The 144,179-nt window shown below is 43.8% G+C and overlaps 2 protein-coding genes across 5 annotated transcripts in view; both read right to left on the reverse strand.

The window, feature by feature from the left end:
• Positions 1-14,900: 14,900 nt before the first annotated feature.
• Positions 14,901-115,580, reverse strand: LOC115093090 (lysozyme g-like). Of its 3 annotated transcripts, XM_029604777.1 has the most exons (8): positions 115,467-115,580; positions 104,162-104,235; positions 92,833-93,045; positions 87,674-87,740; positions 61,696-61,794; positions 39,794-39,990; positions 28,226-28,364; positions 14,901-15,034 (listed from the first exon to the last, which is right to left on the reverse strand). In XM_029604777.1, the coding sequence occupies exons 2-8, from the start codon at positions 104,171-104,173 to the stop codon at positions 14,901-14,903; spliced, it is 861 nt and encodes a 286-aa protein (XP_029460637.1). In that variant the 5' UTR covers positions 104,174-104,235; positions 115,467-115,580. The 3 variants fall into 3 exon arrangements, with proteins under 3 accessions (XP_029460637.1, XP_029460638.1, XP_029460639.1); XM_029604778.1 differs by lacking the exon at positions 92,833-93,045; XM_029604779.1 differs by lacking the exon at positions 28,226-28,364 and having other exon boundaries at positions 14,953-15,034.
• Positions 115,581-136,472: 20,892 nt separating this feature from the next.
• Positions 136,473-144,179, reverse strand: part of LOC115093091 (lysozyme g-like) — a 25,002-nt gene continuing 17,295 nt past the window's right edge. For both annotated transcript variants that reach the window (XM_029604780.1, XM_029604781.1), the window contains exons 4-6: positions 143,398-143,594; positions 141,056-141,194; positions 136,473-136,873 (exon numbers count right to left, since the gene is read on the reverse strand). In XM_029604780.1, coding sequence (XP_029460640.1) covers positions 136,740-136,873; positions 141,056-141,194; positions 143,398-143,594 — 470 coding nt within the window. In that variant the 3' untranslated portion in view covers positions 136,473-136,739. The remainder of the gene's footprint in view (positions 136,874-141,055; positions 141,195-143,397; positions 143,595-144,179) is intronic.

Below are 144,179 nucleotides of genomic sequence, written 5' to 3' on the forward strand. Positions count from 1 at the left end.
TGCTCCCTCTAATCTTTGTCAGCGCTGTATGGAGGCTCAGTGCGAGTTGCCTTCAGCAGATTTTGTGGAGGCAGGTCCTTCCCAGCAGTCAGCAGGAGTGGGACGTTCAGTGGCCTATCTGTAGTATCACATGGATCTGATGCCCTCCCATGTCTAGTTCATTCTTTGGGGAGGATAGATCAGTGGATGCCACAGTTAACGTCTACAGGGTTTAGAATGGAACCTTCCAACTTTTTGGGGGTGGAATTTTTTCAAGGGTTGCAGTCCTTTTTGCAGGCTTGCTCAGCAGAACCAGCCAAGACTCCAGATCCCGAGTACATTGCAGCCTGGTGAGGGCCACAACGATGCAGATCCGGATAGCACTCATGATCATCGGGATACTTACTCTATGGAAGAAGAGGAAATTCCTCCAGATATGGAGCCTTATGGAATGATACAACATTTCTTTCATAGGGACAAGTTGCTGGCTCTGGTGGCCCAGACGTTGAAGACACGGAGTGCCTGGAGATAATTCCTTGAGTGCACCAAAGAAGGATCCCATTTTCATTACTCTTCACAAGGCATCATGCTTCTTCCCGATATTGGATGCATTTCAAGAAATAATTGACCTTGAATGGGGCACCCTGGAAGCTAATTTTAAAGGGGGATGCGCCTTGGTGGGGCTGTACCCACTGGATCTGACAGCAAGGGAACAGTTGCGCTTTCCAAAGGTGGATGTGCTGGTGTGTTCTGTCACTAAACGAATGACCATCCTGATTGAAGGTGGATCTGCACTGAAGGATGCGCAGGATAGGAGAATCGAGGCTATCCTTAAGCAAGCCTTCAAGGCCATGGCAATGAATTTTTAGATCGCCTCGTGCTGCTCCCTTGTAGCTTGCAGTAGTCTCTATCTCTCTCATGAGACTGATGAAGCGGGTTTGAATACCAGAGTTGTGTTGGAACTGGGAGCCACATTCTTGGTGGACACAGGATGTGACCTGGTCCATACAGCAGCCAGAGGTGTGGTTTCAGTGATAGCGGCAAGGCAGCAGCTGTGTAATTCGTCGGCTGTGAAAATTTCGAAAAGATGGCAACTAGGTGGGGTGAATCTCAGGACCCTTGTTTGCCAGAGGATAGGAAACCAGCACTGCGTCCTTTTGGAGCACAGGACCACAGGCGTTTTTGTCCCTACAGAGGAGTGGCTCTGCAGAGAATGCAGCCGTTTGGTAGGTTTCAGTCCTTTTGTTCCAGACAGCCCAGAAAGAGCACGGGCTCTGGTAATGGAGCCCCTCGAGCCTTGCAATGAAGGTGTGCTGACCCACCTGCTGGTTCAGGAGATAGGCAGCCGTCTATCTCTCTTTTATGAGAGGTGGGACCAGATCACATTGGACCAATGGGTCCTACAGGTGATAAGGGATGGCTATGCTCTAAAGTTTCTTCACATTCCTTGGGATGCCTTTATGATATCTCTCTGCAACTCCCTGCAGAAGAAAGCAGCAGAGGAGGTTATGTTGAAAGGCTGCTGGCTTTGAAGGCCATGGTGTCTGTTCCAACATTGTAAGAAAATACGGGCCGCTATTCCATTAATTTTGTCGTACCCAAAAAGGAGGGTTCCTTTCATCCCATTCTAGACCTCAAAGGAGTCAGTCAGCATTTATGAATGATTCACTTTTGCATGAAAACCTTGTGATCAGTTATAATGGCTCTGCAGTCTGGGGTGTTCCAGACATCTCTGGACTTGTCTGAGGCTTATCTACATATCCCCATCTGGCTGGAACATCAACGGTTCCTGGGGTTTGCCATTTTGGAGCAGCATTATCAGTTTCTGGCATTGCCCTTTGGTTTGGCCACAGCTCCCAGGACCTTCTCAAAAGACATGGTGGTGGTAGTGGCATCATTGCACAGGAAGAGCATTCTGGTCTATTCATATCTAAGCAATTGACTGATCCGGGTCAGGAGCATGGAAGAAAATATTTTCACTTCTCGCAAGGTAGTCTCCTTGCTTCAAGAGTTAGCCTAGGTGGGGAACCTGGCCAAGAGCAACTTGAAGCTGGCTCAGACACTGGAATATCTTGGCATTCGATTCGACATGAAGCAGGGCAGAATGTTTCTTCTGGAGGTTCATGTTCAGAGATTGATGGCACAGATGCGGAGGCTGAGAATGACAGTTCAACCGACTGTATGGTCTTACATTCAAGTTCTCAGTTTGATGGCTGTGACCCTGGAGGTGGTTCCCTAGGCAAGGGCGCATATGTGCTCCCTTCAGCACACCCTACTTTTGTGGTGGAGTCCCCAGTCTCAGGACTACTTGATGGGGCGTCACTAACAGATGGAAGTCAGTATCCACCTGCATTGGTGGTTGCAGGAGGAACATTTGAGAAAAGGAGTCTCCTTGCAGATTCCAGAGTGTATAGTACTTTCGACAGATGTGATCCTCCAGGGGTGGGGGGCTCACTGTCAGGAATTGGTAACACAGGGGTGGTGGAGCGCCGAAGAGTCTCAGTGGAGCATCAGTTGCCTGAAGGTGCAGGCGGTTCAGCTGGTGTGCTTGCGGTTCTTTGACCGGTTGCAAGTTTGAGCAATCCGAGTCATGTCAGACAACACAATGACTGTGGCTTATGTTAATTGCCACAGTCATTGTGGGCAGAAGAGCATCTTCTAGACATATAGGTTTCTCACATAGTGGGAAAGGACAGCAAAAGAAACAATTTCCTAAGCAGACAGAGTCTGGATCCTGGAGAATAGGTGTTGTTGGACCTAGTCTTCCAGCTGATAGTGGAACATTGGGGTCTACCATATCTGGATTTGCTAGCAACTTCGGTCAATGCAAAGGTTCCTAGATTTTTTTAATCGCTGGAGAGATCCTATGGTCCTCAGCATCAATGCGCTCGTTCAGGAGTGGCCTAGGGGCAGGCTACTATTTGCCTTTCCACCATGGCCATTACTAGGTAGGATGATTTGGAGAATCACGAAGCATGCAGTGCTGGTGCTTCTAGTGGTTCCGGAGTGGCCCAGGAGGCCATGGTATACTGCTCTGCGGAGGCTCCTGGTGGGCACTCCTTTCGGGCTGCTGGCTCATAGGGATTTGTTGTGGCAGGAGCCCGTGCTTCAGGATGATCTGACTCGATTTTGTCTTATGGTATAGCCCTTTAAAGGCTCACTTATTAAAGCATGGGTATTCCACCACCATGTTTTCACCTTGCTTTGAGCTAGGAAGTTCTCTATGTCCTTAGCTTATATTAGAGTTTGGAGAGAGTTTTGAGGCTTGGTGTGAGGAGCACGGAGCTCAACCTTGTTTGTCACAAATCCGATTAATTTTGGAGTGTTTGCAGGATGGTATGCTTAAGTGTTTGGCTCTTAATTCCTTGAAGGTACAGGTGGCAGCTCTTGCCTGCTTTTGAGGTTGAGTAAATGGTGGATACTTGTAGGCTCATCCAAATGTATCCCAGTTTTTAAAGGGAGTGAAGCATCTTCGGCTCCTGTGCGGTTGCCGGTGCCCTTGTGGAACTTCAGTCTGGTTCTGGATTTCTTAGTGGGTTCCACCTTTCCGCTGCTACCTAGCCTCTCCTTGAAGTTACTTACCTTAAAGACAGTTTTTCCTGGTGGCAATCTATTCAGCGTGTCGGGTGTCCGAAATACAGGCTCATTCTTGGCACAAACTGTTCATGTGTGTGACTCCGGGTGCGGTACATCTTTGGACTGTTCCAACCTTTTGCCAAAAGTAGTTTCAGAATTTCACTTGAATCAATCTATTTCCCTGCCAACACTGGACTGGGTTAGAGATGGTGAGTGGTATCGTTTCTTGCAAGCGTTAGATGCCAATCAGCATCTGATGCAGTACTTAGAGGTTACTAGAACTTTCAGAAAGTCTGACTAGCTGTTTGTACCCCATGGTGGAGGTAAAAGGCTGTTTGTACCCCATGGTGGAGGTAAAAGGTGAGCCGTTTAGACAGGTAATGATTGCCCGCTGGATTAAGGGAGGTTATCATGGTCATGTATGTGAATGCCGTATGTGGATGCCGAGATGGCTTTGCCTAAACTGGTTAAGGCGGGCAGCAAGTTGATAGCTGTAGTTCACTTCGCCTGGAACTTTGATTTTGATTATAGGTTTCCTGGGTTGACAACATGCCTCCCAAACACAAGAGGAAAGTTTGGGTGTTTCCCTTGGTACCCTCTCTCCCCCCCAGGCAGCGAACCATCCGTGAACTTGCTACAACCTACATGTTGGGAGCAGTGATCCCCGCTGACAGACTTTGAAGAGGAGCGTCCAATTTGTCTGGGGCGATATCTCTAAGCCCCTCGGCCTTAAGGACACGGTTGGCATTTTCTCCTTCCCTCCCTCCAGACTCTGTGCTTGCAGGCCCGACTTTGATTAGTGCAGGACCAACTACTGAGGGAGCTGCCGTGGAGGGTGTGGTCGGGCATTCAACTTTGATGGCAGTGAGTGTGGACCTGGAGGCTGCTATTGTTGCTCCCTGCCTTGATCATTAGAACATAAGAACATAAGAAATTGCCGTGCTGGGTTAGACCAAGGGTCCATCAAGCCCAGCATCCTGTTTCCAACAGAGGCCAAACCAGGCCACAAGAACCTGGCAAATATCCAAACACTAAGAAGATCCCATGCTACTGATGCAATTAATAGCAGTGGCTATTCCCTAAGTAAACTTGATTAATAGCCGTTTATGGACTTCTCCTCCAAGAACCCATCCAAATCTTTTTTGAACCCAGCTACACTAACTGCACTAACCACATCCTCTGGCAACAAATTCCAGAGCTTCACTGTGCGTTGAGTGAAAAATAATTTTCTCCGATTAGTCTTAAATGTGCTACTTGCTAACTTCATGGAATACCCCCTAGTCCTTCTATTATTCGAAAGTGTAAATAACCGAGTCACATCTACTCGTTCTAGACCTCTCATGATCTTAAAGACCTCTATCATATCCCCCCTCAGCCGACTCTTCTCCAAGCTGAACAGCCCTAACCTCTTCAGCCTTTCCTCATAGGGGAGCTGTTCCATCCCCTTTATCATTTTGGTTGCCCTTCTCTGTACCTTTTCCATCGCAACTATATCTTTTTGTGATGCGGCGACCAGAATTGTACACAGTATTCAAGGTGCGGTTTCACCATGGAGCGATATAGAGGCATTATGACATTTTCCATTTTATTAACCATTCCCTTCCTAATAATTCCTAACATTCTGTTTGCTTTTTTGACTGCTGCAGCACACTGAGCTGACGATTTTAAAGTATTATCCACTAGAGATGTGAATCGTGTGCCCGATCGTCTTAATGATCGGGTTCGGCTACAGGGGGGGAAAAATCTGATAGTGGGTGATGTGAATCGGAATTGGTTCCGATTCACATCGTTATTTTTTTTTTTAGTGAGGCCCGACCCTTTAAAATTAACCCCTTACCTTCCCCCACCCTCTTGAACCCCCCCCCCCCCAAAGCTTTTTACGAGTACCTGGTGGTCCAGTGGGGGCGCGGGGACTGATCTCCCGCTCTCGGTCCATCGGCGCCATTTTGGCTGCCACTCAAAAATGGCGCCGATGGCCCGATAAAAAAAAAACCCGCCCGACCCTTTAAAAATGACCCCTTAGCTTCCCCCACCCTCCCAAGCCCCCCAAAACATTTTAAATTTTACCTGGTGGTCTAGTGGTGGTCCCGGGAGTGATCTCCCGTTCTCGAGCCATCGGCTGCCACTCATAAAGATGGCGCTGATGGCCCTTTGCCCTTACCATGTGACAGGATATCCGTGCCATTGGCCGGCTCCTGTCACATGGTAGGAGCACTGGATGGCCAGCGCCATCTTTACGATGGCAGTCGCCATCTTTAAATATGGCGGTGGCCATCTTTAAAGATGGCGCCGGCCAGCCAGTGCTCCTACCATGTGACAGGGGCCGGCCAATGGCACGGATACCCTGTCATATGGTAAGGGCAAAGGGCCGTCGGCGCCATCTTTATGAGTGGCAGCCGACGGCCTGAGAACGGGAGATCGCTCCCGGGACCACCACTAGACCACCAGGTAATTTTAAAATGTTTTGGGGGGATCAGGAGGGTGGGGGAAGCTAAGGGGTCATTTTTAAAGGGTCGGGTGGGTTTTTATGTTTATCGGGCCATCGGCGCCATTTTTGAGTGGCAGCCAAAATGGCGCCGATGGACCAAGAGCGGGAGATCAGTCCCCGCACCCCCACTGGACCACCAGGTACTCGTATAAAGCTTTGGGGGGGGGTTCGGGAGGGTGGGGGAAGGTAAGGGATTCGTTTTATAGGGTCGGGGTGGGTTTAGGGTTTTTTTTGCTGTGCCGGTTTTCCCCGCCCTCCCCCGATTTACGATTTTTCACGATAAATCGGGGGAATTTCTATTGTATCGCGACTCTTAATGATTTTTGACGATTTAAAATATATCTGACGATTGTTTTAAATCGTCAAAAAACGATTCACATCCCTGTTATCCACTATGATGCCTAGATCTTTTCCCTGGGTGGTAGCTCCTAATATGGAACCTAACATCGTGTAACTACAGCAAGGGTTATTTTTCCCTATATGCAACACCTTGCACTTGTCCACATTAAATTTCATCTGCCATTTGGATGCCCAATCTTCCAGTCTTGCAAGGTCCTCCTGTAATGTATCACAGTTCGCTTGTAATTTAACTATTCTAAATAATTTTGTATCATCCGCAAATTTGATAACCTCACTTGTCGTATTCCTTTCCAGATCATTTATATATATATTGAAAAGCACCGGTCCAAGTACAGATCCTTGAGGCACTCCACTGTTTACCCTTTTCCACTGAGAAAATTGACCATTTAATCCTACTCTCTGTTTCCTGTCTTTTAACCAGTTTGTAATCCACGAAAGGACATCGCCTCCTATTCCATGACTTTTTAGTTTTCGTAGAAGCCTCTCATGAGGGACTTTGTCAAACGCCTTCTGAAAATCCAAATACACTTAATCTACTGGTTCACCTTTATCCACATGTTTATTAACCCCTTCAAAAAAATGAAGCAGATTTGTTAGGCAAGACTTCCTTTGGGTAAATTCATGTTGACTGTGTTCCATTAAACCATGTCTTTCTATATGCTCTACGATTTTGATCTTTAGAATAGTTTCCACTATTTTTCCCGGCACTGAAGTCAGGCTCACTGGTCTTTAGTTACCTGGATCGCCCCTGGAGCCTTTTTTAAATATTGGGGTTATATTGGCCACCCTCCAGTCTTCAGGTACAATGGATGATTTTAATGTTAGGTTACAAATTTTAGCTAATAGATCAGAAATTTCATTTTTTAGTTCCTTCAGTACCCTAGAATGCATTCCATCCGGTCCAGGTGATTTGCTACTCTTTAGTTTGTCAATCTGGCCTACTACATCTTCCATGTTCACAGTGATTTCGTTCAGTTCGTCTGACTCATCACTCCTGAAAACCATCTCCGGAACTGGTATCTCCCCAACATCCTCATTAGTAAACATGGAAGCAAAGAATTCATTTAGTCTTTCTGCAATAGCCTTATCTTCCGTAACAGCCCCTTTAACCCCTCGGTCATCTAATGGTCCAACCGACTCCCTCACAGGTTTCTTGCTTCGGATATATTTTTAAAAGTTTTTATTATGAGTTTTTGCCTCTATGGCCAACTTCATTTCATATTCTCTCTTCGCCTGTCTTATCAATGTTTTACACTTAACTTGACAATGCTTATGTTTTATCCTATTTTCTTCAGATGGATCCTTCTTCCAATTTTTGAAGGATGTTTTTTTGGCTAAAATAGCCTCTTTCACCTCACCTTTTAACCATGATGGTAATCGTTTTGCCTTCTTTCCACCTTTCTTAATGTGTGGAATACATATGGACTGCGCCTCTAGGATTGTATTTTTAAACAATGTCCAAGCCTGTTGAACACGTTTAACCTTTGCAGCTGCCCCTTTCATTTTTTTTTCTAACTATTTTCCTCATTTTATCAGTTTCCCTTTTGAAGTTTAGTGTTAGAGCTGCAGATTTACTTATTGTCCCCTTCCAGTTATTAGTTTAAATTTTATCATGTTATGATCACTGTTGCCAAGTGGCCCCACCACTGTTACCTCTCTCATCAGATCCTGCATTCCACTAAGAATTAAATCTAAAATAGCTCCCTCTCTTGTTGGTTCCTGAACCAATTGCTCCATGAAGCAATCATTTATTACATCCAGGAACTTTATGTCTTTATTTACCCAGTCAATATTAAGAACATAAGAAATTGCCATGCTGGGTCAGACCAAGGGTCCATCAAGCCCAGCATCCTGTTTCCAACAGAGACCAAAACCAGGCCACAAGAACCTGGCAATTACCCAAACACTAAGAAGAACCCATGCTACTGATGCAATTAATAGCAGTGGCTATTCCCTAAGGGCCGGATTTTAAATACCCTGCGCCTACGCACCTATTTTGCATAGGCCGCCGGCGCGCGCAAGTCCCGGGGCTTCGTAAAAGGGGCGTGTCTGGGGGCGGGACCGGGGGCGGGACACCAGCCCGGGGGCATGGTCAAGGCCTCCGGACCAGCCCCTGGGTCGGGTGATGGCGCGCCAGCAGCTCGCTGGCGCTCGCAGATTTACATCTGCTTTTAGCAGGCGTAAATCTGCCAACAAAGGTGGGGAGGGTTTTAGATAGGGCCGGGGGGGCGGGTTGGGAAGGGAGGGGAAGGTGCGGTGGGGGGTGGAAAGAAAGTTCCCTCCGAGGCCGCTCCGATTTCAGAGTGGCCTTGGAGGGAACAGGCAGCGCGCGCCGGGCTCGGCGTGCGCAAGTTGCACAAATGTGCACCCCCTTGCGCGCGCCAACCCTGGATTTTATAAGATACGCACGGCTACACACGTATCTTATAAAATCCAGCGTACTTTTGTTCGCGCTCACGTAAAATTATAAAATCTACCCGTAAGTATAATTGATTAATAGCCATTAATGGACTTCTCCAAGAACTTATCTAAACCTTTTTTGAACCCAGCTACACTAACTGCACTAACCACATCCTCTGGCAACAAATTCCAGAGCTTTATTGTGCATTGAGTAAAAAAGAATTTTCTCCGATTAGTCTTAAACGTGCTACTTGCTAACTTCATGGAATGCCCCCTTCTATTATTCAAAAGTGTAAATAACCGAGTCACATCTACTCGTTCAAGACCTCTCATGATCTTAAAGACAATGGGGTAATTGAAATCTCCCATTATTATTGCACTGCCAAATTGGTTAGCTTCCCTGATTTCTCTTAGCATTTCGTCATCTGTCTGATCATTTTGTCCAGTTGGACAGTAGTATACTCCTATCACTATACTCTTACCCAACACACATGGGATTTCTACCCATATAGATTCTACTGAGCATGTAGTTGATCCTCCCTATCATTGCGATATAATTTGTACCCTGATATAGCACTGTCCCATTGGTTATCCTTCCACCAAGTTTCTGTGATGCCAATTATGTCAATTTGCTGTTATACACTCTAACTCTCCCATCTTACTTCTTATTTATTTATTTGAAGCTTTTTTTATACCGGCATTCATGACAGAGTCATCATGTCGGTTTACAGAAAAATTGGAGAACAATAACCTTAAATACGTTAACATAGTAAAGAAGTAAAAAAGTTACAATAAAACAGGGGTGAGCAAACTGGGGGAAGAAGAAGACAGAGCATAGGTAACTTGAAACATAACGCCAGTTATTTGGAGAGTTCTGCGAGTTCTAGAAATATTCATGTTGGTGTATCAGGGCCTTTGTTCTGGTAATCAGTAAATTTATGTAAAGGCTTGTTGAAATAACCAAGTCTTAAGCCTTTTTCTAAAAGTCAGTAGGCATGGTTCTTGTCTAAGTTCAGTGGGAATGATATTCCAAATGGTTGGACCCGCTGTAGAGAAGGCCCGTTCTCTTGTGGTTATGTGGTGAGTCACTTTGGTTGGAGGGGCGTGTAGGGTTCCTCTGTAGGCCTCTCTGATCGGTCTTGATGAGATGTGTAGTCTGAGTGGGAGTTGAAGGTTAAGAGGTGCTTGGTTGTGGATGGTTTTGTGGATAATTGTAAGGGACTTGTGTAGAATTCGGAAATGAATAGGTAGCCAGTGAAGGTTTTTTAGGATTGGGGTGATGTGGTCTCTTCTGCCCGAGTTTGTCAGGATTCTGGCCGCTGCATTTTGAAGCATTTGAAGTGGTTTGGTTGATGAGGTGGGTAGACCTAGCAGAATGGAATTGCAGTAGTCTATCTTGGAGAATAGGACAGCTTGGAGGACCATTCTGAAGTCTTGAAAATGAAGAAGAGGTTTAATTCTTTTTAGTATTTGCAGTTTATGGAAGCCGTTCTTGGTTGTGTTGTTAATGAATGTTTTTAGATTCAGATGGTTATCGATTAAAACTCCCAAGTCTCTAGTTTGAGTGACGAAGTTATTTTTGAGTGACTTTTGAGGAGTGTTGCTGTCTTCAGGTAAGATGAGGAGGATTTCAGTTTTGGCTGTATTGAGTATAAGGTTTAGGCTAGAGAGGAGGAGGTTGATCTCTTGGAGGCAATTTTCCCAGTATTTGAGTATTTTTGTAATAGATTCTGTTACTGGGATCACGATTTGTACGTCGTCAACGTATAAGAAGTGATTTAGTTTTAGGTTGGTTAGCAGTTGGCACAGAGGTAGTAGGTATATATTGAAAAGAGTGGGGTCAAGGATGAGCCCTAAGGAACTCCTTGGGAGGAGTTGATGCGAGGAGACTCTTTGTTGTGGATTCGGACTTTGAAGCCTCTGTTACTAAGGAAAGATTTGAACCAACTAAAGGCCGTTCCTGTTATTCCGATGTCTGCTAGAAGGTCGAGGAGGATGGAGTGGTTTACAGTGTCTGGACTTGCGCTGTGCAGTTTTCTTTTTGTCCTAATTCTCCTGAAATATTGCCAAGCTAACTGATAAGGAAAGCTACTACTTATGTCAAGACAACTCTGAAATGGTAGGATGTCTTGTGGCTTATTCACTACCCCTTATCGCCATTTTATACAGACCTTCTCTTTCACATGTGTGTGACCACTAACTTTGTACTTCTAAATAAAACACATTTTGTTGGACATCCAGGATAATAACCAAAAATAAATAGTCATATACCTATTAATTCAGGTAAGAAGAAAACATTACAGTGAAAATAGATAAGAACGTGGGCCCCCAAAAGCTAAAAGAGCATATGTATCCCATAAGGTCTATAAAACTTATGTCCAGTTTATACTATGTCTATAATCCATTACTTAACAAATTATTTTTACCATAAGCTAATCTGGGCAGATGCCAAGTGTTTTCAGCTCTCAATTTTCTCTGTGCTGCAAATTCTGTATCAAGATTTAACTCCCTAACGGTCTGCTGGCACTAAGTGGTATTATGACTAAGGTTTTGCCTCCATCTTGTACTCTGACTTTGAAGTGCTCAGGCTTCAAGTGAGGAAGGGAGGGCTGGAGGGGACTCTGGGCTGTGAAGTATTCCAGGCTGCTTCTAGTAAAAGATTGGAAGTATGGGAGGTGAAGGAAGGGCTATGAAGGAAAGAAGAGTGGGGGGCTAAGTAACAACCGAGAAGTCCTGTAATTTCTTCTTTATGCTTTAAGCAGTACTGTGTCACCATTATCTTTTCTGGCAAAATATTCAGTATTTTCCAACAAGCTATGTGCTAACCTTGTAACTTGTTCTCTCTCTAATATCCTCTTCTTCCATTTCACTAACTTCTGATCATAGTAGGGGAAAGGGGGCTGTGAAACGAGAAATGTAACAAAGTGAAATTAACTACAAAGCTGCATGCTTTAACTGTAATTCATTATAAACAAATCATAACTTTTTTCCTTTTCTTAAGAGACTAAATTAACTCTTCACTTGCTCCATCGAGATGACTTCTGCAAAACTGTCCCATACTACTTCACACAACCTCATCATCCAGAAAATGAGTCCTTGTGGGCAATACTTTGAAATCCTCAGCTCAGTCTGCTGCAGTTGTGGAAGAAAAGTAAATTGAATGTTAGGATTTATTTGGAAAGGAATGGAAAATACAACTGAGACTATCATAATGCCTCTGTATTGATCTATGGTGCCTCTGTACCTTCAGTATTACCTGCAGTCCTGGTTGCTCCAACTCAAAAAGGACAGCAGAACTAGAAAAGGTACAGACAAGGGCAAGATCAATGTAAAAGGGGATGGAATGGCTCTTGTAAGAAGAAAGGATAAACAGGTCAGGGCTCTTCGGCTTGGAAAGGAGATGAACGAGGAGATATGATAGAGGTTTATAAATGTTTATTTCATACATGATTAATTACATATCGTACAATTATAAACCTATGCAATGTACAGTAAAATGACTAACTGCAGTAAAATTCAAACAATATAGTAAAACAAAACTCAGAATGAAAAATACATATTAAAATAAACACAAGTAAAAGCAAAGCATCTGGAAAATATGAATGCGGCAGCTATAGATAAGTGATTTTTCTTGCACATAAAACTTTTAATAAATATTTTGTTTGTGATGACATGATTTTATGAACTATGCATGGGACTGGTAAATGATGAAATCAGATGCTATTACGCCAGCAATTGATGGCAAAATATGCACATGATATGATACCATTAGTTTTATCTTAATATGAGACAGCTGCTAGGATTAGTTGTTCCTTTATTGTTTATGTGTGTATCAAGGTGGAACAGCATTTAGACTTCTTAGTGTTTTTAGTAGTTACAAATTAAACATACACAATAAAACATAAAATATGAATAAAACGGGAAAAACAACATAACCTTAAAAGATCTAACAAAAATAAATAGTAACCTAATAAGAAGGGCAAACAAATAAAAAAAAATTAACACAAAGGCAGAATTAACAGCAAAAAGATAAATATCATCACTCAATCTGATTTTGGCCTTCTAAAACAACAGTAACATATGAAGTCTAACTTAGGGCTAGATTCATCAAACTATTGCATGCGATAGGAAGAGGGGCGTGTTTTATGGTAATAGTGCACATTGTGATAAATAGGTTATCTTAACACTTTGCATAGGTATTACCGCAAAGTGCATTAACTTTTCGCACTTTGCGGTAATACCACAATTATTGCATTTCCTACCTGCAACCACTGGGGGGGGAGAGAGAGCCTATCTATAAGGCCCTTGTAGTAGGTAGCTATTTAAATCATTATAGGAGGCCCACCTAATAACTCGAGGTGAGGTTTAGGTAGTAGTGTAGGGGTTAGGGGCCACTTTGACATGCAGAGTGAGACGTACGAAAAGAACAGTACACTCTTGTGAAGATTTGATGTCCTTCGGAGTGATGAGATTTGTACAATGTTCTCTGGAGCCATGGTGCTTTTCTCATGCGTTAAGGCGTTTTTTGCATGCGAAAACGCCATAACGTGAATTGGAAAATAACCCCCTCAAATAGATGAGAAGGCTTGCAGAAAAATCATGAGTGAAGTAGAAAGGGCTGGTTGTTTACCCTTCCAGGTAATACTAAAACAAGGGGATTCCATGAAATAACCAGCGGATTTAAAACAAATCATAAAAAGTAGTTTTTCACTCAGCACACAATCAAGCTGTGGAATTTGTTCCCAGAGGATGTGGTCAAGGCAACTAGCATAGAAGAGTTTAAAAAAGGTTTGGACAAATTCATGAAGAAAAAAAAAACAACCCATAAACAGTTTTTGGGAAAGCTATTGCTTAACCCTTGAGGCAGGGAATCCCAAACCTGTCCTGTGGATCCCACAGCCAGTCGGGTTGTCAGGATATCCTCAATGAATATGCATGAGATACATTTGCATACCTATCCATGGTATGCAAATGTATCTCATGCAAATTATTATTTATTAGGATTATCCTGAAAACCCTAGTGGTTGGTAGCCCTCAAGGACTGGAGTCGCTCACCACTGGCCTACCAGCTGCTTGGGACTGAACTGTCCCCTGTCAAAGACAAGATTCTGGGCTCCATGGCTCTTGATGTGACCTAATAGGGCCTATCTTATATCTTTATGTTTTCAAGAAAGAAGTATATTAGCAAAAAGTGATTATTTAAAGCAAATAAGGACAAATAATATATACAGTTCAACACCTCTAAAGGATGGGAGCAGCATGTGCTTTACAGTAATCAGGACTTCCCCGGGTTTATTCCACTCCTTCCAGAGGAGGGGATCCAGTAATAGCAGCCAGCACTTTCCAATACAACTGGAATCAGCTTCTCCATCTGCTGGACTCAAGAAGTCTTAACCACCACTGGCTTTCCAGGCTTGCTGCTCACACTAAAGTGTCAGATCTTGATAAAGTTGTTATTATGGCGCCAATCTCTGTTAGTATTTTTTTTTGGGGGGGGGGGGGGGGTTGGTAACCTATCTAGGAGAAGAAAGGAGAAAAACAAAATTCTTGAATGTTAAGAATAAAGCAGTTCCTGTTCTGGAAAGAGGGCAGCAGAGTAAGCCATTTTGTTTCTATCATCTTGTTCACAGTTACTGCACCTTCAGAAGTTTTAGATCCCAGTTTATAGCCAGTGAATAGGTTTCTAATCATTTTTCTCTTGTGCAAAAAATGGGAGAGCATTCTCTGCTTTGGTGTCATGGTTTGTTAAATATTTAAATTATCAGTACCCTATATATTGTCAATTAGGTCTTTGGTTTGTTAATTTGTATGGGGGATCAATACTTTGGGTTCCCATTAGAACAGAAATTATACAAACAATAGGGAAACTGCCCTCCAAGAAAGGACTTCGTTGGTCTCAATGTCTAGCAAAATTGAGTGCAAGAAAAATCTTCAGTTTGGTAGCGTAAACAGAAAATTATTATTAAAGGTTAACAATAGTAACAAAATAGACTCATTTTTTTTGTAACATATATATATATATAATTTATTTTATGATTGTTTAAACATTATTCAATTGAGAATAGTTTTGTCTTGCAGCCTAGCATGATATTCCAAGTTAATAACCATGAGTCTTAAAAAATTTGGCTCGAGCAACAACATCATTGGCGTAATCATGGTGTGAGGTATTTTTATCTATTTCAGAATAACTCTTGATATGTAAAGGGCCAGCATTGAAAGCAGCTATTCCACCTGAAAGGGAAAAAAAAGTATAGAGAAAAATAGTTGCTACTTTTATCACTTTTCTTATTATTCTGCATTTTCCTTGAATATGATCTAACACATCTCTAGCAATGAAAAAAGCTGCCATGTAACGACATATATTGCAGTTGTTTATTTAGGATAGCAGCATAGAGAAATAATTTAATTTAAACATTGCTTTCCACCTTTCAAGATCCAAACTCCATCATCAAAGGTTACATTCTAAAACCATAGAAGATATTGATAGTTAAGAACCATTTAATGTATCGTACTTGTACCTGCCTACTATATTACCATAAATCCTACTTCAGCTCTACTCCCCTCCCTCTTTTGCCTTATAGAAACCTAGAAAACAATCTAAACCTTCTGCCTGTAATATCTGTGCAAATGCATTGTTGACACCCGGCATTCATGTAATTGGATAATAATTGTTTATTATGTGTAGAAAGTTCATAGACCAAAACCACTTATCTATAGTGAATAAGGTATTTTTGTATGGCTTGGGTATGCACAGGCCCTATAGTATAGCATATACACAAGTTCTTTAAATATGCAATTTAGTACCTGCTTTTTCAAATTGTATACCCAAAGTAGGGTAAAAAAAAAGACATAAAATTATATACCACCAATGAATTAAAATAACAACATAATGAAAAAACCCATGTAACTTAAAAAAAAACCCCAAATAACAAATTATACATTTTTTAAGGAACAAAAATAAATAAATAGTAGTCTGAGCATTATCATAAAAGTGGCAGTATAATTACAAGACTCCTTCACTAAAAGTTTCATGTTTACACCCAAAGTTGGTTAGCTTGAGGGACAGTCGGAGGTCCATTGAATCTAGCCTTTCTTAAATTGTCTTGCAGCTACTTATGGAGCCTGTTAACTAAAAGTTTTCTCCCATTGTGTGTCACTGGGGGAAACGTGCTTGGTAAATAGAGCCCTCTGATGGTTATGTAGGGGAAAGTGAAAAGCGCTGTTCGGTTCTGCAGCAGGGAAACAAATTCCCAGCCCTAAATCTGGTAACTGGTTTGTCTCTGGATCATCGCTATACCCTGGAGCCTAACCACATCTTATCACTATCCTCTTCCCCACCACCACCACCATTTTTGGCTACTAAAAAAATCCCTTCCTGTGAAGCTGATAAAATCTATTTCCCCTTAACTATATTGGATGCCCCCTTGTTTTATTTGTTGCCCTGCGACAAAAAGATTGCATGTGAGATCCTTGTAGTGTCTTTTTGAGACGCATATTCATGCTAAAGTAGCCTGAAGAGACAGGACAACTAGAAACAACAGTATAAGGAGCACTGATGTTTCAAAGGGGAAAGAAAAGCTGAATAGGCATTGGCTAGGGACTGTAAAGAAGGATGGAGCAGGAAGCCCAAGGCTGCTGGGAAATGCAGTTTGGTGAGCTTTGGCAGAGGACCGATTAAGGTAAAAATAGCAGCCACGGAAAGCTGTGTTAATAATTGGGAGAGCCGGCAGAGACAAATTATAAAGCTGCTAGTTTTAGTCAGTGTGGTTAAAAGAGAGAATGAAAGAGGAAGACAGCCAGAATCAGACGGGGAGCCCAGAGGGAAAAGGCTTACCTGAACCCAACCTTCGATTAAGGTTTAAATTACATCCTGAATATTACATCCTCCAAACTGGACACATTCCATAAACAAAGAGCACTTATGATTGACTCGGTGACGAGACTAACGCTGCGACAATTCTTACGCCGCTTATGTAACCCATCAGATAACGATCGAATGCTGTAACCCTCGATGATGACAATGCTTACATGTAAACTAATCCTGCAATGATCGTATGTAACCCGTCCGAGAACGAACGAACCCTGTAACCCGTTATATCCATGATTTGCATATGTAATACACCTGATTCAGCTCGAATCTTGTAAACTGTTGTGATGGCGATACCGAATGACTGTATATAAAAGTCGACAAATAAATAAATAAATAAATCTGCAAATGCTGGGAAATAAATGCCAAGGGGGCGACCTGTGACTATATTTTATCAAAGGAGCAGTCAATAAATAAGGCGAGCTTAAACTGTTTTGGAGCTATACTTAAATTCACCCTATTTATTGACCCCTCCCCCCTCATAGTATATTGCCCCTCCAGTATTTATTCCTTAGGTAACTAGCCCCAGTTTGAACAACTTTGTAGCAGATGTAAGCATTTGTATGCTATTTTTGGTAGCTTACGTAAGAACATAAGAAATTGCCATGCTGGGTCAGATCAAGGGTCCATCAAGCCTGGAAATAAGCACCAGCTGGATGCATTAAAAGAGGGGGCGGAAGGAAGGACAAAAACTGACTTCTTTATAATGTGTTAGATCTTCATCACGGCACATCTGGTACACAGAGTTCAGTGTTCAGCATTAATCATCAAAAAGGAGGTCTGACCCAGCACGGCAATTTTCTTATGTTCTTATGTACAAGGGCCACTACTTTGCTGAGATGGTGCTAAATGCCTGAAATAGAAAACCACAGAGGTAGAGGTAATCAACACCATGACAGAATTCAAGCATGTTTGGGACTGATTTTGAGGACAGTGATAGGAACAAGGTGATGTCTTGCCCTCCAGAGCAGATGCAAGGGGAGAGTAAGCAAGTTTACTTTTAGGGAATATCCACTGCTATTAATTGCATCAGTAGCATGGGATCTTCTTGGTGTTTGGGTACTTGCCAGGTTCTTGTGGCCTGGTTTGGCCTCTGTTGGAAACAGGATGCTGGGCTTGATGGACCCTTGGTCTGACCCAGCATGGCAATTACTTATGTTCTTATGAGGAGAAAATGTGCAGATAAATGAAGCATAAGTTAATGATACTATAGACCATAGGGCAACCAAATAAAAACTAGCAGAATAAAATGTCCAAGAATCCAATTGGGTCAATGCCAGCAGATTTGTGGTGCCCCCTTACCACCCAGCAAGGCCATGGAGTCAAAGGTGGCCAAAGGGTAATAGCCTTGCTAGTTTTGGCAGGTAGTTAGATTACTACAAAGAAGGTGAGAGGGCTTGAGTGTTGAATTAAGTATGGGAACTTATCTACCCAAAATGTAGAGAACCAAAGGGGTAGATTTTCAAATAGCGCGAATTGGCCTACTTTTGCTGGCGCATCAGGCGCAAGAAAAAGTAAGCTGGATTTTAGTAGATACGCGCGGAGCCGCGCGTATCTGCTAAAAACCTGGATCGGCGCGCGCAAGGCTATTGATTTTGTATAGCCAGTGTGCGCCGAGCCGCGCAGCCTACCCCCGTTCCCTCCGAGGCCGCTCCGAAATCGGAGCGGCCTCGGAGGGAACTTCCTTTTGCCCTCCCCTCACCTTCCCCTCCCTTCCCCTACCTAACCCACCCACCCGGCCCTGTCTAAGCCCCCCCCTTACCTTTGTCGGGGGATTTACGCCTCCCGGAGGGAGGCATAAATCCCCGCGCGCCAGCGGGCCTCTTGCGCGCCGGGACGCGACCTGGGGGCGGGTACGTAGGGTGCGGCCACGCCCCCGGACCTCCCCGGGCCGTAGCCACGCCCCCATACCCGCCCCCAAAACGCTGCCGACACGCCCCCTAAACGCCGCGACGACCGGGCCCGCCCCCGACACGCCCCCCTCTGAGAACCCCGGGACTTACGCGAGTCCCGGGGCTCTGCGCGCGCCGGTAGGCCTATGTAAAATAGGCTCACCGGCGCGCAGGGCCCTGCTCGCCTAAATCCGCCCGGATTTGGGCGGATTTAGGCGAGCAGGGCTCTGAAAATCCGCCCCAAAGAGTAAGATGATAAAAAATGACTTTGATAAGGCCCAATATCCTACAAGTGGTCAAGCTTCTATGACTGCCAGTTGGAGATATATCCTTAGTAGTGACCAGAAAAAATGGGCATACTATTGGGCTAATTGGTATTTATCTGCTGTCTCTTACTAGCTTTTCCTCCTGGACACATATATCCAGGGTCAGTTCTATAATGAGGCAGGGTGAGGTGGCCACTCAAGTGGCAAGATTTTGAGGCAGCAAAATTTCCCTCTGAAACCTTTCTGCCACAGCTACCTCACACTTCAGGCTCAAAACTGCACACGCAGGAAAAACTGCACTGCTGGCGGCATGGAGCAATGACATGCTGATGGGGTTTCCACTCCCCGCCAGCAAAAGAAAGGTCCCAATGGCGGCGCAGAACTGTGATGTGCTAGCAGGGTTTCCACTCCCTAGCAGCAAAAGGACAATCCGGCTGAAGAAGAGTCCCTGCGGTGCCTTCGGCATTTCTCTTGCAACCAGCAGCAGAAAATGGCCTGTGGTGCAGCTAGCATTTCCCCTATAGTCAGCGGCTGAAGAGGCCCTGCTGTGCAGCCAGAGAAAAGGTCCAAAATGTGTGTGTGAAAGAGACTAGCCCTGTGAGAGTGAATGCCGATGTATTAGAAAGACTTTCAGGCCAATACAGTAAAGCGCGGCCGCGGTTACCCTGTTTCTAACCCGCTTTGGACGCACGATTTGGACGCATAAGGCGAACCCGCGATTCAGTATCCGGTTTTACGCGTCCTTACCGCTTGCTGCCGTCGCATGTATATGATATGTTAATGATTGATTTAGCTATTCCCTCCGATACAGTAACGAGCGCCCAGATTATCGCCTTTTTAATCAGCTTATTTGCCGCGTCTTTAACCTGCATATTTACCGCCTACCCTGACCCTGGCGTTAGTGTGGTGTTCAGTCAGCTTCCCGCTGCCTTGAGCGCCCAGCTGAAGCTCAGCAGCAGTTTTCTGAATCTGAATCTGTTCTGTCGCGCTGCAGTTTATGCCACCGCTCATTGGCTCCGGCCGAAGAGTCATCACTAACTACTGGTTGAGTTGCCCGCAGCAAAGAAAAAAAAGCAGCACCACATGCCAGCAACAAAGAGGACTGCTAGAACTTAGCTGCCCAGTCCCAAACCAACCCAATCCACAGAAAAAAATGCTTCTCGCACAAGGGGGAAAAAAGTAACCCAACCTGGCACCACCGCGCTTAACCTCAGAGTACTTCGGTTCCGTAGGGTTTAGTTTCTGTATGGAGGAACGGACACCGTTTCCGGGGGCTCCTCTGGCCTTCTCGTGGGTCTGGGGCTCCTTGTCGCCGCTGACTTGCAGTGGCCACGAGCTCCTGTATCAGGCCCTATCCCTACACACCCTACGCCGCGACCTCGGATGTCCAGCCGGGCGCTCATGTCGCGGCGTGCGTTCATGGACCTTCCCTCTGCCTTGAGCGCCCGGCTGGACGTCAGAGGTCGCTGTGTGCGTTCATGGACCTTCCCGCTGCTCAGAGATACGTTTGATCATTGTTTTTAATGCTATTATTAGCTAATAATCACTTATGAAACATTTCTGTGAAACAACTCAGAAATTGCCAAGTAAACTGATTGTCAGGGGAAGCTCTTCAATACGTTTCCTGTTCCCAGGCTCACTTCCCGCAAACTCCTACCTGAGCAGAAGCCCCTGCAGACACGTCTTGCGCTGTTTTCCCCTGAGCGCCCGGCTGGACGTCCGAGGTCACGGCGTGCGTTCATGGACCTTCCCGCTGCCTTGAGCGCCCGGCTGGACATCCAAGCCGTGACCTCGGACGTCCCAGCTTGGATGTCCAGCCGGGCGCTCAAGGCAGCGGGATGGTCCATGAACGCACGCCGCGACCTGACCGGCTACGACAGCAAGCCCTGCAGCAACCGGAACAGCGGCATCAGCATGGGCTACGACCAGTGGCACGTCAGCCCACGCTCCAGCTACTCGGACTCGCGCTACGGGGCCCCGGGCAACCCTGAGGCTGACGGCGCCAGCCCGCTGCGGGCCAGTCCCTGGAACTGGAGAAGGAGCTGCACATGAAGAGAGTATTTCGGTGAGTAACTAGTGTGTGTGGTACTTGCTTCAGTGCGGACAGACGTTCATGGGCCTTCCCCCTGCCTTGAGCGCCCAGCTGGGCGTCCAAGCCACAACCTCGGACGTCCGGCTTGGATGTCCAGCCGGCCGCTCAAGGCAGCGGGGTCTGTAGGAATGAACCATCCACTTACCTGGTGGAATGACATTTCAAATGACAGGTACCAGCGCACCCTGGATACTGTACAGGCGCTGTATACCGCTGTATACAGTAAGATGGATTGCGCACGCCTACCGCTTCATTGACGTGCTTTGGACGCTGCTTGGATTTGCGTCTAATTTGAATACTGAATCGAGCGGTATGCGAACCAAAATATGCGCGCGGCAAACGAGGGTGTGCCCAGCACTGCCGCACTCTTTCTTACGCGTCCTTACTGTATCGGCCTGTTTGTGAGTTATATATATATATATATATATATATATATATATATAAGAGGGTGTGTGGGTATGAGAGGGTCTGTGTGTCTAGGTATGAAAGGGGGTGTGTGTATGTATGAGAGGGGGGGTGAGGGTATGTGTGTGTATGTTTGTGAGTACAGGTTTACAACCATTTTCAGACTCTGCTTTACCAGATGACTTAGACGGCTTAATTGTTAGCTGGACTGATTCCATTACTTCAGTGTTGGACTCCAATGCTCCCCTCAGACTTATCTCTAACAATAACAGAAAACCCCAAATATGGCTTACCCCCACGTTGATTCTCCTTAGAAAGTCGCTTAGGAAAAGTGAGCACGCTTGGCAGAAATCACCTTAATGTATAAGTGCAACAAATTTCAGTCTCTTACTAGCTAAGTATCAATCAGAAACATTGGAAACTAAAAAGGATTATGCTGAGAAAATTAGGTGTATTGGCTACAATCCCAAGGCACTATTTCAGATAGCAAAAAATCTAACCTGTACCATGAAAACCAATTTATCTCTCACCGATATGCCATCTGCAGAAGCTTTTTTTAAATTTTTCTCTTTAAAAATTGAGAACCTTAGTTTGACTTCTGCTAATGTTTCTCCTTGGTATAATGATTCTCCTTCTTTGTCTAGTTCAATCTGGTCTTCTTTTGATGATGAATCTCAATCCAAAATAACCAAAATGATTTCTTTAATGAACAGTGTTTTCTGTCCCTCCACCAATTCTCCAATTGCTTTATATAAAGCAATCAAAGACACCATTACTCCCTCATTAACAACTATAGTCAATAAATCGCTGCAGTCTGGCTTTGTTCCATATTGTTTAAAGAAAGCATTGTTAAACCACTTTTAAAAACGCCTGGGCATGTGGCTGACTGGTTGTTGGGTACGCACTACGCAGTACTATACTCCTGTGTTTACGAATTGCCAGCTTTTTGCCACTAATGAGCTGAGTTCTTTATTGCATTCTCCACTCACAATTGTACCCACCTAGCTTCGACATAGCCCCCTATTAACGCCCATACACCATGCCTGGCATCAGTTTTGTCGATTGTTGGGATTAGATTGGCGTATTTCTCCGTCTCTCCCCTGAGCAGCAGAGACTTTTTTGCTTATTTGCAGACCTGCCACTACATTCAGTTTCTACCTGTGAGGGACTGGGGATCAGCACAGAGGGTGACACTTACTGAGATTTTTAATGTTGAGGGCCCTTCGCGGCTGTTGTGTCCGTCGCTTCCCGACACCCTCTCACCGCCCTCCTTACCTCTTTGGCGACTTCCTCTTCACCCGCGGGAAGTTTGGCTGCCGCTGCATCCTTCTGCCGAAGTCCTCCGGCATCCCTGGACCGGCTAGACGCTGCAACCCGCCATGTTTCCTGGAGGCCTAGGGGCGCACGCATGGCGCAGCCCCGATTTGAAATACTGGCGTTGGCGCAAATCTCAGGTGCGTCCCCCTGAGATGACGTCATCCGCTATGGATATATAATGTCTTAGAATTTGTTAACAGATTGAGTTAGCAAGGGTTTCTCTACCTAAGCTACTCTGCCTCCTCGGACTTACCAGGGGTACCCGCTCCTCGGGGGCCTCGCTCTCTCCTTTGTTTTTCAGGTTACAGTCTGGAACCAGTACTCGCTCCTCGAGGGCCCTCGTTCTCAGACTTGCTCCATATTCTCTTCTGCCTGGAAGTCATCACTGCCAACTACATCAGTGAGTTACCATCGCTCTCTCAGAGCTTTCCCTGGAACCAGGTACTCACTCCTCGAGGGCCTATTCATTCTAACTCCTGGGCTTCTACGAGACCATTGTGTGAGTCTTCTATCAAGGTTCCTTACCTGAACTCTGCATACCCTGCCTACTCACTATCTTCAGTTTCTCTACAGCTCAGCCTCCAGGGATCGCTGTTCCAGTACCTGAGGGACTACAGCCCTGCCGGGCACTCCAGCTCACTACTGCCACTTCTGGTGGTTCCTTATATGGTTTAATAAAAGATTTAGTGTATGTCTGTCTCCAAACTCTGAGCCTGACCGGTGGTCCCTCTCGGGATCTTCCCCCGGGGGCGTGGTCATCTGCCACCAGTCCAGAGGTTCACCTCTACTCCATAACAGATTGCCAACTCCAGCATAACAGATTGCTAACTTCCTAACAGACTGCTAACTCCATGGATCCGGCACAACTCAATGCTTTGCAGGCCATACTGGGCCTGGCCCAGTGCATTGTGCAACAGCAAGACGCCTTGGAGAAACTTACTTCAGCGTTTCATCAGCTACACACACACAGAAGGTTCAAGGCACAGCCTCCAACCAAGAAGGTCAGTTACAGGAGGTAACTTTAAAGACTGCTGTACCACTGGCGGCTCCAATCTGCTTTTCCAGAGAAATCCAGAAGACACAGGGCTTTTTGAACCAGTGCTGCATGCATTTTGCCTTCCCATCTCTATTTCCTACAGCTCTTTCCAAGACTACCTACATCCTTTCATACCTGGATGGAAGGGCCCTGTCATGGGCATCCACCTTGTGGGAACGCAAGGACTTCATTTTGCAGGACATAGAAGGATTTATGGACTTGTTTAAATCCGTCTTCGATGATCCTGCTCGAACTTCTGTAGCCGGTTCTGCTTTAGTGGATTTGAAGCAAGGCAACAGATCATTGGCTGAATTCGCCATAGAGTTCAAAACTCTTGCGGCAGAACTCCGCTGGGACCCCAAATGTCTCAAGACTCTCTTTTGCAGAGGCCTGGATACCCGTTGAAAGGACGAGCTGGCCGCTCGCCAAACACCTGACTCGCTGGATGAATTAATAGCCTTGGCCACTCAGATTGATCACTGACTCCAGGACAAGGTGAAGGAACTCCGGCCTAAGGTGTCATCTGGGTTAAAACAGGCTAGTGCTGTCTTTGTACCTCGGACGGTTCCAATAATTCCTGCTGCTGATACAGATGAACCAATGTAACTTGGTCATGGCTGCTTGACTTCCAAGGAGAGAAGATTTCGGAAGACGCGCGGTCTTTGCATGTACTGTGGTCAGCCCGGCCATGATGTTTCTACATGCTCCATTCGTCCGGGAAACAGACTCGCCTAAGTCCTGCAGGACTGGAGGAATGGAGAATTTCATAATGCCTCTTTATCAATATATTGTGCAACCACACCTTCGGTATTGTGTGCAGTTCTGGTCACCCCATCAAAAAAAAAAAAAAAGATAAAGTAGAATTACAAAAGGTACAGAAAAAGGCAACAAAAATGATAAAGGAGATGGCAGAGGTGTCCCTAAAGATTTGGCACCCGGGGCGGATTCTTCTTTGGCACCCCCCCCCCCCCAATATATAATTTTAAAATGTCCTAAACATCAATAAAATATTTCAAAACAGCAGACACCACATCAAGTAATACCCAATAATTAAAACTAATAAGGATTTTAAAGATCTCCCACGCTCCATATCTATCATCCTAAGATTGTTGTAGCCTAGGGGTTCACATGCATACACACACACATAATATGCTCCCTCTCTTTCATATACACACATATCCATGTTTGGTGAGAGACAGAGGGAGCATGTGTGTGTGTGAGAGACACACACACACTTTCTCTGTACCTCTCTCACATACACACTTCCTCAGTGTCTCTCTCTCTCTCACACACACACACGCTTCCTCTATCTCTCTTTCTCTCCCTATCTCACACACGCACACATGCAAACAAAAACTGAACTGGAAACCACAAGCCAGATTCTGTATCCAGTGCAACAATGGAAAAGCAGAAAATCACTATTCCTCAAAACAATACAATCAAGAAACATAAATCAATCAGAATAGTTAAACCATACTAAAAAATATCCATTTCAAAACAGCTGATGAATAGAATAATATTCAATAATTAGAAGCTCCTGAACACATTTTTAAAAATTTCCTAAACATCAATAAAATATTTCAAAACAGCGAACATTAAGTAACACCCAGAAATTTAAAACTAATAATGATTTTAAAAATTTCCCGTTCGCCATATCTGTCACCCTGAGATTGTTGTGAACTGGGGGTACACACACACACACAAACAAAATACGCTTCCTCTGTCTCTCACACACCTACACGCTTGCTGAGAGACAGAGGGAGCTTGAATGTGTGTGTGTGTGAAAGAGACAGACACACACGTTTCCTCCGTCTCTGTCTCACACATTCACCCATATGCTTCCTCTGTATCTCTCACACATGATTCCTATGTCACCCCCGCACATACACATGCTTCCTCTCTCTCGCCCCACCCCCACCCCTGCACACTGGCACCTTCTCATATATATAAACAGGCACACACACACACTCACTCTTCTATACACTCACCATCTCATACACACACAGGCATCCTTTCATTCACACACACCCTCATACACACACACACACACACACAGCACTTACTCTCACAGGCCAGTCTCTCACTTCTTTGGCCGCAGGCTGCACAGCAGGGCCTCTTCTTTTGCTGCTGGACTCTTCCTTGCTTTTGCTGGCAGGGAGTGGAAACTCCGCCAGCACATCCCTCGCCCTCCCCACTTAGTACACCTCTGGGAGATTGAGAGGCTTCCTTTAAGGAAAGACTAAACATATTAAGATTCTTGGGCTTGGGGAAGAGGCAACTGAGAGAGGCTATGATAAAGGTTTTTAAAATTGAGCAGGCAAGAACAGGTAAATAGGGAATGGTAATTTACCTTTTCAAATAGTTTGATGGACTGTCCACTAGTTTGAGCAGTAACAGGTAGCAGAATGAAAACAAATTGGAGAAAGTATTTTTTCATTCAGCGCACAATGAAACTGTGGAATTTGTTGCTGGAGGATGTGGTTAAGGCATTTAGTAAGGTTAGGGTCCTTTGTTTTCAGTTTATACCAATTTTTACCCCTAAATTTCCGGATTTTTCCAAAAGGGACAATCGGTTTAAACTAATTTTCACCCTAGTTTTAAACTGATTGAAGTGCAGCTCCAGGGCTGCAGATGCAGTGCCTCAAAGCCTCCAGCGACTGCTGGAAGCCAATGTGGGCCAAAGTGCCTGCAGCTTAGTGCCGCCAGGGCAGCAGTTGAAGCCATCCATGCCTACCAGAAGCTCTGCCCGGCAGGCTCCCTGCTCCCATACCAAAGCAGAAGTGCAGTGCTGCCCAACATATGAGCCTCAGTAAGCATGCTGCCAAAGAAGAGAGAAGCCTGGAGCCATCACCGGTAAAGAGGAATGCTATAAGAGAGGAAGGGAGGATACCTTGTAGTAGAGATTCGCCCATCACTGTTTGTTTATATAGGATGTAGGATAGGGTCAACTGCTTTTAAATAGGCAAGTGCGGTGATCTGTGGTTTTGCTATAAAAAATTGCAGCTAGTGGATTGTACTGAAATTAAGTTTTGTGGGGTTTTTTTTCTGTTTTCCCTTCCATTGCATGGCATAGGTTCTTTAAGTTATATTTTCCATTTTCCCCTCAGAAGAAAGGATAAAAAGTGACAAAATCAGGCCTACAAAATAGAAGGAAGACATTCCATTTTCCATATATGCAGGTTTGAGGGCTATGAGAGGAAAATAAGAGTTGCATTAGAATGTGAGTAAATGACTCTTTGAGGGGTGGTTTGTGAGGGCAAGAACGGAGCTTCTATGGCGGCTCCACCTACTGCACCCCTCAAATTATTTTTGCCACTGTAGCAAATATCCTTTTGGTCACGTTGATGATTTTCTTTTACAGCGGTTGCTATTCAGCTAAAGCTGAATGTCCTGAGATGTTTGCCTCAGCTGCTCAAAAAAGGCCTGTGGTGAATCAAGCTCTTAGTGTTTTACCCTAGTTGTCCACATTCAGTTTTATCAGCTCCTTGTCTTCCCATTTGCTAAATCTATATCCTTCTGTAAAATTGGTCGGACTTACGGTGTGTTACTGTTTGACACACCTTTGTGTCTCCTAAAATAATAGCATTATTGCCGTTTATTCCTTTTTCCCGATCACTGACAAAAATATCGTGTAACAGTGATACAAGACAGACTCCTGTTGGATGTTTTTCCTCCTATTAAAATTTTTGCCATTAATTATGAACTGTTGATGACTTCCCTTCAAGCCAGTTTCTTAGCTGCTTACAAGGGTTATCCCAAAATCTCATCTTCCTTGATTAGAAAATCGCCCTTGCATGGAGTACTATATCAAACGCTTTCTTAAAATTCAAGTAAATTGCATCGGTCATGTCTTCTATGTCATGGTTGCTACTAATGTTCTTGGAAACACCTTAACAATGATGTGTTGCTTTGGAACCCTTTCCCATTGTTGTTAATTATTCCCCTTCACTCTAAATCTTATCGTCCTCATGGTCAAAAGACTTAACTGGACATCAGGGAGACATCTTATCGTCCTCAAACACCTTTGAATGTTCATCTTAACATGAGATAATGCCATCTATCCTTCCTCCTCCCACTACTCCCCATCATCCTCAGACGTCTTAATTATGCAATGCCTATTACCACTGCTTTGCTGCTCTATTTATATTCGCTATTTTTTTTCTTATCAATATTTGCTATTTGTTTGTTTCTTTGAAGACCTAATTATATTTGCTATTTGTTTGTTTTTTTGAAGACTGTTCTACTTACAATGTTATTCGTTATCTGTCAACTTGTTTAAACGTAACGCCTTAACACACTATTTGTTATCTGACGACTTGTTTCAATGTAACGCCTTAGCCGCGATTGTTCAGTTACTATGGAAACCGATATGATTTGATATTTTTTATCAAGAATGTCGGTATATAAAAATTCTAAATAAATAAATAAATAAATAAATGTGCAGTCATCTCCCCTTTTATGGTGATCGAATTTTTCCTAGAATTGACAGGCTTAGGTATACAATCGCATGCCATTTATTTGAGCTAATTTCTGTATTGAATACATACCTTTAAGCTGCTCCTCTTTTGTCCACAGTGGAAACCTTTTTTGTATTTCCTCAATCATATCAACTAGAATTTGTGTACCCTGATAAATATGATCTGTGCTGTTCCAAGCTTCAGTAGAGGTGTGACCTTCTTTGTAAATCTAGAGGATAGACAAGAACTTTGATACCCCACAAAAGAATATTTTTACTGCATGAATCAAACAAATGCATCCTTTTTATAGTTATTTATAGATGATTGCGGAACAACTAATTCCATTCCTTCTCAATCCATTCCACTGGTTATACTCTAGAGGTCAATATTCAGCAGTGCAGCCAGTGGACAATTTATCCAGCTATAGTTAGCTGGATAAATTGTCACAAATATTCAGCAGAGTGCTGCCAATTAGGTGCACCATTGAATATAGCAAAATAAATTCCTAAATAGCTGGATAAACTTATGTGGCTAACTTTAAGACTGCTCTCCAGTATGAAAAGACTTAGATAACTTAACCAGCTAACACTGAATATCAGAGTTAGCTAGATGAATTATCTGGTTGACTTAATGCTGCCCTGAAATACCTCCAACTTATCTGTTTAATTTACCTAGCTAAAAAGTTAGCCAGATAAATTGGAGCTATTCAGAGAAGCAAGACATTTAAAACTTGTGGTTTGTCTGGCTAATTCTACTCTTAACCAGACAAACAATTTTAAATATTGATCCTTAGTTACTGTAGTAAAAGTGGATCACTGGAGGAGTAGCCTAGTTACAAACCAGGGAAGCTAGGGTTTGTTTATTTATATATATATTTATTTAAAATCATTTCTATACCGTCGCTAAGTTATATACCATCGCAATGGTTTACATGTAGGCACATAAATTAATGTAGGTGAATGTGTACTATAGTACATTCTAACAGGTGCCACCAAAGGTTCAGTTACAATATATCATTAAAGACAATCAATTGTTTAGTGAAGTAGGTCATGACCAGGTGTACCTATAAGGTACTGTTCATGGGTAAAATTCATATTTATAGTGTTACAATTATATTTATTGTGATATAGAGTTCATAGACTATTTTACTGTACATTCTTAGAATAGTGCTGTGCGCTGGTGCTTTTCTGCCTATTTCTGTATATTTTCTATTCTCCAGTCTCTTTATAAAATGCTTGTTTAAAAAGCCATGTTTTTAAACTTTTCTTAAATGTTTTGAGATCTCTTTGTAATCTGATCTCTAGAGGCATTGTGTTCCAAAGTGTGGGGCCTGCTAAAGATAAGGCCCTTTCTCTCACTTGGGTTAGTCTTGCTGTCTTTACTGAAGGAATGGTTAAGAGTGCTTTATTTGCTGATCGAAGGTTTCTGTGTGGGAAGTGTACTCGTAATGCTGTGTTTAACCAGTCCGATTTTTCATCATGTATTAGTTTATGTATGGTACATAGGGCTTTATATTTAATTCTGTGTTCAATAGGTAGCCAATGTAATTCTGCCAGGGTTTTAGTTATATGGTCCCACCTCCTTTTTCCGGTTAGTATTCTAGCTGCTGTGTTTTGAAGTATTTGAAGTGGCCTTAATGTTGTATTCGGGAGTCCTAGTAGAAGGGCATTACAGTGGTCCGTGCTGGAGAAAACTAGTGCCTGTAGTACTGTTCTGAAATCAGTTAGTTTTAGTAGTGGTTTTAGTTTTCTGAGTACCATGAGTTTTGCATAGCCTTCTTTTACTTTTAGCGATATGTGCTGTTTTAGATTGATTTCAGGGTCCATTATTATTCCCAGGTTTAGTACTTTTTCAGCTAGTTCAATTTTCTGGTTGTCTTTGAGGATTATTGGAGTTTGGATGATTTCAATATTTTTCCATTCTAAGTGTAAAAATTCTGTTTTTTTCAATATTAATCACAAGTTCCATTCGGTTTAGTAATTGTTTTATCATGTCTAGGTACATGTTAGCTAGGTTTAACATTTTCTCTGTGTCCTCTATTGATGGAATTAGTTGAATATCGTCTGCATAAATATAATGTATGATTCCTAGTCCTGCAAGCAGATGACATAAGGGCAGCATGTATATATTAAAGAGGGTTGCAGACAGAGCTGATCCCTGCAGTACTCCTGTTTTGAGATTGATTTTTTTCTGATAATGTGTTGTTGATCTGAACTTAGAAGAACCTATTATTTAGATATGAACTGAACCAGTTTATTGTTTTGCTGTGTAATCCGATTTCTTCTAGTCTATTTAGTAGTATCTTATGGTTTACTGTGTCGAAGGCTGCTGATAAGTCTAGCATTATTAGAATATTATCTGTTAGAGAGAGAAGTAGTGTCTCAGTGCTGTAGTGCTTTCGAAATCCATGTTGAGATGGATACAGTATGTTATTATTATCTAGGTGTTCAGCTAGCTGTTTCTGTACTGTTTTTTCTATTAGTTTACCTATTAAGGGAAGATTTGATACTGGGCGGTAGTTGTTCAGGATCAGGGGGTCACTGTTTTTTTTCTTTATGATTGGTTTTATAATTACTCCTTTCAGTATATCTGGCATAGTTCCTTCTTCTAGGGATAGGTTTATGATCTTAGCTAATGTAGGGGAGACTGTGTTAGCTGATTTCTTAAGTTCAAATGTTGGTATTGAGTCGATTTTGTGTGGGGCTGGGTTTATGTTTTTTAGCACGTATTCCACCTCCATCTCGGATATCTCAATACATGATGACCAATGGTTAACGTCTCTTTTTTGCATTTTAATTTTTTGATTGGTAGTGTTTGGAAGTTTGTTTCTTAAGTTAGTAATTTTGTCACTGAAAAATTTGGCGATTTCGTTACATTTTGATTCTGGTAGATTTTGTGGTGATTCTTGTTTGTCATTGGTGAGATTTGATACTATTGCGAATAGGGTTCTTGGATTGTTAGCAAACTTTTCTATTTTATTGCTGTAGTATTCTTTCTTAACATTAAGGATTAGTTGTTTGTAAAAAGCTAGATGTTTTCTGTATTTAGTTAGGGTATCGGTTGTTTTGTGTTTTCTCCATCTTTTTTCCATTGATCTGAGAGTCCCAGTGCTGCTTTTTGTGACTTTGGGCAAGTCTCTTCAGCCTCCATGCCTCCAGGTACAAATTTAGAATGGACTGTAAAGATGCTCTGCAAAGTTCTTATGAAAAATACACTTGTGGCTTGCCTTTGCCTTGCATCTCTGCCTCTTCACCTCAGTGTGGTGAAGAGGTAGAGATGCAAAGAGATGCATTGCAAAGAAAGGCAATCCACAGTTTAAATCATTAGTCTTATGCATTGTATCACATTTTTGCTAAAGGAATGTTCTGGAGAAGACTAATGCTGCAAGTTCACTGACGAAAAAGTACTTAGAAATGCAGAAATGTGCCAAAAGGTCAGTGCCTGAATCCCATCTTAACTCTAACTCATCTTACATGCTGACAGTATTTGCATATTATACTGATTAGACTTGTAGGAATAGCCAAAGCTGCTGAAATGCTAAAACGTATGTAAAAGGTCAAAAAGTATGTTAATGTTGTGGGCATGGACCGAGGTAGAGTTGGTAAAACTGTAGGGAGGAGCCCTGCAGGTCCCCACCATTAGCTGGCAATGCTGATGGAAGCAGAGGCCCAACTAGAGCTTCACTAATACCAGCCCATGTTCCCCTTAGGTTGAGCCCCCTCGGGTGCCTGGGCCAGCTGGACTTAGGAACATGTTTCTGTGGTGGTGAAGATCCAATGAGAATTGCTCTCTACCCTCCCACTCTGTAAACTCCCTGTTAATTGTAACTCTATCTTCATAGCTTATTGGTTACTCCTCGTTTCAATGTAAACCGGTACGATAAGACACTAGTCTTGAGAATCGGTATATTAAAAAGTATTTAAATAAATAAAAGAAATAAAAAAATAAAAGAAAGACACAGGCCAGGGTCTAGCACAGGCAGAGGTCAGTGGCAGGTGGAAGTCAATCAGAGTTGGTATACAAGGTAGTGGTCAGTGGCAGGCAGAGGTCAATCAGAGTTGGTGTCCAAGCAGATGTCAAGCTGAAATCCATCTGAGGATCCAGGAGGAATGGAAAGGCAGACGGGGGTGAGGAGCAACATGGACAGAAGTGGAGACTCAGAAGGCTGACCACAAAGAAGATGAGGACTGAAGACTGACCACGAAAAAGATGAAAACTCAGGAATACAGACCAGACTAGACTTCCATACAGGAACCAGCAACAGACACAGGTACACAAGAGCACAAGAACTCAGGAATATAAGCAGGAACAAGGCTCAACAGGAATGCAGGAATGCTGAGACAATGCACATTTCCAGAGAAGACGACCTATTGTGGAAGCAGGGAGTACAGCGTGAGCAGGCTTTATGTAGTGGAAGAGCAGTGACATCATCCAGAGGTGCCGCGGGGAAGTTCCCGCCGCAGGCCCTTTAAATACCAGCAGGTCTGACACGTGCACGCCTAGGGACAGCCCCTGCCAGCGCCAGCATCTCTCCAGTGCGTCAGGCCTCCCTGACACAGCGGGATGAGAGTGTGAACCACCGAGCGGGATGAGAGTGTGAACCACCGAGCATAACAGTTAAGGGTCAGCACTGAGTTTTGTTTCTGCTTTCTGGGATCAATTGACAAGAAATCACATGACTTACAAGAATTCAATCTTATTAGCATGTATGATAGAAAATTATGCCGACCAATTAGTAAAATGTTGTATTAACTAACTAGTTAACTCATTGATGTGCAAATTATAGGTAGTGACATATTAAACCTATTGTATCACCAATGTTCTCTGAGATTGCTCCTGAATTGCCCTTGCTGGTAATTGTGCTCTCCTGGGATATCTCAATAAATGACTTTTCTCTTTTATCTGCTGGTGTTAAGCATTTCTTTACAGCCCACAACAGTACTCCCTCTGGCTATAGGGAAATACCTACAGTACCTGAATCTAATCTGGAATATAAATATACTGAAAGCTAAATATTTCTTTTTTTTCCTGCAACCACTGTGGACTCCTGGCTTTTTCTTCTCAGATAAGTTTTGCTTCATGAGTTAAGCTATGTTTCCAATCCTTTCTATAGTTAGAGCAGTTGGTGAGTTTCTCATGAAGATAAATGCAAGTTAATCATGCTTAGCTTTATGGGGCAATATTCTCTGTCAACAAGCAAGGCTGAATTAGCCGTGATGTGGGTGATGTTATCTGATGGTGCAAAACAGACCCTTGTCTTTAAGTTCATAGAGCTTTTGCCTACTGAGCATGAGTGGGAAATCCCATGCAGGCACTGCCTTGTGAGCTTCCTCAGGCTCAGCATGGACATGTACTCTTTCTCTCTAGGAATTATTTTCCTCCTAATCATATTTCAATGTCATTTGTTTATTTTGTTGCCTTGCTGCCTCAGCAACACCCCAAACAGCACTTTTCAATGCTAGAAAAAAAAAGAAGAAAATAATATTTCTTCACAGAATATCCAGCACCAAGAAGAACACGATGAGTGGTTCAGATATTGTATATGCGGTGGAAAGATGTTCATTACCAATGGACCTGATGTTTGCTACCTCTGCCTTGGACAAATTATGTGTTAGCTCTGTGGACCCTTGGGCCGGCACGAGCGCTGGAATCAAGGCGGTACAGGTCCAGGAGACCCAGCAGGAGCTTCACCTATACCAACCCGCGTTCTGCATAGGTTCAGCCCTTGGGTACCGGGGCCAGCAGGACTTAGGCAGGGGTCTCCTGGCGAAGAGAAGTCCAACCAGAGAGACAGCGTCAGAGAGTCCAGGTCGAGTCTGGCGGAGGTCAGAAATATGGTGGGCAGTCCGGAAATCAGGGCAGGCGGCGAACAGGCAGCACAAGGTACCAGGCCAGAGGTCAGGGCAGGTGGCAGACACACGAGAACCAGGAAACAAGCCGAAGGTCAGGAAGGGCAGCAGACACGCAGAAACCAGGAAACTAAGCCGACAATCCGAGGAACAAGGGACCAGGAACTGGAGCAGCGGAACCATGGGTGCAGGACAGGCAGGAACTCAGGAACTGGAACGCAGCAACAACGAACTCTATGAGCAGGACCCGTTGCCAAGGCAAGGAACACTGAGCTGAACTGGGCTTAAACAGCCCGAGGAGCTAACGTCATCTTCAGGGGCCAGGCCAAGGGTTCCTGCCGCGGCCCCTTTAAGACGTGGCAAGTGCCGCGCGTGCAGGGAGCCTGTCGGCAGCGTCTGAGGCCACGTGGAGGGAACACCGTGGCTGGGAACAGGACCGGGCCGCCCCATGCCGAACCCGGCATCGGTGCCTGCCAGGGCAGGTAAGGGAACATATAACCTGGTTTGTATCCACGAGGGAGACGAGTGGAAGACAGTTTTTAATACAAGAGTCAGCCAATACAAATATCTCGTGATGCCGTTTGGCCTCTGCAATGCCCCCGCTGTCTTCCAAAACTTAATGAACGAGATCTTCAGAGAAATGTTGTACCAATGCGTTGCTCCTCGGGGCCAGGCTCAGCACAACTCCACCCGGACTCTCTTCCAGCGCTTCCCGCTCCATGGGCCCTGGCTCTGCGCTATCTCACCTGGACTCTCTCAAGTGCTTCCCACTCCTCAGGGCCAGGCTCAGCGCCATCTTAATTGTGAGTCCCTTCCACAGTGCCCTCTGCTCCTTGGGACCCTCATGGCACTTCTCCTTGTGGATTTCTACAGTGCCTGTTCTCTTCAAGATTGGACTCAGCGCAGTACTCCATCAGACTGTGTCTTGGTGCCCCGTTCCTCGGGGCACCCCCCCTGCGCTTCTACTTTCTGGACATCTGCTTCAGCGGGTTCCCCGCTCCAGTCCTTACTCAGCAAACTACAGTTTGTGTCTCTGCACCTCCTCATCCTGAGGTCACCCTCACCTGGTCCCGCTATACTCCTTTCAGAGCTGCAGTGGCCTTACACTCCCTGAGACTCTTTCTCCTCCTCCCTCCGAGAGTGCTCCTGTCTCAAGCTGTGCCTATTCCCTCGACACTGTCTGCACCCACTTGCCTACCTTCTCCGGGACCAGCCACACAGAGGTGCTCCTAAGTCCTGCCGGCCCCAGCACCCAAGGGCTCAACCTGCGGGGAACGAGGGCCGATACAGGCGAAGTTCCAGCTTGCCTCTGTTCCCGGCCAGCCTTGTCTCCCGATGGTGGGGACCTGTGGGGCCCAACCCTTCAGGTAGCAACAACCCCACCTCTGGCCAAGGGTCCACAATTCCTAACATGGATAAGCAGTGGTTTTCCCCAAGTCTACCTGGCTAATAATTATTTATGGACTATTCTTCCTAGTGGTTCAGTTAAGTGTCTGGCAACCATTACAGATTGGTATTGGCTAATAAATTGGTCCTAAATGGATGGAAAATTGAAATCCTGAAAATTTGTAATGCTCAGGATCTAAATTGCCAGTCTTCCTGATGTTGGGGGATTGATATGAAGATACAGTTCATTTTGGAGATTAAAAAACCTAGGGGTATGTTTAGACTCAGCTCTTGGTCTAGAGTCCCACATATTAGCAGTCATTCATAGGACAAACTGGTTTGCAGTCAGTCAGATGTATTTGCTATTGGAAAGCCACTGCTTATCCCTGTGATAAGCAGCATGGAATTTATCTACCCCTTGGGATCCTGCCAGGAACTTGTGACCTGGATTGGCCACTGTTGGAAACAGGATACTGGACTTGATGGACTTTTGGTCTGATCCAGTATGGCAAGTAAATCGGTTATGCATTTACTGGTTACACTGCAGATGGATTACTGCAGTGTCATATATGTGAGTCTCCCTGCTGAGATCTCTGAGAAGCTTCAGTTGTTGCAAAACATTGCTGCCAGGACAGTTACAAGGAGTCTTTGGTGGGTTAGTGTTGATCTTCTAGTCCACCAGTTTTACTGGCTTCAAACTTTGGCAAGAGCAAGATTTAAACTGTTGACATTGACATTTCATGCATTATGGGGTGCAGGTCCATTATATTTGGCAAAATAAATGGAGTGGTATATGCCCAGCATGAGCTATGTTCAAATCAAATTACCTTATTAAGGATATCTTCTACATGCAAGGAATATATTCATTTGCTGAGGAGCATGGAAAATATCTGGTCTGCTCAACATATATTGCATTCAAAATGTGTTATGGTTTTGATGAAGTTGTGAATCCCAGGCCGAGGTGAGAGATGTCTCCGCCCACGGAGGGCATGGTCTCAGCGATGTAGGACACAGCTGTGAGAGAGACTTTATTAGGGAGAAAGATGGTACATCACCCGAGGAGCGGGAAATGTAATAAACACAGCCTTTGAGCCAATACAGTAGTCATGAAGAGAATGTAGATACCAGCTCCGGTAGTGGCCCGCAGCGCAGGGTATGCCAGGAGGTTCCTGCAGGCTGATGGAAGTACCTCTGAGTGCAGATCCCGTAGTGGCCCGCAGTGTGGGGTATGCCGAGAAAGCTGTACTTAGATGCCAAGGAGGCAGAGGTAGGCCGTAGATTGTGTAAAGATGAAGCAGTATCCTGAGGCACAGGATGAGTAGTGTAGACCAGGCTGAAGAACGGTAGTGGCCCGGAGGATGGGGTACGCCGAATCTTCAGTGAGGTAGATAGAAGTTGGAGAATGTACTTACACAAGGAAGTCCCAGTAGATATACCCGAGGAGCGGGTCAGGAAGTCCTAGGCAGGAGGGCCCTCCGAGGAGTGGATAGCCAAGACACGGAAGAGCCCCTGTGGAGCGGGTACTCAGAGTGTCCGAATGCCAGAAGGAGAATCTGGAACAGAAGATCCAAGTTAGAGTGGATTTAACAAGCGAGAGAACACCTTGCTAACTCGTCTCAGCAATGGGCTAGTCAATATAAGTACGCTAGCAGTGCTGACGTCATCGGGAGGGGACACCCCCGAGGTTCCCGCCATGACGTATACATAAGGAGGCCCTGCGCGCGCACGCGCCTAAGTGATGCCAGAAGTAAGATGGTGGTCAGCAGCGCCCACACTGTCCCGGGGACGCAGAGGAAGTCAGCGTTGGTTGGTGGAGGCCGCCATTCTCCCAATGATTGATGGTGCAGGGTAAAAAAAGGTGAGCATTAGAGGTCGCAGCCGTCTGCGACCGACGAGCACAACAAAATGGCATTGAGAGCTTCTTTAATGACTATTGATCCCCCCAGGCTTTCATAAGAACATAAGAAAATGCCATACTGGGTCAGACCAAGGGTCCATCTAGCCCAGCATCCTGTTTCCAACAGTGGCCAATCCAGGCCATAAGAACCTGGCAAGTACCCAAAAACTAAGTCTATTCCATGTTACCATTGCTAATGTTGTAGGTCTTAGGGCTGACAGAGATTGTGCAGGACAGTCTTGCAGATGTGCCATGCAGTTGAGAGAACATTTTAGGAGACGTGGTCAAGGAACTGGTGGATCTTATCAAGGGCTTTTGTTCTATGCTTCTCCCTTGCCATCTCTGACCCACTGTTCACATCGGGAAGATATCAAGGTGAACCACAGAGGAAGCAGCTTTTTCTTCAAAAGAGACAATTTACTATGTAAGCTCAGTAGCAGCAGCATAACTCAAAGTCTTTCCTATATGATTGCAGGCACTTAATACTCTGTACAGCCATCTAGTCAAAACCAAAGATGAGCCTTTGAGTAGATCCGGAGCTCATAGCCAGAACTGCCATCTCCACACTAGTCATTCTCTCTGTTGCGGGGGGGGGTGGGGGGTGGGCTGGAGTCTAAGGTTTTACATAAACCTTTGGCCCCTCACAACCTTAGAGTTGATTATAAAGGAGGGCTATAGATTAGGAACACTGTATATAGCCTCAAATTTTATTTTTAAATTAAACCGCAAATGGTCTCATTCGTTGTATTTTTTTTGCATTCTTTTGAAACAAATGATATCCCTACTACAGACTAAGCCTATTGAAAATCCCACCAAAAGAGCCATTTTATCCACTTTCTCACCAGTAGTTGTTGGAATTGAAACGCTCCTCCTTCTTAAAGACTAAAGTGGTTGAACCTGTCTCATCACAGGAATGAGGGCTTACTTTGTTCTCTCAGTCCTGCGAGCAAACTTTCAAAGAGAAACTCTTTGCAGAAATTCTCTTTGAAAATTCGGGCAGCACACAAACTGTGGGCACTTTTAGTACCTGCATGAGAACAGGTGCAAAGTAAGTGTCAAAACGTATGCATGGTGATTTGAGAATGACAATAACTGCCTACTTTTACTCTCCAAGCCTAACCCCACTGCCTTTCTTCTTGTGGGTAAAAGTATGGGCACATTTTTAAACCTACACTATGGGAGGGCAGTATTCAAACCACATTCTTATGTGGGTAAATACACATTAAAACTATAGATTATTGGTGAAGGCAGTAGTTCGGAATTAGCAGACATCAGCCTGAGACGTGTTGAGGAGGTTGGGGTTTATGGTATTGATATTTCATGTCATTCCCATGGCATGTCTCCATATGAGACAAGCCCAGAGGACCTTTAACGTCTCTGTAGAATCAGGGCTCTGAAGGAGGTTCAGGAGCACATTCATGTCGCAGGATTGCTCAAAGTTTCCCTGTCTTGGTGGTTCTTCTATACTGATCTGACATTAGGATTACCCTTCCAAACTTCCCTCGCCATATTGTTCTGATTATAGATGCCTTGAACCTGGGTTGGAGCCCTCATTTGCACAAGGGCTTCAAAGTGCGCTTGGTCTATCTAGCAAAAAGAGAGATCACATTCATTTTCTGGACTCACAGGATATGATGAATGCTGTAAAGGCCTCTGGAGATTAGGTAGTCAACAAAATTGTCCTCAAACAGGTGGTTATGTTGTACCTGAATAAGCAGGTAGGAGTAAAAGCACTTTTTCTGTGTCAGGAAACTCTTAAGGTGTAAAACTGGGCAATCTCTCATGGGATGACTTTAAGAGCCACTTGCCTCGCAGGAAAAAAAGAAGTTCCTAGTTGACAAGCTCATTTGAATTCTAGACCCCTCCAAGTAAGTCCTTCAATTGGGATATAGTGAACAGGACGTTTCTCAAGGGGGAAACACCTGGAATTCATCTGTTTGTAGCCATTCTGAACAGAATGATCCTGACCTTCTGTTCCAGAATAGGATTACAGCATCTTAACCAGGAATTGGTGACCATAAGAAAGTAAAATAATAATAATAATAGCAGGCCAACCTGCCTAATCGGCCACCTCACTAAAAACTTTAAACTGATGGGGGAGCACCCCACGTCCCCCTCCGAAGAATATGTGAAAGTTGCAGGCCAATTTCTCTGTCTTAACCCACTGTTTTCAGAGTTTATATGGAAATGTGAAATCCTGAAAGCTTATGAAGTGCAAGGTGGGTTGAAGCCTTGGCAAAAGCATTATTGCTCACATTTTCACACTAATTCAGCAGCTTTTCTGTCATGCATACTTTTCTATGTAGAAAAGTCTGATACTAAGAAAGTAGTGTGTGCCATGTCTTTTATAATTAAATTCGCTGACATGCTGATATGGAAAGCACATTTTAGTGATTTTTTTCAAACTCTAAAATAATACAAATAAAACAATTCTGCTATCACACTTCTAGAATGTTCTAAATTGTTGGACCCTTTATTTTGTGGTAGTGGTTCGAGTCAGCCTTGCTCATCAGTGTTAGCACATACCTGCATCAGGCCAAACGTGTTGTCATTTTCACCCCAACCCTTGTCCAGGACAGCTCCTGCGCGACTTTCCCGAGAAATGACTCCAGCAATCACCGCTGCATTTATGAGAAGCTTTCTGGCAACTTCCTTAATTTGCTTTTTGTATTTGTTGATGCGTTCTAGGTCAGCTTTAGCCAGCTTTTCAGAGGCATTAATGCCTGTGTCAAATACAAAGGTAAATTTGATTTAAAAATCATCACTTTCTAGCTTTTTTGTTGAATTTGTATTGTAATCAACTCTATTATGTACAAATTATATCTAGCAAAAACCTTACTGATTTCAGTTACTAGCAGTGTTTCTAAATTTGACATTGCTGTCTTGCGGCTGGGATTGTACACATAAACTTGGCTGATTAGCTAGTAAAGATAGCGCACTAAGTACAGTTCTGCAGACAGCTAACTGCAATTAGCTGGCTATTTTATATTTAGCTGGCTAGAGATAGCCATGTAAATAAAGACAGTCAGCTAAGCACAGGTAGCTGGATAAGGATAGGCAAATAATAAAAGATGAACTTATCCAGTTAAATTTAGTGCAGCTTTTCACAAGCTCAGAATTATCTGGCTAAAGTTAGCCCTAACCGGTAAGTGTACTTCGTGCCTCACTCATGATGCTACAGCTGCCCACTTTCAGACTGATCAACTTTGGCCATATAGTGAATCTAGGGAGCTAAAATGTAGCCCCTCAAAGGCTTTGATTTAGCTGGCTAAGTCACTAGATCCCTTTTAAAAAAAAAAAAAAAAACGAGTCCCCTGCTGTTTGCTGTTTCGAAGGAAAAATGTTCGAGGTCATGAAAGCTGTGTGTAAACCACATTAAAGCCCCTTCATATTACTTCTTTGAGAAGTCATGGTTTATCCCTGGGACAAGAGGTATGGAATTTATCTACCCCTTGGGATCCTGCCAGGTACTTGTGACCTGAATTGGTTCCTGTTGGAAACAGGATAGTGGGCTTGATGGACCCAGTCTGGTCAGACTTGGTCTGATCCAGTATGGCAGCTTCTTATGTTCTATATTCTTATTTCTAAGAATCAACACAATTTTATACTGATTAACCAACCATCCATTTAGAAGAACTTCATTAATGTAAAGACTGAAAAGAAAAAAGTGAAATATTCCTGCCCTTTATATCCATTCTTGAACATGGGAAGGGTAATTTTATAACAACATACGCAGCAGTAAAGTTTGAGTGTACATTGTACCTGCAGACTTTATCAAGGATTTTCAAAGTAAACTTACACACACACTTACAATACTGTTAAGTTTGCTTTGAAAATCCTCAGGTAAGTGGCCAAGTACACGCACGAATCACCTCGCTCAGTGCTGCACATTATCTAAATCTTGAGAGCTGCTGGAATACCAGTGTCAATATCAAAGGATTCAGTGCCGTCGGCACCAACACCTAGAGAGGACTTTCCTTGTTGGCAACGCGGAAAGAAGGGAGAAGGCTGCGTCGTCAATCAAGCGAATCGACTTCTCCCAGAATTACAGTGATTTGAGCAGGGCTTAATTTCTAGACAAAAAGAAAGTGGAACTGTAGAAGGGGGATGGAAGATTTGGGGGGAGGGGGTCAGTGCCAGGGCAGGGTGTGACCTGTGGATGTGGGGTAGAAGATCCAGGACCATGGTTAGATGTGAACTTTCTGTCTCATAAACACAAACACTCTCTCACTCATATTTGTGACTGAACTCTTCCTCCTCCTTATTACAGTGAGCCTTTTCTCCCAGCCAACACCAGTGCGCTACTCTCAGTCATTCTTCATCCACCAGTGCTCAGTAAGCACTGGTTGCTTAAGGACAACAGGGTGTTGAACAACTTTGATGGAGAGTCACTGAGGTAAGGAGGAAGGTAGAGAGAATGGGGCTCTCTCTCGCTACCCTCCTCCTCCTCTTCTCTGCCCTGGTAACATAGAAACATAGAAATGATGGCAGAAAAAGACCAATCATCCCATCCAGTGTGCCCAGCAAGCTCCCCACACTTATTTTCCCATACTTATCTGTTTCACCGACCACCAAGTTCAGGGCCCTTGTTGTTAACTGTTTGATTTGAATTTCCTGCCACCCCCTGCCATTGATGCAGAGAGTAATGCTGGAGTTGCATCAAGGGTGAAGCATAAGGCTTAATGGTTGCAGGTAGTAACCGTCGCATCAAGCAAGTTATCCCGATGCTTGTTTACCCAGACTGCACAGATCAATGCCTTGTTGGATGTTGTCTGAATGTAAATCCTCTTTTCCACATTTCCCTCTGCCATTGAAGCAGAGAGCAATGCTGTATATGCATTCAAAGTGATGTATCAGGCTTAATTGGTTTAGGATAGTAACCGCTGCAATAAGCAAGCTACCCCCCCACACTTATTTGTTTACCCAGATTGTGTAGTTCAGTCCTTGTTGGTTGTTGTCTGAATGCAAATCCTCTTTTCCACATTTCTCCTTGCCATTGAAGCAGAGAGCAATGTTGGAGTTGCATTAACCGTGTGAAGGCTTATTGAGTAAGAGTAGTAATCACCAGGTAGTAGCCACCATTCCAGCAAGCCACCCCCATGGCTCTTCTCTTCATTCCCATCCTCTAGCCTTTATGGATCCACAGTGTTTATCCCATGCCCCTTTGAAATCCTTCACAGTTTTAGTCTTCACCACTTCCTCCGGAAGGGCATTCCAGGCATCCACCACCCTCTCCATGAAGAAATACTTCCTGACATTGATTCTGAGTCTTCCACCCTGATAATCCCAGTTCATCCAGAGCCCCCACCCCTACCCTTTATGATTCCTCCAGTGGTCATCATCTCCCCCCCAGGGGCCCTAGATATCCCAAGTCTCATCGCCAATCTTCAGTGGCTCTCTAGCCCCCATCCCCCAATGGTCACTATTTCCCCTTTTTCAGAAAATTATCTTCTCCAGCAACTCTGCTTCTCTCCCTCCTTGACCATTAAGGCACAGGCCTCCTCTTTGAACTGGACTCAGCCGGCTTTCCTCCGCCTTGGTGGGGGGGGGGGGGGCACAGACTGGCATGCACCATCCCCTCTCCTCAGCCTCTTCAGACAGGGTGGAAGATCTGGAATTTAATAGGGCATCCTGCTCTTTTTCTCCTTGCGGGAGAAGTAAGGGAGCAACACTATATTCTCTCCTCACTCACTTTCTCTCTTCCCTGCCCCCCCTCCAATCGCCTCGCTCACAGACTGCCCACCACTATCTCACTCATAACTCATAGTCCCTCTGATGTCCTCAATCGCTCTCCATAACTTTGTTCCCCTCACTCATTTTCCCCACATATCCCACAGCCCCACCAATCCCCTAACTCACTTGTCCTCCAGTGCCCTCACCCACTCACTCTTGCCTCCCCACATTTCCTCACAGTCTCTTGCCCTTTCTCCACTCGCACTCTGATTTCTTCCAATTCCTTTGTTCATTTTCCTGCTCTCCACACCACCATCCCTTCACCCTCTCTCTAATGCCCCTTCCCCTAGTGTGATCACCAGTGGCAGAGGCAGCAGGGCCTGGGAAGCCAGCAAGCAGCAACTTGGCCAGGAAGGTGTCACACCCAGTAGTGGCAGAAACAGTGGGGCTGAAAGGCATTCACCTTACGTCTCTGACCTTGGCCTTTATCCCTCGGGGCCTCCTCAATTGTGCCAGGAAATTACACAAAAATCAAGGCCATGTAGCAGCCCCATCTCATGCTAAGCAGCTCCAACACACTCTGCTTTGCTTCCTTTGGGACTTGGGGGGGGGGGGGGGGGTCAGAAATGATATAAGCCACCACTGGATCTGTTCCAGTAATGCAACGTTGTTGAAACTGATTTACACTGCCAGATCTGCTCCATTTCTGCGGGAAAACCGGAACTGATTTTTACCACCAGTTCTACTCCGTTTTCTTGGCTCCCAGAAAACAGGTGACAGAACATCATTCTGGGTTCTCCTCCGGAAATTAAGCCCTAGGGCGCGGACACAAAAAGGGGTTAAATTAGAACGGGTTTGAAACTTGTGAGCTGTAGTGCCAATCATCAAGGCCAGGGCTGAAGTCTTGATTACGGGCACTATTGCTCATAAGTTTCAAAGATGTGCTAATTCAAACCTTTTTGTGTCTGTTCTTTACTTTGCAGTTTCTGCTTCAGTAATATCCCTTCCTCTCCTTCTTTCCTGTAGAAAAGGAGGAGGACGGCTGACTTAGAGTGGCTGTTCTGTCTGCTCCAACTCTCCCCCTCTCCCCCTCTTCCCTGCAGGCTGCTTGAAGGGGAGGAGGGGCTGGAGCAGAACACCCCTGCTGCTCTGCCTCTTAAATCTGAAAAGAAGTGTAGGAATTGCTTTGCTGGCCATTCCCCCACAAATTAAGCCCTGGATTTGAGTCAAAAGGACTTTCAATAACTTGTTTATTGCTTAGCCAATATTTATCTTAAGCTCTCATAATTTTTGGGGCCATTAGATGTGGTACCATGAGTCCTGTGTATGGGCCATTATTGGGCCACCTATAAGTCTGTTATTCACTAATATTTCTAGCCCAAATTGGAGGTTTGCTATGTTATTTTGTTAAACTTATTTTTTTGGTAATACAATGAGGGTGTATTCTGCACTATTAAATACAAAATAATATATGCTATAGTGCTTAATCAAATTCATAAGCCTCACTACATAATTGTAAGACATACACGTGGTTATAATACCTCACAGACACTTTTATTCTTTTTTTTTTCTTTCTTCCTTTTATTTAAAAACAAGCAAAGGAGGGAATATAGAGTAGCATTCATACCCTTAATTTGACCTTTAGCTAATCATCATACTCATACTCCACTCCACCACTCCTAAATATAATCTATTTTTAATTTGTATCTATTTTTAATTTTTATTGCTTATCAAAGCAATTATAATTAAAATGTATTCTTCCTCACCCCCTATATATTCAATTATTTTTCCACATCTCATATTCCCAAATAGTAATATACTTGTTTTTTTTCTCCATGCAGGGTATGACGGGGTTCGGCAGGCTGGCTTCATACTCCCATGCAGGGGTAGGTCTGCAATCGGGAGAAGCAGACCCTCATCTTGGTGATGGAGGGAGGAAGGGAGGGGGAGAGGGTTGTAGGGGAAGTGGCCAAGAAAGTAAAGGGGATGGAATCTGGGGGAGGGGGGGGGGGTGCTGGTGGGCTGGACAAGGGAATGGCTCTTGTTTGTGTTAGCCAATGACACTCCAGTTTTGAAAGTTGCATTAAACAAATGCCAAAGATCAGGCTAGTTTCTTTGAACGTTAAGCATCTCGATTCACCATGAAAGCAGCAGCTACTGGTCAACAAAGCATCGCATTTGAATGCTTCCATTGTATTAATTCAAGAAACACCCCTTAAAAAAAGGGTTTGAGAATTTGGTCACGTCAAAGTTACATCCTCGCATCTTTCTTCACTTCTTGCTTGAACCATAACATATATGCTGGGGTTGGTATTCTTCTCTCTAAAGACCTGACATTTGAAACTAAATCAATCTAGTTTAAGACAGACTTATTATTGTGCAAATTGCCACTGGGTCTGAAAAATTAACCATAGTTAATATATATGCCCCTAAGAAAGATCAGGGCACCTTCTTTTTGCATCTGGCCGAGAATTTATCCATTGATGTGGCAGGTCAGCTTATAGTTGGAAGAAACGTTAATATCACCAGAACTGCTATGGATAACTCCTCTGGAGAGGGCCTAGCCTCTCGGTCACATAAACTTATGATTATTTTATGGATAGTTGGAGCCTAATTGATGTTTGGAGAGCATTACACCCTTCCATACTCGATTATACATTCTTTTCTAAACCTCGCAATTCAGATTCATGTATAGACTTTTTTTTCTGGTAGACAGGGCCTCAGTTGCTAAAGTGAGAGAGGCAGCTATAGGCAATATTAATTGGTCTGACCAAGCTCTGCTGTGGTTAAATAATGACACAAATAAACACTTTTGAAGGTTTAATGATAATTTATTGTCTGATGTGAAGTTTTGTGACCAGTTGTCTGGAGATAGACTACTTAAATATTAGTGATACGAGTACTGTCTCCCTAGTGGTTGTGTGGGCAAGCTGGTTTCCAGGGCTGCCTTCAAGAAAATAGAGAAAAACACATCAGAGCTGTTCTCTAAGTCTGATGGGACTTACAGTTGCTACATAAACAAAGACAAAATTCGAGCCCACTTATAAAGCTGGAGCAAGCTCCAAGCGCCTTATGCTTGCTAGATTTTAATTTTGTAGCCCATCAGATGGAGCTGACCCACCAAGAAATATTTGAATTGGGTAACAAGCTAGCAAACTCTTACACAGGAGACTAAAGAACAAATTTTCCCAAAGTCATATTGCAAAACTTAAAGGGCAAGCAGGAGAGTTATTGACTGACAATAAGGCAATTAGGAAACGATTTCTACAGTTCTCTGAGGAGCTCTATAGTCAGGATTTCATCGATTGGGGAAGAAGCAATCAATAATTATTTGGCGGATGTTATGCTGCCTACCCTCTTAGCTGATCATCAACTTTTTTTTTTAGATTAAGAAATTAGGAGGTGGAACTGCTTCAAGTTATTAGGGGACTTTAAAAGGGTAAATCACAACATATAGAATATAGATTGCTATTCTGAAAGATTTTATAAGTAATTTGTAATGATGGGCCGGTTGTGGGACATTGCCATGATTGGCCAACTCACCACCAGACGCTGAGTAGCTCTTCAGCGGCTCAAATGCTGCAACCTGCCCTAAGGTCACAATTCCTTCAGTGTGGCAAGGGTGCCGCCAGTCGCTGCCTCTTTCCCCCTGCTGGCGCTGCCTCTAGCCACATGTGCCATGTGCCAGCCTAAAAGGGTCCCGCAGCAGGAAAACCTGCTAGAGTGCCTCCTGATGATGTCAGCGGCTTATCCTACTTATGCGCCAACCCGGCGCTCCATCAAGGCCTCAGCAATAAGTCTTCCTGCTTATCTGCAGTGCATGTTGCTCCAGCATTCTTTATCCTGCCTTGCTTCCTGGTGCCTGTTCCTGCCTTGCCTCCTGGCTTTTGATCCTGCCTCGTCCAGCCTGCCCTTTTTGGTCTCATCTTCCTGCCCTGTCCTGCTTTCAGCCTTGCCTTGTCCCAGTCCCTTGTCTATCTGCCTGATATTGACCCCTGCTATGGAACCAGACTACTCGCTAGCCTTCCGCCTGCTATTGACCTCTTCTATGAACCTCATTTACTCCTTGCTTGCTGCCTGTCCTGACCCTAGGTTTGTTACTGGTAATTGTCTGTTGCTGCATGACCTGACCTCAGCCCAGCTTTGGATTATCTTATCTTGTATAACCTATAGGACTTTTGCTTAAGTCCAGCCAGCCCCTGGAACCCAAAGGCTGGTGTAGGTGAAGCTCCAGTCTTGTCCCAGTCCAGGGCGTGTTTGCCAACAGTTGGCGTGGGCCTAGTGCATTCACCTACTAGGCTGTGTTAACCATGTCACAGCACGTGGGTTCACTATCCTTACACAATTTGCCCTGTTTGGTTAAACCATTGACTAAAATGTTTGACAGATTATTGGGGAGAGCGGTGTGCTCTGTCTCAGTGAGTACTAACCTGTCTAGTATCTCAGTGATAGCAAAGGACGGTAAGAATCCACTTTTTGATTATTACAACGGGGTATTGATGGGAGGTACAGGAAAGAACTTGCAAAGACTTCAGATGATAAAAAATATGGCAGTCAGATCTATTTTGGCTGCCCTAGATGTATTAGTGCCAGGCTGCTGTTGAATGTTTTACATTGGCTACCAGTGAGGGAGAGAATTGTATTTTTTAAGACTGTAATCCTAATGCATAAGGTCCATCATGGTAAGGGAGCCAGTTATTTGGCGAGCAGGCTACAGAAGATATGTTCCCAGGCAGATATTGCGTTCCTCAGGAAAGCCACTTGTTATAGTTCCAGGAATCAAGCAGGTAAAAAAAGAAGGGTCCAGGAAGAAAATGTTCTCAGTAGTGGGGCCCGAACACTGGAACCCTATTCCAATAGCTATTAGACTGGAAGCCAAGGTGAAATTGTGGCTGTCCAATGTTTTAATTGGGGTAATCTTGTTATTATTGTATTTATTTATTTATTTATTTATATTCTTTTATATACCGAAGTATAGCAAAGTGCCTTCACCCCGGTTTACAGCGAACAACAACAACATCATACAGAGAACGAGTTATACAACTTCATACAGAGAACGATTTATACAGCTTCGTACAGATAATTAGTACGAGTTTTAAGTTAAGGATAATTATAGATAATAAATATAAAGAATTGGCGAAAACTAGATTAGAACAAGTTATCAGTAGTTAACATATAACTTAAGTAAGTAGAATAATTTTGTTACAGAAATCAAGAAGTGGGATAACACAGGATAACACAGTATTGTATTTGTTATTCTATATTATTGTTGTAAACCGCCTTGGTCAGCTTGCTGTTACTGCAGTATAAAAGTGTAATAAATAAATAAATTAATATATATATATATATATATATAAAACTCATATAAACCCACTTCATTTATCAATTTAAATCTAAAGGTGTTGGCTGATCATTTGAATGCATTGGAGGTAATTTTAAAAGAAGTTACATATGTAAATGTAACATACTATCATACCAATTTTAAAAATCCATTTATGCTCATAAAGGGCGTTTACATATGAATATTCTGTGGACAATTCAATGGCATACATTGTAGCAATTTCTAAAAGCTCACCCTCACAGCAGGTTCACTGACTGCAGTCTTGATCCATCCGGACCAATCTGGTTTTATTCTCAGCTGTATGGCCGCATGTACACAAAATTTGGATTTCATATGGTGGGTAAAAAAGAGAAATTGCCTTTGCTTCTGACAGTGAACATGGAGAACATATTTGATAAAGTTCATTGGAAGTTTTTGTTTAAGATTCTGGAAAAGATGAATTTTGGGCGTAGTTTCATTACATGGATTACAAAGCTTTATGAGAATGCGGAAGCCTGTGCTAAAGTTAATGGAAGGTATTTGGATAATTTTAAGGTTGGTCATGGTACATGTCAAGGATGCCTTCTTTCACTCCAGCTTTTCGCACTTTTTTTGGAACGATTTGTGGTTAGGATCCATAGCAATCTTGAGATTTTAGGGAACCAGATTGGAGAGGCAAGCTATAAATTCTTGTTATTTGCTGATGACATTTTGTTTATCGTTTCTACACCTACGCTCTCTCTTGCTAAGGTGGTAGCTGAAATTAAGTACTTTAGCCAGGTCTCTTTAATCAAGGTAAATGTTGACAAGTCTGAGATTTTAAATGTAGCAATATCTGATTCCCAAGTCGATTATTTGATGGGTTTGTATCCTTTCAAGTGTGACAGGAATTAGGTGAAATACTTGGGGATTTTTATCAGGCCATACCTTGACTAGCTGTTCCAACTTAATTATCTTCAATGAGACAGCCATAACTAGAGATTCTTGTGAAGAGCTAAGTAAAAAGTTTAATTTATCCTTATTTTTGTGGGCTTCTTGGTTATATTTTTCAGTTTTTTGTATAGTGCTAGTCCTATCATCTCTATATTTTCCTAGATATTGATATTGCTGCATTAAATTGCTGTGTGTTTGTTTAAGCAAAAAAAAAAAAAAAGGGATTTGGCTATTCAGCTTTGGGCAGGTGACTCATAGTGCATTGCAGGGGGCAATCAAGTCCTCAGTATGCTTTGAACTTCAAGGAGACAGCCATAACTACATATTCTTGTGAAAAGCTAAGTAAAAATGTTTAACTTAGCTAGCCAATCTGGGGGAGGATCTGTTCAAAATCAATAGCAGATACAGTGTCCAGTGAACAGCCCTGGCCAAATGTTAACTGTTTAACTCCCTCCCACCTCCCACCCTGCCCCTCTACCCATCCACCCCTGGGTTTGTTTTTCTGATATAGCTTCCTGAATACATAATTGGAAACAATATAATTTGGTAATTCCTCAGGTGTTATCCATCAAATACATTTACCAAAATGAGAACTATCCAATGTAACTATTGTGGAGCCTTTATTTGGAGGGAAATCATCTGGAAACTTAGGGCTTGCCCCATTTGTTCAGAACTCTCTTTCTTGAAAAAGGAGCTGGCTGAAGTTAAAGCTGAATTAGCTGCAATAAAGAAAGTTTCACCCACTTTACAGTATTCAGGAATTAATTCCCCTTTACCACAGAAAAACCAAAAGTCAAGGAAAAGGGGGTTTACAGTGGGCTCTGGTAGAGTAAGACCTGTGATGCAGAGACACACGCTCTTTCAAGTGACACAAGTACAAAACGCCTTCTCTGTATTAGATAATGAAGAAGCTCTTGTGAAAGAGATTGAAGTGGTAGATGAAAAGAAAGAAGAAACCCCATGCATACAGAAATTCCATAATACAATCAATAATCAAAGGAAAAAGCTCATTGTGCTGGGTAACTGTCATCAGAGGCACTAATTTGGGAACTCTTTTCAAGGGAAACATTACAGTTAAAAGCCTTCCAGGATCATCGGCTGGCAGAAATGCTATTCAGATAGTCAAAGCTATCAAAGAAGAAAGCAAAGATTCTAAAGTTGATATTATCATCCATCTGCGAACCAACAACCTTGCTAGAAACAGCATCCAAGAGGTACAGAGAGATTTCCAGTCTCTAGAAAAGCAGATTGGTCACATGGCGACAACTATTGCCTTTTCAGAAGTGTTACCTGTTCATGGAAAGGGGAAGGAGAGGCTAAGCCATATTGATAACTTCAATGTATGGCTCAAATCCGGGTGTAAGGAACAACGTTTTGGATATATTGGGGGCTGGGGCCATGTATGGAACAGTAAAAAGCTCTTTGTCAAAATGGCTTACATCTGTCTGTGGCAGGAAAAAGGATCCTAAGAGATAAATTCAAATCCTATGTCATAAGGCATTTAAACTAGATGCCGGGGTGGCAGAAGGAAATTAGAATGTCACCCCCCAAATACAAATGCAATGGAAAAGGCTGAAGTGGATAACAAAAGTCAGCTAAATAAGTCACAAAAGGAGTCCAAGAAAAGCAGTAACCTGAACAAGAAAAGCTGGAAAGCTATGAGCACAAATGCTCGTAGTTTGGGTAATAAAATCCCAGATCTGCACGGACTTGGACATTGTTGCTGTCACGGAGACATAGTTCACGCAATCTCATGATTGGGATATGGCCATACCGGGCTATAACTTGTTAAGGAAGACAGAGAGACAGAAAAGGGGGAGAAATGGCTCTTTATGTCAAAAACGATATCCAAGCATCTGAGCTGCAAGGAAGATGGGGCAAAGAAGAAGCATTATGGGCTGTCCTAAAAAAAGATGATGGGGCATCCATTTTTATTGGAGTGGTTTACAGGCCTCCAAATCAAATGGAAGAACGTGACAGAGATCTGGTTAAAGACATCCAAAAGATGGGAAAGAAGGGAGAAGTGGTGATTGTTAGAAATTTTAATCTGCCGGATGTAGACTGGAGAATCCCTTCTGCAGAATCTAACAGTACTAGAGAGATAGTGGATGCCCTGCAAGGGGCTTTGTTCAAACAAATGGTAATGGAACCCACAAGGGAGGGAGCTATACTTGATTTAGTGCTCACTAACGGAGGTAGTGCCCACCTCAGCATCAAACGGTATGGTTTCATAGCACAAATAGGATATGGGGAGGTCGCAAGAAGACCTGAGTTTTGCAGTTCAAAAACACGGACTTAGTTGACATGGGGGAAGTACCTGGAGGAAGAACTAGAAGGCTGGAGAAAATGAGAGATGTGGAACAACAGTGGGCCAAACTAAAAGGAGCAATTACCAAGGCAACTAATCTATATATTAGAAAAGGAAGAGAAAAAAGAAACCTATCTTGTTCTCGAAGGAGGTGGCTGATAACATAAAAGCTAAAAGAACAGCGTTTAAGAAATATAAAGGATCCCAAAGAGAGGATCACAAGGAAGAATATCTGGTGGAACTGAGAGAGACAAAAAAGATATAATTGCGATGGAGAAGGTACAGAGAAGGGCGACCAAAATGATAAGGGGAATGGAACAGCTCCCCTATGAGGAAAGATTAAAGAGGTTAGGACTTTTCAGCTTGGAGAAGAGACGACTGAGGGGGGGATATGATAGAGGTGTTTAAAATCATGAAAGGTTTAGAATGGGTAAATGTGAATCGGTTATTTACTCTTTTGGATAATAGAAAGACTAGGGGGCACTCTATCAAGTTAGCATGTGGCACATTTAAAACTAATCGGAGAAAGTTCTTCGTCACTCAACGCACAATTAAACTCTGGAATTTGTTGCCAGAGGATGTGTTTAGTGCAGTTAGTATAGCTGTGATTAAAAAAAGATTGGATAAGTTCTTGGAGGAGAAGTCCATTACCTGCTATTAATTAAGTTGATTTAGAAAATAGCCACTTCTATTAGTTTAGTTTAGTTTATTGTTGTTTATATACCGATGCATCAGACAAACCATCACACCGGTTTACAGGATTATAATATTATAAGAAATACAATAATTCATAAAATAGTAACAGCTAAAACTACACAGGATAAGAATAAATTAGCTGTTAAGACAAATAGTATAAAGCTTAGCATAAAAACATCATAACATTAACTATAAAATATGTAAAACAATCTAAAAACTAAAATATAACTATACTATATAACTATTACTAGCAAAGGTAACATGAAATAGACTTAGTTTTTGGGTACTTGCCAGGCTCTTATGGCCTGGATTGGCCACTGTTGGAAACAGGATGCTGGGCTTGATGGACCCTTGGTCTGACCCAGTATGGCATGTTCTTATGTTCTTAATCAAGAAAGCAAAAAGTCAAGCAGAAGAAAAGATTGCCAAAGAGGTAAAGCGAGGTGAAAAAACATTTTTCAGATACATCAGAGAAAGGAGAAAAGTCCAAAGTGGTATAGTGGATGATGCATGCTGGAAGGGTTGTAGGAAGTAAAGGAACCTTTATAACTATATCTTGTTTTTGGAATAGAATTTGTGCTTTAAATAGTTCTATCACTGGGGTGAAGTATGTCTATTCTCCTAAGTGCGTCCTTTTGGATCTACCAGTACCATAGGCCCTTCAAGTGACACAGTTTCTCATTCAGCAGATATGTCTGGCCGCTTGATATGAAGTAGCTTTCTGCTGGAAGCAGAGGTCTGCCCCAAAGAGGGAGGCTGTGCAATACTGTTTGCTACGTGTATTCTACGTGTGCCAGCTTACTGCTACTAAATACAAGACTTTGGACAAATTTGAAAGATTTGATCACCTTTTGTTGCTTGCATAATTTCTCAGGGTGGTTAACATTTCTGTTTCTAATTTTCTACCATAAGAACTTGGCAAGTGTTTATCCTATATTAGCATATGGGTAGGGTGAGAGGGTGGGTTCTATGGGGAGGGGTTATTATTGTATTGTGCTGTTTGCAACACCTGTGCTGTTTCTGACTGGTTGGTTCCAGAAAACCTGATGTAATCTTAATGATCCTGTGCTTTTCTATTTTTGTATAACACAAACCTAAATGTAAAAAAAAAAAAAAAAAAAAGTTTCAGCTCTATTCACAACAGTGGGTTCCATCAGAAAATTCACATTAGCAGTGAATAGGCCTTATTAGAAATAATAGGAGCTACAGTAAATAATGCGTGCCTTTGTGAATAGGGCTGTATATGCACTATGGAGCCTGTACATACTTTTTTGCTGAGTAGAGGAGAACAATTTTCAATCCGGTCATTTTGAGAATTGCCATTCTTATAAGCAGCAAAAGCAGTAATCCATGTTAAATATGATTAACATGTGGCAGCCCTCTGGGTTAGCCACTAGATAGGCCTAGCATCCCATTAGTCAGCTAGAAAGTATACCACAGTTCAGTACCTCCTCCAAAGGCTGCCTGAGTGAGTTGATCTTTCTTATGAGTAGGGACTAAGTCAGAAAGAGGTATGGCATTTGAATTTGGGTTTTGGAGAATAAGGAACTCTCGTGGCGATTTCTTTATAGGGGGGGCCTACTTCCTCACTTAATGCTTTTTTTTTTTTAGGATATTCCTTTCTGTGCACTCCTTGCCAGGCTGGATACCTCTCAATTTAGAGAAAGAGACTTGGTTAATATTCTTGCTATTTTTGAGAGTTGCTTTGCTGGGTTGCAGCCTGGTACTCCTAGAGATGGTCATCCTCCAGTTGCAGAGACCAGGCCTCTGAAGACCTGCTAGCTCCTTTCTAGGTCAGAGAAAGACGGCAGTGGCAAAAGTATCCCAGAGAATCTTTTACTTTTTTGAGTAATGATTCCCCTTTGTTTTGAGAAGCTTTTGTCACTCCCTCCTCTCCAGTGGAGAATGGGCTGTGGAGCCTAATCTCTGTGCAGCCACAGACTTTTCCCTCTGGAAGGTCACTAAGAACTGAGTTGGAGAACGAGAAAGAACACCAGAATTGGAGACCCACCTCTGTAGTCCCCCCCTAGGACATGGGCACAGGTTGGATAAAGAGTATAACAACTGTGGACTCAGGCACAATGGTTCTAATTTCTCTGGGGACCTCACGCAGAGTAGGACGTCCAGGAACTGGTCTCGGAGCAGGATTGGTAAAATTGTCATAAGGAACCTGAGTCAGAGATACTTACACTGCAGGAAGACAGCCAGCTGTAATCTCATTATTTAAAACTGGACATTGATCTAACTTTATACCTCATCAGTAAAGTATGATTTGAATACCCAGCCCTGTGTCCAGTGAATTTGTCCCTGCAGCACTACAGCATCACAGAATACAGAGGGTATTACACACACGGTTTTGAGTAAAGCACAGCATTGCCTGAGCCATAAGCTTAGCTTCCTCCCCATAGAAAGGACCCACATCTTGAGGATAAAGGAGGGGAGTGAAGACTATCAGTGTAGACAGTCTCAAATATAAATCTTTTATATGTTCCCTTGAAACAGTGACAATCCAAAGAAAAGGATTATAAAAGTTTTTAGATGTGCCCAAGGGCTAACTGGAAAATTATGGTTACTACCCTTAACCAAAGGCTTGAGTTTAACCTGCATGGAGTGGAAGTTACAACATTTAACAACTTGCTGGGAAGATTGGATCTTTATCTGCTGTCATTTACTATGTCTATGTTACTGAACTGTCAAACAGTTTTCTCTTTCTCTTTAGCTCTCCTCCGCGACCGGAAATCCAAGATGGCCGCTGCAATCTTAGGCGTGAGGCCGCGCCTCCTTACTGGATTTAAAGGGACCTCGTCCCTTTAATTGTCTACACCTGTTTCCAATGCACCAGACCAGGGGAAGTATATAAGGAGACTTCCTTTGCTCATTCCTTGGCTTGGCATGTGGTGCAGTGCCTAAGTTGAAGAGACCTAAATCTGAAGATTGTGGGTTCAAGTCCCACTCTCAGTGCTTCCAAGAATTGATTCCAAGTTTGTGGGTCCCAGTCCACACTTCCTTGAACTTAAGAACACTTGTTTCCAAGACTGGGGGGGTCAAGCTCCCCCTTCAAAAATTCCTACAACATCTGTAGGACCAGTGGATCCAGAATGTCTCACTACCTTGTTCAGCTGCTGCTCGCCCCGGACCTCACTCCTGTTGATTCGGTTCTATCCTTGACTGTTTGTCCAGGACTTCTGGTTCCTGCCAATGGCTGGCCCACTAGGATGAAGATTGAGCACTGCTACGAACCTTTCTTGGTTGTTTGAGTCTGCTTGCTTCGGTGAGTCTTCTTATGCTTTGGATCCTTGCTTCCTGGTTCCTTTTTCATCTGAGATTCCTGGTATCTGACTTCGGGCTGGCAAGTGGTGATTCCTGGCGTGTGACTTCAGACTGGCAAGCGGTGATTCTCTGGTGTGCGACTTCAGACTGGCATGTGGTGATCCCTCGGTATGTGACCTCGGACTGATAAGCGATGACCTTCTGGCACTCGACCTTGGACTTCTTCTGGACCATCGTCTCCAAGGGCCCACCTAAGTCCCAGCAGTCCAGGTCCCTATGGGCTCCTAACGGGGGCACCGCAGGCTTCCAGTGACAAAGACCCAGTTGGCTTCTCCGACGTCTTGACTCTTCGCCTTCTCCACAGTCGCCTCAGTCTTCAGTGCCGAGGGTCAGCCGGTCACATCTTCTGTTCCGCCTCGCCTCCTGACGGGGGAACTTCAGGATCCACTTCCTAAGGTATACCATCCTCCCATTGGTCCAAGGGTTCACAAGCCTGATCATAACATTCAAAGTATTCAAAACACAAATTGTGAGAAATTGCAGGAGGACCTCGAAAGACTGGAGAACTGAATATGAGGTTCCGATGAGCAGTTCTTGCCTTCCTCCAGCAGGGGACTCTGTGGACTTCTGGGACTCTCTGGTTAGTATTCCCAACTCTTTGACCCAGACGTCATGGTGGTGGCCATCTTGTTACTAGCCTGGACACATATAGGGCTGGATTTTCAAAGCTCTACGCGCATCAATCGGGTTACGTGTGCCGGGCCTATTTTATAAAGGCCCAGCAACGCGCATAAAGCCCCAGGACACATCTAAGTCCCAGGGCTTCGAAAAGGGGCAGGGCGGAATGGTCCAGGAGCAGGGTGGCCGGCAGGCGCAGAAGGTAAAATAAAAGTTGAGGGAGGTTTAGGATAGGGGTAGGGGGGGATAGGTTAGGGAAAGGGGTGGGAAGATTAGATTAGGGGAGAAGGACCCGGTGAAGGCTGCGAGTGTCGGAACGCGCAGGTTGCACAATTGTGCACCCCCTTGCGCATGCCGTCCCCCGATTTTGCGCGCGCATGTTATAAAATCGGGTGTCCATATGTGCGCGCCGGGTCCATTATGACTATGCCATTATACTAGGTATCTAGATGGCCGATGAAATTTAATGTGGACAAATGCAAAGCGATACATGTAGGGAAAAATAATTTTAAGTATGTGTGCACAGCACTGGGTTCTTTATATTAGAGATTGCAATTCAGAAGAAGGACCCTGGAGCCATTGTGGCCAAAAAAAACCCAAAGCAAAAAGAATGTTAGCAATTCTTCAGAAAGAAATAAAAAGTAAAACTGTATTGATCCATGGTGCGACTGCATCTTCAGTATTGGGTACAGTTCTGATTACTACATCTTGAAAAAATGTAGGAGAACTCCAAAAGGTTCAGAGCAGGGCATAAAAAATGAAATATCACCCTTATGAAGAAGGACTAAACAAGTTAAGGCTCTTCAGCTTAGAGACGACTGAGAAAGGGATATGATAGAGCAGGAGTGAGCAAACGTTTTGAGTCATGCCTCCCACCTTGCAAGTTATTGGTATATAAGTGACCCTGGGCTGAGGTCCTCACTGAGGAGTGTAGGGGCCACCCTCAATTTCAAGGGCTTAAGATATCCAAATCTCCTATGCTGTCCTTATGTACCTCCATTTCCAAGATTCCTCGCCGGGAGAAGGAAGACGTCTCTTCAGTGCCCTGAGTGTTATTTTCACGGTCTTTAACATGTACAGTAATAATCACATTGGAAGTCAAATGTGGTTCTAACATAATGTTACTGATAATTAATGTAGAAATGAAGTGATGGACAATATGCAAGTCTTTGTCCATGAAATCTATTATATAATTCAGTTTCAAAAAAATCTGTGACTTTTTACTGATGTTTTAATTTACTCTTCTGTTTTCACGTCCCTTTCCAATTGCAGGAGTAGTTTTGGAGTGCTCTCCCAGAATTTAGATAGCATACAAAACAATCATCCAGCCTTCTCCAGTATATCCTGTTGATATGTGGTGGTTAACATCGGATAGGTGTCACAGTTCTCCTTTCCTCCATTTTCTCTCCTGATCCCAGGAATGAATGTGAAACCACTCACTAGGATGATCCTAGGATGACCTTTGAAGGGTCTTTAGATCTGTCTAAGAGACTCCTTTCTTCCTGACAGAGACTAAATTCCTTAGGCCCTGGGGAATTTAATTGCTGGATCAAACAAAATAATCCAGACTTCCAAAAGCAACAAAAAGTAAAAGAGTTTCTCGAAAGAGAAGATGAGTTATTCTGTCATCTAATCAACCCAGACCTTACTCCTAAAGGTCCAAGGTTACTCCCTTCTAAATCAAAAAGGGACTAAAGAAGAGCAGGAAAGCTCTAACCTGCCTCCTCAAAGGCCAACTAAAAAAATCCATACCCTCTCTAGAGGTTTCCCTTTTTTGCAGTAGTAAGGAACAAACACAACACAAACAACCCCAATGCAATGCAATAGCTGTCACACCAACATGCCAGACTCACAGATTCCTCATGTGAAAACGCACTTTTAGCACGCATAGGCCATCATGCTGGAGAAGAATTTGCTAAGCAGAATACTCATGGAGTGCCCAACCCTGCCCCTCGTACCTCTCTGGGCCCTCCAGGAGCCATTGGAGCAGCCAGGAGTCCACAAAACTTCTACTAGAAGCCAGGAGGGGGAGTATCTTGCTCTAACTCCTGGACCAGTACAATTGGGTTGATGGAGGTGGGTCAATCTGAAACATACAAAAGATAAAACACTATTTGGGTCAGGGCTTAGACAAGTTTATATGCACTATTACTCCTCACTCTCACCATCAAACTGATCAAAAAGGTATGAAAGCCCTGACTGTCACACACTCAAAAGGATATGGGAAACTACATAGACACTTACTGAAGTGGCAGGAGGAGCCTTCAGATGATCTATCTATTCAGTATGCAAATACTAGTCTGGGAAGACCAGCTGGAGGAAGGACGGCAGTCTGAAAGTCCTTACCATGGTGTCACCATGGCCTTTTCCCTGTCAAACAATGAGCAGTAGCAGCCTTGTGATTTCTGCAGATGTATATTGTGCAGTGCCACCACCAGGGCGGTGCACCAGAGCTATTTAAAGGGACCATGTCTGCCTGTGCTCACTTAGTTCAGCTGAAAGTTGTCATGGCACAGTTGCTCTCAATCCATGGCAATCTTTAAAATGGGCAGGAAGAGAGTTGTATTTTTCTTTTCATTTGGCCTAGCTAAGATAGGTATGTATTTGAGCCATACTTCAGTAACATCTATTCTTTTTTGTACAGTATAAGGGACAGAGCCTCCTATAAAAAAAAATTAGAGTACTTAAGTTCAGTCTTATCTCCTAATTGTGGGATAAGCTGCATGGCTGCCTGGTCTCAAATATCATCCACTCTCACAGCTTGTCTGTTCAGGTTAAAGTGATGACAAATATGCATGATCTGGCTACAAACCTTTTCCAGAGACTGGCAGAATGCACAGTTAACATCAGTCTCCAGATGTGCCTACTGATTTCTGGAAGTCACCTACATGCCTTCGTGCATTTGATATCTCTGTACTGAGAAGGGATGTGCAAAGTGGTTTCTATAAGATAACCCAGTAGTATTCACTTCCAGTCCTTGAAGAAACATAGAAACATAGAAATGACGGCAGAAGACCAAATGGCCCATCCAGTCTGCCCAGCAAGCTTCACACATTTTTTCTCTCATACTTATCTGTTTCTCTTAGCTCTTGGTTCTATTTCCCTTCCACCCCCACCTTTAATGTAGAGAGCAGTGATGGAGCTGCATCCAAGTGAAATATCTAGCTTGATTAGTTAGGGGTAGTAGCCGCCGCAATAAGCAAGCTACACCCATGCTTATTTGTTTTACCCAGACTATGTTATACAGCCCTTATTGGTTGTTTTTCTTCTCCCCTGCTGTTGAAGCAGGGAGCTATGCTGGATATGAGTGAAGTATCAGTCTTCTCCCTTGCTGTTGAAGCAGAGAGCCATGCTGGATGTGCATCGAAAGTGAAGTATCAGGCACATTTGGTTTGGGGTAGTAACCGCCGTAACAAGCCAGCTACTCCCCGCTTTGTGAGTGCGAACCCTCTTTTCTTCTCCCCTGCCGTTGAAGCAGAGAGCTCTGCTGGATGTGTGAAGTATCAGTTTTTCTTCTCCCCTGCCGTTGAAGCAGAGAGCTCTGCTGGATGTGTGAAGTATCAGTTTTTCTTCTCCCCTGCCGTTGAATCAGAGAACTATGCTGTATATGCATTGAAAGTGAAGTATCAGGCTTATTTGATTTGGGGTAGTAACTGCCGTAACAAGCCAGCTACTCCCCTCTTTGTGAGTGCGAATCCTTTTTTCCACATTTCCTCTTGCTGTTGAAGCTTAGAGCGATGTTGGAGTCACAGTAAGCATGTGGATGTTTTTTTAATAAGGGTATTGACTCCAGGCAGAAGACTGCAAACAGGTCCGTTTTTTTTGGGATATCCATAATGAATATGTATAAGATAGTGTGCATATCTGTCTATCTCATGCATATTCATTAGGGATATCCTGAAAACCTGATCTGTTTGTGGCCCTCACAGACAGGAAGTTAATACCACTGAGAAAGCCTCTATCACATTAGAAAAAATGAGCTATTCATTGCATTCATGTGATTCTGGTTTATCTGCAGGAATCTTATGCATTGTCACACTCTAAACATTTAGATGTGCTTGTTTATGATAGACACTGGTTGCCACGTTTTCTAGTCATGTTATGATGCCTGAGTATGAGTGCATGTGTAGTCAGGGTCTAGGGGATAGAGTAAGTGCTGGAAACAATAAACACTTTGTTACAGATGTCTTCAGATGTCTTTGCGTGCAAGTGATAATGGTTATCCTCTATTATTGAAAAAATAAAAGACCAAAAATGGCATCACATAACAATAAAAGACAAATAATGATACCCAAAGAATCAAAAATTCATAATAGATGAAAAGAAATATTCCTACAATCATAAGGACACGGGTAATAGCCACCAAACCCCAGTTCTAATCATTGGAACTCTATAATCCATCTAAACCTTTTAAAATCAGTTTTTCATACATGAATTAAAAAACATCATCCAAATAGCAGTAGTGGCAGAATCATGGTGTAGTGCTTTCTCACACCCATTTCCTACAAACAATCCTTGCATAAATGACATCAAGGCAGAAAGATTAAAAAATAAAAACATTGGACCCACTATTCAAAGATATCGGGTTATGTAAGTTATACGGATATTACTTATCCAGATAATTTAGAAGGGATATTCAGCAGCACAGCTATGCTGCTGAATATAACCGGATAAGCTCTAATTATCTAGATAAGTTATGTCTGAATAAACTTTAGACCTGCTATTGTGCAGGTCTAACTTATTCGGTTAACTTAACTGGATAAGGCTGATAATAGGCCCTTATCTGGTCTAAATAACTGGATAAGTAGCATAGCCCCAATCCACCCATTTCACGCCCATTTATATCCAGTTATCTACTTATCCAGTTAAGTGGTGCCTGCTGAAATTAGCCAGATATTCAGGGGCTGCCACTTGGCTGGATAAATCCTACTTATCCGGTTAAGTGGCATGTCAATACTGGGACCATTGTATTTCGATCAATATCTATGTCAGTGATGTAACATAGAAACATAGAAACATAGAAATGACGGCAGAAGAAGACCAAACGGCCCATCCAGTCTGCCCAGCAAGCTTCGCACTTTTTTTTTTTTTTCCTCATACTTATGTTACTCTTGGCTCTTAGTAACCCTTTGGTTCTATTTCCCTTCCACCCCCACCATTAATGCAAGGAGCAGTGTTGGAGCTGTATCTAAGTAGAGAGACTATACTCAGATCTGTTCCAGTAGTAACGCTTTGAGGCAAATACTGATGACAACATACACATCTGGCACTTAATTAGTTTAAAAATCTTCTATACCACAAAATAAAACAATATAAAAATAATTAAAATATGCAATGATCTATTTTGAAAAAAGAATAGAACTAGAAACATTCCTGGAATAACGCTAAAACCCAAGGAGAACATTACTGTACAAAGCTTTTCCCTCGCTCAACTCTGGAGCCAGCCAAAGCTTTTTCCAGGCGCATATTCCCAGCCCAGAAAAACAGAAGCTTCAAATACGAGCTGCCCAGCCTCTTACCTGAGTAGTCCAAGTATTAAAGAGTACATACCACAATGGTCTAGCTTGTTTTGCTTTGCAGTTACACAGGATGCTCCAGTTGTTGAAACCTTCATAATATCTCCATACAATCCTAATTCTTCAGAAACATCTATAAGAAGTAAAATGTGGATTTGTTTTTCTTTTTTGCATGAATACTATTGCTGGCATGATCAAAAGCAGATTAGCCCAGAAGTTCTCTTTGTCTTATTTTCATTGTCATTTTTTGTTTAAACTACAGCCTGCAAAAAAGCCAAAAGCCCAAATCTACCAAAAATCAATCACCAGTTTATGAAGGACCTGAATATCTGGTATTAGGGATGTGAATCGTTTTTGGACGATTTAAAATATCGTCCGATATATTTTAAATCGTCAAAAATCGTTAGGGCCACGATACAATACCAATTCCCCCGATTTATCGTCAAAAAATCGTAAATCGGGGGAAGGGGGAGGGCAGGAAAACCGGCACACTAAAACCCCCTAAAACCCACCCCGACCCTTTAAATTAAATCCCCCACCCTCCCGAACCCCCCTCAAATGCCTTAAATTACCTGGGGGTCCAGCGGCGGTCCGGAACGGCAGCGGTCCGGAACAGCCTCCTGCAATTGAATCGTGTTGTCTTCAGCCGGCGCCATTTTTCAAAATGGCGGCGCAAAATGGTGGCGGCCATAGACCGACACGATTCGACTGCAGGAGGTCGTTCCGGACCCCCGCTGGACTTTTGGCAAGTCTTGTGGGGGTCAGGAGGCCCCCCCCAAGCTGGCCAAAAGTCCCTGGGGGTCCAGCGGGAGTCCGGAAAACGATCTCCTGCCGCGAATCGTTTTCCGTACGGAAAATGGCGCCGGCAGGAGATCGACTGCAGGAGGTCGTTCAGCGGGGGTCCGGAACCGCCATTTTGCGCCACCATTTTGAAAAATGGCGCCGGCTGAATACAACACGATTCAATTGCAGGAGGCCGTTCCGGACCGCCGCTGGACCCCCAGGTAATTTAAGGCATTTGGGGGGGGGTTCGGGAGGGTGGGGGATTTAATTTAAAGGGTCGGGGGTGGGTTTTAGGGGGTTTTAGTGTGCCGGCTCACGATTTTCACGATTTTCACGATACTTTAAACACCCAAACGGCAACAATACGATTCCCTCCCCCTCCCAGCCGAAATCGATCGTTAAGACGATCGAGGACACGATTCACATCTCTATCTGGTATCATATACTGTGCCAAACAGCCACCATACTGACTAGAACACTTTTAATATACTTTTATACCAGTGAAAACTATTTTTTGTTGCATTTCAGTCCTGCAAAAATAATTTCTTAAAAAGCACTAGCTGTGTAACCAACAGTTTATAAACAGTGTGGTTATCCAGAAGTAACTGGATTAGCCACTTTCCAAAAGTGGCTAATCCAGTTATGCTGTTATAGTATGATATAGCAAGGTTCTAAGTGGGTTTTTTTGTTTGTTTTTTTAAGGGGTTTGTGTTACTTAACAAAGTGTTTGACAATGGAAGGAGTTAGTTTTGCTGTTACTGAGGTGACACCACAATTTGAGTATATATTTTTTTGCATGTTGGGTTGTAACAATTCGGCTTCCGTAAATTCTTCAATACGGAAACCCTCTTAATATCCTTTACTGATTTCCTTCTTAAAGGACTCGATAAAGGCCAGTCATATATTCTAGCCATGCTTGACATTTCTTCGGCCTTCGACACCGTCTGTCACAACTTCCTGATCAAACGCCTCTCTGAAATAGGTATCTCTGGAATAGCCCTGAGCTGGTTTGAATTCTTCCTCAACAATAAGCATTACAAGGTCAAAATTGGCGCCCACAAATCCAACCCCATTAACTTAACCTGCGGAGTTCCCCAAGGCTCTTCCCTCTCCCCGACCCTCTTCAATGTCTATCTTCTCCCCCTATGCCAACTCCTACCTGATCTTGGTCTCACCCACTATATCTACACGGATGATGTACAAATACTCATCCCCATCACCGAATCCATACCCAAAGCCCTCAAGACCTGGGAAAACTGCCTTACCTCTATCAACTGCCTGCTAACTAACCTCAACCTCGCCTTAAACATGACAAAAACAGAGCTCCTACTCATCTCCCCTGATAACCACAACACCCCCCACCCTCTTCCCACCAGACCGCTTCCTTCTCACAGCAAGTAAGAGATTTAGGAGTTTTAATCGACAGCAATCTGAACTTAAGAAAATTTATCAGCAACACCGCTAAAGACTGTTTCTAAAAACTGCACATCCTTAAGAAAATAAGACCACTCCTTCATTACAATGATTTCTGGACTGTCCTCCAAGTGATTTTATTTACCAAGATCGACTACTGTAATACCCTTCTCTTAGGCCTCCCTGCAGTTTCCATCAAACTGCTCCAAATGCTGCAAAACGCAGCAGCTAGAATCCTCACCAACTCCCGCAGAATAGACTACATCACGCCAATCCTTAGAGACCTCCATTGGCTCCCCATCCCCTCTAGAATATTCTATAAGACCCTCACAATTATCCACAAATCCCTTCACAATCAGAACTCCCATTGGCTCAATGACTCCCTACACTTTCACTCCTCTAACAGACTGACCAGGTCCGCCTACAAAGGCTCCCTGTCTATTCTCCCTCATAAACTCACTCAACACATCTCCACCAAAGAACATGCGCTCTCCATAGCAGGCCCAATGATATGGAACTCTATGCCTCCCGAATTACACCAAGAACAGTGCATCAAAATGTTAAAAAAAAAAAACAAAAAAAAATGGCTGTTTAAACAGGCCTATAATTAACTCCATCCATCCCTTTGTCATAACTTCCCTTCCTCTCCCCCCCGCCCCCCCCCATTTTTTCTCTTTTTATTCTGCTAAGAACTGTTACAACTGTCACTGCCCAACGTCTCCACTCCGCCCACCTTACCTTTTTTGTGACGCCTCCTGCGGTTGATGGACATCTGGTGTCTGCCTGCCGTCCTCTCCGGCGTCCCCGGTCCAGCTTGGGCGCTGCATCCCGCCATGTTGTCCAGGTACCATAGGGCGCGCGTGCCGTGTGGCCCTTCTTATTCTCTCTTTGGCGCGAACTTCAGGAGCGTCCCCCTGTGATGACGTCACGCATCCCAGATACAAAAGCCTACACTTTTTGCTAGCTAATCGATTTAGCAAGGGATCTCCTTACGGATGGGATTCGCTCTCCGTACCTAGCTACTCTGCCTCTCCAACTTTTGGACCTTATCCTAACGGGGTACCCGCTCCTCGGGGACCTCTCTCATTTCTTTCAGGTCACTAGCAGGAACAGGTACTTGCTCCTCGAGGGCCCATGTTCCCTGATTCTCTGCCTGAACTTATCGCTTCTGCTTGGAAGAAACCGCTGCCTACTTCATCAGTGAGTTACCAACTTTATTTCCTCAGAGCTGTTCCCTGTAACCAGGTACTCGCTCCTCGAGGGCCTGCCTCTATTCCAGCTTCTGTGTTACCTTCCAGGAGAAACCACTGTGTGAGTAACTTTACCAATGAGGCTCTATACCAGAACTCTGTGTATGCTCCACTGTACTCACTATCTCAGTTTTCTCCACTACAGCACTGCCATAGAGGGAATCGCTGTTCCAGTATCCTGAGGAACCCTAAGCCCAGCCAGGCTTCATCTCTACTCACTACTGCCACCTCTGGAGGCTTCTCAACTCTGTCTAATAAAAGATATAACTCTGTGTTGTGTGTCCCAAAGCTGAGCCTGACCTGTGGCCCCTCACGGAACTTTCCCCGTGGGCGTGGTCAGCAGCCACAGTGTCCAAGGGTCTACCCAAAACCTTACAAACAATAACAGATTGCTAACTCCATGGATCCGGCACAGGTCAACGCCCTGCAGGCCATTCCGGGCCTGGCCCTGCGCGTTACTGAACAGCAAGGCGCATTGGAGAAACTCACTTCAGCGTTCCATCAGCTGCATGCACAGAAGACTCAAGGTGCTACTTCCAGTAATGAAGGTCAGTTACCTGAAGTAACTTTAAAGACTACAGTAGCGCTGTAACTTTAAAGACTACAGTACAGTACCTTCATTTCTCGGGAGAGATTCAGAGAACCAGGGGCTTTCTAAACCAGTGCTGCATGCATTTTGCATTACAGCCTTCTCACTTCCCCACAGCTTTTGCCAAGATTACTTACATTCTATCTTATCTGATGGAAGGGTCTTGTCTTGGGCCTACACTGTGGGAATGCAAGGATCCTATTTTGCAGGATATTGACGGATTTCTAGACTTATTTAAATCCGTTTTTGACGAACCTGCCCGAGTGACCGTTGCCGGTTCTGCTCTGGTGGACCTGAAGCAAGGCAACCGACCACTGGCTGAGTTTGCGATAGAGTTCAAGACTCTTGCTATCGAACTCTGCTGGGACCACAAATGCCTGAAAACTCTCTTCTTCAGAGGCCTGGATACTCGCTTGAAAGACAAGCTGGCTGCTCGTGAAACACCTGACTCGCTGGATGAACTAGTGGCTTTGGCTACTAGGATCGACCACCGGCTTCGTGATAAGGTGAAAGAACTCCGGCCTAATAGAGGACCAGGTCAGAAGGAGGCTAGTGCTAAACCTGCACCTCGGATGGTTCCAGTAATTCCTGTTGCCAGTGGAGATGAACCAATTGTTATGAATCGCTCCTCCAGAGAGGAGGAGTTAGCAATTTGTTAGGAACTGCTCCTCCAGAGGGGAGGAGTTAGCAATCTGTTATGATCTGCTATGCTGATGGATGGAGCAAGCAGATGGGAGTAGCAATCTGTTGAATACGTCTCCTGTGAAGGAGGCGTTAGTAAACTGTTATGCTCCGTGAGCGGAGTAAGCAATCTGTAATAGATCTGCTAGGAAGTAGCCATCTGATATGCTCATCTCCTGTAGAGGGAGTAGATAACAATCTGTTACCAGCGGAGAGCTTGGAGAGGGCACTCAGATGTAGTAGAATGTAGAATGGTGGATCCTTGGGCCGTTGGCAGATGACAGCGCCCCTGGGAGGATATCCTGAGAGGGATCACCGGCTAGGCTTGGGTATGGAGACAGACACAGATAATTCTTTTATTAGACAGGTTAGTAGAACCACTAGAGGTGGCAGTAGTGAACTGATATGCCCGGCAGGGCTGAAGTCCCTCAGGGACTGGAACCACGATCCCAGGGTTGCTGAGCTGTAGAGAAACTATAGATAGTGAGTAGATAGGTATGTTGTATACATAGCCAGTACTTAGATGATAACTCACATAAGGTCTTGAGGAAGCTCAGTAGCTGGAAAGGGTTAGGCCCTTGAGGAGCGAGTACCTGGTTCCAGGGAAAGCTCTGAGAGAACGATGGTAACTCACAATTGTCTGTATCTGTAATAGCTTCCAGGCAGTAGAGAATCTTCAGTGTGTTCAGGAACATGGGCTCTCGAGGAGCGAGTACCGGTTCCTATCTGTAATCTGAAATAGTAACTCACAAATGTCTGTATCTGCGATAGCTACTAGGCAATAGAGAATCTTCAGAGTGTTTAGGAACATGGGCCCTCGAGAAGCGAGTCCCGGTTCCTATCTGTAATCTGAAATAGTAACTCACAAATGTCTGTACCTGCGATAGCTTCTAGACAGTAGAGAATCTTCAGAGTGTTTAGGAACATGGGCCCTCGAGGAGTGAGTACCGGTTCCTATCTGCAATCTGAAATAAAGAAAAGAGAGCGAGGCCCCCGAGGAGGCAGAGTAGCATAGAGAGAAGCGGGTCCAGATGAATCCCCGCAATCAATCCCCTTGCTAACTCAAATTGTTAGCGAATACTGAAACATTTTATATTGGAAGCGGATGACGTCATCTCGGGGGACGCCCCTGAGGTTCGCGCCCTTGTTGGTACATCAATGGGAGCGCGCGCACCCTACGTCATCAGGAACATGGCGGATCTGCAGCACCGTGCCAGTCCAGGGACACCGGAAGGAGACAGCATGGAGACGCCGCGGCAGCAAACGTCCATCAGACCCGGTGTCACCACAAAGGTAGAAAGGGCGGAGTGAGAGCGTCGAGCAGCGACGGACGCAACACCGATGCAACTTGGTCGCAGACATTTGACTTCTAAAGAGAGAAGACTTCGGAAGAGGCATGGTCTGTGTATGTATTGTGGACAGGCTGGTCTCGATGTCCCAAAATGCCCAATTCGTCCGGGAAACAGACGGGCCTAAGTACTGCAGGAGGACTGTTCTTAGGCCTTACTAAGCCCTCTCCTCTGCTCTCTCTCCCAGTCTCCTTGATCTGCGGACCGTCTGAGTTTCAAACTCTTGCCCTGGTGGATTCAGGGGCAGGAGGCAACTTTATTCTTCGATGCCTAGTGGAACATTTGAGGATTCCTCTCGTCACTTTGAAGGTTCCACTACTCCTATCTTCCATCAATGGGGAACCCTTACCAGGTGAATTGACTTGCCAAACCGAACTGGTAACTCTTCTCACCGGAGCTCTCCATACAGAGTCAATTCCCTTCTTTTTGTTAGAGAAGGCCATGCACCCTATCGTCCTGGGGTTACCCTGGTTGCAGTTGCACCAACCCCAATTCAACTGGGCTTCCTTGGAACTCTCCCTCTGGGGCCCAGGTTGTCATGGAAATTGCCTTAAAGGAGATTGCTCCTGTCATCTGCATGCCTACAACTCCAGCAATGCCAGGACTGCCGCCTCAATACGCATCTTTTAGTGATGTGTTTTCCAAAGAAGCTGCCGACATTCTTCCTCCGCATAGGTCCTATTACTGTGCCATAAGACCCAATACTGAACCTCCTAAAGGACGTGTCTATCCACTCTCAGTGATTGAGAACAAGGCTATGTCTGAATACATCGAGGAGAATTTACAGAAGGGGTTTATTAGACCATCGAAGTCTCCAGCTGGCGCAGGCTTCTTCTTTGTGGGGAAGAAGGATGGTACCTTACGTCCTTGTATCGATTACCGAGGTCTGAACGAGATCACGATTAAAGACCGCTACCCCCTGCCTTTAGTCTTGGAGCTATTTGACTGGCTTCAGGGGGCCAAAATATTCTCAAAACTTGACCTGAAGGGGGCCTACAACTTAGTTCGCATTCGCAATGGCGATGAACAGAAAACAGCCTTCAAAACTCGAGACGGTCATTTTGAGTACTTAGTAATGCCCTTCGGCCTGTGCAACGCACCCGCTGTATTTCAGAACAGGTCTTGCGGGACCTGTTGTACAAGAGTGTCGTGGTATACCTGGATGATATCCTGATATTTTCTCAGGATTTGCCCACTCATCTAGAGGATGTCAAGCAAGTACTACGCCAACTCCGTGAACACTACGCTAAACTATCCAAGTGTGAATTTCATAAAGACTCTGTGCCTTTTCTTGGCTATAGGGTGTCTAAAGATGGCTTCCAGATGGACCCTCAAAAACTAGAGAGTATTAAAAATTGGTCCCAACCTACCAGCCTGAATGCCCTGAGACGCTTTTTGGGGTTTACCAACTATTATAGAAGCTTTATAAAGAACTACTCTTCTTTAACAGTGCCCTTGACTGCAATGACCCGCAAGGGTGCCAAAGCTTCAAAATGGTCTGTGGAGGCCATTTCCGCTGTTGAGAAATGAAAGACTTCCTTTTCCACGGAACCATGCTTGCGTCATCCTGACCCCAAGAAGCCATTCATCGTAGAAGTTGACGCTTCAGATGTCAGTGTGGGGGCTGTATTGAGCCAAACTGGAGACTCCAAATCCTTATGTTCCTGCTCTTTCTTCTCATGACGTTTCTCCCCGGCAGAGAAGAACTATGGGATCAGAGATAAGCTCTTGGCTATTAAGCTAGCATTCGAGGAATGGCGGCCTTGGCTCGAAGGCGCTCAACATCAAATAACCGTATTCATGGACCATAAAAATCTAGAGTATCTCCGCCATGCACAACATCTTAACCACAGACAAGCTAGATGGTCATTATTCTTCAATCACTTTGACTTTGTGCTTAAATATCGCCCTGGAGACAGTAATACCAGAGCCGATGCTTTGTCACGCTCCTTTCTCTCGGAGGATGTGCCTGAAGAACCTCAGCACATAATTGACCCGAAGAACGTCATCTTGGCTACTACACATTCTGTGCCCGCTGGTAAAACCATCATGCCTAAACACCTCAGGAAGAAAGTGCTCTTTTGGGCGCACAATTCCAAGCTGGCTAGCCATCCTGGTCAACGCCGCACCCTGCTCAAGATCCAGACGTTCTATTGGTGGCCTACTATCAAAAAAGATACACAATCCTACGTGTCATCTTGTACCAACTGTGCCAAAAACAAACCTGCTTCTGGCCAACTGTGGAGATTGCTGCAACCACTGCCAGTTCTGGAACAGGCCTGGTCACACATCGCTACTGACTTTGTAGTCAATTTACCCCTTTCTGGAGGAATGAATACCATCTGGGTAACAGTCAATTGCTTCAGCAAGATGGCCCAATTCATGGCGCTGCCTGGCTTACCTTCAGCCTTGGAGCTTGCGAAGCTCTTCATATCGCACATTTTTCTCCTTCACGGCCTACCAAAACACATAGGGGGTCATTTTCAAAGGAGTTACGCATGTAAATGTGACATACTATCGTAGCAATTTTCAAAAGCCATTTACTCGAGTAAAGTGCACTTACTTGAGTAAATCCTATGGACAATTCAATGGCATATATTGTAGCAATTTTGAAAAGCCCACTTACTTGAGTAAAGTGTATTTACTCGAGCAAAAACCAGTTTTGCTCGAGTAAATGCTTTTTAAAATCTACCCCACAGTCTTAGGCCGAGGATCCCAATTCACGTCAAGATTCTAGGGGGCCTTGTGCAAGCTATTCGACATCTCTCTAGACTACACTTCAGCCTATCATCCGCAATCAAATGGCCAAACAGAATGGATGAATAGACCTTAAAACAGTTCATTCGAGCCTACGTGAGTTGCCGTCAGAATAACTGGGCTGAACTGTTACCTTGGGCTGAATTCGCCATCAATTCTCATCCAGCAACATCACCTGGATCAACATCTTTTGAAGTGATGTCCCCAGCAGGTCAATCTACTGCTGATGAAATCCATAACCTGTGGACTCAGACAAAAGACATGCAATTAAAGCGAGTGACCGTGCTAAGAAGTTTTATGACGCTCGCCATTCTCAAGTGCCTGTCTTCAAACCTGGTGACAAAGTCTGGTTATCCACCAAACATCTCAGACTGAAGTTACCCTCCACTAGATTTGCTCCTTGCTACATTGACCATTTCCAATCCTCCAACTTCTTGGCAACATCACTTACAGTCTGAAGCTACCACCCGGACTAAACATCCACAATGCTTTTCACGTTTCACTCTTGAAACCTCTCATACTCAATGAATTCTCTTCCAAGACTCAGGAACCACCTACCATCAATGCAGAAGATGACCTAGAATATAAGGTCGAAGCTATTCTTGATGTCCAAAGACGAGGCAAAACATTTGAATACCTTCTTTCTTGGGAAGGTTTTGGCCCCGAAGAAAACTCTTGGGAGCCTCAGGCTAACATCCTTGATAAAGAGATGCTCCATCAATTTCATCTTGCGCATCCTTTGAAGCCAAAACCTGGTACCCGCAGAGGAGACCGCCCTTTGAAGGGGGGTACTGTTACTACTGTCACTGCCTGACGTCTCCACTCCTCCCACCTTACCTTTTTTGCGACTCCTCCCACGGTTGATGGACGTCTGGCTGCTGCGGCATCTGCCTGCCGTCCTCTCCGGCATCCCCGGCATCCCCGGTCCGGATTGGGCGCTGAATCCCGCCATGTTGTCCAGGTACCATAGGGCGCGCGCGCTGCACGGCCCTGCTTCTTATTCTCTCTTTGGTGCGAACGTCAGGGGCGTCCCCGTGTGATGACATCACACATCCCGGATACAAAAGCCTACACTTTTTGCTAGCTAATCGAGTTAGCAAGGAAACTCCTTACGGATGGGATTCGCTCTCCGTACCTAGCTACTCTGTCTCTCCAACTTTTGGACTTTATCCTAACGGGATACCCGTTCCGCGGGGGCCTCTCTCATTTCTTTCAGGTCGCTATCAGGAACCGGTATTCGCTCCTTGAGGGCCCATGTTCCCTGACTCGCTACCTGAACTTATCGCTTCTGCTCTGTGTTGTTGAAAAGAGGATTCATAACAGAATACATTATTTGTTTTATTATGTGATTGTTGGGATCTGATGTTTCTGTTAAATGTTCTTTGTTTACTTTTTATATGATATTGTTTTGTATTTATAAACTCCAATAAATATAAACTAATTATTACAGATTAATAAAGAATGTTAATTTTGGTAAGTGCTTGAAATAATAAAATTAAAATATTTTAAAAGTGTCACTCGTGATGTATGATGGCTTTTGCAGGCTACTTAGAAATCAATTGTAGGTTGCACTCTAAGGCATTATTTATCGATAAGAATGCAACTAGTAGGGCCTAGATCTGTATGCATACTGCCCACCCATGTTAACTCTGGGCCCCTCCCCAAAAAATTAGTTGTGGCTATACCACTGATATGGTGGCTGTTTGGCACAGTATATGATACTAGATATTTAGTTCATTACAGGTCCTTTCCTTTATATGTTTGTGATTATTTTTTGTGTAAAAGAGTATCAAATTCTGCCCACTCTCATTGTGTTTGTTCTTTAATGGAATGGTGATTGTGGCCTCAACAAGTCATTCTGCCAGCAGTGTGAGTCAGAGGTCTCCATCCGGTATATTATAGGTGTGTTATTGTAGTATACCACTCCCCATTGGGAGGGGGTCTGTGATTTAACAAAACTCCTGTGACCATGTGACATAAGAATAAAGAATCAGTCTAAGCTCAGGGCTGAGGGAACAGCTGTCTCTCCTCACTGAGAAGATACCTGAGAAGCCTTACCCCTTCATAGGGATGGCCTGGGGAGTGATATGTGTGCCTGAGTCTGAGACCAACATGGAGACTATGGCTCTCCCAGAATCCTCTGCTGCCTTGTCCTGCTTGCAGTTCTAGCCATGGGAATCTTAAATGCCCTATTGACCCTGATTTGGAGAAACTACAAGAGACATCTGGACAGCAGCAGGAGATGTCAAAAACTTATGATGGAAGGTCATGGGGTCACAGAAAAGCAGAAGGAAAAGGTTAGAATCTCACGGGCTAATGTTTCCACTAAGTGGTACCAGTGAAACCAGAGTCTTGGAAACCTCCCTGAGAGTGAAAACCTGACAGGACAAAGGATTAACATTAGACAAGTGGGCCTCAATTTGGGAGGAAGATCAGGGTAATTTAGGTTTAATTAATCTTGTTTTGATATAAGAAACTTCGTACATGATACTCTCATAAGGGTAAAAAAAATAAAACTGTCTATGTTATTTATAAAAAGAAGACTTTACTAATGTACGGAGAGAAACAAAGGGCAGAGCTTCTCTTGAGCATCTGGCCGGAGAAGTCCTGTCCCTCTGTTCCTCCCAAAGGTACCTGCATTGCTAATTGATATGCAATAATAAACTTAAATTTGTTTCTACTAAATTTGGTATGGTACCTTTGTGTTCATGGGGCAGTGCCTTTAAGAGTGATTTAGCGCTCAACAGGAGTGAGGAGAGGATTCTAAGCACTGGAGTCCTTTGGAAGTGGAAGAGAAGGACTTGAGGAAAGGAAGTTCCTGGAAGTTCAGAGGATTAGAATATAAAGAGAGTGCTAAATAGCTGGGGACATGTGTATGAGGAGGTGTCAGAGGAAGGACAACCTGAGAAAGTCTACCAGACAGGGCAGGTGCAAGGGTCTGTAGTACCCTAGGCAAACCAATGTAACACTGCTCCCTAAATGCACCCTGAATTAAACCTCTTAAAGTGCTCTCTCTCTCTCTCCACTAACCTAGTGAGTGCTCCACGACTGCTATCGTCCCTTCTTTCACATTTTAAAATGGCATCTTCTCATATCCTGCTTTCGCCCGACCCATTGACACTGACCTAGGCGACCGCCTAGCCCCGCCTAATGGTTGTGCCAACCCTATTACCAGAGTAAAGTAAGAACTCTAAGGAAAAGAGGATTTCCATGGAGAGTTGGCAGACTGGTGTAGTTGAAAGTGCCAGAGTAAGGGTAGCCTGCCTGGAAAGTTTTGACAGTCAGAGACCGTTTCAGCTACATTCAGCAACAATCAGCCTGTGACTCAAAGGAGAGAGAAAGAGAGAGAGAGATAAAGACCTTGGAGAAACAATTACAATTACCAAACAGCTACTGAGAAGGCCTAGGGTAGAAAGGGGTATCCATCTCAAAGAGCTGAGATGTTTGGAGTTTGGAGTGGTGAAGGAGTGTGGAGTGGTGAAGGAGACTATTTGTTTTATTTGTGACTCTTTTCTGAATTGAGTTACAGTGCGCTACCCAGAAGTGTGTCTATTTTTGGACTTTGTGGTTTCCCTGCCATCAGTCATAGAAACAGAAATGATGGCAATAAGGGACCAAATGATCCCACCCAGTCTGCCCAGCAAGCTTATGCCAGTATTATGCTTATCAGTTTCCCAGACCGTAAAAGTCAGGGCCCTCAGATGCTGTTTGAATCCAATTTCCCTTAACCCTTGCTGTGGAAGCAGAGAGCAGTGTTAGAGTTGCATCAGGCTTAGTGATTAAGGGTAGTAAAAGCTGCATTAGCAAGTTACCCCCACGTTTATTTGTTCCCCAAACCATAAAAATCAGGGCCCTTGGTTGCTGTCTGAATCCATTTCCCCCTTTCCCACTGCTGTTGAAGCAGAGAGCAATGATGGAGTTGAATTAAGCCTTGATACTGTTATTTGTTAAGGGTAGCAACTGCCACACCAGCATGTTACCCCCAGTTACCCCATGCACGCTTTTCCTTATTTCCATCCTCTAGCCTTTAGGGGATCCACAGTGTTTATCCCATGCCCCTTTGAATTCCTTCACTGTTTCGTCTTCACTACTTCCTCTGGAAGGGCATTCCAGGCATTCACCACCCTCTCCATTAAGAAATATTTCCTGACATTGGTTCTGAGTCGTCCTCCCTGGAGTTTCATTTCATGACCTCTAGTTCTATTGATTTCTTTCCAATGGAGAAGGTTTGACAATTGTGCATCATTAAAACCTTTCAGATATCTGAAGATCTGTATCATATCTCTCCTGCACCTCCTCTCTTCCAGGGTATACATTTACAGATCCTTCAGCCTCTCCTCATAAGTCTTCCAGAGCTGACCCCTCACTATTTTGGTTGCTCTTCTTTGGACTGCCTCTATCTTGCCTTTATCCTTTTTTAGATACGGGCACCAGTAATGAACACAGTACTCCAGGTGAGGCCTCACCAAGGACTTGTAAAAGAGTATTATCACCTCTTTTTTTCTTACTAGTTATTCTTCTATGCAGCTCAGCATTCTTCTGGCTTTAGCTATTGCCTTGTCACATTGCTTCACCTCCTTCAGATCTTCAGACACTATCACACCAAGGTCTCTCTCCCAGTCCATGCTCATTAGTCTTTCACCACCCATCATATACAGCTCTTTTGGATTGCCACACCCCAGATGCATGACTCTGCACTTCTTGGCATTGAATCCCAGCTGCCAAATCTTTGACCACTCTTCAAGGGTTCTTAAATCACTTTTCAATCTCTCTACTCCTTCAGGCATGTCCATTCTGTTGCAGATCTTAGTATCATCAGCAAATAGACAAACTTTACTTTCTATCCCTTCCATCAGTTCGTTCACAAAGATATTGAACAGAACTAGTCCCAAAATCGATCCCTGTGGCACTCCACTTAACACCGTTCTTTCTTCAGAGTAGGTTCCATTTACCATTACACGCTGTCTCCTGTCAGTCAACTGGTTTGCAATTCACACTACTACCTTGGCACCCACTCCTAAGCTTCTCATTTTGTTTACGAGTAAATCACATCCAGCGTTCTTCCCTGATCCAATTCTCTAGTCACCCAATCAAAAAAAATCACGGGGACGAGAACATTAGAAAGGGCAGAAGCTGGGGCCAAGATGGCGGCGTGAGCGGTAGCACTGCAACGCTACTCCGAATGTAGTCTGATTTTTACCTGAAAAATGCCTTCCAAGAGAAAGGGACAGGTCCGTGTCTTCCCCCCAGATGGATCCTTACCCTCGGACCAGCGATTGATAACTGCATTTGCTGCAGGGACAGCGACACAAGGGGTTACTCTCCCCGTTGTGGCTGGTGGCGAGGGAGCGCCACAATCACCAGGGGATACTACACTGAGTCCCCCGGATCAGCGCCTTCCGTTGGCCCCGACTACCTGCGTTTCTCCCCTGCAGTTCGCAGCCCTCGATGAGGTCATCATCGGTGCGACTGCGACGAGGGGTCAGAGTGGAGGAGATCAGTCATGTATTACTCCTCACCGAGGAATATCGACATCTCTCCTGCCTTTTCAGGCTGTTTCATCGCCTATTTCACCTACCTATGGAAATGGAATAGTGGAGCCGTCAGGAGAACCCGTGGCTGAAACGCTGGAAGGACTGGAGGAGCCACAATATGGAGAAGGTGGTGAGTTTTTTCAACCCCCACCTAAACCAGAAGTAATAACACTTGAGGCGTTATGGGACTTGATAGTGAGCTTTGGAAGCTCAACCAGGGCTTGCCAGGGTGAATTGGGGAAATTAAACACTAAAGTTAATACTCAGAATGCTGTTATTGAAAGTAAATTTCAAGAATTGAAAACTCAACTTTCAGTAACTCAACAAACTTTGGCACAAACCCAGGAAACTAATTACAAGCTTATAAAAGACTTTGGGACTTGTTCTCGGAGACTTGAATATTTGGAAAACCAAACCAGGCATCTTAACCTAAGGTTCGTTAATTTTCCTAGGATTCTTGGAGAAGGAATATATACCACATTGAAAAACTATTTCCATCAAAATTTGGCCTTTGAATTGGAGAAAACTCCAGCGATAAACAAAGCTTATTTTCTCACTAACCCTAATAGAGCTGCACCAAGAGGAGCGCAAGCAGAAGGCATTGATAACCTCACACAGTTCCTTGAGGACTCTTCGGATACGGTTATACTGAGGTCTACTTTGCTGGTTTCCTTTATACTAGAAAGTGATTTAAATGATACAATGAGGAGATATTTTAAAAATATCACCTCCCTGTTTTATGGACAAACAATACGTATTTTTCCTGATTTCGCTAGAACGACTCAAGTTCAAAGACGTGATTTCCTTTTGTTTAGAACACAAGTAATTTCCTTGGGGTATTCGTTTACACTCAGATACCCCTGTAAGTGTATAATTAAAAGTACAAATGAGTGTTTTATTTTCTTCTTCCCTGAGCAATTAAAGTCCTTTTTAAATGCCAGGATTGGGAATGTAGAACCCTCTCCTGGATTACATTAACATCAGTATCATTCCCAGCAACTGATCATTTAGAAAAAGTCTTCTGTCACCGTTAATGCTAATTGTAATTCTTTATTTACCTTAATTACTCCCTAGTAATTACTGGCCCCCAAACCTATTTCTTTGCTTATGAAGAATGATGATTGACTAATGTATAGTAAGGTTCATTATTTGACAATTTCATATAACATTGTTTTTTTCTTGTCTTTCATCATTCGTTTACAATTGTAAGATGTAATTTTCTTACTATTATGTTTGAAAATAATTAAAAAAAAAAAAAAAAAATCAATCAGATTTGTCTGACAGGACCTTCCCCGGTGAATCCATACTGCCTTGGGTCGAGCAACCCACTGGATTATAAATAGTTCACTATCCTTTCCTTCAGCAGAGTCTCCATTAATTTTCCCACCACTGAGGTGAGGCCAACAGGACTGTAGTTTCCAGCCTCCTCTCTGCTCCCACTCTTGTGAAATGGGACCACCACCACTCTTCTACAGTCTTGAAGCACCACTCCCGTTACCAGGGATGTATTGAACAGGTTCTTCAGCATACCCGCCAGCACATCTCTGAGCTCCCTCAGTATCCTAGGATGTACTTCATCCGGGCCCCATAGCCTTGTTCACTTTCAGTTTTCCTAGCTCTTCCTATACATTCTCTTCTGTAAATGGAGTATTGTATACTCCATCTCCATCCACAGTCTTGTCAACTAGCGACAATCCTTCTCCAGGTTCTCCTTTACTTGGCCTACCTCTATCTACAATTTTCCCTCTACAGATTTTAAAAATTCAGCAGCCAGAATTCTAACCGGCATTATGAAACAGGAACATATCACTCCGATTTTAATATAATTGCATTGGCTGCATATAAAGTTCCGAATTGATTAAAAGTGTTAGGGTTTGTTCACCCATGGCCCGAGGTGGTGTTGGTGGAACCTGTGGAGGGTGAACTCCACAGGTCCCCACTGTTGGGAGGCGAGGCCAGATGGGAAGCAGAGGCAGGCAGGAGCTTTGCCAGTACCAGCCCACGTTCCCCGCAGGTTGAGCCCTTGGGTGCCAGGACCAGCTGGTTTTAGGTGGGCCTCTGTGTGGCTGGTCCTGGGAGTGGCCAGAGGATGGTGGTGTTGGGTCTTGGCCCCAAAATGGAGGGGAGGTCAGATTCAGTCCGAAGTCAGAGGCAGGCGGCAACAGGCAAGGTCAGGTCCATTCTGAGGTCAAGGGCAGGCAGCAAAAGGCGAAGGTCGGTTCCGGTCCGGGGTCAAAGGCCAGCAAGAGCAGACAAAGATGGAGTCAGGGCGGGGCCCCAGGGACCCAGAGGGCCGAAGCTGTCTGGATTAAACATGGAAATTGATTGGTTTCCGTTTTATTAAATATAGCTACTGTGTGTAGGACTGAACAATTGTCATCATACATATGTAGAAGAGTAATTATAAAACATAAAAAAATTCTTTTTGAAAAAAATTCATTTGAAAGAGTATAGAAACTGAATGATAATCTTGTTTACCATGTCAATGGATATCAACGAATCAAATTCATTGTGAAATTTTTTATAAAAAAAACCAAATGTGATTGGGCAGATATCTAGGTAAATACAGGGTGCATGCGCCGGCGTTTTGTGCATTAAATCACCATTAGCAGTTTCAGACCACAGCGGAGAAAATGATTGGATGTTGTACGTTTAGTTCAGAAGGTATATAGTGATCTCAGTAAGGCGATATGTTTGAATTGTTGCTTAAGAGTGTATTCATATAGTAACTGCCTTGAAGCAGCCTCACGGCGAAACATCGGCTGATGTTGGCTTATAAAGAATAATGAATGGACTCTCTGAGCATCGTTGAATGCACTATACAGATAAGTTTAATTATTATCGTATCTGTAAAGATATTTGAAATTGGTTCAAAGAGTCTACCTTCTACAACTTTTTAACAACATTTTTGATGAACATTGGACATTGAATTTGTGGAGTACAACTGAAATATAATGTACCTGTTTTAAGGAAATACAAAAACAAAAAAATTATCATCAAGATTAAAATTAAAGTTTGGACGGTTGGAGATTTTCTTAAAGACCAGTGATTATAAATTACCTCTTACATGTTGAGTGTTTTATCTAGAACAAACATGAGGTCCTGAGGTCTTTTTCCTCCATTTTTTAACATCTGGATAGTAATACACAAGAAGTTTTGGTCAAATTTTGCTATTGTGAAGTTTCATTCGTCTTTTGGATATTTTCATTACTTCACCTACATACCTTGTGTTTGAGATTTTCTATTTATGAAAGCATACCAAGACCTCAAATAATCTACCTACCCTTTCACGTTTAATTCACCCTATTTTATCTTTTTATGAAGTGTCTAATAATCGTAATCCTTTTACTATGTTATTTATTTATTTATTATTATTGATGTGTATTTACTATTTTTATTACTGTTTATCTATTACGCATTATATTTATGATGAGTATTAAAATCACTATTATTTATTATTTGAACATTATTTTATTTTTATATATGATTTTGTGAATGTGTTTACATTTTTTTGGTTGTGGTTTGATTGTATTCAATAAACACTAATCACTCTGGAGCTCTTCACTCCCTCCATAGCAAAACTTGCTTTTGGAAAAATTGACTCTTTTTATTCTGTATGGTTTTCCTCTTCTGTATAAATATTCTTTTTATTTTATTTATTGAATACATATATTTTTAGTGATATTATATGACGGGCTTTACTTGAGTAAATGCACTTTATTCAAGTAAGTGGGCTTTTGAAAATTGCTACAATATATGCCATTGAATTGTCCATAGGATTTACTCGCACAAGTGCATTTTATTCAAGTAAATGGCTTTTGAAAATTGCTATAACAGTATGTCACATTTACGCATGTAACTCTTTTGAAAATTGACCTGTTAGATGGTAACTTTAAAACAAGCATGCAGGTGCCCATACACATGTGTATAGGCACGAGAGGACATATAGAATTTTTTAATGATGCACGCAGTTATAAGCATATGATTTAAAATATGCCTATCGTGTGTAAGTGTGCTCCTCATTTTAATTTATTAATTTAGAATTATATTCCGCTTTTCGCACTTTTTCAGCGCTTCAAAGTGGATTACATTCAGGTACTATAGTTATTTCCCTATCCCCAGAGGGCTTACAATCTAAGGCAATGGAGGGTAAAGTGGCTTGCCCAAGGTCACAAGAAGCAATAGCAAAACCATTACTCGAGCAAACATACTTTATGTATCTTTACGTATCTTCCTTAGGACTTTTGTCGGCTTTAACGCATACAGGTAAGTGGATTTTAAAACATGCTTGTGGGGAGGGCATGGACCATGCAAAGCCCCATGATCTCCCAGGGTTTCTGCACAGGTGGGTAAAGATACACAGTCTTTTCATGGCCCTTCTGGTTTTGTTTTCTCCGGGCCTCTTCTGCACAGCAGTCAGGCAGTCCTCAAAAAACCTGTTGTTCAAAATAAAAATTTTCGGCTTTTCTGTATTTCATGTTTTGAAATCTGTCTCTATTTTTCCAAGTATTGATTTTGCAAGTCTGTATAAAGTAGCTGTGTCTGTTAATTTTAAAAAGGCTGGTATCTACAAGAATTATACTGTACGGATGATCTACATTTGTCCTTGGCCAGAAAGAGGATGCTAAGTGAGAAATTCAGAGTATATAACTCTGTCATATTTATTCATTTGATTACCTATGTACCGTTTCATAGTCTTATTTTTTCACTTGCTATTCTAATGTATCAATAGGCTGAAATGTAAATATTGTGCTGTTCAATTTCTCCCCTTCCATCCCAAGTTTATTTTCCTTGTTTTTTGTAACTTTCCCTCTCCCTTTTTCTGATTCACTGTATTTAAAGTTCAAGGTTCTTATTGAAAATATTGTTTTTTACGTTACGTTATGCTTTACACTCCTTGTTATTTGTAAACCGGGTTGATGTGATGCCTATCATGAAACTCGGTATAACAAAAACAATAAATAAATAAATAAATATACTATGAGGCATTTAAACTAGAAGGTAGGGGTCGCAGGAGGTGGCCAATGAAATTGCCATGACAGGAACTGGGAGAAGAAAACAACAAAGTCAATCAGCTCAAAATAGCAGAAAAGATGACTAAGAAGAGCAGCAATCCTAGAGAGACCAGCTGGAAAGCTATGACCACAAATGCTCATAGTCTGGGCCTTAAAATCCCAGACCTGCAGGCCCTAATGGTGGAGGCAGACTTGGACATTGTTGCTGTTACGGAGACATGGTTCATGGATTCTCATGATTGGGATACAGCTATACTGGGCTATAACTTGTTAAGGAAGGACAGAGAAGACAGAAAAGGGGGAGGAATAGCTCTTTATGTCAAAAACAATATCCAATCAACTGAACTGCAAGGAACGTGGGGTAGAGAAGAAGCATTATGGGTTGTCCTAAAAAAAAGATGGTGCTTCCATTTTTACTGGAATGGTTTACAGGCCTCCAACTCAGATGGAAGAACTAGACATAGATCTGGTTGTAGACATCCAAAAGGTGGGAAAGAAGTGTTGCTTGTTAGAGATTTTAATCTGCCGGATGTAGACTGGCTAATCCCTTCTGCAGAATCTATCAGAAGTAGAGAGACAGTGGATGCCATTCAAGGGGCTCTGTTCAAACAAATGGTAATGGAACCCACGAGGGAGGGGGTTATACTCGAATACTCAACCTAGTGCTCACTAACGGAGATAATGTCTCTAATGTTTGATATCACAATAGGATACAGAGAGGTCACATGAAGATCCGAGTTTTGAATCTAAATAATACAGACATTATTGAAAGAAGAAGCAAGACACTAACCCGATTACCAAGACAAGGAAGCGCAGGCAGGGACTTCCTCATATCAGGGAATCAATCAGGGCACGCCACGGAGCTAGGACCTGCCCCTGGCCCTACAAGAGGCCGGGTGGCCCGTGCGCATGTAGGGGCGTGGCCAATGTGGAGCTCCGGCGTGAAGCCAGGTGTGCAGTGGAATGCCCGGCGACTGCTGCCGTGGAATGCCGAGGCCTGGAAGAGCTTGCAGCTGCCACTAGGGAGGCCAACACAGGACCTGCCGTGGAACCAGAGAGGTGAGCAGGCCCATGCGCGGACGGGGTGCATAACAGTACCCCCCCTCCTAGGCCTCCCCCTACGCAGCCGTGGTTTATCAGGATGAGTTCTATGAAAGGTCTTCAGGAGTTCCTTATCAAGGATGTTGTGAGAAGGTTCCCACGAATTCTCCTCAGCCCCAAAACCCTCCCAGGCTAGAAGGTACTCCCATTTCCCTCGACGCCGACGGATGTCGAGGACCTCTCTTACCTGGAAGGATGAATCAGTTTCTGTAGAGACCCGTGGAGGAGAGGGGACTCTACGTGAGGGTCAGAAGAGGATCAACGGCTTCAATAAGGACACATGGAATGTGTTATGGATACCCATGGCACGAGGTAGCTGGAGTTGATACGATACAGCTCCTACTCTTCGGAATACAGGGAATGGTCCAATGTACTTAGGAGCCAAGCGATGAGAGGGAAGTCTCAGTCATATGTGCCGAGCACTTAGCCACACTTTCTGGCCAGGGCGGAAGAGTGGAGCAGGACGTCTAGAGGCATCCGAATTATGCTTGGAGCGTTCAGTGGCCTGGGAAAGGCGCTCCTTTACTTGGTGATTGGTGTGAGCCATGGATTGCGCCACTGGAGAAGGAACAGTCAGAGGAACTGGAAGAGGCAGCTGAGGTTGCTGTCCGAATACCTTGGAGAATGGAGATACATCGGTGGCTGCAGCAACATGGGTATTGTATGACAGTTCAGCCCAGGGAAGAAGATCAAACCAGTTATCCTGTTGATCATTTACATAGATATGGAGGAATGTCTTCAAGGTCCGACTGGTCCCTTCAGCTTGGCCATTGGCCTGTGGATAATAGGCCAATGTGAAGCTTAGGGAAATATTAAACTTCTTACATAGGGAACACCAATACTTGGCGGCAACCTGTGGTCCCCGGTCAGATATAATCTCCTTGGGGAGTCCATGGAGGCGAAAGATGTTTTTCAAAAACAACTTAGCTTCTTCTGGGGCTGAAGGAAGGCCCGGCAACGGAATAAAGTGACCCATCTTCGAAAAACGGTCGATGATGACCTAAATTATGGTATTGTTCTGGGATGGCGGCAGGCCATAATAAAGTCCGTCAAGATGCTAGACCATGGCTCGGTAGGTGCTGGAAGTGGTTTAAGTAAGCCCCAAGGCTTCCCAGTAGGCAGTTTCTGTTGGGCACAGACGGGACATGAGTCCACATAGTTTCGAGAGTCTTGCACAATGTTGGGCCATCAATAGTGTCTTCATAACATCTCTAAGGTCCTGGCACGACCCGGGTGTCCTGACAACTTGGAATCATGAGCCCATTTCGTTCACGTAATCTACGTGGAACGACAGTTTTTCCAGTAGGGACTGTATTGGTCACAGCAAGGGATATGCAGGCAGGATCTATGATGAAGCTAGGAACTTCAGGGACATCTTCAGGTTCAAATGATCTTGATAGTGCATCAGCACGGAGGTTCTTGGAACCAGGGCGAATTGTTCAAAGAAGAGCGCCCATCAGGCTTGTTGGGGATTCAGGAGTTGAACCTCTTTAAGGTGCTCAAGGTTTTTATGGTCAGTGAAGATGGTAAACTTGTGCTGTGCTCCTTCCAACCAGGGGTGCCACTCTTGGAGTGTCAACTTGACTCAGAGGAGTTCTCGGTCACCAATGGTATAACATTGTTCCGTAGGAGAGAACTTATGTGAGTAGAATGAACAGGGTATCAGTTTACCCTTAGGAGAAAACTGGCTCAAGACAGCCCCTGCGCCAATTGCAGAGGCATCAACCTCTACGATGAATGGACATCTAGGGTCTGGGTGCTGAAGGCAAGGGCCAGAACAGAAAGCCTCCTTAATTGTCTGAAAGGCAGCTTGTGCTTTAGGTGTCCATATCCGAGTGTTAGCCCCTTTCCTGGTCATAGCAGTAAGCGGGGCAACTAAGGTAGAATAATTGGCAATAAAACTCCGGTAATAAGTGGTAAAGCCAAGGAAACATTGTAAGGCCCTAGGCCTACTGGCTGGGGCCAGTCGCAGATCCCCTGGACTTTCTCTGGATCCATAGAGAACCCTCGGTCAGATATGATATACCCTAAGAAGGGTAAGCAATTACATTCAAACAAGCATTTTTTCCAGCTTGGCATACAGATGGTTCTCTCTCAGATGTTGAAGGACGATCCGAACATGATCTCGATGAGATTCAAGGTCTTTAGAAAAGATCAGGATGTCATCAAGAGATATGACTACGAAGGAGTACAGGAGGTCTCGGAAGATTTCACCACCACCACGGAAGAAGGTGGTGGTGCTGAAGTCTTCGCTAGAGGATTGGGAACACACATGGGACGTGATGGATGAGAGCAGGGAGCTTTTAATTCTAGGTGTCTTTGCCGGAGGTGATGATCCTTGTCCTTGTCCTGGAGCAGTGGAGAATGGTGCCCTGGTAGGGACCAGGAAGCACCTGCCCCCAGGGGGTAAAGCACTGGAGGAGACAGAGGCTAGGATGAGCTTCACCACTGGAAGCCTGAGATCCCCCCGGGAGGATCCCATAGGGACCTGGGCTCCTTGGACTTAAGTGGGCCTCGAAGGGTCTCCTGGAGAGATGAAAGTCTGGCGTGCCCACAGACAGGAGAGGTCAGTTTCATGACGAGGTCAGATGGATCAGGGAGGACCAGAAAAGCGTAGGTGATGTCAAAACTAGGAACAGAGCCAGAATCTGGAGATGTGGTCAAGCAAGCAAATGTCAGAATCTGGGAGTCAGTCCAAGGAGTGGTCAACAAAGCAGGGGTCAGGTTCCGGAGGTCAGACGGTCACAGGCAGGCTGAAGTCAGAAGGCAGGCAGCAGGCAGGTAGGTCAAAGAGCAAGCTGAAGTCAGAAGACAGGCAGCAGGCAGACAGGTCAAGGAGCAAGCTGAGGTCAGTACCAGTAAGACAGTCTGGAGGTACTACCTGGGGAGGCGGACAGATGAAAAGGAACAGAAGGACGCTGGAGAACTAGGATGCAGGAACAAGGCAGGATCAAGACTGGAACAGAAGGATCCTAGAATGAGACTTGGAACAAGACTGGAACAAGGTTCAGATGCAGTTGCAATCTAGCAAGACACTAACCCGATTACCAAGGCAAGGAAGTGCAGGCAGGGACTTCCTTATATCAGGGAATCAATCAGGGCATGACGCAGAGCTAGGACCCGCCCCTGGCCCTACAAGAGGCCGGGCGGTCTGTGCGCGCATAGGGGTGTGGCCAACACCACCGAGGATGCCGAGCTCCGGCGTGAGGCCTGGTGCATAGTGGAAGACCCGGCAACCACAGCCGCGGAACGCCGAGGCCTGGAAGAACTTGCAGCTGCCGCTAGGGAGGCCTACCCAGGACCTGCCATGGAACAGAGAGGTGAGCAGGCCCGTGCGCGGACGGGGTGCGTAACATTTTGTGTGTATGTACGCTACTAATCCATCTCTTTGGGGGGTAAAAGATTCTGGCATTAATTTAATTAACATTTGTTTTATTTATATTCTGCCTTTCATGACTGGTCAGCCACTTCAGTCTTCAGAGAGCTTACAGTTTATGGTAGGATCATTTACTAAGCAGCAGTATTTCTTCTGGATGGAAAATACCGCAGGATTTGTGACTTTTGCGGTATTTTTCCAAGCGGGAAAATGGCATTGGGGAAAAAAATGGCCCAGGAGCAAACAAATGGCAGCTCACATTCGGGGGCCAGCATCTTTTGAAGGAGCTTTGTGGCCCCAGTGTTCCCAAACCCCAGGCAAAAGTGGTAAAAATTGGTGGGGGTGTAATGACACCCTTTCCCGCCACTCCCCACAGTACCTTGAGATAGTCAAAGGGCTAAAAATAAAATCTAAACTTTTAAAACCTGAGGGCCTGGCCCCCCCACCAGTCCCAAACCCTTCCCTCATGTGTAGTAAAAATTGCCAACCCCCCCCCCCCCCCCATCACTTACTTAAAATATCCTGTGGCTAGTTGGTTACCAGAATGACCATTAGGCATCCGGGTCCAGCTGTGCCATTGCCAACATGGTGCCAGCCGGATTTAGGCAGACGTGTGATGGGGCAAAAGTATGCCCGAGGCCAGCTGGTGCCATTTTGACCCAGTCACCTGAGGGTTGCTCTGGCAACCACTAACTTTAAGGGGGGGTTCCAGGGGGTGAGTTTAAGGTGGGAGGAGGGGTCCGAGGGGGGGGGGAGGTTTTTACTACGCAAGAGGATGGAGTTTGTGACAGGTGAGGCTGAGCTCAGCCTGCAATTTTTTAAACTTTATTTAAAACTTTTTTTTTACAGTTTTGTCTGCCTCCAGCAGTAGAGGGGGCTGGGTGGGCGAGAGAGGAGAACTCATTAAACCCCCCCCCCCACCAATTCTTCCATTCTGGCTAGAGGGGAACACCAGGGGCCACATGACCCCTTTAAAGCCTGAGCCCAGAAGCATCGGGATATGCTTCTGGGCTCCGGCGTGAGGCCTGGTGCGCAGTGGAAGGCCCGGCAACCACCGCCGCGGAACGCCGAGGCCTGGAAGAACTTGCAGCTGCCGCAAGGGAGGGGAAAGTAGCTACGGCTCCTGAAATATAGCTAAATTTCAATCAAATAATACGGTTTCAGAATCTTAAGGCAAGATGTGTTATTTGGCTTGCTTACAATTTCACCAATAATGAGCTGATTTGCATGCCTTAATATGCAAATCAGCTCATTTTATTACCTGCATTGTGCCAAGTTTTTTGGAGGTGGATAATAGTGCATAGAATTTTAAATTACAATGTTATTCGTGCGTGAATGCATTTACTCCACAGTAAACCCTCAACATAGCTCAGTAAATGATCCCCTAAGGGGGTCATTTACCAAGTGGATCGCACGCGAAAAGTCCTTTATCGCATGCGATACCAAGATGGTGGCAGAGTCGGGGCGGCGTCAGCCCCGGAAGAGGAGGAGTCGGGGCGGCACCGGGGCATACGCCGCGAAGACTTCGCCGACAGCGAAAGGTACGCTTGTTTATAGCTGTCAGTTTCGCGCCGAATAACTACTCCTTTTATGGTGTAGTTATTTGGCGCGACGCCGACAGCGATCGCACCGCGGAGGTGCGATCGCTGCCAGCTATCGCAGGACCGCCCCCCGTTTCGACCTCCCTGCCCCCTGTTACCGCGGGATTCTCTATGCCTTGCGGCATTAGTAAGTCCAGCCCTAAGTTTGTACCTGAGGAAATGGAGGTGAAGTGACTTGCCCAAGATCACAAGAAGCATCAGCAGACTTTTAACCCTGGCTTCCCTGGTTTGCAGCCTACTCTTCTACATTGTATTGTCACTGGTCAGATCAAGTTTCTGGTGTGGCACTTATATTTATATTATATTGCTTTATAAATGTCGTCCAACCCAGGAGAAAGGCCATGATGGTACATTCTTGGCAGCTGGATTGTTGCTGCAGTAGAATAATTGTCTCCCTTTGTTGGTGCACTTTCCAAAACGGTCCAAAACGCCTGTTAATATCAGTTCTCAACAGATTGCTAAATTTGGGCCTAAATCTCCTTAAACCTTTAAATGTTAATAAACTGCTCTCTTGTGTTTCGGTTGTTCTGCAGCAAATTAAAGTGAAATTTTAAAAAACTCACGAATAATGGTAGCAAAGCACAAAATCAGAAGCCCAATGAACATTTTGACAGCTGACCGTTTGGAAACCTAGAACAAATTGAAAAAGAATGAAAAATTAAAAATATTAGTAATATATATTAACAAACTCTTTATAATACTACAGCATGTATATTGTTACCAGGGCAAGATTTTTTAGCTGCTACAACCAAATCCAAAAAAAACAACTTGGCAGCATGTTGAAGGACTAAAAATAAATTGGATTATCTAAAAGGTCTTATGATAGCCAGAAGTGAAAATGCCAAAAACAGTGGAAGGTAAGAAACGGTCCAAAACTCCAAAAATATGTTAATTAAAATATGAAAATTTTGTACATTTTGCTGACTCTACAGGGTCATAGAATATTCTCAGATAAACATAAACAAATTCATACAATCCCAGTCATATTGAATGTAGAGCCAAATTTAATACAAAAATTGTTCTGAAATCAAGGCGTATCACTTAAACATTGCTTGAATTCTATACTACCTCTGTCACGAGCCATGTTTCACGGGTAGCTGTTTCAAGGGACCCCGCCACTCACGATCGGCGGGGTCCCGGGCTCTCGCCCAATCTTAGAGACTTGCAATGTCCTCCTGCAATTTATCACAATCTACTTCTGATTTAACTATGCTGAATAATTTTGTTTCATCTGCAAATTTGATCACTTCAGTCATCATACCTCTTTCCAGATCATTTATAAATATATTAAAATGTACTAGTCCAAGTACAGATACCTGAGGCACCACACTGTTTACCTTTCTCCAAATCGAAAACAGACAGCTCCTCCTATCCCATGACTTTTTAGTTTTCTTAGAAGACTCATGAAAGACTTTGTCAAATACTTTCTGAAAATCATAAGAACATAAAAAATTGCCATACTGGATCAGACCAAGGGTCCATCAAGAACAGCATCCTGTTTCCAAGAGTGGCCAATCCAGGCTACAAGTACCTGGCAAGTATCAAAACACTAAGGGGTTCATTTTTTAAAAAAGCGCGAGCGCGTACTTTTGTTCGCACACCAGGCGCAAACAAAGGTACGCTGGATTTCAATAGATATGCGCGTAGCCGCGCATATCTTTTAAAATCTGGGGTCGGCGCGCACAAGGGGGTGCGATTTCGGAGCGGCCTCGGAGGAAACTTTCCTTCCGCCTCCCCCCACCTCCCCCTCCCTAACCCACCCCCCAGCCCTATCTAAACCCCCCCCACCTTTATCGCAAAAGTTACGCCTGCTCGAGGCAGGGATAACTCGCGTGCACCGGTGGCCCCCTGGCGCGCCATCACCCGACCCAGGGGCTGGTCTGGAGGCCTCGGCCATGCCCCAGAACGCCCCCCGGAATGCCCCGTACATCGTGCCACCCTCGACACGCCCCCCTAGCAAAGCCCCAGGACTTACGCGCGTCCTGGGGCTTGCGCGTGCCGCTGAGCCTATGCAAAGTAGGCTCGGCGCACGCAGGGGTTTTTTTTAAGGGTTACGCGTGTAACTTATGCGCGTAACCCTTTTAAAATCCGCCCCTAAGTTGATCCCATGCTACTAATGCCAGTAATAGCAGTGGCTATTCTCTAAGACAACTTGATTAATAGCAGTTAATGGACTTCTCCAAGAACTTATCCAAACATTTTTTAAATCCAGGTACACTAACTGCACTAACCACATCCTCTGGCAACAAATTCCAGGGCTTAATTGTACATTGAGTGAAAAAGAATGTTCTTCATTTAGTTTTAAATGTACTACTTATTAACTTCATGGAGTGCCCCCTAGTCCTTCTATCATCCAAAAGAGTAAATAACTGATTCTCATTTCATGTTCTAGACCTTTCATGATTTTATAGACCTCTATCATATCCCCCTTCAGCCGTCTCTTCTCCAAGCTAAACAGACCCAACATCTTTAGTCTTTCCTCGTAGGAAAGCCATTCCATCCCCTGGCCTTCATCATTTTGGTCGCCCTTCTCTGTCGATCTGAATTTCTAGGTTCCGTATTTGAACTGAGAGAGTGATGTTAGATTCCTAGGTCAAGGGTTGGTGGTTTGATTATTGTTGTATTTCTCTGTAACCACACAATTTCTGTTTTTTTAGGGTTTGGTGTTAGTTTCAATTGTGAAAGTTTCTGTTGTATTGCCTTCATGTATGATGACAGAATCAATGCAGTATTTTCAAATTTTTTGTCAAAGGGGATGTAGAATTGAATATCGTCTGCATATGGGAAGAAGTTAATTCCTAGATTTGCTAGTAGTGTACATAGGGGCAGAGCCCTGGTGGACACCTGTATCAATTGGGAAGGTGTCAAAAAATCTGATTGTCCAGTTTGACTTGGAATGTCCTGTCTTCTCGGAAGGAAGCAAACCATTTGTTAACATTTTCCGTCTATTCCTATTTTTCTCAGCTGATGGCATAACAAGTTTTGGTCAACTGAGTCAAAGGCTGCTGTTATCTCAATTAGTACCAGGATGTAGGATTCATTGTTGTCAAACCCCTGTAGAACAGAGTCAATTAAGGAAATGAGTAGGGTTTCTGTTGAGCAAATTTTTCTGAATCATAATTGGTTTGGGTATAGTATATTATTGTCTTCTAGGTTACTCTCTAATTGTGATAAAAATGCTTTTTCTAGAATTTTAGCAATGAAAGGCAGGTTGGATATTGGTAGATAATTATCCCAATAATTGATTCTGCCTGTTTTCTTTTTTAGTTTATGCTAGAGTTGTAGATTTACTTAATGTACTCCTAGTCATTAAGGCAAATTTGATCATACTAGGATCACTGTTGCCGAGTGGCCCCACCACTGTTACCTCTTGCACCAAATCCTACATTCCACTAAGACGTATGTCTAAAATAGAAAAGTTATAAATAAATACATAAATAAAATGGATACCTCTCTCATCAGTTCCTGGACCAACATTTCCATATTGCAGTCAAATTTTTCATCTAGAAACTTTACCTCCCTTGCATGTCCCGATGTTACATTTACCCAGTCAATATTGGGATAATTGAAATCTCCCCTTATTATTGTGCTGCCAAATTTATTAGCTTCCCTAACATCTGTTAGCATTTCATTGTCCATCTGTTCATTTTGGCCAGGTGGATGGTAGTATACTCCTCTGCTACACTCTTCCTCATCACACATAGAATTTCCACCCATAAGGATTCTACTGTGTATTTAGTCTCCTGCGGGATCTTTATCCTGTTGATTTCTATGCCATTCCTAACATAAAGCACCACCCCAAAGTACATTGGATATCAAGTAGGTGAATGGTATCCAAAAGGGAGATCATATGCTTTGAATCCCAGATATAAGACAGAGCTTCCTACACAAAAGGCTGTAAAAACCTGTCAACGAACATGGAAAATGGCTCTAAAATGTAACCAATACTGAAAACAAAAGACAGACCCAGGGAGGGGTAGGGGGCTAACCAAAGATTTATGTATAGTGTTTTGAGAAGGACATAAAATACTGAGGTGATGGAAAATTTCTCAACCAAAATATCTGCTTCATGAGTGGTGGTATAGTGGAAATCTAAGCCATGTTGGACTAAATTAGGAATGACATCATATGTCTCACAAGTTGGATCATGAGAAAAGGGAATATAAAAGCAGGTGTCTGAGAGTTTGCAGAGTTCCTCTTGGATATTAGGCATGTGCATTTGTTTCATTTGTTTTGTTTTTTTATGCACGTAAATCATGGCCTTTATAGTACATGCATAACAGATATTATACGTGTACTATGAACTTGTTATGCACACACTATGGGGTAGATTTTATAAAACTACGCCCGCGTGTACTTTTGTTCATGCACCAGGTGCAAACAAAAGTATGCCGGATTTTATAAGATCCGATTCACATCGTGAAATTTTTATTTTGCAGTCCGATCAGGTTTTTTTTATTGGCTGCGCCCGAGCTGATAACCAAAAAATACAGCCGACTCTTTAAAATGAGTTTGTTAGTATCTCCCCACGCTCCGGACCCGCCCCCCCCAAATATTTAAATACCTGGTGGTCCAGCGGGGGTCCCGGGAGCATTCTCCCGCGCTCGGGCTGTCGGCTGCCACTAATCAAAATGGTGCCGATGGCCCTTTGCTCTTACCATGTGACAGGGGCTATCGGTGCCATTGGTCGGCCCCTGTCACATGGTAGGTGCACTGGATGGCCCGCGCCATTTTTAAATATGGTGCCATTTTGTTTACTGGCAGCCGACGGCCCAAGCACGGGAGCCCGAGTGCAGCCGATAAAAAAAACCCGATCGGACTGCAAGATAAAAATTTCACAATGTGAATCGGAAGCGGAATCCGAACCGATACTGGTTCCGATTCACATCTCTATTTCTGTGTTCTTTGTTTTCCTTGTCTGCCTTGTCTAAGTCCTGCCCTACTCTGCCTTGTTGTTCTTGTCCAATTTGTTCCAGTATCCAGTCCTGCCTGTATCAGACTCCTGTCCTTGCCTTGTCTCACCCTTGTCTTGTCTAGTTCCAGGTCCTGCATAGAATCCAACCTTGCCTTGTCCTGCCAGCCAAGCCTGCCCAGCCTTGTCTGCATTGTTTAGGCCTTGTCTCTAGCCTGCCTTGTCCAAGCTTTGCCAGTGTGGACTCGCCACTATGATGTACTGCCGCTGCAGAGACCTACTGGCCCCCAGAACCCAAGAGCTCAATCTGCAGGGAAGGGGGCTGGCTAGATGGAAGACTGGCCCTTGTCTTGTCCCGAGTCCAGCCCTGCAATCCTATACCACTCCACAGGTGGGTTTCCCCGAACTCCGGGGCCCATTTCATGAAATTTCCCACTTTTCAAGTCTTTTTTCCACACAGCACTGATAATCACAGCATAGAGAATAATGAACTCATTATTAAATGAATCACAAGGAGAGTTGATACATGTTTTCCAACATTTCTCTTTTAGTGATAAGATGCAATTGATGAAATAAAGTTCTTTTTAGCTGATGTTTGATCTTTTAAGATGTTACAAGTGCTTTTTAGTAAGTTTGTGACTTCCTACAGTCTTTCTTAATTTCAGATATTATATTAAATTTAATCAGTTCCTTTAATTACTTGATATGCTCCTTCCCATGGAATTCTGGGCACAGCTTTTGTGCTTCCCTCCTATGGTAGTGTAAAGTATCAAACATGTACATTACAGTGTTTAGTCTTTTATCTCTTACCTCCTCTTGTAGTATCAAGAGAAATATCTTTCTGTCCTTCCTCTTCATGGCCATTGATGTGGTCCATCGTCTCTCCTTCTCTCTCCCCTTTCTCCTTCCTCTATGGGATGGCTGGAAGTATTCCTCTCCTTGGATCTTAGTGATCTCAGATCCCTCTTGCGGTAAAGGAGCCTCTCCCATTTGGTAGAAGAGCAAAAGATTGGGCACTCCTAACTTAAAGAAGTTAATCAAAGCTTAAAAAGTGGAATGAGAGGGTGGAAAGAAACTCTCATCCAAAATAAAATCTCCATGGAGGTTTAACTCAGAAAAAGAGATCCACAAAGTTTAAATGGTGATCTCTCAGTATAAATCAACTGGACATTTCCACTGCCAGCTTCTACATGGGGGAGCATGCAAATTCTTTATCCCTAAACAGTCTCTCCCCACACGTGGATGGTAACTTTCAAACAGCCGTGTGGGTGTACATATACGTGCGTATGCCGGCTCACACCCAGAGACATGACCATTTGATAACATATGCACAAATTATATAAAATCAGCTGTATGTCCAGACACGTATGCACAATTTCATATGGATGCACTCATGTGCGCATAACTGGCGATTCTACCACGTAAGTGGGGGTATTATATTAAACACACGCACCAATGCAATTACCAGTTTCCCCAGTACATTCCCAGTTCGCCCAGGTAAAGGATAGAACTTCCTAATCCATCTAGTTAATATTCCTCCCTTTTACCCTTTTAGCCCCAACCCTTAAAAGCCCACTAACTAGCCTCATTTGTTTTGTTTCATTACTTACACGCCATCCATAGCAGAAGTAAAGTTACTTGGTAGGGGAACCCGGTGCACATTTCATGTTACATACCCGGACCGCCCATGCCCTGCCCATACCTCACCCACTCCCTGCCCCTTTTTTTTTTTTTTGCCTTTCCCATTTGTGTGCGTCCCAGGAGATACATGCGTACATGGGCGCTTCTTAAAATCTGCATGGTGCACACCAGCCTGAGATACTCACACATCTCCCTTTGATGCGTTCAGGGCTTTTGATGCGTTCAGGGCTTTTAAAATTTGCCTTTAATGGTATATTCTTTTACCTAAGCTCTAGCAGGAGACTAACAGGATCCCTACATTAAAAAGAGGCATGAATTGCAACTCTGCTCAAGTTGTTTATCTGATCATATGTCTTTGTAAAATGATATATGTTGGACACACAAAACTGACCATTAAAATACAGTTGACCGAACATCGTAGTTGTATCAATATATGTAAAATTCAGGCCGAATGTCATTGCATTGAATATAACCATACATTTTACTTCATAAGATGGATAGTGTTGGAGCAAGTTCCCCTGGAGAAGCAGGGGCGGACATTTCCATTTGGTTCCAAGTCTATGTGAACAATGTTGGATTTTCACTTTGAATACTCTTAAACTTACGGGTTTGAATGAAGAACTTGAATGGCAAGCAATTATTTGAATTTTGGTCTTATTTTTATTTTTTCATTTTATTAATATTAAAAACTGGTTGGTATTCATATTCCACATATCCAATAGAGAACTGCGTCAGTAATCACAAGATTCAGACAGCTGCTTTAAAGCTTACAGGATGTGCCCCCTCTATTAAAACAGGTAATGGTGGAAAGCGAGAAGAGGATAGTCAGAGAATTGAGGACTCATTAACCCCTTTCAGGACGAGAAAACACAATACAATAGGCTCACTGACGAATATATTCGGGGTGGACCGGAGAGGGGTTAAAGAATTTTAGCACAAGATGTGGGTTAGGAAGGTGGAACCTTGTGCTTTGGTGTGTTTGACGCAGCCTAGACAGTAAACCTCCTAGGCCCATACCGACAGCTGGCAGATGTATTCTGGAACGGGACTGGTTGGGAGCTTCATCTATATCAACCCCTTTCCCTGTAGGTTCAGTCCTTGTGTTCTGGGGCCGGCAGAACTTAAGTGGAGGTCCCACAGGGCACTGAGAATGAGAGACCAGGGCCAAGCTGAGTCTGGGCAGGTAGAGATCAAGAAGATACCTGGGATAGGCCAAGGGTTAGGGCAGGAAGCAGGCAATGAGGACAGGTCTAGGTGGTGGCAGGTGGCAAGCGAAGAATGGTCAGGGTCCAGGCAAAGGTCAGATCCAGGAAGTCAGTCTGAGGCAAGGACAGAAGCAAGGCAGGGAGGACTGAATTAGGCAAGGCAGGCTGGATGAGTCGAAGGAAGGAGACAGGAACTCTAAGGCAACATATACTACTCACAAGGCAAGAAACTCTTTGCTAAGGTGCTGGTTAGGAGTGAGTGCCGGGTTTAAATACCCAGCCAACACTGATGTCAGTGTCCTGCAGCGGACCCTGTAAGTGTGGCTTCTGCATGTGCGTGCTTGCCTAAGGGCTGCTGGTGGCAGCATGATGATGCAGTGTCTAGTGCAAAGAAGCCGATCATGCTGGAGTGGTGAGAACGTTGCATGGCCGCTGTGGGGTGAGTGCTGCCAGTTGCGGGCTGACCCTGCGACCGGCAAACGTAACACTGTGATGTGTTTCCCCCTGAGGAAGAGACAATTGAAACATGGTCCCATATCAGGGTAGTGTCATCGGCTCACTTGGAGTACAAGCTAAAAAGTGGTTTTATATATAAAATATGTAAAAATTGAACATTATTGAAATTTTGAATTGTATCAGTATGGATTAATTAGGATTGATGATTATAAAAAGTGAGCTCTGGGTAATAATCAGCCATCAATGGTTTGACTTATGATGGTTCTCTACTATTAAAGTGTCCAGGAAGGTGATGTATGTATAAAAGTTATAAGTTCCTAGCAAGCTATTTGGGACTTTTTTGATTGGTTGCATTACATTATGTTACGGTTCCGGTCTGCGGAGGTCCGCGGCCGGTTCCTCTCCCTATCTCAGGGCTGCTCCGACTGACCACGGCGTCCTCAGTGCCCGTTCAGACCTTCTCAAGGCCTTCCCACGGTGCTCCCTCCACGAGGTAGATGCCGCCGTCTCTCTGCTGCTGGCCCCGCCCCTTAGGCGCATGCGCACAGGCCTGAATTTAAAGGGACCAGCGCAGGAAACATAGCTCTACCTCGGGGAATGACGTCAGACGCCTTCAGTTATTTAAAGCCACCTGTGAGTTCCATTCTTTGCCTTGCAATGGGTCGTCTCTGCTGAGAAGTGAGTTGCTTGTTCCTGATTCCAGCTTGTTCCTGATTCCTGCTCCGTTCCAGCTTGCTCCTGATTCCAGTTCCTTCCTCGCCTGCTCCTGCTCCTGCTCTCTCCTTGCCTTGTCTTCCTGGCTCCTGACTTCCGTATGTCCCCTGGTATTCCTGCTTCGCTGCCCATCTCGACTTCTTGCCCATCTCCGGTTTCTGCTGTCTGCCGCCTCCCCTGATTGCTGGTCCGTCTCCTCGTTTTGCATCGCCACTGCTAGCCACGACTTCTGGACTTCTGCTGGATCCTTTTCACTGCCGCCTGCCTCGACTCAGACAGTTCCTCAGACTCCTCTTCACCAGGAGACCCAGGCTAAATCCTGTGTGGTCTCCTGGCCCTGATCCACCTCCTGGCTATGAGACACTGTGGGCCTTCCCTCAGCGAGTCTACTTCATCCTCTAGCCGGCTCAAGGGTTCATAGATTCAACAGTTTGCAAGGCCATGGACTCGGCGGACAATCCGAATCTGTAGGCCATACCTGGCATGGCCCAGTGAATACAGCAGCAACAACATTGCCTGGACGTCCTGGTGGCTAATGTGGAGAGACTGGCTAATCGTCTGGATGCCACACCACCGCCAGTACCGATTCCTCCCTCACCAGCTCCAGCTCCTGGACCATCCACCTCGCTTCATCTCCCAGTACCACCATGATATGCGGGAGACCCAAAGCAGTGTCAAGGTTTTTTAAACCACTGTTTCATGACATTCGCTTTACAACCTACATAGTTCCCTTCTGACCAAGTCAAGACAACTTATATATTATCCCTCTTGGATGGACGAGCATTAGCTTGGGTCTCTCCGTACTAGGAGCGTGGGGACTCCCTACTATCTAACCTGCAGTTATTCGTTCAAACCTTCAAGACAGTATTCGACGAACCAAGCCGGCAGTCCACGGCAGCTACTGAACATTTGCACCTTCACCAAGGGGGCAGTCCTCTTGTGGATTACGCTGTTGAATTCCGCACACTTGCCACAGAACTAGGCTGGTGCGAGGTCAGCTTGCGGATCATCTTTTTAGAGGGTTTGTCTCCTCGAATCAAGGACGAGCTCACCGCTCGGGATCTCTCCCTTGTCACCTATAGAGAGGAGGCACCCCCATTCCCTAGGCCTCTGCTTATACTGCGGAGGAAAGGGTCATCTGTTGGCCCAATGCGGTGAACGGCCGTAAAACGCCAGGGCCTAGGAGTCCTCAGGAAGCTGACCCTAGGCTGCATCAATCCCGCTCCTCAATGTACTGTACCAGTTACTCTCGAATACCCTGGGGGTTCTTTCTCCACTTTGGCTTTTGTCGACTCTGGAGCAGGAGGGAATTTCATTCTCGCTGACCTCATTCGACAACTACAGCTTGCTGTACAGCCTCGCTGCCCTCCGCTTCGGATTTCTTCTATTCATGGAACTCCACTTCCAGGAAGTATTTCTACCAGCACGATTCCCTTGACTCTCCGTACTGGAATCTTACATGCTGAAGAAATTTCATTCCTAGTGCTAGAAAGAGCCATTTATCCTATCGTCTTAGGTCTGCCCTGGCTTCAGAAGCACTCACTGGTCATCCAGTGGGATACTTTCCACATAGCATCCTGGAGCCCATACTGTTTTTCATCATGTCTGGCCACAATTCCGCGACCTTGTGTTCCGTTTATGACCACACCTCTAACCATACCTGACCAATATATGGAATACATGGATGTCTTCTCTAAGGAAAAGGCTGAACTCCTCCCAGAACATCGGCCTTTTGATTGTGCCATAAATTTGTTGCCAGGCACCACGCCTCCCAAGGGGCGTGTATATCCCTTATCTCTTCCAGAAACCCGAGCCATGTCTAGCTACATTCAAGAGAATTTGGACCGTGGCTCTATCCAACCTTCCACTTCACCAGCAGGAGCTGGTTTCATTTTTGTAGCAAAAAAGGATGGTTCACGCAGACCTAGTATTATCGGGGTCTCAACGCCATCACACTACGCGACAGATACCCATTGCCACTTATCCCAGAACTGTTAGACCGGCTACGAGGAGCCAAGCTCTTCACCAAGCTTGATCTCCGGGGAGCACACAACCTCGTGAGAATATGACCAGGAGATGAATGGAAAACAGCATTCAATACTTGAGACGGGCACTACGAGTACCTAGTTATGCCATTCGGCTTATGTAATGCTCCTACAGTTTTCCAAAACCTAATGAATGAAGTATTATGAGATATGTTGCACACCTCCATCATAGTATACCTGGATGACGTGTTGATATATTCTAAGGACCTAGCCACACATCGCCTACACGTCCGGAGAGTCTTACAAAAACTTCGAGACAATCGTCTCTTCGCCAAATTCGAGAAATGCCAGTTTGAGCAGGAATCTCTGCCATTTCTTGGGTACATTGTGTCTTCCACTGGCTTCCACATGGACCCTGACAAAGTGGCGGCAATTAAGGATTGGCCTCAACCTGTTGGCATTAAGGCTCTCCAACGTTTCCTTGGGTTTGCCAAATTTACCGACAGTTCATACCGCACTACTCTCAGAAGGTGGCTCCACTCACAGCCTTCACCAAGAAGGTTGCGAATGCCAAGACTTGGCCTCTGGCAGCACTACATGCCTTTCAGGATAAAGAAGCCTTTCTTTTAGACACTTGTCTATACCACCCAGATTCACAGCGCCAGTTCATTGTAGAGGTCGATGCATCCGATCTAGCCGTAGGGGGTGTTCTTAGTCAAATATCCAATCAAGGCAGATTACTACCGTGCTCCTATTTTTCTCGAAAGTTCTCACCGGCTGAGAAGAATTATGGTATAGGGGACAAAGAACTACTGGCCATTAAACTGGCATTTGAAGAATGGCACCAGTGGCTGGAGGGGGCTCAAGAATCCAGATCACAAGAATCTGGAATTCTTGTGTCGGACTCAACACCTTAACCCAAGACAAGCCCGATGGTCCATATTCTTCAGTCAGTTCAACTTTTCTCTTCGCTACAGACCAGCTTCTAAGAATGTCCGAGTAGATGCTCTGTCCTGTACCACAGAGACAGAGGATGCACCTCAGCCTCCTCAATACATCTTAGACCCAGCCAAAGTTCTCATTGCCGCTAAGGATGTGGTTCCCCTAGGTAAAACCATGGCTCCTATCTGTCTACAAAACAAGGTTCTATCATGGGCTCATGATTTGCTGACTGCTGGACACCCTGGGAAGGCTCGGACCTTGGAACTATTGACCAGATACTACTAGTGGCCTCAAATCAAGAAGGATGTTCAGCTGTACGTCAGTTCTTGCCCTACCTGTGCTAGGTGGAAACCCTTCCCTGGTCGTCAGTGGGGTCTTATACAACCACTACCCATTCCAACAGAGACATGGACTCATCTTTCTACTGACTTTATAATAGACCTACCACTATCTGAGGGGAAAACCGTGATATGGATTACAGTTGACAGATTCTCCAAAATGGCTCACTCTGTGCCTCTACCCAAGTTGCCAACTGCACCCGAACTAGCACAACTTTTCACCCAACATATATTTCGTATACATGGACTTCCACTTCATATCGTCTCCAACTGAGGCTCACAGTTTACTGCCAAGAATTGGAAAGCACTCTGCAAGAAGTTCGGGGTCCAGTTGGACTTTACGACTGCCTTCCATCCGCAGGGCAATGGTCAAGCGGAATGCACTAATCAGACTTTGAAAGCCTTCCTCTGAGCCTTTGTAGGAGACAAATAGAACGACTGGGTGGCCTTATTACCCTGGGCAGAATTCTCGTATAACCACCACTGTTATTCAGCTACCAGCCTATCTTCTTTCCAGTTGGCTTACGGGAAACAACTCAAGCCTCCCTTGCCCCTGCCTCTGACTGTACCATCTCCAGCGGCGCAACTTATGGTTCAACAGCTACGAGATCTTTGGGGATCCACTCAGTCTAAATTGCAACAGACAGCCACTTCTGCAAAGAGACATGCAGACAAACATCACCATCCTGCTCTTGTATTTTCCCTGGAAGCAAAGTCTGGTTAAGCACCAAGAACATCCGGCTGCGAATTCCCTCCATGCACCTAGCGCCTAAGTACATTGGTCCGTTTGTTGTTAAAGAGTGAGTGGGCACACTTTCTTATCGCTTACGCCTTCCGTCCACCTTAAGGATTCACAATGTGCTCCATGTGTCCTTACTCAAACCTCAGGTCTTGTCGGTCTTCCACAACAAACCTCCAAGGCTGTGGCAGAAGAAGAGACATAAGAACATAAGAACATAAGAAAATGCCATACTGGGTCAGACCAAGGGTCCATCAAGCCCAGCATCCTGTTTCCAACAGTGGCCAATCCAGGCCATAAGCACCTGGCAAGTACCCAAAAACTAAGTCTATTCCATGTAACCATTGCTAATGGCAGTGGCTATTCTCTAAGTGAACTTAATAGCAGGTAATGGACTTCTCCTCCAAGAACTTATCCAATCCTTTTTTAAACACAGCTATACTAACTGCACGAACCACATTCTCTGGCAACAAATTCCAGAGTTTAATTGTGCGTTGAGTAAAAAAGAACTTTCTCCGATTAGTTTTAAATGTGCCCCATGCTAACTTCATGGAATGTCCCCTAGTCTTTCTACTATCCGAAAGAGTAAATAACCGATTCACATCTACCCGTTCTAGACCTCTCATGATTTTAAACACCTCTATCATATCCCCCCTCAGTCGTCTCTTCTCCAAGCTGAAAAGTCCTAACCTCTTTCGTCTTTCCTCATAGGGGAGTTGTTCCATTCCCCTTATCATTTTGGTAGCCCTTCTCTGTACCTTCTCCATCGCAATTATATCTTTTTTGAGATGCGGCGACCAGAATTGTACACAGTATTCAAGGTGCGGTCTCACCATGGTGCGATACAGAGGCATTATGACATTTTCCGTTTTATTCATCATTCCTTTTCTAATAATTCCCAACATTCTGTTTGCTTTTTTGACTGCCGCAGCACACTGAACCGACGATTTCAATGTGTTATCCACTATGACACCTAGATCTCTTTCTTGGGTTGTAGCACCTAATATGGAACCCAACATCGTGTAATTATAGCATGGGTTATTTTTCCCTATATGCATCACCTTGCACTTATCCACATTAAATTTCATCTGCCATTTGGATGCCCAATTTTCCAGTCTCACAAGGTCTTCCTGCAATTTATCACAATCTGCTTGTGATTTAACTACTCTGAACAATTTTTGTGTCATCTGCAAATTTGATTATCTCACTCGTCGTATTTCTTTCCAGATCATTTATAAATATATTGAACAGTACGGGTCCCAATACAGATCCCTGAGGCACTCCACTGTCCACTCCCTTCCACTGAGAAAATTACCCATTTAATCCTACTCTCTGTTTCCTGTCTTTTAGCCAGTTTGCAATCCACGAAAGGACATCGCCACCTATCCCATGACTTTTTACTTTTCCTAGAAGCCTCTCATGAGGAACTTTGTCAAACGCCTTCTGAAAATCCAAGTATACTATATCTACCGGTTCACCTTTATCCACATGTTTATTAACTCCTTCAAAAAAGTGAAGCAGATTTGTGAGGCAAGACTTGCCCTGGGTAAAGCCATGCTGACTTTGTTCCATTAAACCATGTCTTTCTATATGTTCTGTGATTTTGATGTTTAGAACACTTTCCACTATTTTTCCTGGCACTGAAGTCAGGCTAACCGGTCTGTAGTTTCCCGGATTGCCCCTGGAGCCCTTTTTAAATATTGGGGTTACATTTGCTATCCTCCAGTCTTCAGGTACAATGGATGATTTTAATGATAAGTTACAAATTTTTACTAATAGGTCTGAAATTTCATTTTTTAGTTCCTTCAGGACATCAAGTGTGAGATGTCCTTGATGTACGCTTTCATCATAGGAGATGGGAGTATCTTCTCTCCTGGGAGGGTTGTGGTCCTGAGGAGAACACTTGGGAACCCGCCTCCAACATTCTGGACAAGATCTTCTCCACAGGTTCCATCTAGATCATCCTGCTAAGCCCAGACCCCCAGGGAGGGGGCGTAAGAGGGGGGGTACTGTTGTGGTTCTGGTCCGTGGCGGTCCACAGCCGGTCCCTCTCCCTACCTCGGGGCTGCTCCGACTGACCACGGTGTCCTCAGTGCCCGTTCGGGCCGTCTCAGGGCCTTCCCGCAGCGCTTCCTCCACGAGGGAGACGCCGCCATCTCTCTGCTGCTTGCCTCGCCCCTTAGGCGCACGCGCTTGCAGGGGCCTGGAAGTTAAAGGGACCAGTGCGGGAAACAAAGCTCCGCCCCGGGGAATGATGTCAGTCGCCTTCAGCTATTCAAAGCCAGCTGTGAGATCCATTCTTTGATTGCAATGGGTCGTCTCTGCTGAGAAGTGAGTTGCTTGTACCTGATTCCAGTTTGTTCCTGATTCCTGCTCCATTCCAGCTTGTTCCTGATTCCAGTTCCGTCCTCGCCTGCTCCTGCTCTCCCCTTGACTCGTCTTCCTGGCTCCTGACTTTGGTATGTCCCCTGGTATTCCTGCTTCGCTGCCCATCTTGACTCCTGGCCCATCTCTGGTTTCTGCTGTCTACCCCCTGCCCTGACTGTTGGTCCATCTCCTCGTTTTGCATCGCCGCTGCTAGCCTGACTTCTGCTGGATCCTCTTCACCGCCGCCTGCCTCGACTCGGACAGTTCTTCAGACTCCTCTTCATCAGGAGACCCAACCTAAGTCCTGTGTGGTCTCCTGGCTCTGATCCACCTCCTGGCTACGAATCGCTGTGGGCCTTCCCTCAGCGAGTCTACTTCATCCTCTAGCCGGCTCAAGGGTCCACAGATTCAACACATTATGGGAATTACCATCTCAGATCCCTTCGGGAAAATATCCTGTTTGGTCAATTTTTCAGAGTTCACTGTATTTGTGCCTCATGTGCTGATTACATTATGCAGGTTCAACATATGGCCAAAACATTACATTATGCAGGTTCAACATATGGCCAAAACATTTTTGCTATCCCCAACGAGTTGTGAAAGCTGCTTTTAAAAGGACTATGTTGGTCAATTATGATTTATCTTGTTCTGCTACTAAAACTGACAGATTGACTTGTGTTTTGCCTCATTCTGGTCCTATTAATGCTGATTGCACGATCATTAGACACCATTGGTTGATATGCCCCCCCCCCCCCCCCCCCCCCCCCCCATTTTGTGAGCATCGTGGCAGAAACTTGTGGAATATATTGTCACTTCCCTTAGCCCTATTTTGTGTCATGGTCCCTGCGGTCATTATCGTGCTTGTGCCTGGTCACATAAGTTTTACTTCTGAATGTGAAACATCCGGAGTTGTTTTCATAATTACATGTCCTCTTTGGTACGTTGGCAAAACACTTCGCATGGTCAAAACTAGAATTTTTGAACACTGCAGTAAAATCCATCGGCTGCCCTTGGATGCCCTTCGCGTTTCTCACTGGCTGGAGGACCATCATTCTGAGTCTGACCTTAACTTTTTTATCATCCAGTGCTGTTCACCACAATCTTGTGGTGGCAATTTTGCACGCCACCTGATTCATTGTGAACAGCATAGGGTTTCCCAGTTAAATAATTTATATCCTACCAGTCTTAACCAGGATATTGCATGTAAGAGGTTGTTGCATTGTTTGGTTTGGTGTTTTCTATGTTTCTTTATGAATGTGCCAAACATCTCTTGGCAAATAATTATTTCATTGATATTTAATTTTCTTATTGGTTACTATTTGTCATGTGATGCTTTTGGCACCCTTTTTTCAAGCCTTTAAAGTTATGCAATCCTGTTAGATGGTGTCTGAAGGCTGAGCGCTCTGTCGTGTAAGTTTTGTTTTTTGCTGTATGACGTCTTAACAGTAATACTGTGCATGCTATTTACATGCATTTTTGTTTCTTTTACTTTTAGATGTTTATTAACCCTTATCTTGTGTCAGGGGCAGTATGCTATGAATTACAATCAATATTTAAGCAATATGTCTTGATTTCAGAAACATTTTTGTATTAAATTTGGCTATACATTCATTAGGACTGAGATTATGTAGATATTTTTTTCAGGTTCATCGGAGCATATCCTGTGACCCTGTAGGATCACTAGAATTTACACTTTTTTCATATTTTGAATAACATCTTTTTGGAGTTTTGGACCGGCTGACTGTTTCTTACCTTTGCCTGCATTTGATCTTCTCATTGGCAAGTTGATATCATTTTTGTCTCCACGTCTTTTTTTCCCCCCAGAACTGAAAATTACAATAAGCATAGTATCCAAGGCAAATTTTTCAAACACTGGAAGTTGTATATACATATTACATCAAGCTAAGCAATTTTTAATGTAAATCCATGGCTGGTTTGCACTCCTAATATACAAGCAATTGAACATGTGAATCATATGCGAGTATATATTTTTTTCATATGCACATGCTAGAAGTCTGCCTTCCCTTTGGTGATCAGAGTCATAATATATTTTCAAAAATTTGTGGAAAAATTGAACACGCTGCCTTCTTCTAATATCATCTCCTGTTATAAAAAGTAGTGTAAGGATGTGCTGTTGAAGTGCCTCTTTAAAAAAAGATGACAAAAAGACCAAATACTTCTTTGACGTTATTATTATGCAGGTGGGTATTGTATAATGATAATTTGAAAAGTCTAGTGTATGACAGCTAAACAATGCAACAGAGCTTGGAAAGATGTCAGTCACAACTGGACAGTAGCTGGCTTCCTCTTTCTTTCCACTATTATTCTGTAAAAATCCTTGGAAAAAGAATTTGATATAGAATGTTGGAATCTAGGGTTGTCATAACCGATTAACAGCTGCCTGAGAGTTATGGGGTTGTTTAGCACCAAATCGTTTAAAATAACAATTTACAGCCATACAGTCCCCTAGCTTTCCACTAGATGGCCCTAGATCTCTGCCATTGAATTTCATCAGCTAGGAGGGGGAGATACCATTTCCTACAGCACCTCCCCCTGAAGATGTCTGTGGTGGTGTAATCCCATTCCAGAAAGGGAGGGGGGCGGGTGATGGTCTAGGACAGTGGTCCCCAAACCTGTCCTGGAGGGCCACCAGCCAGTCGGGTTTTTGGGATATCCTCAATGAATATGCATGAGAGAAAATTTGCATGCACTGCCTCCATAACATGCAAATTTTCTCTCATGCATATTCATTGTGGATATGTATATATGTATATATATATATGTACATACATACATACACACACATTACATATAAAATTTACTTGTACATAATTTCTGTATATAATTTTATTGCCTATATATAATCATGCTCCTACGTTTATAATCACATTACCTCGCTTATATCTTTCTTGTACAATAATTTCCCTTCAGGTTTCCCCCCTCTTACCACCCCCCAGTTCTTCTATCAGTTTCATTGTAAAGCCCTGTTGGCCAGTTTTATGTTACATGGAAACCGATGTGATGTTTGCATAACGAACGTCGGTATACAAAAAATTTTAAATAAATAAATAAATTACATATAATATATAATAAAGTGGGCTGTTATGGGTCAGGATGTGTGACAAGGACATTCTCTTGTGATCACTTTATGCCATGCTTTGCTTTCCAGGATGCTAATTACTGTTGCTTCACTATTGTGTATTAGGAAACTGCTTAATGGACCTGATCAGGACACAGTTTATTTTGCAACTTTATTTCCAATTTAGATCTGCTCAGCCCTTTATTTGTGCTTCGGCTACGGTACAATTTATAGCTTTCCCCTATCTGAGATTGTTTTTCCTTCTGGTATAAGCAGTGACTTTTTCACAGGACAAAAATAAACATAATAAATATTTAGTTAATTGAATTTTATTGTCAAACTGAACTAGATATTTTAATTCATTTTTTATTAAATCTAAGTAAAAATATTTATGAATTAATATTTCAATAATATATGAACAGTGATGTCCAGGTGCTGAAAGTTTACAAGTGGCACAATAAAATTGTAAAGCTAAATTAATCTCATTTCTGAATATAATTCTAACTACTCAGCACTCTCTTACCTGTATGGTGTTAAAATCATATTCATAGTAATTTTGAAAATAATCATGTACCCAAACAAGCCTCTAATATCCTAAAAGGAATACAATATTGCATAGAAGATGAAGTATATTGGTTTATTTGAATAAAGTTAAATCAATACATGTGATATGGTGAGTAGTCCCGCTTGCCAGAGGATAGATTCGGTCTGGATTCTGGGTATTCTTTTGCAGTTTTTATTAATAACAATAAAACAATTTTAAAAACACAAACCTGCTACCCTTAGCAGCACTGGAAACCAAAAAACAGCAATTTACACACATAAGTCATTTAGAAACATTTCTGCTTTCTCCTAGTCTCATATGGGGCCTGCTATCCTCTCTGGGACCTGCCTTTTTAACCTTCTCCCTTGTGAGCTGTCTTAAGGTGGATCAGGCTAAATGTCTGGTCCTGGACTTTTAAGGAGAGTCTACCATGCACTCCTTTACAATGTAAATAAGCAATGATGTCATCAACTATGCAGCAAATTCTTCTATTGTGGTAATATGAAAGCTATTCTATGATCGAGAGCAAGCAGGTTTGAAAATTCTTCTGACAAATGTTCGTATTACACTTTTACATTAGAAAGAGTAATCAGAATAACTTGAAGGATCTGAATATGTATATCCTGGAGGAGAGGAGATACAGGGGAGATATGATACATACTTTTAAATACCTTAAAGGTATGAAACTCCAAGGGGATAGACTCAGGCACAGCATCAGGAAATATTTCTTCATAGAAGGGTGGTGGATGCGTGGAGTGCCTTCCTGGAAAAGGCGGTGTGGGGTAAACACAGAGGATCCCCAGTGCAGGGCTTCCTAAACTCTGCGTTGGGACCCCAAATAGAGTCACAAGACCTTTAGCTGGGATCACACGTGCCTCCAATTGCACCATTCTTCAGGCGCCAGCAGCAGCAGCAGCATTAGAAGTGGAAGTCGGCCTGGGGCCTGGGAGCCAGCACATGCTCACAGGTCCTGCAGTGGAGAAATGAGTTTCTCTGGTGAGAGGAAGCCCTGCACGAGGAGGGATGAGGGCTGCTGAAGGGCCCATGAACTTGCACTAGCCCAAAGGCCCCAATGCTGGCTTTCATTGGTAATGCTGCTGCCACTTGCAGATCCCTGGCAGGCTTGGGATCGGCCGCGAGGGGAGGGGAGAGCTGAGTGTGCGTGGGTCACTGGAGAGTGCCACTGCTGTCATCCACCTTTCATCCAGGCCAGGAGGATGTTCGGAGGAGGTGCAACTTGAAGTGAGAGGTGAGATACACGAGGGGTTTGAAGTGGAGCAGATTGTCTATGGAGAGTGAGAGAGAGGGGATGTAAGAGGAGTTTGGAGTGAGCAGGACTCACCTGGCGGGTCGGGGGGGTCTGTGAGAAAAGGGTTAGAGGGGAGGAGCTGAGGCTGGGAGGTGAGAGAGGAGATGGGAATGGGGAATGGGGTGAGAGGGAAGGAATGACAAGATCAGTTGAGGGCATTAAAAGGAATCGGAGTGAGAGAGAATCTGCTGGGGATGCACAAAAGGCTGGAGGGGATGGGTTGGGAGATGCAGGGAGGTGGGAGAGGAGGTCCTCTGGAAGGGGTGGAGGTTGAGAGGGGATCAGCTGAAATGCAGGGGAAGGTGGGAAGGAGTGATTGTTTGGATGGGGACCACATCCCCACTAATTAATTGTGGTCATCCTCTGGGGTCATGTGAATTTTCAAGGGCTAAAATGGAGTCACATTGGCACCGCTGAATATATAAGCACTAACTAGCTGGATAAGTCTATCCTGCTAACCAGCCAAACCGCAAAGCAGCTGAATATGGACCTACAGCATGTGAGATGTGGATCCATCTGATTTTAGATGGGGGAGAGCGGAGGGAACGGGGAAAGCCATCAGGGCTCCCCTAGGGCTCAGCGTGCGCAAGGTGCACAAGTGTGCACCCCCCTTGCGCGTGCTGACCCCGGATTTTATAACATGCACGCGGCAGCACGCACATGTTATTAAATCGGGTGTACATTTGTGCGCGCCAGGTAGCGCCCACAAATGTACCCTGCGTGCGCCGATTCGAAAATCTGCCCCATAATGTACATGTTGTAAGTGATATTTTTACCTCACAAGACTGTAGTTAAATGTTCTTCTTCATGTAACTCTATTATTATAAATGCACAATTTTTTATTGTGTGTGGAGTGGGTATGACCAGGGAGTGGTGGTGGGGGGGGGGGGGGGGGGACGGACAGGCTGTAAGTTTCACCCAGGGCACCTAATACCCTTGCACCAACCCTGCCTTCCTCCATTGGGAAAATTTACTTTTAGATCTACTCTCTGGTTTCTGTCTTTTAACCAGTTCCCAATCCACAAGAGGACAATGCCCCCTATCACATGACTTTTTAATTTCCTAAGAAGTCTCTCATGAGGGACTTTGTCAAATGCTTTCTGGAAATCCAAATAGATTATATCAACTGGCTCACCTTTATCACCAAGTATAATTACGCCCTCAAAAAAATGCAGCAAATTTGTGAGGCAGGAATTCCCTTGGTTAAATCCATGTTGGCTTTGTTCCATTAAACTATGCCTATCTATATGTTCAGCAATTTTGTTCTTTATGATAGTTTCTACCATTTTGCCTGGCACAGACTTCAGACTCACTGGTCTTTAGTTTCCTGTATCAACCCTTGATCCCTTTTTTAAAAATTGGCATTACATTAGCAACCCCCCCCAATCTTCAGCTACCATAGACATTTAAATTGCAGTTTACAAATTACTATAGCAGATCTGTAGTTTCATTTTTCAGGTGTTCAGCACTCAGGGATGTGTACCATCTGGTCCAGGTGATTTGCTACTCTTTAGTTTGTCAATTTGCTCTACTACATCTTCCAGGTACACAGGGATTTGTTTCAGCTCTGTTGAATCATCACCTTTGAATATTATCTCTGGCAATGGTATCTCTCTTATATCTTCCTCAGGGACGACTGAAGCAAATAATTCATTTCTTCTCTCTGCTATGGTTTTGTCATCCCTAAGTGCCCTTTTTACCCCTTGATCATCTAATGGTCCAACTGACTCCCTCACAGTTTTTTTGTTTTTACCTCAAATGTACAGAAAAAGATTTTATTAGGATTTTTTGCTTTCACGGCAAGTTTCTTTTCCTTAGCAATGTTTTACATCTGACATGACAGAGCTTATGCTGTTTGCTGTTTTTTTTCATTCAGATCTCTTTTCCATTTCTTGAAAGATGTTCTTTTAGCTATCATAGCCTCTCTCACCTCACCTTTTAACCATGCCAGTACTTATATGCTGTTGCAGTAGATTTCTTTAGTGTCCTCCTTCCAATTATTAAGTCAAATTGATCATGAAATGATCACTGTTGCCAAGTGGCTCCAACACTTACCTCTCACACCAAACCCTATGTTCAACCAAGGACAAGATCTAAAATAACTTCCCCTCTTGTTGGTTCTTGTACCAGCTGCTTCATGAAGCAGTCATTTATTTCATCTAGGAACTTCACCTCCTTAGCATGTCCTGATGTGACATTCACCCAGTCAGTACTGGGGTAATTGAAATCACCTATTATTAATGTGCTACTGATATTGTTAGCTTCCCTAATTTCTTTTAGCATTTCATTGTCTGTTCATTCTGGCCAGGTGGATGGTAATATACCTCCACTTCTGTTTTATTCCCCTTTTCATCTGGAATTTCTATCCATAAAGATTCAACATTAAATTTTGTTTCCTGCAGAACTTTTATCCTGTTTGACTCAATGCCCTCTTTAACATATAGTGCCAGCCCTCCACCAATATGATCCATCCTATCATTTTGATATAATTTGTACCCTGGTACAAACTACTTGGTCCTGATTCTCCTCCCTGGACTAATGCTCTATTAAGAATATACAAACCTACTCATGGGTTGAGATCATCTCAACTTGGTTTACTGAACATACTGTTGCAGTTTGATGCTGCAGAAGAGATAGTGGACCCTTGGGCCAGCCTACCTAGGGAGACAGGGTAGGCCGGGGGGGCGGAGCCACAAGCTGGAAGGGTTCTCCCAGGAACCAGGGACCCCCCGGGAGGAGCCCGTAGGGTCCCGGGTCCTCGGGACTTGGAGCTGATTACAGAATGTCCAGAGGCTGAGATGGGCGTAGGCCGAGATCAGTGCAAGCAGAATGAATAGGAAGTCCAAGGTACCCGGAAGGCAGGGAACCGGCTGCACAGGACCGGGGACCGGCTGAAGGCAGGACAGCAGGCGGCTGTAGCTACCGGAGTCTGGAGCAGGCTGTAGGCTGAAGCGGAGTTGGAAGCAAACCGGAGTCTGAGGCTGGCTGCAGGCTGAAGCAGAGTCGGAAGCAAACCGGAGTCTGAGGCTGGCTGCAGGCTGAAGGGAGTCGGAAGCAGACCGGAGTCAGTGGCAGGCAGCGAGCTGAAGCGGAGTCAGAAGCAAACCGGAGTCAGAGGCAGGCAGCGAGCTGAAGCGGAGTCAGAAGCAAACCGGAGTCAGAGGCAGGCAGCGAGCTGAAGCGGAGTCAGAAGCAAACCGGAGTCAGAAGCAGGCAACGTGGAGGTCAACTGGAACGCAACTGGCAGCAACTAAGAAGTTGTGAACCTCGTTGCAAGGCGTTGAGAGAGAGTCTGAACGCCGGTTATATCGGGAATTGGGCGTGACGTCAGCAGCGCGGGCGGAGCCTCCGGGAGCTGGACGTTCAAGAGGGACGTCCTTGCGCGCGCGCAGGACCGAGGAGACGCCGGCCCGTAATGGCAGCCACCACGTGGAGTGAGAGAAGCCCCCAGGGCCCGGAGCGGGCGGAATGCGGTGATCACTGAAGCGGAGGTAGGCAGGCAGGCCTGAGCCCTAACAGAAGGGAAGCGGTCGGGACCGCAACACATACTCTCGGTTCGTCTTGCACATCTTTCCTCAACCTGTGAAACATCATTTTCTGTAGCTGCTCCAGCTTTGTGGAATTCTCTTCCATATGAGTTGCGTACACAAGATAACTTTAAAAAATTCAGGCGTCAATTAAAAAGCTTTCTTCTTCAATATGCTTATGGCGTATTCTAAATAACTGATGATGGTTAAATATTGTTGGTGAAAACTATTAATATGAACTTCCTCCGGTGAACGTCTTTTGTTCTGTTTTATTTTTTATTTTTGAATGTGAATGGTATGGTTCTTTGTTGTATTTTATGTTATCAAATTATTTTGGGTATGTTTTACTGTAAATCAGCTAGACCTATTTTGTGACAGGAGATTAATAAATTTTAATAAATGAAATGAAATGGTATCACAGTGTCCCATTGGTTGTCCTCCTTCCACCAGGTCTCTGAGATGCCAATTATATCTACCTCATCATCCAGTGCTATACATTCTAACTCTCCCACCTTATTTTTAAAAACGTCTAGCATTTGTATACAGACATTTCAACATATGTATTAACAAACTGCTTAGCAATTGACAGGGATAATTTGGAATCTTTCTGCTCTGTCTGCTCTTTAGTTAAAGGCACCTGGGCCACTGTAGCATTTATTGCAACTCTCTACTGGGATGCCCTAGTTTCCCTGTTCTCTTAGTATCCATCAATGATACATCGTTCCAAACCATGCGCTGCTGAGCGACTGTTGGCTTTCCCCCATCATCCAGTTTAAAAGCTGCTCTATCTCCTTTTTAAAGGTTGGTGCCTGGTTCCAGTCTGGTTAAGGTGGAGCCTATCCTTTCAGAAAAGATCTCACCGTTCCCAAAATGATGCCCAGTTCCTAAAACCCTCTTCCCTGCACCATCATCTCATCTACGCGTTGAGACTCTGTAACTCTGCCTGCCTCTGGGTCCTGCTCGTGGAATGGGGAGCATTGCTGCGAATGCTACCCTGGAGGTTTTGGATTTCAAAGTGCTACCTAAAATCCTAACTTTTGCTTCCAGAACTTCCCTCCTGAAGTTTCCTGTGTTGTTGATACCCACAGACAGCCAGCTCCTCCCCAGCACTATCTAAAATCCTATCTATGTTTCACGTGAGGTCTGCCACCTTCGCACAAGGCAGGCAAGTTATCAAGCGACCCTCAATCTACCAGCCACTCAGTCTAATAATCAAATAACCAACTACAATGGCAGTCCTAACCCTTCCCTCCTGGGCACATGCCCCTGGAGACATATCCTTGGTGTGAAAGGATATTACATCACCTTGAGCGCAGGTCCTAGCTACAGGATTGCTTCCTGCCTCATCAAGGTGATGCTCTCCTTCCAGGTGACCTTTCTTCTTCAAGGCAGCACAGGGGCTACCAGAGTGGAGGTGGGACTTCTCTACCATGTCCCTGAAGGTTTCCTTTACACACCTCTCTGTCTCCCTTTGCTTCTCCAGGTCTGCCACTCCAGCCTCCAGAGACTGGACTCGTTCGCTGAGGGCTTGGAGCTCTTTGCACTCAGTGCACCCATAGGACCTCTCGCCATCTGGGAGATATTCATACATGTAGCACTCAGTACAAAAGACTGGAAAGCCTCCCTCTTGCTGCTAGACTACTATCTCCATCTTAATTTTGATAATTAATTAAATTTGTTAATTAAATTTCTAAGGGAATAGGGATGTAAAGCTAATTTAAAGAACTTTTAGTCTATTGATTTATTTGATATTTGTATGTCAATGACCCTCAAAACATTACTATTCATCTACTTATCACTTCCTAGTTACCCACCTTATTGACTCTTGTTTTCAATTAAATTCCTTCTGTATCAAATCTGTAGTAAATTTATGATAAGGAGCTTTGAGGTACGCATGCCTGATGGCATGCACTTCTGGTTCTCTTCTGCTGCAAGGGGTGAAGGTCATCTGGAAGCTGAAGTCTGGATCAGTGTTCCCTCTAAGAACTGGGTTGCTGTGTGCAAAAATTATGCTTGTGAGAAAAATGTTTGGTTTCATTACCCTGTGAGTGCTACTTTCTTTGATGCAAAAAAGCCTATCAGTTTTTATTCTTACAGCAGCCCAGTCCTTAGATGGAAAAGCAGCCAGGCAGGGGTGGGGCACAGGGATGTAGTAGGGAATAGAGAGGATAAGCCTGGGTCTGCACTACTTAGACTTCATGGGCTGGCTCAGCTCCATGACGTTACCCACTTGGAACTGCTGCTCATGTGCAGGCGCACAGTTTGCACAGTGGGTTGTGCCAGCCCTGAGCAGGAGGAGGAAGAGAAAGAGGGAAGAACAAAAGGAAAGGTGGCAGAGATCCGAGAAAAGAACAAGGAACGAGGGGGTTAGGTGGGAGAGAGAGAGGAAAGAGCAAGACGAGCATGGAGGAGAGGCTTCGAAGAAAACTAAAAAGTCATGTCCTTTCGTGGATTACAAGCTGGTTAAAAGACAGGAAACAGAGAGTAGGATTAAATGGACAATTTTCTCAGTGGAAAAGGGTAAACAGTGGAGTGCCTCAGGGATCTGTACTTGGACCGGTGCTTTTCTATATATATATATATAAAATGATCTGGAAAGGAATACGATGAGTGAGGTTATCAAATTTGCAGATGATACAAAATTATTCAGAGAAGTTAAATCACAAGCAGATTGTGATACATTACAGGAGGACCTTGCAAGACTGGAAGATTGGGCATCCAAATGGCAGATGAAATTTAATGTGGAGAAGTGCAAGGTGTTGCATATAGGGAAAAATAACCCTTGCTGTGGTTACACGATGTTAGGTTCCATATTAGAAGCTACCACCCAGGAAAAAGATCTAGGCATCATAGTGGATAATACTTTAAAATCGTCGGCTCAGTGTGCTGCAGCAGTCAAAAAAGGAAACAGAATGTTAGGAATTATTAGGAAGGGAATGGTTAATAAAACGGAAAAGTCATAATGCCTCTATATCGCTCCGTGGTGAGACCGCACCTTGAATACTGTGTACAATTCTGGTCGCCACATCTCAAAAAAGATATAGTTGCGATGGAGAAGGTACAGAGAAGGGCAACCAAAATGATAAAGGGGATGGAACAACTCCCCTATGAGGAAAAGCTGAAGAGGTTAGGGCTGTTCAGCTTGGAGAAGAGATGGCTGAGGGGGATATGCTAGAGGTCTTTAAGATCATGAGAGGTCTTGAATGAGTAGATGTGAATCGGTTATTTACACTTTCGAATAATAGAAGGATTAGGGGGCATTCCATGAAGTTAGCAAGTAGCACATTTAAGACTAATCGGAGAAAGTTATGTTTCACTCAACGCACAATAAAGCTCTGGAATTTGTTGCCAGAGGATGTGGTTAGTGCAGTTAGTGTAGCTGGGTTCAAAAAAGGTTTGGATAAGTTCTTGGAGGAGAAGTTCTTGGAGGAGAAGTCCATTAACGGCTATTACTTAGGGAATAGCCACTGCTATTAATTGTATCAGTAGCATGGGATCTTCTTAGTGTTTGGGTAATTGCCTGGTTCTTTGGCCTGGTTTGGCCTCTGTTGGAAACAGGATGCTGGGCTTGATGGCCCTTGGTCTGACCCAACATGGCAATTTCTTATGTTCTTATGTTCTTAGAGGATCAGGGTTATCTCTGTGGAGGAGGGAGATAGAGAATGTTTGCACAATTCCTGCCATTTTCCCCCACTAACCACTAATCTATACTAATCTCAGGGTAAACAGCAGAACTCAAAAGTAACCAGATCTGACAAATTTTCTCATACTGCATCTGCTACTCCAGAACTCTGAATCTGTGAAACTTCTTTCCACCATGAGTTATATTTTCAACAGGGTTTGTTTTTTTTCTGTCCTTTATGATAAGCGGATGTTTGGTTTTGGTTTATTGCTATTCAAAGGAATGGACCCAAGTGAGGATATTTTCAGTCAGGTTTCCATTTAAGGGGGTCAAGACCAGAACAGGAGGAGTCGGAGCGGCACTGGGGCGGACCCCGCGAAGACAGCATGGACGGTGAAAAGGTAAGGAGCCTTTTCGCTGCCTATTTAGTGCCCAATAGCACCACCTTTTATGATGGCGCTATTGGATGCGAAAGCCGGCAGCGATCGCACAGCAGAGGTGCGATCGCTGCCAGTTTTTGCAGGCCCGCCCCTCGTTTCGCCACCCCCCACCCCCATGTACCGCGCGATTCACGATGCTGCGGTATCTTAGAAAATCTAGGCCTAGGTGTCCCTGTTCAAACTGACTTAGATCTTGTTTTTTTTTACCTCATCAGTTTTTTGCTTTAAAGGTCCAGAATCACAATACAAATATTGCACTGGAATGATAAATGGTCAGCTGGAACCATTCCTTCTGTACTGGGATACTCCTGATCAAAAAATCAGCAGATCTCTAGAATTAAGCACATAAATAAAGTATTTTATTTCTGCTGTTTTCAAATTCTGTGTGTAGAGCTGAGACACAAAACCTGAGGTTAATTTTGCTACCAAATGTGCGGAGACGGGTTGCACAAACTCTCAAATTATTGTGTGCACTTTGCTCTTCATTATCAACTCAGATTTTTTAGTATAAAAAAACAAATGAATGCTGTACTTACTCTTTCTTGAGTCTTGCATTTAAGTTATAAGCATATTTGTAGTTAATCAAGTTTCTTTGTTTATTCTTCTGTCCAAAGGTAAGCCAAGCTATCACTATAGTAGTTTTTGTAATGATTTTTAAAAGATTATCAGATATCAGCCCTAGACCACAAGATATATCCTTCCACCATCCTGCATTGTTCTGCCCTCTGTGACATCATCAAAATAGTCCCTCCTTTCAGGAATACTCTGTAATGGCAGAAGGATATCTTCATATACTTGCTGTTGTGAGTTAATGAGTTCACTGAGCTGCCTTTATGAAGGGAGGGAGGAGAACATTGCTTATTTGAGAAGAGAAAGGGAGCTGAGAGTACTGCCTCACAGTATAGGCCAGAGCTAAAGACCAAATTCTGCTAACAGACTATGCTAACTGCTTGGTAGCTTTGCAACTAATAACTCAGCTTTTTGGAACCAGTCTAAGAAACAGCAAAGGCATCTGGGAAGTGTAAATTATTCAGGAAGCATCAGACAGCCTTTTGAAATTGCTGAAAAATGCATAGTGGCACCCTACACCGAACAGTGTTTACAACTTTAAATAGCAAGCAATGGACATAACCTGCATGGAGCACTGATTACAACTCCAAACAGCAAGCATCGGGGTGTCCTGTATGAAACAGCACTTACAACCCTAAGCAAGCATTAGGGTATGCATAAAGTGGCCAGGAGGTGGAGATTTGGTCTCCCCCAGGAGGGGGTTAGGCCCAAAGCAGAGCAAAGGAGGCCAGTCTGGATGCAACAGATCCCTCTCCTTATGATTAGTAATCAGATCCAGCGCATCCATTAGATGAAAGAGGTGGTTGTTTAGAGTTCTAACCCTTGGGGGGATGGCAAGTCACGAGTGCAGTTCTCTGGCTGCCCAAGAAAAGAGAATATGAGCCCGGCAAGGACACCAGTGGACCCCCATCTCACTGGCAACTGAAGAAAAGAAAAACAAGGCCTGGCAGGGCTGCTGTTGGACTCCATGCTATCTGTGGTTGAAGAAAAGGCCCAGTGGGGCTACCAGAGGACCCCCATCTCACTGAAGAAAAGTGATAGCAAAGCCCGTCCTGTTTTAAGAGTGAGAGAAAGCATATATGTGTGTGTGTGTGTGTGTGGGCATGTGGTGAGAGAGGAAGCATGTGTGAAAGATGAAGTATTAGTGAGAGAGGGAATGTATTTGTGCTAGAAAGCATGTGTGTGTATATGATAGGTGAGCATGTGTGTGTGAGAAAAAGCATGTATGGGAATATGAGAGACTGAAGGAAAAAAAAGCAATACCTGACACACTTTCCCTGTGGCTTCCATCCCACCAATGGACCCTGATCCCACATGGGTGGCTGTAGTGATTCTCATAAACCTGGTAATATGACAGAGAAGGAGGCCTGGGTGTTGGCTTAAGTATTGTTTTGTAAGATGCAAAGTTGAAGACAGCAAATCCTGAAAGAGCCTTCTAGCAGAGGTGGTGAAGGCCATCATTCTGGCAGATGTGGAGGACAGTAGTGGGAAAAAGGTTGCAGGGACAAGTAAAAGACATGGAAGAGGGGAGGGAGAGTTGGTGTTAGGCTGCATAAGGGATTGTATATGTGCATCTACCCAAAGTGGATACATTTCTACTGGACAGAGTGGATGGACCATTTAAGCCTTTCTCTGCCATCATTAATTATATTACTGGCCTAGCATCTAACTTGAGAATGGAGCACATTTTGATCCAATGAATACTGTATATAGCCCTTGTGCTGGGGGGGGGGGGGGGGGGGAGGTCAATGCAGATATGTGTGTTGGGGGGGGGGGGAGGTGGGCAAATAACAAACACAATGCATTAACATAAAGACATTCCAGTATTCAATAAGTAGACTATAGTTCAAGGGTAGGTAATTACAGTCCTGGAGGGCCACTAACCAATCAGGTTTTCAGGATATTTTAAAAAACTGATAAAGACCTGGCTTTTTCAACAGGCTTTTAACTAGGCCATCTGATCCTTCTCTTTCTCTTTATTTTACTTAAAGGATAATCAGGAGACATAAAAAGTCGCAAGGGTTTAGAGGAGCCGAAAAGTCTAAAAAATGACAGAACAAGGGAGGTATAGGTCAGGATAAAGAACGGGGATGAAGTCTGGAGGGTTTTAATTTTGAAAAATGTTTTAACTATTAAGATTTTATCTTGTTTTTATGTTTTTTTTCTAAATTTAATGGGATATTATTTTGTATTTGATTTTACTATGTAAACTATTAGCGAGATATATGTGTTTTGGGTAATGGATTTTTGTGAATTTTGCTACTGCGAATTCAAATATTGTTAACCGCCTTGATATTAACTTGAAAGTCGGTATACAAAGTTAAATAAATAAATAAATAAATAAATAAATAAATAAATAAATAAATAATGAATATGCATGAGAGATTTGTATGCATACCGCCTCAGTTGTATGCAAATCTGTCTCATGCACAGTAGTAATATGCTAAAAACCTGACCAGTTAGCAGCTCTTGAGGACCAGAATTGCCCACATCTATTATAGGTTTAACCCCTGGGCTGGTTGAACTTGGCTAATAGTTCTAGGGCCGTATCTCAAATACTAAGAGTTCATTATTGTTAAAGTTATCTTTACCCCTGCTAAGGAAACCTTGCAGAGTTAAGATATTCTTTCAAGACCCTTTGCATTGCAGTGCTCAGTTCCCATTTCACAATTCTTGTATACAGCATTGATGAGAGCTAAAGTTTCTAAGTAGCAGAAAAGCACACTGGAAGCTGAACCGATTTGCAAACATATCTTTACTGATATGATGTGCAATGATGAAAATAGTCTTTACAGCTAGTTAGTTCACTTCTGATGGTACAAGTGTTTTAAATAATAAGATGTCAAAACCAGTGATTCTTTTTTTAATCTGATGTTTCTCCTTCCCAATGTTGGTGAAGTATTAAAGGTGAGATCCATTTTTAGATGTTTGTTCAAATCCACAGTCATTTATCTCCTTCCTCTCTATGTAGTTTTCTTCTCTGAACTCCTCAGTTTCCTCACAGTACCTGAATGGCACCAAGTATACTCCTCTTCCTCCATCCAATGTCAAAATGATGCTCCTGTTACTCCTCTTCTCCAAATCTCCAGTAGATATTCATGGGGGTCCATCCTAACTCCTTTCTCCCCTCTTTCCTTCTCCTCTGTTTGGCTGTAAGTCATCCCTCCTCTGGAAGCTTCTCAGGGAAGCAACCTCTCCCTTTGACGTTAGATCAGCAAAGAAAATAACTTAACCGAGTCCCTAGTTGCTGGGTACTCAAAACTTAAATGAAGCAGCATCAAAAATACAAGAAAGGAATGGGGAGGGTGGAAGGAAACTCTCCCTATCCAAAAGTAAAAAGTCTCCATGGAGAAACGAAGGTTTAGACCTCAGGAAAGTCAGAGGACAGCTCAGGACCTGCTGCCTTGGGAAAGAGAAGCTAAAATCCAGGCCTAGAAAATGAAGGCCTGGCTTCATATGCCAGAGGAGTACACCATTTACTCTTACCACACCCACAATATTGCTATTATGTTTCCTCCCAACACCAAAGGGTATAGTGCTACACTAGCTCCTAGTTGGGATCCAATGCATTTCTCACTGTTTTAAAACATCAAAGTTTAAATAACCGAGGACTAGGGGGCATTCCATGAAGTTAGCAAGTAGCACATTTAAGACTAATCGAAGAAAATTCTTTTTCACTCAACGCACAATAAAGCTCTAGAATTTGTTGCCAGAGGATGTGGTTGGTGCAGTTAGTATAGCTGGGTTCAAAAAAGGTTTGGATATGTTCTTGGAGAAGTCCATTAACTGCTATTAATCAAGTTTACTTAGGGAATAGTCACTGCTATTAATTGCATCAGTAGCATGGCATCTTCTTGGTGTTTGGGTAATTGCCAGGTTCTTGTGGCCTGGTTTGACCTCTGTTGGAAACAGGATGCTGGGCTTGATGGACCCTTGGTCTAAACCAGCATGGCAATTTCTTATGTTCTTAAGTCATCAATATGTAAATGATGGCATCACGCGCTAACATATTCCCAATCGCAGAGATCATATCATCCGACGTAAAACTGGGGTATAAAATGTAGGAGAAGAGTAGAACTAAAATCATCAAGGTGGGATTTATGGAGAACAAAGCTTACTTCAAGAGGTATCAAGCCAAGTTCCTTAGAAAATGGGAGCGTAAAACACCCAAAGGACTAATTAACTGAAAAGACCTGGAAGTAAGGCATTCTCAACTGGTCATACTCCCTGAGAACTGGCTGTTCAAGGGACCAAAGCAGAGAGGCACCAGTTTTGCTTTAATCTCCGAGGCTGATTATAGCATACCGTTGGTATTCCGTGGTTCTCTGCTGACACCTATTGCCATACTTTTCTGGCACTGTGACACTGGGACCCTAGTGGTAACAGATCCCGATCAGCTAACAGTAGACGTGAGGAGGGCTTTCTATAAGGGAGGATCAGTCGCAGTTGTTGGTACTGAAAGATGCAGAATTTTTTAGTTTTTAGTGCAGAATTCTCCCGTAGTACTGTAATAGTACCACCATGCTAAGGGTTTATGGTTTTTGAGGGGATTTTAATTTAGTAAACCACAGAGCCCAAGGAGCTGTGAACTGCAGGTAATGACAACTACGGATGGGTTTTCTTTTGAAACAAAATAAAAAAAATGTCAAGGACGTTTCCTATTTTATTTCATTTTCAAAACAGAAGAAAAGAAAAACCCAACAACATGTCACTGGGGTTTGGATGGAGGTGGGTAGGGTTGTCTGGAGTGAGGGGTCTGCTCTCACACTGGAGCTCGGAGGAGAGAGGGATATCCAGGGTAGAAGGTCTGCTTCCACTTTGGGGTTGAAGCACGAGGTGGGAGGGAGGTCTGGGAGGGTGGAAAGAAGGATGTCTGGAGGGAGGAGTGTGCTTTCACTTCTCACTTCAGGCAGGAGGACGGAGGAATCCCTGTTTGGGGAGGTGGGAGAGAGGGATGTGTGTGGAGGGGAGAGAGGGAGGTTGATCTTACTTTGGGGTTCGGGCGAAGGAAGGAGACTCCTAAAACAGACCTGAGACTACGGCAAGATAAGAAGAAATTTAGGAAAGATCTAAAAACTTGGTTATTCCATCAAGCTTTCGCAGCGGAGTAAATGGCAGTGCCCCCACGTAATCCTTGGGAATCGCTAGAAAGTCGTCACTTTTATCCTGCTTTTTACTTCCATTTTCTAATTTCTGTTTTTAGTTTTTAATCTCTTAATTTAAACTTTTAATTTTATATATTCTTTGGATATTTTATAATTTAAATCTAGATATGTAATTTTTGGAAGTTCTTACTTTTCTATAAATAATTATTTTTTAGGGGTTTTTTACATTTATGAGAAATTGTATTTTTTCTTTTTTTTCTATGTTAATTGATGTATAAAATGTGAACCGTAGAGATGGACTTTTTGTCTATTCAACGGTATATAAAACTGTCTAAATAAATAAACTACCAGCATAGATTTGTACAACTGCTGAAATGGTGCAAATCTATACGTGCGCAAAGCCCATCCTGGTTTAGGGCCTCCTAATTAAAGGGTCACAGAAAAGTCCCAGGGCCACGGTTTCTCTCCCGCATCTCTCACTTGCTAAAAATGCATCACACGTCAGCCCTAGGTGCCGGGGTTCGCCAGCGGGGAGGAGGTGTACACCTCCGAGGCCCTTGGTGCACGAGGGGGAATTGGTGTCACAGTTCATTTGCTTTCACCCCAATCACAATCACTGGCCACGTGGAGAGGAGTTCCCTTGATGAATTCAGCTCCAAAATTCAGCAAGGAGTCGGTTGTGGTGTTGAACTAAAAAAAAATGTATTTAAGTTTGAAAAGCAAAATCCACGCTAATATGGCCAAAATCATAAATAGCAACATTCCAAAGGCTCGCTCTCTTTATTCATGGTGCATGGTCTAATAGCTCCTTTACTTTCCTCTGAGCCAGTGTCCTGGCAAAGGCCCTCCCTGCAAAGTGGGAAAATTATCTTCTTCCTCTAGCAAAGGAACCAAAAAGAAATTCAAAAATCCCTGTATCACCAGCTGGTACAACACTTTTTCCCGAATAGGAGTTCCCAGCTCTTGTAACCCACTGGTCATGGGAATGCCACCACCATCAAGCTCCTGCCCTTTCAACAAGAGGGAAAACTGGCCCTTGTGACAGGCACTGGTCAAAACTGTAGACAAATTCCAGTCTCTCAAAAACCACCCAATAGCACTTCACAAGGGAGCAGCGAGTCCCACCAAAAACCTCCTCACTCTTTTTCAACCTAGAAGATGCCCTCTCGCCCCCAAATACATAGGTTCCCTGAGTCCATCCCAAGAGGAGTTGGCTAAAAGGGATGGGGCAGGGGTGGTTCTATAATGAGGCAGGGTGAGGCAGCTGCCTCAGGTGGCAAGATTTTGAGCCGGCAAAATTGCCCCCCTGAAACCTTCCTGCCACAGCCGCCTCACCCTTCATTCAGGCAAAGAACTCTGCCGGCAGGAAAATCTGCAGTGCTGGTGGCGTGAAGCAGTGACATCATGCTGGCGAGGTTTCAACTCCCCGGCAACAAAAGAAAGGTCCCGTACTGGTGTGGAACTGTGACGTGCTGGCAGGGATCCCACTCCCTGCGAGCAAAAGGAAGATCCTGGCGGTCTGGAACTGTGACGTGCTGGCAAGGTTCCTACTCCCTGCCAGCAAAAAGGCAGGTTCCAGCAGCGCAGAACTGCGATGTGCTAGTGAGGGTTCCCACTCCCCACCAGCAAGAGGACGATCCAGTGGCCAAAGAAGTGTCACTGTGGTGCCGCCAGCATTTTCCCCGCAGCCAGAAGCAGAAAGGGCCTATGGTGCCGCCAGAGTTTCCCCCACAACTGGCAGCAGAAAAGGGCCTGCGGTACCGCCAAAATTTTCTCCGCAGCTGGCAAGAGAAAAGGGCCTATAGTGCCTCCAGCGTTTTCCACATAGCCGGAGGCAGAAGAGGCCCTGCTGTACACCAAAAGGTGTGTGTGAAAGAGACTGGCCCTGTGAGAGTGAGTGAGTATGTGAGAGAGACTTTGTGAGTGTATATGAGAGGGTGGGTAGGTGTGTATGCATTTGGGAGGGAGCGGGTGTGTATGTGTGTATGTGTATGAGGGTGGGTGTGGGTGGATGTCTGTTTGAGAGGGAGAGTGGATGTAGGTGGATGTCTGTATGAGAGGGTGTTTGGGGGTGAGTGTGTGTGTATGAGTGGGTTTGTGTATGACATGGTGTGTGTGTGTGTGTGTGTGTGTGTATGAGAGGGTGGACCACTGTGGATGGGTCTCTGTATGAGAGGGTGTGTTTCTGTATGAGTGTGAGTGCGTGTTTGTGTTCATGAGAGGGTGGGTGTATGTGTGTATATATATATATATGAGAGGGTGGTTGGAGTTGTGTGTATGTATGAGTGGTGGATGGGTGTATAAGAGTATGGGAGCGTGTGTGTGTGTTTGTGTGTGTATGTATGAGAGGGTGGGTGGGGTGCGTATGTATGAGGGTGTGTGTGTGTATAAGATGGTGAGTGGGTGAGGGTATGGGTGTGGGTGTGTGTATATATGAGGAGGTGTGTGATTGTGTATGTATGTGTATATACGAGAGGTTGTTTGTGTGTGTGTGTGTGTGTGTTTATATGAGAGGATGGCTGTGTGTATATGTGTATATATAAGAGGGTGTGTGTGTGAGTACCTCTGAATGAGTGTCTATGAGAGAGGTTGCCTGAGCACATGTGTGTGCATGTTTGAGAGAGGTTAAAGTTTGTGCGCCTTCCTCCAATCTACAACAATCTCAGGAGGACTGGAAATCTAAAGTTCCCAGGTATGAAGAGTGGGAATTTGTTTTTTTTATCCTTGTTAGTTTTAATTATTGGATGTGATGTGTCTGCTGTATTGAAATATTTTATTAATGCTTGGTAATATTTTAAACATTTCTATATGTGTTTTTAATTGGCTACTATTCTATTTATCAGCTGATTGATATTCTATTTATTGGTATGTTTAATGTTTTATATTTCTTGATTGTGTTTGCATTGCATAGAGTTTGGCTTCTTGAGATTTCCAGTTTCAATTTATATTTTATGATCTCTTTATTCTGTATTTGGTGAGAGTCTATCTGTGTTCTACATGTGTGACTGAGACTTTCGGTATTCTGCTAGTATGTAGTTTCTGTGTAGGGATTTACAACAACCTGGCTTTAATCTGTTTTCCTAATAAGAGGTATATTGGTATTTAGTGTTGCACGCCCCGTCCACGCTCGGCCTGCGTCCAGGCCTGCTCACCCCACTAAGACTTCCACGGGTCCCGGGTCGTCCTCCCCTGCTTCAGCAGCGAGCTCAGCTAGGCCTCAGCGTACCGCGGTGGTGGTTGCCGGGCCTTCCACCTCCAGCCAGGCCTCACGGCGAGGCTCAGCGTACTCCGTGGCGTCGGCCCTGCCCCTAGGTGCGCGTGTGCGGACCGCCCGGCCCTTTAAAGGGCCAGGGGTGGATCCCAGCTCCGTGGTGCGCCCTGATTGAGCACTGCTCAAAAGGAAAAGTGCCTGTCTGCACTTCCTTGCCTTGGCAATCGGGTCGATCACGTTGTGATTTCTAGTTTGCCTCTGCGTTCCAGTGTCTGTTCCAGTCTCCTTCCAGCCTTGTTCCAATATCATTCCAGTCTTGTTCTAGCATCCTTCTGTTCCTGCGTCCTCCTGTTCCTTCGTCTCCCCAGGTAGTACCTCTCGGACTGTCTTCCGATACTGCCTGTTCTTGACTAAGTTGATCACTGCCTGGATTTGACCTCTGTCTGTTTCCTCGACCACGCCTGCACGCTGCCTGCACGCTGCCCGGAACTGACCTCTGCCTGTCCACTGACCACGTCTGCATGCTGCCTGAAACTGACCTCTGCCTGACCTTTGACCATGTCTGACTGCCGCCTGGAACCTGACCCCTGCTTTGGCTGACTACGCTACCTTGATTCTGGCCTTGATCCTTGCCATACATTCAGAGACTCCCTTTCTGGCCTTCTCTGGCACCCCATACTTCTGGCCTGAACATCGACCGTGCACCCTTGATCGTGGGCAGACCTCTGAACTTTCTCTCAAGGAGATCCTGCGAGGCCCACCTAAGACCAGGTGGCCCGGGTAACCAAGGGCTCAACCTGAGGAAACCACAGGATGCTATTGGTGAAGCTCCAGCGAGCCTCTGTCGCCTCTTGTGCTCCACCTCCTGGTGGCAGGCGCTCTCTGGGTCCGACCAGGGAGCCTACCAATCCTGCACTAGGCCAAGGGTCCACCTCCTGATGCAACATTTAGGGCCTGATGTAATATTTGCAGTATGGCTTTTTCATGCTGGCAGTTATGATATGGAAGGCTTACTGTATTGTAATTGCAGTTCAGTTTATTCCTGGCTTTCTGTGGGCCAAGTCCACATCCAGTGCACTTTACCATAGGCCTAATACCATAGGGGATCCAGTAAACTGCCTTGATTACTATGAGAAAGGTAGTTTATTAAGTCTATTAAACTATTATTATTCAAAATGTGGTTTCTTTTTGCAGTGTACCTCTTTATAATATATATGTTGTTGTAAGTGATATTTTTACTTCAGAAGATTGTACTTTGAATGTCTATTTTCCATATGCAATCTGCCTTTTTAGGTTGGGGAATTGGTTAATACATTTTAAAATGGAAAAGAATGCAGAAGTTTTTATTATGTAGGAAGGGGAGGGGGAGGAAAGGGGGAATGAAAGGCTGTAAGGTTTGTCTAGGGCAGTGATGGGGAACTCCAGACCTCGAGTGCCACAAACAGGCCAGGTTTTCAGGATATCCACAATGAATATGCATGAGATAGATTTGCATACAGTGGAGGCGGTGCATGCAGATCTTTCTCATTCATATTCATTGTGGATATCCTGAAAACCTGGCCTGTTGTGGCACTTGAAGGACTAGAGTTTGCCATCACTGGTCTAGGGCATCTACTACCCTTGTATGAGCCCTAAGAGTGTGTCACACACACACAGACTCCGAATCTCCCACCATTCACCAACCTCTCACACCCCAGGGGGCAGATCCTGGAGAAGGGTGGGAGGCAGGCAATAGGGAATGGAGGAGTCCTATTTCTAGACCCAGGAGGAGGGGCAGCCAAAGTCCATCCCACCCCATTTAACATTTCTCCAGTGTCCCCTAGTGCATACGCCGAAGACTCAGAAAAAAATAAATTTCTTGCCCGTGCATCAAACGAGGAGTAAGAAACAGGCAGCGTCCACTAGAAGGAGAAGGAAGAGGCTGCTGCTGCTCCAGGAGCCCAAGTTAGAGTCTGTTTTTGCTAGTGTGTTTTGAAAGAGGGGGAGAGTGAATGAATGAGAATGTCCGTGAGAGTGTGTATTTGTGTAGGAAGAAGAGATCTGAGAGTGTAAGTAGGTGAGTAGGAGAGAGCTGAGTGCACGTGAGCATGAGTGTGAAAGTGAGTGGGCATGTGTGTATGGAAGAAGGAGAGACATGAGTGAGTGTGTGTGTGTTGGGAGAATGGCAGAAGTAAAGGTGTAAATGGACATGCGAGAATGTGAGAGAATGAGCAGTGAAAGTAAGTGTGAACATGTAAGAGTGTTTATGAGAGCAAATTTGTGAGCATCCGGTCCCACTGTGCAGTTGCCCTCCCCCCGCTAATCCATGGTAATCTCAGGGTAACTGGAAGTCAAAAGTTCCCAGGTATGCAAATAACTCCTTCATTACCTCTCCAGAAACTGTTGAGAACTGTTCCATCTTCACTACTGTCCTCTGTACAAAATACTAACATACACACAAAAAACACCACCACCCTTTGTCATGCACACAGCATTCATAGTTCCCACTACTTTCATATTCTCACACACAGTGTTCTCCTTCATCCTTTCCGTGGTACCCAATAGGGCAAACATACATATTTATGGAGAATTCTCACTCCCTGGCTTCAAACACAGCTTCAATGAAGTGATTCTTTAAACAAAGAGTGGTGAGATTATGAAAAATTTGGCCAGCAAGGTGAGATTTAGGATTTTGGTGCTCATAGGCTTCCACTCGGGAGGTTCTCTCCAGTGATTAGAGGTCAGGAGGAGAGATGTCCCCAGGTTGCTCCTGCCCAAGACCCTCCATCCCTGTTCTGCACACACTATTCCTACCATCCCCGGCTTTATTTGCCCTGGGGCCAGAATCAGGACTCATGATTGCAGGGCTCTGGAAGGAGGCCTGGTGCATGGCCTCCAGCTCAGGACTGTCTCTGCAATAACTTTAAAACAGCTGCACACACGTCTATATATGCGTGTATATGGGCACACGAAAATCTACTCTTGTATTATATAACGGGTGTGCATATGATATGAGCGGATTATAAAATATGCACAAATGTATCCTGCAACATGCGCGTGTATATAAAAAAAAAAGTGAGAATACATATTACACTTATCCAGATAAGGTCCGGCTTTGCAACTGCTTAGCTGTATAAATCTTAAAAGTGCTACTGAGCTAGTCAAGTCAGATCTTAAATAATGCTGCCCCCAATAAGTCGGGTTTTACATTCTATTTATTTATTTATTTGCAGTTATTTATATACCACCCCTCCAGGCACAGGAGCTCGGGGTAGTTTACAATTAAGACATCCATAATACATCAGTGACAAATAAAAACATAGGGGGGATATGATAGAGGTGTTTAAAATCATAAGAGGTCTAGAACGGGTAGATGTGAATTGGTTATTTACTCTTTCGGATAGTAGAAAGACTAGGGGGCACTCCATGAAGTTAGCATGGGGCACATTTAAAACTAATCGGAGAAAGTTCTTTTTTACTCAACGCACAATTAAACTCTGGAATTTGTTGCCAGAGGATGTGGTTAGTGCAGTTAGTATAGCTGTGTTTAAAAAAGGATTGGATAAGTTCTTGGAGGAGAAGTCCATTACCTGCTATTAAGTTCACTTAGAGAATAGCCACTGCCATTAGCAATGGTTACATGGAATAGACTTAGTTTTTGGGTACTTGCCAGGTTCTTATGGCCTGGATTGGCCACTGTTGGAAACAGGCTTGATGGACCCTTGGTCTGACCCAGTATGGCATTTTCTTATGTTCTTAAAACAGCACAACCTGAGTATTCTAAATCAATGAATATACCCAGGATCATTTGATTTCAAACGCTGTCCTAAAGCGTCGGGTTTTACGTGTGTAAGTCTTGAAATTTTCTAACATGCGCGTGGCTATGAATTTACCAGTGTTACCAATTAATCTACCAGTTTGCCCAGTCCATTTGCAGGTCATCGAGACCCTCCGGGCTTTTCAGCCTCAATTCACCCCATTTCATCCAGACCCCCCCTACCTAGTCAGAATTTCACTTTTAAGACTTTTAGAGTGACATACTTCATTCAGATGTGGAGGAGCGGCCTAGTGGTTAGAGCAGTGGGCTATAAATCAAGGAAACCAAGGTTCAAATCCCACTGCTGCTCCTTGTGTGCTTGGGCAAATCACTTTCCCTTCTATTGCCTTACATATAAACTTCCTGGGACCTTAGCTTTGTGGCTTTGGGCCAATGCCCAGGTCTTGCCCTAGTCATGTGACTTGGGCAACACTGGGTCAGCACCATTTTGAAAAATGGTGCTGACTGGGCCCGGGTCAGCACCATTTTGAAAAATGGTGCTGACTGGGCCCGGAGCTAAGGGCCACTCCAGCTTGGAGAAGAGACGACTGAGGGGGGATATGATAGAGGTGTTTAAAATCATGAGAGGTCTAGAACGGGTAGATGTGAATCGGTTATTTACTCTTTCAGATAATAGAAAGACTAGGGGACACTCCATGAAGTTAGCATGGGGCACATTTAAAACTAATCGGAGAAAGTTCTTTTTACTCAACGCACAATTAAACTCTGGAATTTGTTGCCAGAGGATGTGGTTCGTGCAGTTAGTATAGCTGTGTTTAAAAAAGGATTGGATAAGTTCTTGGAGGAGAAGTCCATTACCTGCTATTAAGTTCACTTAGAGAATAGCCACTGCCATTAGCAATGGTTACATGGAATAGACTTAGTTTTTGGGTACTTGCCAGGTTCTTGTGGCCTGGATTGGCCACTGTTGGAAACAGGATGCTGGGCTTGATGGACCCTTGGTCTGACCCAGTATGGCATTTTCTTATGTTCTTATGTTCTTATGTTCTCTTGAGGAGTATCTTGTTTTTGTGGTCTGGGGTTACGGGAGAAGGGGTGCGGAGGGAGGGACCCCCCACTAGAAACCAATGCTTTTAGAATACTTAGAGGGTCCGACGGGAGGGTCCCACTATAGACCAATTAGATTTTTTATTGATTTTGGGGAGATGGGGTGTCTAGTCTGGGGGGAAGGATGTATTTATTTATTTATTTTTAGCTTTTCTATACTGATGTTCCTGTCAAATATACATATCACAACGGTTTACAGTGGAACAACAACTCTCGCTCTGGGCGTTACAAAGAACAGAAGGGTCTATTAACAGAAAAACTGGTCATAACGTAACATAAGACTTACAAGTTAGTTCAGAACAAATCATCTCAAGGTAGATGAGGTGAAAACTGGATAAAACAACGAAGATGGAAACTCGACTAAGGTGTCTGCAAGGAGGGTTTAATTGGGAGAAGGAAGAAGTCAGTGAGGAGGATTACGTATTATGTATGGCTAATTATTATTACGTATTATGTAAGTCAGTGAGGAGGATTATTACGTGAGGATTATTATTACGTATTATGTAATTACGTATAATAAGTGTATAATACATTATACGTATATTACGTATAATGTAATTACGTATAATATAAGTGAGGATTATTATTACGTATTATGTAAGTCAGTGAGGATTACGTATTATGTATGGCTAATTATTATTACGTATTATGTAAGTCAGTGAGGAGGATTATTACGTGAGGATTATTATTACGTATTATGTAATTACGTATAATAAGTGTATAATACATTATACGTATATTACGTATAATGTAATTACGTATAATATAAGTGAGGATTATTATTACGTATTATGTAAGTCAGTGAGGATTACGTATTATGTATGGCTAATTATTATTACGTATTATGTAAGTCAGTGAGGAGGATTATTACGTGAGGATTATTATTATGTATTATGTAAGTCAGTGAGGAGGATTATTACGTGAGGATTATTATTACGTATTATGTAATTACGTATAATATAAGTGAGGATTATTATTATGTATTATGTAAGTCAGTGAGGATTATGTATTATGTATGGCTAATTATTATTACGTATTATGTAAGTCAGTGAGGAGGATTATTACGTGAGGATTATTATTACGTATTATGTAATTACGTATAAGTGTATAATACATTATACGTATATTACGTATAATGTAATTACGTATAATATAAGTGAGGATTATTATTACGTATTATGTAAGTCAGTGAGGAGGATTAGGTATTATGTATGGCTAATTATTATTATGTATTATGTAAGTCAGTGAGGAGGATTACGTATTATGTATGGCTAATTATTATTACGTATTATGTAAGTCAGTGAGGAGGATTACGTATTATGTATGGCTAATTATTATTACGTATTATGTAAGTCAGTGAGGAGGATTATTACGTGAGGATTATTATTACGTATTATGTAAGTCAGTGAGGAGGATTATTACGTGAGGATTATTATTACGTATTATGTAATTACGTATAAGTGTATAATACATTATACGTATATTACGTATAATGTAATTACGTATAATATAAGTGAGGATTATTATTACGTATTATGTAAGTCAGTGAGGAGGATTACGTATTATGTATGGCTAATTATTATTACGTATTATGTAAGTCAGTGAGGAGGATTATTACGTGAGGATTATTATTACGTATTATGTAATTACGTATAATATAAGTGAGGATTATTATTACGTATTATGTAAGTCAGTGAGGAGGATTACGTATTATGTATGGCTAATTATTATTACGTATTATGTAAGTCAGTGAGGAGGATTACGTATTATGTATGGCTAATTATTATTATGTATTATGTAAGTCAGTGAGGAGGATTATTACGTGAGGATTATTATTACGTATTATGTAATTACGTATAAGTGTATAATACATTATACGTATATTACGTATAATGTAATTACGTATAATATAAGTGAGGATTATTATTACGTATTATGTAATTACGTATAATATAAGTGTATAATACATTATACGTATATTACGTATAATGTAATTACGTATAAGTGAGGATTATTATTACGTATTATGTAAGTCAGTGAGGAGGATTACGTATTATGTATGGCTAATTATTATTACGTATTATGTAAGTCAGTGAGGAGGATTATTACGTGAGGATTATTATTACGTATTATGTAATTACGTATAAGTGTATAATACATTATACGTATATTACGTATAATGTAATTACGTATAATATAAGTGAGGATTATTATTACGTATTATGTAAGTCAGTGAGGAGGATTACGTATTATGTATGGCTAATTATTATTACGTATTATGTAAGTCAGTGAGGAGGATTATTACGTGAGGATTATTATTACGTATTATGTAATTACGTATAATATAAGTGAGGATTATTATTACGTATTATGTAAGTCAGTGAGGATTACGTATTATGTATGGCTAATTATTATTACGTATTATGTAAGTCAGTGAGGAGGATTATTACGTGAGAATTATTATTACGTATTATGTAAGTCAGTGAGGAGGATTACGTATTATGTATGGCTAATTATTATTACGTATTATGTAAGTCAGTGAGGAGGATTACGTATTATGTATGGCTAATTATTATTACGTATTATGTAAGTCAGTGAGGAGGATTATTACGTGAGGATTATTATTACGTATTATGTAAGTCAGTGAGGAGGATTACGTATTATGTATGGCTAATTATTATTACGTATTATGTAAGTCAGTGAGGAGGATTACGTATTATGTATGGCTAATTATTATTACGTATTATGTAAGTCAGTGAGGAGGATTATTACGTGAGGATTATTATTACGTATTATGTAAGTCAGTGAGGAGGATTACGTATTATGTATGGCTAATTATTATTACGTATTATGTAAGTCAGTGAGGAGGATTATTACGTGAGGATTATTATTACGTATTATGTAATTACGTATAAGTGTATAATACATTATACGTATATTACGTATAATGTAATTACGTATAATATAAGTGAGGATTATTATTACGTATTATGTAAGTCAGTGAGGAGGATTACGTATTATGTATGGCTAATTATTATTACGTATTATGTAAGTCAGTGAGGAGGATTACGTATTATGTATGGCTAATTATTATTACGTATTATGTAAGTCAGTGAGGAGGATTATTACGTGAGGATTATTATTACGTATTATGTAATTACGTATAAGTGTATAATACATTATACGTATATTACGTATAATGTAATTACGTATAATATAAGTGAGGATTATTATTATGTATTATGTAAGTCAGTGAGGAGGATTAGGTATTATGTATGGCTAATTATTATTACGTATTATGTAAGTCAGTGAGGAGGATTATTACGTGAGGATTATTATTACGTATTATGTAATTACGTATAAGTGTATAATACATTATACGTATATTACGTATAATGTAATTACGTATAATATAAGTGAGGATTATTATTATGTATTATGTAAGTCAGTGAGGATTACGTATTATGTATGGCTAATTATTATTACGTATTATGTAAGTCAGTGAGGAGGATTATTACGTGAGGATTATTATTACGTATTATGTAATTACGTATAAGTGTATAATTCATTATACGTATATTACGTATAATGTAATTACGTATAATATAAGTGAGGATTATTATTATGTATTATGTAAGTCAGTGAGGATTACGTATTATGTATGGCTAATTATTATTACGTATTATGTAAGTCAGTGAGGAGGATTATTACGTGAGGATTATTATTAAGTATTATGTAATTACGTATAATATAAGTGTATAATACATTATACGTATATTACGTATAATGTAATTACGTATAATATAAGTGAGGATTATTATTATGTATTATGTAAGTCAGTGAGGATTACGTATTATGTATGGCTAATTATTATTACGTATTATGTAAGTCAGTGAGGAGGATTATTACGTGAGGATTATTATTACGTATTATGTAATTACGTATAATATAAGTGTATAATACATTATACGTATATTACGTATAATGTAATTACGTATAAGTGAGGATTATTATTACGTATTATGTAAGTCAGTGAGGAGGATTAGGTATTATGTATGGCTAATTATTGTTGAGTGGGACATGGGGGGAGGAATTTTGGCCATAATGGCTTATTTGAAGATTGGGGGAGTACCTGCATCTGCATTTTTACTTTGGGTGTTGGGAACCTCCTCGAGTGGTGGACCTGGGGTGAGCAGGGGGACACAGTTGACCCCCCCCCACACACACACACACACAAGTGACCACTGATTACTTTTTTTTAAGGCTAGGGTAGCCTTTTAAGGCTATGATTTTGCGGCCGCCATTGCACGGAAAGGGCCAATGCCGCGTCGCTTTTCCCCACCGTGTTTCGCTGCGAGAGCAAACAACACATTCGTTCAGTCACGATGTTTTTTTTTTTCAGGGGAGGGGGTCCTCTATTGCGGCGACACCTTGCAGCAACAGTGGGATCCCTCCCGTGAAAAAAAACCTCGGCTTACTGCATCTCGCGTTTAGATTGTAAACCCCTCGGGATAGGGCAATACCCAAAGTACGCAAATTTAATCTGCTTTCAAGTGCCGAAAAGCAGAATATAAATAAATAAAAAAAGAGAGAGTGCAAGTGTAAATATAGGCGAGTAAGCTGCCAAATCTACCTGCGTAAATCTCTTATAAAGCAGCAGCTTACACTCCCATTCCGGGAGCACCCCTATTTTCCACATGCAGATCCGCGCGTGAAGCCTTAAGACGGGAGGTGATATAAAAAATGGGGGGAAAAGATCCCTGGATAGTGGTAAATCAAGGTTCATAGCATCAGATCCCAGCCCTGATTCCAACTGAACTGGAAGCTGAAAAGGAGCAGACCAATGCTGCCAGGCCCAGAAACCACACAAGGCCCTGTGAGTTTGTCCATTTCCCTTTCTACTTGTAATACCACAATCTACTTGAACTCTAGCTTCACAAAAATCCCTTTTAGTCCACTTAGTGGCACAATTTTGAAACAGTACTGCTCTTGCACCAAGAATCTAATTTACTCCAGGAGGAATTCCGTGCAATGCAGTATCCGAGCAGAATTGCCATCCCCTGCAGTATTTTCAAATCTCCAGCAGAATTTGGGCAGAACCATGTGGGCTGATGGGAAAGAAAGCAGCATGAAAGAGGCTACTTAGGTCTTCAGACACTTATCAAGCTGTCTCCAGTCTGTACCTCTCCCCACAGTCGGTCAATCCCACCCTACCTGTTGCTCTTATGCTTGCAGCCACTTTTTCCCCACCCAGGGTTGGATTTATGCAAAAGCGCGTCATGACCCACTGGGATTCATTACCAGCAGTGCCCTTAATTTAACTCCATTTAGCTAGGGATAGAGAGGTAAACATTTTGGGGGAGGCACCTTTCGTTACAGCCCCTCCCTCTGAGGGAGCTGAGATGGCCATCCCCCTGGTAGATGATAAAAGCAGCTCTCTCCTGGAAGCTGGGGAGGCAGTACAGTTTTAGTTTTGAAGTTATAGGAGGTTTTTGGACCTGCTTTAGGCAAACCCTGTCTGTGGTCTCCAAGCAAGGCCAGGAAGCTGCCCTTTCAGTCCACTCGCTAGCTGGCTGGGTCTGCATCCAGGTTTGTTTTCGGGGATTTTTGAACTTTCCTTGGTAAGAAGCCTGCGAGACTCTTGGCTATTGCCTGGAGAGAGGTCACAGGGAAACCTCTCGCTGGAAGGCCCATGATAGGGAAGGCCTGCCCCTTTGTGACCTCTTAGAGGACAGGGGACTGGTGGTGACCCACACTGCAGAGAATGTCTGGTGTTTGGAATTAGTTTGGGGGGAAATATATTTTTTTGTTAGAAGAACGGAGAGGAAGAGTTTTTCTGCCCCCTTCCAGCCCTGGAGAATGGAACATTGAGAGCTGTGTGTTCCTGTGTGGTTCCCTTCCGTCGTGGGATTCGACAGTGATTTCGAGAGAGGCACTGGAGAGGAGAACTGTGAGCAATCTAGTGAGGACCCCCACTTGGAGCCTATACCCCTGGGGAGAGAGGAAAACTGGGACTCCCTGTGCATTAGACTGTTTTACCACTTTTACCAGCTTTGGAAGGGGTTTTTCCTGCCCACACAAGGTTACCCTGCCCACCTGGGCACCTCATTTAACCCACGGCCTGAAGGATGAGTTTTGCCCTGTCCTGGTAATAAGAGACCCTTGCACAGATATTTTATTTATTTAAGTTTTTTATATACCGGCATTCATGAGCAAGTCACATCATGCTGGTTTACATAGTAACAGGGGTGCATAGAACAGTAGAACTAAACTAGTGCAAGGGGAAGCAGTTACAAAAAACAGGGGTAAGATAACTGGGAGAGAGAAAGAAAGGAACGGTGGGGCGTAAAGATTTGTACAGGGATAATTGCTTAATAACTTAATAATAATAACAGTGAATATTTACAGTAGCAAGTGATGGTTATAAGATAGAGGAAAAGACTGTAAACTGAAAAGGGCAGCTCTGCTGCTAAGGACTGTTTTGCACTGTGCCATTTACTCATCTGATTCGCCCCTCAGTAAAGGTACCTTCGGCCATTCAAACCGAGCCTCCTGCGTATTTTTGGCACCTGACAGCGGTAACGGCTTTTGAGTCTCTCCCGGGGAAAAGAGTTATACAAGGGCTCCCCTGTCACTCCGGGCTCAGCAGGAAGATTTCCTTCTCCCCATCTTCAAAGGATTCAGGCCCTGGGGGAAAAGAGACTGCAAGAGCCCCAGACGTATAAATTCGTTTGTGGCCCCTGTGGTATATACAGGGGTTACAGGTGATATAGGCGGTTGCCTCCAGCACCACATTTTGAAAACACTGCAAGCTGCTGCTGCCAGCCGGGTGACATGATCCTGCGGGACACCAGTAAGCTGTTCCACGTTCTGCTGGAGGAAGCGTTAAGTGGCCACCCAGACTTCCACAGTTTTGTAGGCAGCAATGGCAGGATCGGACCTGGTTGGCATTGATTGGTGCCTGAAACTTGTTGAAATAGCAGGAGCTTGCCAATGTACTCCCTGCCACTTCCTCCACTTCTGTCCACTCTGCCCGTTCTCTCCTACACCGGCGCCTTTCAGCGGTGCTGCAAGCCAGCTTCACGGCCAGGCTTGCAGCAATGCTCAATCCGCTGGCCGCGGTCTCAGGATCTTCCTTGTGGCAGCAGAAGCTGGCGGAAAAAAAAAAAGTTCTTGGCTGCTTTCTCAGCACACCCTGGATCCTGGGGCTGGGGGGGGGGGAATGCATTTTTTTACACAGGCAGGAGGTATTTTGGGGAGGTAGAGTTGGGACAGGGAAATTATTTACGCATAAAGGGCCTGATATTCGTACCTACGCGCGGGCGTAGATTTGTGCGCGCAACTTTTGATTTTCGGAAGTATGTGCATAAATGTACACAAACACAGACATTTACACCTTCTCTGGAATGTGTGCACATGTCTGGCAGGGTTTCTGAGCACAGCCCTAATTTTCAAAGCAGATTTACACACATAAGTCTGCTTTTAAAATTCTGAATAAAGTCTGCAAGTGCTTTCTATTTGCAGACTTTAGACCTACACATGCAGTTATAAAATTGGACTCCCTACATATTAGACTGTAATGTGCAGAATGTTTTCAATAAAGTTTCCAGAAAACTGGAAATTAAAAAATAAAGAGAATTGCTTCCCTTTATTTGCTAAGTGTGCCAGAAGCAGCCTCGGAGGATCAAGTTTTACTTTCCTTATTACCTGAGAAAGTGCAAATATACATCTCTTACATAATCAGTATCATGACTAGAGCAAACATCCATAGTAGAAAGAATGACAATAGACATTAATGTTTTAGAACTTTCATTGTAAATGTTGTTAAAATTCAGAGACAGAATTTTTCTTATGTGAAAGGTGCGAGCATTGCAATTTGCAGATAATATAACATTTCAGATGATTGAATTAAGGATTTGTAGGAAATTTACACAATGTGGTTATGATAAGAAATACATGTAACTTTCTGTTGACCAATGCATTCTTATAATCTTCCTGAATTTTCCTTGGTGATGATTTGTCTGATGAAGCAAGGCACAATGCGCATTGATTTTCAACATTAGTATCCTTTAGCTTTAAAATATTTGGCACGAGCAATAACATCATTGGAATAATCCTGGCCTGTAGTGCGAGCATCAACTTCATGAAAGCTTTTGATATTTCCAGGTCCAGCGTTATAAGCAGCAATCCCACCTAAAAAATAACCAATTAGAAAATTCAAACAGAATGAAAAATAAGGGTCCTTTTTTATTATGTGATGGGCCTGATTAATTGCAGGTATTCGCACAGGTACAAAAGGGGAGAATAGCTGTGATGAAGGAAGCCCTATGGATTTTAAGTTGCTGTGGAATTATACTGGCTATTTTTTTGGGACCTTTTAGTATAAGAAAATAGAAATGCTTTCTTCATCATTTTCCCTGTTTGCTCATTACAGCAGGAGCACAACTACAACAACATCATGTATTGCAGCTGTAATGCAGTGTAAATTATGAACTGAGTCTTTCTATACAAACATTCTAATATGTTCTTGGAACCAATAATTTTCACACTGTAGGATGTTGAATGAGTGGAATTATTAATTAGAAAGAACATTTTATTTCTACTAATGCTTCTGTGTACAGGACTTTTGTTTAAAGCTGTATCTTAAGAAGACAAGAACATAAGAACATGCTATACTGGGTCAGACCAATGGGTCCATCAAGCCCAGCATCCTGTTTCCAACAGTGGCCAATCCAGGCTACAAGTACCTGGCAAGTACCCAAACACTAAGAAGATCCCATGCTACTGATGCCAGTAATAGCAGTGGCTATTCTCTAAGACAAACTTGATTAATAGCAGTTAATGGACTTCTCCAAGAACTTATCCAAACCTTTTTTAAAACCAGCTACACTAACTGCACTAACCACAACCTCTGGCAACAAATTCCAGAGCTTAATTGTACATTGAGTTAAAAAGAATTTTTTCCGATAAGTTTTAAATGTGCTACTTGCTAACTTCATGGAGAACCCCCTAGTCCTCCTATTATCCGAAAGAGTAAATAAACGATTCACATTTACCCGTTCTAGAATTCTCATGATATCTCATGATATCCCCCCTCAACTGTCTCTTCTCCAAGCTGAACAGCCCTAACCTCTAGTCCTTCCACATAGGCGAACAGTTCCATCCCCTTTATCATTTTGGTCGCCCTTCTCTGTTCCTTCTCCATCGCAATTATAGATGTGACTCGGTTATTTACACTTTCGAATAATAGAAGGATTAGGGGGCATTCCATGAAGTTAGCAAGTAGCACATTTAAGACTAATCGGAGAAAATTCTTTTTCACTCAACGCACAATAAAGGTCTGGAATTTGTTGCCAGAGGATGTGATTAGTGCAGTTAGTGTAGCTGGGTTCAAAAAAGGTTTGGATAAGTTCTTGGAGGCGAAGTCCATTAACTGCTATTAATCAAGTTTACTTAGGGAATAGCCACTGCTATTAATTGCATCAGTAGCATGGGATCTTCTTAGTGTTTGGATAATTGCCAGGTTCTTGTGGCCTGATTTGGCCCCTGTTGGAAACAGGATGCTGGGCTTGATGGACCCTTGGTCTGACCCAGCATGGCAATTTCTTATGTTCTTAAACTGAGTCCATACCTGGGTTCTGAAGGCTGATTTAAAGGATCGCCAGACTTTGTTTTTTCACTATTTTTCTGCTTTTGAATGCTTCCTGCGGAATTTTCAAGATGGCCACCATTCCTGCGGATGGCCTGTCTGCACACTTGTACAGGAATACAGCATGCTCACCCCTGCAGACCACTGGAACTAGGCGGAGGACCTTCGTGCACGTGAAGGACATGGCCCAAATAACTCAACAACGTGCTACAAAAAGTGCACAAGGCGTGCCCAAGAGCTTACACCATCTTGGACTTGCATCAAGAGCCTGGGGCAGAATGTGCTTGAGTCACACAGTACTAACTTGGACTCCAATCCAGACACAGAATCAGCAGTGATGAGTGCCTATGGTGGCTTGGCTGGAGTGCTCCCGGTGTCTTCATATTCAAGAGTCCATACCGGTGGTATTGTAGTGTGTTCTCTTCTCAGACCATCTTTTTCATTGAGAACAGTGAGCTGTGTTGTTGCATCCATCTACCTTCAAAACTCTTTCTGTCTTATGGCCCATTTGCTGGGATTGCCTGGTGCAGAGCTAGAAGAGGAGAACCCTGGAAGAAGGACGACTGGATCTGGGGGGGTCCCAAACCCCACCATGAATGGAGCAAGGAAGCCAAAACAATCAGGATACCCAGCAGAGCACGCAAGCATCTTAGCCGTGTGGGCTCTGACCAGCAGACTGCCATTGGTAACCACTGCCCCAGAGGGGCTCGAGGTGAGCGAACCGAAGGGAGTCAGGGCTGAATCCAGGAGTTCGTTGGAACCTGGGGGTCAGGGCAATGAGTCAACTGCAGTCATTCCATCTTGCTAATCGTCATGATAGTGACGAATTGCAAGTAGAATCAAAGGACGTGTCGAAATTGGTCTTACTGCTTGCAGTGTTGCAATGTACCCCAGAAGGAAACCGAGGCCGTGGAAAAGAAATATAATGGTTGTATGAAAAGGTATTGTGGCCAGGAGGGTGAACCTGTGCCCACATGAGCCAAGAGGGTAGAAGCCTGGGAGGTGAAAATTGTGCATGCATCTGATGTAACCTCCATCGCCAGGAATGGTACACATACTATAAAGACTGATGTTCGCTCTGGGTTACCTAAATTAGAAACTGTGCAAGATTATGTACACTTAGCAGTGGGAATTTTAATGGAGCAAGCTTCCATTTCTGGTCTATTGTCAATCTCGACTGGGATCAGCAGTCAAGCACCAGTGAGTACTGGGGTGATCGAGGTGGGAAAAGGCCTCCGGTTGTGATGTTGCCCCTTCATATTCCTGAAATAGATCTTTCCACCATGCCGGTCACAGATGCCATGCCAAATGATCCATGGCTGGCTCTGGGTTGTCCAGGCCAAAGAGGCTTGACCAACTGGTCAAGGGAGGAACAGTGGGTGCGAAGGATGGTATCAGAGTACTGGAGATACTCTTATCCTTACATGCCCCTAGCCATTATGAACATTGTCGACATCATAAGAACATAAGAACATAAGAATATGCCATACTGGGTCAGACCAAGGGTCCATCAAGCCCAGCATCCTGTTTCCAACAGTGGCCAATCCAGGCCATAAGAACCTGGCAAGTACCCAAAAACTAAGTCTATTCCATGTTACCGTTGCTAGTAATAGCAGTGGCTAATTTCTAAGTCAACTTAATTAATAGCAGGTAATGGACTTCTCCTCCAAGAACTTATCCAATCCTTTTTTAAACACAGCTATACTAACTGCACTAACCACATCCTCTGGCAACAAATTCCAGAGTTTAATTGTGCGTTGAGTAAAAAAGAACTTTCTCCGATTAGTTTTAAATGTGCCCCATGCTAACTTCATGGAGTGCCCCCTAGTCTTTCTATTATCCGAAAGAGTAAATAACCTATTCACATCTACCCGTTCTAGACCTCTCATGATTTTAAACACCTCTATCGTATTCCCCCCTCAGCCATCTCTTCTCCAAGCTGAAAAGTCCTAACCTCTTTAGTCTTTCCTCATAGGGGAGCTGTTCCATTCCCCTTATCATTCTGGTAGCCCTTCTCTGTTTGACCACATTTGTTCATAATTAACCCAGTTAGAGCACAATAGTATATACTTGCTATGCTCATTTGTTCACCCTTAAAAAGGCATCCTGTCTGTTTCTTCTGAGAAATGTGATAAAAAGAAAAAGAAAAAAATGCTAGGGCTTATTTTCATATATTTCCATTGACAAACCTTAAATCATGACCAATGTATTGACTATCCCCTCCCCTGCAGCATTTGCATCTGTTTCTATGCGTTATGTACTGTATTTTGTATGCTGCAAGCACATGAACAGTGTCCTTTCCTACACGTCCCCTCAGATTACACAGGATTACTGAAGCCTGTATAGAATGCTGCTCAAAGGATATTTTTGCCCTAATCAGCAGCTAAAATTCTGCAATAACAATTCAGGGAGAAATAAAACCATAAGGTACTATGGCCATGGGAAAATGGGAGGAGGGAAGGGGGAAGTGGGATTGCAGTTAATAGAACATGTTTTGACATAAATGTTCCTGATATATTAAAAAAAACACACACAAAAAGACATTTAAAAATGTATTTCTTGTCTGATATTCAATTGATTTATTGAATTATATAATTTGAAATTTAGAAATAAATAATAAAAAATAAAAAAAAATGTGTCCAGAAAAAGTCTCACAGGTGAAATTCTTTGATTGTTTTAAAATGGTTAACCCCACTCTCCTACTTATCTGCACTCATGGTACATACCTTTCAGCTGTTCAGTCATTGACCAGCTTGGGAACTTCTTCTTAATTTGTTTAATCATACTGATGCAAATTTCTGTACCCTGCATAATATTTTCCCCACTATTCCAGGTTCCTCTAGGTTTGTGCCACCGTTTGTCAATCTGGAAGATAAGGAGAGGCATATCAATCGCATCTGAGAAGATTAGTTTGAACACAGCAGCTAAACACAGAAAGGATGGTGCTTTGTGATTTTTCACTAAAGAGTGATGTTTGAATCACTTGGGAATTTATTCTCTCTCTCTTTTGTTTGTTAGAGGAATGGAAAAGGAAGGTTGTCAAGGACTTAGAACACTTCCGTTGGGAATGGTAGAGTATTTATACAATGATAGGGCTGCGATAAAAACATCATCTTCAATGTGTGCATGTGCTATGATTTTCTAGTTTTAGTTGCTTTGCTTAATGCATACCGTGGTTGCATAATTTTTACTGTCTTGAAAAGATCAAGGATTAAATATGATAAAATCATGTCCAACTGTGATATGGGATTAAACATTTCTTCCTCAGAAAGAGACATTATTAAGGAAGCAGTTTTCAATTTTCAGAGTCCAGGCTGAGGTCAGATCCAATAGACAGTCTGAGAAGTATCAGCAAGTTGTAGAGCTGTTTTTCCTGACTGGTTATTGTTTGAATGTTTCTGAGCTCTAAACTGGTTCTGTTTCTGTTTTGCTCTTTCTCTGTCTATGTTCTACGGCCCGCGCACGGGCCTGCTCACCTCGCTAGCTCCTCTGCAGGTCATGGGTCGGCCTCCCCAACAGCAGCCGCGAGCTTCTTCAGGCCTCGGCAGCCTTCCACTGCACACCAGGCCTCACGCCGGAGTTTCGCATCCCCAGTGGCGTTGGCCATGAACCTTTGCGCACGTGCGCGGACCGCCCGGCCTCTTGTAGGTCCAGGGGCGGGTCCTAGCTCTGCGGCGCGCCCTGATTGAACGTACGATATAAGGAAGTCCCTGCCTGCACTTCCTTGCCTTGGCAATCGGGTCGGCACTGCAAGTGTAGTTTGCCTCCGCGTTCAGTCTTGTTCCAGTTTTGCTCCAGTGTCCTACTGTTCCAGCGTCCTTCTGTTCCAGCGTCTGTCTGTCCTGTCTCCCCAGGTAGTATCCTCAGACTGTCTCTCTGTTACTGACCTCTGCCTGTTCCTTGACCATTCTGCTCGCTGCCTGGATCCTGACCTCTGCCTGCCTTGTGACCTCGTCTGACCTCTGGAACCTACCCCTGCTTCGTTGACTACTCCTCAGACTGATCCTTGGATTCTGACCCGGGCTGCCATTGACCACGTCTCATGATTCTGACTTTGTCCCTTGCCTTGTCATCGCTTACGCTGTAGTGGCCTTCCTTGCTCCTTCTGACCTTCAGCCTAGAGTCCGACTGTGCTCCCTTGCTGCTCGCGGGCACGCCTCTCTACTACCTCTCTGGGAGACCCTGCGAGGCCCACCTAAGTCCAAGCGGCCCGGGTCCCTATGGGCTCCACCCGGGGGGACCGCGGGCTTCCAGTGGTGAAGCTCATCCTAGCCTCCGTCTCCTCCTGTGCTCCGCCCCCTGGGGGGCAGATACTTTCTGGTCCCTACCAGGGAGCTGTTCTCCACTGCTCCAGGACAAGGGTCCACCTCTAAGCGCAACATGTTCCCTCTCATCTTCCTATTGGTCCCTTGACCCAAAGCAGCCTGTTTATTTCCTGGAGAGATTTTCAGTTACAAAAAGGCAAGCTAACAGCTCATCCTGAATCCTTCTCTACAAGCTCCTAAGAAGCATCACATTTCACCTATTTATTTTTCTCCTTCTATTCACTAGTATCTACAGCTTCAACTACAGCTGCTGTTTGTCTCCCTCTGACTACTGGTCTCCACAAACTCGTAACAGATGAATCAGGCACTGCTGTTTGTATGGATTCTTGTCTTGCCATTCACAGTGAGTGTTGAACTGTTTCATTATTGCAATAATGTTGTTTGGTCTTCAAGAACTGAGTCCTCTGATATCGGAAGCTAGGAAAACAAAAGGTTTAGCAACACAAATGAAGACAGACCGTATTCATAAGAATAGCACACCCTCAGTATGGTTTCCAACAATTTTGGCTGTAACTCTCTTTCTTGCAGTATATAAAGGAAGTGATAAATCCTCTTTTTGAAAAGACACCAGATCAATAATGGTGATTGGCTAGGCATTCATGAAATAATAAAGTGCAAATATTCTAAGAACCATGCATTAGTTCACATTACAGTTGTTTTTCTCTGTCAAGAAAGATATCTGTTTAATAATTTGACATTATCACAATGCAAAGTATGTTTTTTTTTATATGTGTATTACCCACCTGCATCAAGCCAAAGGCATTGCCATTGTCACCCCATCCATTCCTCAGGACAGCCCCTGCACGAGATTCCCGAGAAATTATTCCGGCAATCACAGCTGCATCCATGCATAACTTTCTGGCAACTGACTCAATTTTAAGTTTGTATTTGTTCATATTTTTTAGGTCATATGCAGCCATATGTTCTGATGCTTTGACACCTAAAACAAACAAATGTGAATTTTAATACCACATTGTACTATTGTTTTTTTAAAACAGTAGATATGTTTTCCAGAAATTAATGCTTAGGTAACATCAACTTGATTGAAATATTAATATACATTTTACAGATAACCAAAGGGGTAGATTTTCAGAGCCCTGCTCGCCTAAATCCGCCCAAAACCGGGCGGATTTAGGCGAGCAGGGCCCTGCGCGCCGGGAAGCCTATTTTACATAGGCCTCCCGGCGCGCGCAGAGCCCCGGGACTCGCGTAAGTCCCGGGGTTCTCGGAGGGGGGCGTGTCGGGGGCGGGGCCGGTCGTCGCGGCGTTCCGGGGGCGTGTCGGCAGCGTTTTGGGGGCGGGTACGGGGCGTGGCTACGGCCCGGGGGCGTGGCCGCGCCCTCTGTACCCGCCCCCAGGTCGCGGCCCGGCGCGCAGCAGGCCCGCTGGCGCGCGGGGATTTACGTCTCCCTCCGGGAGGCGTAAATCCCCCGACAAAGGTAAGGGGGGGGTGTAGACAGGGCCGGGCGGGTGGGTTAGGTAGGGGAAGGGAGGGGATGGTGAGGGGAGGGCAAAGGAAAGTTCC

The sequence above is a fragment of the Rhinatrema bivittatum genome, chromosome 5 (genome assembly GCF_901001135.1).
Source record: "Rhinatrema bivittatum chromosome 5, aRhiBiv1.1, whole genome shotgun sequence".
Lineage (NCBI taxonomy): Eukaryota > Metazoa > Chordata > Amphibia > Gymnophiona > Rhinatrematidae > Rhinatrema > Rhinatrema bivittatum.

Bases quoted from the DNA above. Each gene is read 5' to 3' on its own strand.
- LOC115093090 (XM_029604777.1), bottom strand. The intron at 39,991-61,695 runs GTATGTACTCTT...TATTTGACACAG, and splicing joins AAACAAGCTAGACCATTGTG to GCATTAATGCCTCTGAAAAG. The intron at 15,035-28,225 runs GTATGTATTCAA...TTTCCCTTTCAG, and splicing joins AAAAGAGGAGCAGCTTAAAG to GTGGAATAGCTGCTTTCAAT.